This window comes from Pelecanus crispus, chromosome Z (genome assembly GCF_030463565.1).
Source record: "Pelecanus crispus isolate bPelCri1 chromosome Z, bPelCri1.pri, whole genome shotgun sequence".
Lineage (NCBI taxonomy): Eukaryota > Metazoa > Chordata > Aves > Pelecaniformes > Pelecanidae > Pelecanus > Pelecanus crispus.
In genome coordinates, this window is record NC_134676.1 from 46254692 (window position 1) to 46398870 (window position 144179).

Genomic DNA, 144179 nt, shown 5'->3' on the forward strand with positions numbered 1-144179 from the left:
ATTGAGTTGCATCAAAAGTACCAACTGGGCAAAACTGTATGCTTATACACACAAAATTAGAAAATGGAAGCAGTCACCCATGATCAGCAGTCATTGTCCCAGGGCCCCCATTTTATTTTCCTTATTCTAGCACATTCTCCTTTTGCAATGTCAAATGTTTTACCATTTACTTTTTAAGGGGCCATCCCTCTGTATTTTGTGTTTCCTTACTCAGCTCAACTCAACTCAAGATTAGGAAATATGAGCAGAATAAAGTATCTGGGAATTAAATAATCTTTTCCAGGTAGCTTAACCTATCCATATTCTCTGTAGTGTAATGGATTTCTTCGTGTATCATAACAACATAAAGAATTGTATGAAGTGCAAAGAAGGACATTTTAAAGAGCTTAAGTCTAGATTATGCTTGTTGCACCTTACCAATTGCAATGATGATATTAGAATAAAAATGTTTATTTTCATAGCACCTTACACTCATTGATCAAAGGTGAAGAATTCAAGTAATGAAAAAGCCAGCCTGATCTCAATGTTAGTTATGGAATTAGTAACAGGGACATGGAGAACATACTCATTATACAACTGTTATCAAAGTTATTTGTAGTCCTTACACTGGTACTGGATTTAGGTTCTGCTGCAGAGAATATTCCCACAGCATAGAAAAAAAACTGAATTGGTGATTTTGTTCTTACAATGACTGATGCAGTAAAGAGTTGAAATTCAAGTATTCTTGTTAACTTACATATCTTGGATGACTGCTTATTCTTGGACTTCAGAGAAAAGTCTGTGTTCAAACAAAACCAAGGCAGCATCTACCACTGCCTTGTAAATCATGACAATTTAGCCATTAAGCGTGAGTTCAAAGATTAAAACATATTCGACAGAATGATTGTTTTCTCTGTAGATTATTTGAATGATGGTGGTGTAGGATAAACATATAACTGAATATAATTATTTTTGCTTCATTTGCAAAACTATTTGAGCTACATAATTATAATAAAAATCCTAATATTCTTCCCTGCCCTTGCTTTTATTCATCCAAAAGTTATTCCAAAGAATAAGGATGTCTTAAAGATGCCAAGAAGAATGGAGCATGCAAAATCCCTTAAATTAATTCATTTAAAATCCTCTCACCTTTGGCCATTCTAAATGGCCAGATTAATCATCTTTTTTTTTTTCCCCAGTAAACATACACCAAAAATTGCATTCTTCTACAGTTAAGACTTTAGAATAGCATGATATAATTCCCCATGGCAAAGTTTCCATAGTAGAATTACTGTCTAGGCAAATTAATGACAAGCAGCAAAATGCTCCTGGGATGTAGTGTAATTATTCTCATGATAACCCCCACTCTCTATTTGCTTTATTCCCTCTGTCTCTCATCTAAATTGTATTTTTACAAAGAACTGTTCAGTCTATCATTAAAACATGAAGGTTTACAGAAGGACTTTCAAAAGGCTTAAACTTAATTGATGTCCAAGCCCTCTCAGTCTGCAAATCAATAACAAAAGATGTTTTGCCTCCTTTTTGCAAACAGAGCAGACATCTAAGTAAAATATCACCTCTGGAACAGAAGCAACTGACTTTTATGTTCTCATCACAAAAATGGAAGCTCTCCACTGGTGGCCTTTCTTATTTACACCACACACATGGCAATCTTTGACATTCATTTCCTTGAATATAAACAGAAGATACAGCCTCCCTGTCCTGAAGTTAATGAATTGAATGATAAGGTCTTTCTATACACTCCCTTAATTTGATGCCTAATGACTCTATAGTACTTGCACAGTTCTGAAAAGAAAGTGCCTTAAAATTAATTTTAGATTTCAGGATAAAACAGAAGATTGGTGAAATAGTACTTTTCTGCTTGCTATAAAAGTACTTGTTCACATACAGCCTTAAGCCAAATTAGATAAACCAATTTTAATACTGGCTAAAACTAGGCTTTCATTTGACTAAAAGCCAATTGAAATAACTGGAGCACTGGGGTACAAGTTTTGTAACTGATCTACTGGATTCTTTAACATGAAGAGGATACCTAATGAAAAGGCATTAACAATATTTAGACTCAACAGACATCAATCAATAGATTGAAAACTTTAGATAAAACTTACATTCATTAGAAGTAGTCAGATGTTTTCAAGTGAGCTGTTTTGTCTTTAAAAAATTACAAAACATGAATCTTTCAAATGTATGCCAGTTTTGACAAAAAAAGAGGAATTTCAAGTCACACAGAAATGTACTACTGGAGAAAAAGGTTCAGGAAACTCACCTACAATGTGGGGAAACACCCTGTTCTGCCTGGTTCATATGGAGGACTTGAACCTTGGATCTGGCTGAGTCTCCTGGGCTCAGCAACTCTCCTGGTGTAAAAAACTCTGGGTTTTTTTTCATTCTGTTTTCATGGAAAATACCTCAAGTTCCTGCAAAAATGTGCATAATATTTGTTTGTTCTACTGTGAGATGAAATTTTTTCTTTTCTTAAATTTTGAAAAAGGGAGAACACAGCTTCTTGTCCAGCTCTGGTATTATCCTGTGCTGAACTACTGTTTATGAGACTTGCTTGGTGTGCATTGCTGACTTAATATTCTGTTTTCTGTAAACTCTTGAGTCCCAAAACATAAAAACTGGGGAAAAAAAGATCCTCCCAATAATGAATAAAATTTAAGGTTTCTTTTGTTGTTGTTGTAGTTGTTGTTGTTAATACAAGCTTCAGTAAGGGACTGTTCTTAATTTTTTTTTTCAATTTTAACTTTTCATATAAATTTGATCCCAAGAGTGTGAGAAACTGAGTATCTTATATGATGAAACCTTGCTTGTTTCCAGAGCAAACAAAAAGTAAAGTCATATTGTCCAGCCAAAACACTTCAAACCATTTTCTTTGTGTAGATAATTAAAAAACTGAGGAATTATTTTCCCAGACATCTGATAGCTACTCTACTAAAACTTGGTGAAGTTGCTACTTGGGGCCTTTAAGCAGCTTCTGTTTGAGGTTACATGGAATCTGCCAACTCTCTGTACAGTCAGTGATAAAAACTTAGAGGCACTCTCCATGCAATCAGAATTGAACTGTGGATAATTTTGCATCTTATTATTATTCCTTAATGGAAACCTTTTGGTCTTTGCATGGTGCCCTGTTTTTGAAATTCAAGTTCAATGTAGCCGATCAAATCTACTGCTGATAGCACCTCATGTTTTAGGCAAAACCAATTTCTAATAAAATCTACAGGCTTCCCACAAGCTTTTCAGGTTGCTTTAGCTCCTGTTACATAAAAAAGAAGTTGTGGATCCTTGACAAAATGTGAAAAAAGTGCTCTGGCCTGTAATAGCTGCAGGCTGAGACTAAGAGAGCAAAATAGTCCTTTTCTTACCTTCAAAACTTTCAGTACATTGAACTGTAAAACAGAACACTGGGCAAGGCAAGGATGATATGTTCCTGTACATCATGAAATGAACAGCCTCCTGTGTAGTGTCTTTATTCAAAACTCTCAACAATTCTGCTCTGTTTCAGTGAAGTTGTGAACTATGTATTTCATAAATAGCCCTAAATGAAAAAGAAAAAAAAAAAGGAAAAAAGCCACAAACTGAATTTTATACAGGTATGAAGATATTAGATTGGTAGCAGAAAACAGAAAGAGCTGCTCCCTCCATCTGTATGTGCAATCTTTTGGCATGACCAATCATTGAAAAAGAAGTCCATAATTCTATCCATTAGCAGGCTAAACAGAAAACCCCTGCAAATTCATACAAATAAAAATGTCATTCATTGGAAACAAGATCTGCTCCACTCACATTTCTAGTGAGTATTTAGATGGCCAGGAACGCATGGCTGAGATAAGGCAGAGAATGGGGAAGAGGTTTAACAAAATATAGGCATTATTTCATAAAACTATAGAAAGTAAATCTTGAACTCCCCCTGCTCTGAGACACACTGCATTCCGTGACTGCATACCATCTGTAACTATCATGGATATCAGTAAGGGGTAATTATTTGAGAAAAAGAGTCTTATGTAAATAAGACAGCAGATTAGGAGGCACGTATTTAACCTGTATCACAAACTGTCTGATGATAGGCACTTAGATGAAGAGTAGATCTTTGAGTATTGCTAATCATTTACCGTTTTCTCTGTTTTTGGAAAAAAATGCTGAAATAAAGCTTTAAAGATCTGTAAGAATTTAGTTTAATTTTATCTGTTAGAGCCATATGTTAGGAATAGAAGACCCTGGTAAGGCTGAAGAAATGAGTTGCAAAATTGGGCATGAGATATTTATTTTCATATGTATCTACCTGCAAGTTAAATTCTGTTGTTGTATTTTGCTCTTTAATGATGTGGGGGAGTAGTAGGAGTTGCAGCCTCGATCCTTTGCATTTGCCTGTCCTCTTGTAATACTTGTGTTCTTAGCTTTTTTGAGTCTGTCACAGTCCCAGGCTCCTACACAAAAGCAAACTCTGTATTTTGAGGCCAATCACATGTAAGTCCCTTAAATGTAGTTTGTTGGCTAATCCCTATTTTAACCATGTTGATTGGCTCTACAATATTTTAGTGGACAGCAGTATAAATATCATAGCAAACTCAGTTCCTGGGTTGTAAAGAAGCAGCAGAGCAGACAAAAGTGCCAGCTAGCTGGCCATATGGTCCCTCTTTTGATTTTCTGAAGTAACCTGCATTACAATGCCTTACAGTCCTTACAGAGCAGGGGACTTGCAAGTAGAGGAAATACAGACCAGACAATGAAAAAGCACTTTATACGTCTAATTTTTCATAATAGCACATTTGAAACTTCATAATAGCACAATTTGAAACTACACAAGAACGCCCAAGACTGCAAACATTCTCCAGCCATTGCTTTCTGTCAATATACAAGCAGTTCAAATTTCAGAGGGAATGCTTTCTTATTTCCCTTGATGTTAATAGAACAGAAAATGCAGTTTAACAAACTTGATTATCAATGACAATTCTACAACAAAAAGGCAAAAGGAAAAGAAATTAAACAGTTATATATTTCTGGGCAACTAATGTCTGGCGCCTGATCTTGATTTTCGAAAATGGCAAAGCCTTGCAATTCCCACTAACCTCAAGTGTAGTTGTCATAGGTTAGCGTTTCTACAGACTAGGATCATGGTATCACCAGTTTGCAGCTTAAATGTAAATGGATCTAGAACAGTGGCTGTTGGGGAAATTTTTGCTTTTACAGGCAAATTACCAAGCAGCCCTTAGCCCATCTGCTTGAGAGGCTCATATTTTATAAACATTCATATTTCAACTCAGTTGGTTTTTCAGAGAACTTATGCTTATTGATTTACTGTACTTAAAAGGCAATGTTTGAGCAATTGAGTTTTTATGTATTTTTATCCATTGCTGTCAATGTTGTATGAATACTTCTACAGCTGGCATTATTTATACAGTTATGTAAACTATGGCTAAACTTTGTTTCCTAAGTTGAAGTTCTGAAGTAGATGATAGAACTGGCTCAAAAAGAAAGGAAAGAAACCGCCCCCCCAAGCCCCAAGAACCCGCTCCTTCTACCTACAGATCACTGATTTTCTGAATAACATACAACATTTTTATACAGATCTTCTGATGCAAGCTGGGATCTCTATCGAAACAAGTTCCATGCCACCATTTTCTACAGAAGGCAGTCTATACCAATGCAACTTTTAGGGACAAACTTGGCTATACACTATAGTTTTAGATCAAACATCCTACTACTCGTCCCGTGAGTGAGGTCCTATAGATGGAAAACAGCACTTGGTTTCTTTACTACAGGGAGGGTTTTTTTGCTGTTGGGGTTTGTTTTGTTTTGTTTTGTTTTTCCCCCGAAAGAAGCCTCCCTTTAGGATAGTTAAGCCTATAATGCCCTCAAGAGTAATGCTACAATCTGTGGCAAGTCAAATAGATCTCAATTTATTCATGAAGAAAGTTAGTGGGGAGATCAGTGGCATAGTCTTTCCCTGTGTTGTCACCTCCTGTTCTACTGCACAGGAACCCTTAGGTTTAACATCAGGCTTTTGAAAATCTCTGTTTTCCACTTCCTTGTGTTCTTCAAGTGTCTGGAGCCCTCAGCACACATGATCCCCAGCAGCAGGGGTTAGTCCCTGCTCGTCTCTCTACTTACTTCCTCTACTTTCCAGAAGAGGGACATGTTCTCAGTGTGAAGAGTCATGGGGAATACTCCACACCTACAATCTTCATTGCAAAGCCACTGTAGTCCATTATCTTCTGTTACTTAAGTATTAGTTATCTTAAATTGTATTAATGAATTTGATCCTTTAAGAACACAAAAACACTGCTGTGATGATAGCACAAGCAGTGCAAGCAGCCTAACACTTTCTGTTACAACCCTCTATTTTCAGTAATTTCCTGACATTGATAAACAAATTATTTGAATGCTAGAATGATGATGTTCATTGTCATACACTGGCTAACTTTCAGGACTACTTGAAACAAAAATTGCAAGAGAGGAAAATGCAAAAAAGCAAAATTAATCCTTAGGGACTTGAGTACAATGAGCTCTGGGTATATTGTACTACACTGGGTCCCAAAGGAATTCTGCAAAGGTCATGCAGTTAATCTTTCTGATACATGCTTCTTTCAAAGTGATTATCGTTCATGCACTTTTTATGTACAGACCTGCTACCCTTTTCCCAACTCAGTCAATAGTACTGGAAACATCTACTGGGAACTATTTTGATAAAATAAACTGCATAGACCTGTTGTTGAATTTCTCTTGAAAGTACACGTATTGTAGATGTAAAAGAGCCCACTGTATTTAAAATCCTAGACTAGACCACATGTTCTTTTTTTGGAGGTTTTGACTGCACACTAAATGGAAAGGGGACCTGGATGGGTACAGGTGTGTTGGGAGGGAATACAGTGATGGAAGGAGTAGTGCAAGACTGCACCATCTGTAGAATATACTTTCTATTACTTCTTTGTTCCTTTCAATTCTATAGAGGTTATTTTAATGGCTGCTGAAATCCAAGATGTGCATCCCTACTGTGGCTGTAGGGCAAATATTTGAAGTTATTTTTGTTTCTGTATAATGGCAAATAGCACCTGTCACATCCAAATGCAGGACAGTAATGGAAAATAACCTGAGTTGGACTATACCCACTGGCAAGACAGTATTCTGCCTCTAAAGATGCATATTTCTAATTTAATAAGAAGAATTTGCAAGGAATCTCCTGAAGGATATTTTCATGATAAAACTGCAAAGGAAACTACATAACCTTTCCTCTCCCAGCCTGATGGAGTATAAGATTAGTTTGATCCTAATTTATCTCTGGGCAGTCAACTTATTCTAGCAAGGTTTGTTGCAAAATACCTAAAGGTGCAATGGTACAGGCAACAAGAATAACCACTCCTGCCTTGGCCAACATACCACTTTCTGAGCTGTACTAAGCAGCCAACTTTACACTGGAATACTGGACAGTCACCCAGTGCCACGCTACTTAACACAAGTAAGATTTAAAAAAAAAAAAAATTGTGATTTACTTTGAGTAAATTTTGTTATTAATTGTAGGTTTTGGTAATTCTGAACTTTTAACCCTTCAACAAAGCTGCTTATGGTGCAGAAAGACTCCAGCTGGAGTTAGGGCAGTACTCAACAACGGAGGTTGATAATCTAAATTTGTGACTTTTACAATGCCTTCGTATGTGGTCAGTGGCCTTGCAAACCAAGAGACCACACACATGCAAACAGAGGCTCTCATAATTGCCTAACATTTTCACCACCTGTTCTGAAGCCATGTTATCAGATGTGAAGGAACCAGTAAAAAACAGTTTATAAGCTATAAATGGAAGCAGCTATGTCAGAGAGCTGATAAACATTTCAGTGCAAATTATTTGTGTAGCAGACTCTGTAATTTACACGACACTAAACTGCCTTAAAGTATTGGTTTCAAGTTACAGGATGTCATGGTTACTGTTTTGGGGTGGGGGATATGTGTGTCGGGGGGATAAAGGAGAACGCAGGCAGGTGATATTTCTTGTTTAACAGATCATGTCAAAGATAATGCTATCTTTTCCTTGCCTTTTCTGCTTCATCTTTACCCCAGTCTGCTGCCTACATGTGAAAGCTTGGTTTAGTTTAGAAAAAATCCATAAGGGTGCCTACCATGTTCAGTCATTTCATAGTCTTCACCTTCAGAGATGTTCATTTAGTGTGGAAATGCTGATATCTCTACCTCCAGTGATGTCAATAAAATTAAGCTTAAAAAAAAGGTAACCTCACCCACACTATTAGTTTAAATTGCCTAAAACTGAGTGGAAAAACATATTTTATATGCAAGACTCAGGTGAATATGAAGAAGAGGAAGGTATCTACAGATCCAATTACATCTATGCAATTCCTACATTATTTCTCAAAGGCATCTGCTTTAGAACTTATTTTAGTAGTAGCTCCTCTGCCACTGCCAAATTGAATGAAAATTATTTGTGATCAGCCTCTTCTAGAACTGGATATTTGGTACGACATGTGATGTAAATAAAACATTTGTTTGGAATATATTGAATAAGTTGTGAATATCAGCCTTATGTCCCTCTTACTTAAATCCATTCCTATTTGTTACTTAAGCCCAAAGATCAGAACTGACTGATTTCCAAGAGAGAAGAAAAAGAGAAGCAATTGCATACATGCTGTTAGCCCTGTTAGCTGTGCATTTCTCATTCAAGAAAAATTTGACAGAGTTTTAGTTTTTGTTTTCAGCAAACTTACCCTTGAAATTGTATTCATAGGTACTGGCCTCTTCTTGATTTTGGTGTAAATTGTCAGGGCTGTGAATTCTTGCCTGCAACACTTTTATCAGGCTGACTACATTTTAAAAAATAGAGAAAGTCTGGTATATGTGCTAGTCAAAAGCTTGTTTGTGATATAGCAGCATTTACTATAAACCCTTGACAATTACAACTGGTAAAAATTATGTTGAAGAATTTTCCATAAATTGCTTACTGCATCGGGTTTGGAATTTCAGCCCCTCCAAACTCATCTTTCTATATGTGATAAAACTATTCTCACCTGGAAATCTTGTGACAGCTGTAATTTGTAGTTACATAACTCCGCAGACATCTGGTGACAAACTGTCAAGGTTAGGGAAATTTAGCACTGAAAGTATTCCTCACTGTTCTACATTATCAGCTATGATAATTTGTTTTTCATTCCTTAGGCAGAGCATGAGCACTGGTATTAACATTTGGCAAAGAGCCACTCACTGGTGGAGCACTGTACAGTGTTTGAACAGTGCATTTGTGATGACTGCTTGGAAATTTGATTAGGAATTAAATTCCCAAGTTTTACTGTCAGATCATTGTTCAGATGACCTAAAACGTATTATGCTACAGAGGGCTAATCCATATAAAGATTTTACAATTTTAGGCAGTTTTGGTACTGTTGTCTCAAAAAAAACTATTGCAGAATAAGAAACAAAAACAGAGAAGGGTTACAAGAATGAAGAGTTGTATGGAACAGTGGTCATACAGGAAAAGATGAGTAAAAATGATTTGTCAGTTTGGGAAGTGAGGATTGAGGCAGGATGAAGGAAGGGGAAAGGAATCACAGAGGCCAATGAAATTATTGCTGTAGTGAAGAGGCCTAAAGAAAGATCTGATGAAATTAACAACAGGGACATCCAGTGAAATTATCATACACAGACTTAGTACTAACAGAAGAAGTACTAACTTTCTCCACACCTCCAAGCTGTGTAACTTGGAGGTTTGGCATATAAATGTCTCAAATGCTGGCTATGGGAGGCTGGGCAAAGTATGTAAGGAACAGTCACGCTATCCTCACCATAAATATACCAGACACTTTTCAAGACTGTCTGCAGGGCTAGGTAGACTTGGGTCCAATGTGCTACAGCAATTCTGTAAGTTACCTTGTTTTGCCATGGTGGCAATACTGCTTTTCAGTGTGGAAAATTTCTGTTTTGCACTAATTAGCTGACGAATGAAAGTTTGGGACTTTGCGCCTGCAGAAATCACAGGAGGCTCTTACTGATTCTCCGGGTTCAAGCTCTTGTGCTATGTTAACCTTTCTAATTTCAGCAGTACTTTCTCTTCAGATGAACTTCAGTTTTCCTGGAAAGGAGCTATTTTTCCATTAGCAAAGCCCCCTTTTAAAACATTCACAAAATAAAACAATGTTTTTGGCAAGATAGGCTCATTTACAGGCTAGAAATGAAGTGTGAAAATTGCTGAAAACTGTTACTTTTATTGCAAATATTTCATATGTTTCTAACAGAACACATTCAGTTGTACCAGGCAATATATTTCGAGGAAAAAACCTGAAAATTTCAGAACTTTAAAAAGAATTACTTGGGAAGCATTTTTGGTTTTTTAAAGGTGGCTCTTATCTGAACTTTGAGTGATGTTCTGCCTTCTGTATCCACTGCCTCTCCCTTCCTGCTGCTTCTTGTGCCAGCTTCAACCCCATGACCCTTGCTGAGAAGGGTATCTTCTGCTTTCTCTGATTGCTGATTGTATTTTGAAAGTGTTTGTCTAATTTAGTAATGAATCTCATAACCTCCAGAATGCATTGCACCATCACGTAATTTGTAAAGAATCAACAAATTTGAACTTTTTTTCTTCCTTTAGTAAACAAGAGGCTTTATTCCTCAGGCTATCCTAGCCATCTGCTTCCCTGCCAATCTCTAGCAAAGTATCTTCTCCTACTTCTTACTATTCCTGATTTATTGCAATAACTTAAAGTATCCATTGTCACACATTTATGATGAGTATATCCTCTGTGGCTTTGGTGAAGCTCTGGAATTTTGCTTCAAGAGCACTCAGGCACCAAGTACTGAACACATACAGATGTCAGTATAACCTGATAAGAGTCAGGTAGAAGGGAGCTTGGGAACTGAATGAAGTTTCTGAAACCTAAGTAAAATTTTGCATTTATTTTGTTAAGCAGTCAGGCAGATTCTTACTTCTCAAACAACTTCATTTCTCATTAGTGTGTGCAGAAACAGCTAAAGCAAGGGGGGAAAAAGCCAAACCCCAATCCAAAACAAATATCCCTTGGATGTTCAGAATTTTTCATATGCAAAACTGGATGCAAGCCTGTGTTCTTGAACATGCAGTTGCAGAAAAGAATTGATAACAAACACTGAACTTTATAGCTGTGAATTGGAAATAGACAGATGCAGATCATCAGCTTGAATCCAGGCCAGGATAGCAGTCACTGAAGCTCATTATGTCATGGAAACAATTGTGTAGTCTGTTAAAGATGGGTTGAGGAGTATAGAAAGCTTTTCATTACCCAAAACTATGTGGAGATTATTTTGGAGGAGGAATACTATGACTTAATTTCGCTTTCAGTCCTTCCTAGGATCCAGCTCAGCAAAGCAAGAGTTAGGTGGAGAATAGCTCTGCCATTACCTGCAGTGTATCACTTCTAAACAAAAAGGGGAACATCAACCCTTACTAATTTAAAAGAAACACATACTGGCAGTGTATCCAACACCTACTCATATCCCATGCTAATCTTTAATTAAGTGTTATATGGATGCCATTCAGGGAGAGACTCCACTGGATTGAGTCAGAAAGGATACCAAATATTGGAGTAGTGCCTTATGTACTTTTGGGGCATTAATTACATTCAGAAAGAATACTGACATCATGAACTTCAAAGAAAATTAATTGTTTGCATGTTTTCCTGTTTTCCTTCAGGTGGTTGGGAACAGCCCATCACCATCAGCTTTGAAGCTCTCTGGTCATCTGAGCGGCCAGGCAGAACTGGCACATTGCTGCCAGTGCATGACCCAGTGTGGCTGAGCAGATTGGCAGCAGATGGCTTCCTATGGCCCTTCGGACAGGGTGTTGCAGACCACCGTAGAAAAGCATGTAACCAGCTCCACACATGAGGAATAACTACATTTGCTGTGAGTTACTCCAGAGTGCTAGTGACACCTTCTTGCATGGTCTGTTCTTGTCTCCAATTCCCTGTTGATAATAACTTAGCAAAGTTTGCCTGCTCGTATCATGAGACCAAAAAATTAAGTATGTCTATCACACGCACATTAAGTACGTGTATCTCTCTCCCTCTAAACATCACACCTCTTTCAGGATTTTCAATTTAAGTATTTTTTCTTTTCCTTTTTTAAATGTGTATGAACTGAACAATGGCACAACCTTATTTACGCAGACAATATAGGATGAATGATTATTTATAAGACTAATTCTAACCTACAGCAGAGGGAAGAGATACAGAAAGTAAATCTGGCTTTTGATATCCACAGGATAGCTGCGAAGTGATCATGAACAGTTTTGGCGTTCTGCATTGTTCAACTTTTTGCTTCTCTAACTTGAACACAAGACGTTTCCTATCTGCTTATTGCAACCAGCTACCTAAACTACAGTCTTCCCTATTGGGTTTTTATTCAGCAGATGATGCTCAGACCTTCAGACTTTCTCAGAATGCAGCCATTTCCCCAAGTAGGTACAGCATTATAGTGACCTCTCTGCTTTACCAATCTTTATTTTAACCTCCTGATTACCTTCAAACCATCAGAGGGCTCCACAGCCCTGGGAGCAGGACACACCACTAACCCTGCATTTGGCTGGGGCCATGGAAGCCAGGCACTGAACCCTAACTTGGTGACCACCTTGCCCCACAGCCTTTGATTCATTCTGCAGTACCAGCAACAACAAATTATTGCAACAAAAAGATAACATCCTTAAATCACTTACTTTGGCAAAATTTCCACAGTCAAATTTTTGTGTAAACAGTGATATAGATTTGATCTAAATTAAATAATGATAAAGGGGAGAAATAGTGCAAGACCTCATCCTCAGAACTTGTGGTATCGAACTGATGTGTGTAAACAAGATTAAAGTCCTGGTATTAATAATATCCCATGCTTATTAATTGCAACAGTCCTGCCTTGAATAACCAATAGCTTTTCCCCTCACTTGGAAGGTGGGAAACTCAGGCTGATGTGCCTGTGCCAAGCGCTCTGCCACCTGGTCTCCAGTGAGGCTGTGGGCTGCTCTGGTTTGGAAAGGGCTCTCTGCTTCAGACACAAAATCCCACGTGGGCTGGAGCTGAGTGTGGGCTCTCAGGAAGGATGTTCTAGAAAAGAAAAAGATGCATTTTTTTGACAAATTCCTTACCAGTTTTCTCCAAGCGCTAACTACAGAGCATGTGGCCGCAGGCTCAAATCTACAAGGGAGCAGAGGGACAGTAGGCAGGGAGGACTGGTACCTGCAGAAAACACACAAAGCTTGTGTCCCACTTGACCCACAGTTACTGATTCCAAGATTGCATGAGAAGAGTAATACAGAGTAATACTTTCTTGTGTCTCTTACTTCAGGTAACTCTGGTAAAGCATTATGGTCACAAGAAAACCTGATTTTACAAATAAAAGCAATTGGGCTCACACATAAAGCCTTGCAATGTTACGGGACTTTCCTTCTTGCAGTTGGTTTTACTTGCCTCATACTCATCTGACATAGCAGTAAGCTGTTCAGCTTTACTTCATTTGCTAGTTATAGCACACACACACACACAAACGCGCAAAGGCATGCCTAGCCTAAAGCCTCCAGGAAAGAGTTAATGATGACACACTATTACATCTGCATGGAAAAACTGAAATAGGCAGAGATATATCCCCCTTGTCTTGAAATGCCTGGAAGCCTACCTGCCCCAGGAACATTTTGGATATGCACCAAGCATATTATGTTTATTTCTAATGTAAAGTTTGTGCTTTCCATTTTGCTCGATCTCTTTCTTTGTTTTACATAGAATGCTGTGTTTCTTGACGTCTGCAGTGCTGCCTGAACAACAATCATAAAGGTCCTAAAGCATCCTCTGGCACTGTGGGTGAAGTGCAGATTTTAAAGATGTTTGCTGAGACAGCCTGTGCAAAGGATTTGTTTTTGCGAGTGTTTGTGTGCATGTGCGTGCACAATCCCTGTGTGTGGCCTGTGTGAATACCGAGTGCCATTTACCCCGAAGGCTCTCTAAACCACCCTCCCTGCCTGTGTAGAAAACATCTCCCTGCTGAAACTCAACAGAATTAAAGTAGTTATTTGTCCATTCTTTTTTTTTTATATACACCCACTCTGGCCCCCAGTGAACCTCCTCTGCAGTTTTGCTGGATCTTCTTAGCAACAGCCGAAAGTCCCCTCCTGTTACTGCAGACAGAGAGAGCTGAGAAGAGGGGAACAAGGCGCTGGAGGAACACTGCCGCTCTCTGTCTCGTACAGCAGCCGCTGCAGACTGCTCCTCTGCTACACCAACACTCGCTGAAGCTGCCCTTCCACGCCTGTTCCTCCCTCCTGCACTCTACTGCTGCTACAGCTATTACATCTCCCTCACTCATGCCGCTCTTTTCCAGGACTTTGCACTGATTTAAGTCTCTCATTCCTCAGAGGCTGCATGGCTGAACTCTTTACAGAGTTACGTAGGAGCTCTGCTTCACGGGCCATGAAAACACCGTGTTTCTCTATCCTATTAAGCTGTTCCTTCTAAATAAATAAGAAAGACAGGAAATAAAAACATCACAAACTAATAGCTCACAGATCCACCCTCTTGACATGATTGCTATAAAACTTTGGAAGTGATTTGTTTAATTTCTTTCTTTCTTATGCATGCCTGCCGCTAGCAATCTACAGAGTTCATTTAACTATCGGTACAAGAAGTTTTATACTTCACTGTAAAACCTTGGCTCAATAATTTCATAGTCCTATAGCTGTTTTTAGAATTTGGAATAATTTTAAAAGTTTTAAGCAAAATGTTGCTGGCATATAAAGTTCACTTGCAAAAATAATCCTTCCACTTCACCATTCGTACATTGAAAATCAATTTTTTCCATCTTGGAATCCGAGATAACTGTTATCCATTTTATTGTGAGAAGTCAAAAAAAGTAATTTCTGTTCCAGAGCACAATACATAGTATTTGAACACTGTCTTTCTTTTAATTGCACTATCACAAAAAGTGGTAAGTGTTTTATCTCCATTTTTTTGCTAGAGAGACTGTGGTAGAGGGAAGATAAATTACTTTCACAAGGATTTGAGAGTCTTGCTGGTCTAATGGCTTTCCATTAGCCTATATTGCTTCCAGTTTGGGAAGGCAGATTGCTCAGATTCTTTTAATGTATTTATGTTACCCACCTCAAAGCCTCTCTGAAATGATTAAGCACATGGCGAGGAACCACAAGTTCTTCCTCCTTCCAAAGCTGGGTGCTCATCAAGTTTTACTACTACGTCAAACTCTGCACGCAGCACTTACTTTTGTGAGTGAGGAAAAAAGAGCTAGAAAGCATGTCATCTAGGAAATTGGTACCAGTACTTCCGCCTCCTGATACAATGCAGACCACAGCACCTGCTGGTGAAATTGCATCAATGCGTTTGGTGGAAACCTCAGTCCTTTCACCATTTACCTCAATGGATCCCGAGCTTCCCCTTTTCTCTTAACTTTTTGTAACACAGGATGTACTTACCCATCTACATTTAAAGAAGTGGTCTATGTGTTCCTTCAGACTGATGACACTTTGGATCTTTATTTCAGACATTTCTGCTTACAAAGAATGTTTGGACTGGATGATCTTAAAGGTCTTTTCCAACCTAAATGATTCTATGATTCTATCAAGAAGATATCACCATAGAGAATCAAGGAAGCATGCCTGTGTGAGGAGAGGCTGGTGCAGGAAGAAGCAGACTGGGACTGAATGTTTTTTATTGTGCCTTTGGCAAGTTAAATATCCCTTGCTGTTCGGTAAATTGTGGAAGAAAGGAACCCCAGTAATTAATTCCCAATCATTTATGTAAACAATTTAATAATGAAAATAAAAACAACACAGTGGAGTCATCATCTGAAACTTGACTGCACTTAATTTCAGTTAGAAATCCTTCTATGTTTGAAAGTACACCAAAGAAGTATTTTTTTTTTTTTTTAAAGTCAGAGGGAAATAAATCTCTCATCTACTCAGAACACCAGCTATGTGTTTCAATGGAAAAAATGTCATCCTGTGGAAAGGAAATACAAACACAGAGTAATCTGTCAGAGTAAGCTGTATCCTTTTCTGGATACTGCACCATCAAAACTTTCTGACTTTTGATTTCAAATTTTTTATTATAGGCTCATATACAAGCTAACTATCATGTTTCAAAATAACCTTTCTTATATTTAATGTGAGTAAATATGATATGAAACTATTGACTCACAATGATTTCAGAACCATAAAATGCCAATTTATTAAAATACTTAAAAATATTTTTGTTGCATTTACAGTAGGTGTCCTGCAAAACAGTTGTGCTTCCTGACCTACAAAGACAAAGACAGACATTAACAATGGCATAGTTTGTGATCATAGAAAACATCACAACAAGGAGCCAAGGACAAAATTTTGGAAGATGGTGCTATATGCACTACAGTTTAGTGGCTTACATACATACAGCTTGCCTACAGTTGTATTTCATGATAAAGTACAATCCATCCAGAGAATAAGGTTAGATGTTTTCTATTGTCCATCCATGTAAAAAACATTGGACAAAAGTGGCGCTGATGATTCAGCAGGTAGCACTCACTTGTGTTGATTCTGCAGGTTTGTAATCTTCTATACTCCACCATCACAGCTGATGAGTAGTAGCTGCAGTCATAGAAGATGCAGCATAATAAAGGGTAATTTTTTTCTGTTTAACCTAAGTGATATGCTGTGCCGGCCAGTGTAGCCTGGGCAGCCGATTTCTCCCTACGGTACAGCCTTCTTTTTTATTGTCACCAGTCTGGAACCAAAATGGCAGGGAATTCATTGCTCCTCCATTTGCAACCACTCAGTAAGTGTTGAGCTACTGCCTCAATGTTATACTGCTCAGCTTTTTGCTTTCAAGACAAAAAGAAATAATAAAATGCTTTAGTTAAGGTCTCTAACTGCTTTGTGCAAGAGGTGGGGCAGTAGCCCCATTTTACTGCTTGCAGTGAGTAATTATAGTCTGTCATTTCCTCTGTGCTTTCAAATTGTTACCGCATTCTTCCCACCCTGACAAAAAGGTTGTGTAGCATTTCATGCACTGTTCAATAGCAGCTTCACTCCACCCTACAAACACCTGTATTTCATTGTTTGCGAGTGAACCGACCTGTCTATTTCCCCTCACTGTGGAATGTACTTTATGAATTTTTTGAACAGCATGAAGTGTAGACAAGGGTCACACCTTGTAGGCAAGAGCTGGCAACTGAAGCATATCTATCAAAATTCTTATCTTTAAGCCTTTCCACTTCTCTCATCTTGTTACGCTCCTTATTTTAATACATCCATGCTACTTCACCTGAGAGAAAAGTGCCACTTTCTGAGGCAATACCATAGCACCAGGAGACAGGCACCCAGCAGGCACACCAGCAGCTCTGAATTCCTTAGCTAGGGATGACAGGGAGACCTCTGGCTGTTCTCAGGCTTTTTTTTTATTAAAATGAATTGAAATAAAATTCTCAAATTCTTTTGCTCTCCCCCCCTCCCCCCCATACAAAAACCCCTACACAGGTGGACAAAAGCAGAGGATGGTTATTTGAACTATGAAACTATTCTCAAACTGTTTTCAGTCTGGATATAAGGAGTAATTTCTTGTGCTAGTAGTCCTGATTGATTGCTTATCCAACAGTAGCTATACAGTCAAGCAAGGAAGAAGAAATCAGTAGGGGTTCTTCATGGAAAAATATGCTTAATTTACAAAAACAGGGGCATAACTGTCATCCACTACTGTTTTCTGATTGGCAGCATTCTGTCATGTGGAAGTTGTAATGGCACTGGCTTTCACTTCAAAATGTGGCAAGCAAGTTACTTTGTTTTCTGACTTTTCTATGCTTGTGATGGGAGTCTCAGTGTAACTGACTGTGATGTGACCTGCCTCATACTGCTTTTGCAGCTTGAGCTGTCAATCTCAAAAACTTGTTCCTACAAAAGTTCCCTGCACGGTGCTGAGCTGCACTGTGTTGGTCCACCAGGTAGCTCCGAGGTAGCTCAGGAATTCACACTGAATTATGAACTGGTTCACACTGCATGAAGCCTAGGACAGTTTATTTGTTAAAAATGGGGCTGAGGAACTTTAACTCAATTTTCTAGAAGGGTTTGTATGCCATGTTTGGCAATGCCATAGTTAGGCACTCAGTGAAATGACTGAGTTCCCACTGAAGGAACGAGGCTCAGAAGCTCAGGAAAGCAAAGGGATGCAACCTGGACAGCTGACCTAAACTGACCGAAGCTTATCTTAGCTGCAGGCTGGGGTCAACCCACCCCAGAATGCAATTATTTAAATGAAAAATTTAATTCTTCAAGCTAGCAGAGATTTAAAATAGGAGGTTCTGGTTTTGGTGAACCTGGATTTGGTCATTGATGAAAGCACAGCTGCGCCCAATTCATAGAAGAAATTAATGTATCATTTAATCTAGCAGATACCAGCAACATACTTTAGAGAACACTGAATAATCAAAACTCATGATAATTTGTCTTGAATCAGTGTGTTGTACATGTATTTTGTGTTTTTCTCCATACTTTTCAGAGAATGGTTACTACTCCAAGGGGTCTTCACTCCAGGTATTAATATCAGATCTGATTTGTGACTGAAAGCTCCCCTCACTCTTGGATTCTATCAGCTCATATAATTATTATTGCTACCAATACTCCAGACTTCTCTAGCTTTTTCTCTGTTTTCAGCTGAAGAGCTCCGAAGTGCTTCTTTCTTCTCCATATACACTTTCCCACAGGTATGGGTGCAAACATAGCTCATCTGATGTGTGTTCTTCAAAGCAGCCACACTAGAGCTCAGAAAAAGGCAGAAGATCTGTAGTTTTTACAGATAATTAAAGTACTCACCAACACTTCAAAGTAATTTTTAACAAGTGTTTTGAGTTTCATTCTATAATTTTAACTTTTTATAAATTTTAGTCTGGGTTAACAGATATTACACATTACTTAGAAAACAAAAATCATGACAGGTTTTAATACCAGAAAATAGGCATTTAGCAAAATACTTTAAAAAAATGCTGTAACTTCAAAAATATCAAGCCATTTTTAACAGAAAGACTAAGACAAGTAACTATTTGGTAGTCTGGTAATTTAGAAGTCATCAGCTAGTACTTGTAGTTCAATTAGTAATGAATCGTGCAAAGGTTAAAAAAAAAGCTTAAAATTGTGTTGCCTTTGGTACTCCAGCTGAGAGTTGGAAGAGGGATAGGATTGGAACTAGACGGATATAGAAAGAGAACTTGATTTGTCTGATTGCTTATCAAAATGTAAGGATTTTGACTTCCCAGAGTAAAAAGGCATTGACTATAGCAAGGGCAGCATCTTCAGAAAGAAAAGCTTGCAATCATTTGTACCCCTCTCTGCCTTCCCTGAGAACAGACATGTTCATGGTTCATGGTTCACGGTTCAGGAATACGCCCTCCTTCCTTCATAAATCTTATGCCCATAAAACAGTTTGTTAAAGCCCACAAGAAGTTCTCTTGAAATATGCTTGTAAGAGCAGCAAAAATGATGAAGTAATTGTCTCATTTAGTAAGATCCAACTTTTACTGCAGTTAATTTCTAAGGAGTGACTAGCAAATTCAGCAAAAGGTTATATCTTGCTGCAATTTCTGCATAAATGACATAGGAAATTGGCTTATTTTATTTAAATGGATGTCAGATGTTGCTAAAAGACAAGAAAACTCAGTCATGGGAAACAATTCCTTAGTACAGCAGGGTACTCAGAAGACTTGTCATAACTGCTGGCTAAACGTGTAGGTAGTGAATTCTCCATCCAGGAAACAGAAAAAAGTTCCAACTTCCAGCCCTTCAAAAGTCCTTTCTGAAGGCACGTCTTATGCCTCTAGATGATTTGTGTCATTTCTGCATAGGGAAGGTCAATGCCCTGGCTTAATATCCCTTAGCAGTTAGGACAATGGTGTCAGTAAAAAAAATAAAAATCAACATTTAACAATAGGTCTACATACAACTGTTATACTTCTGATAACTTATGATAGACAAAGGTAATTTTTATTGCAAAGAAGTGTATAAAAATCTTTTAAAACTTGATTAATTCTTGAAATTACTAATGTATCCCTCTGAAACACATTTCTTAGGAAAAAGTTGAAAATACCTCTATGCCAGAATTCTCTGATTTTCAGTAGCAAAGAGCATGATTTTCTTTTATAGATTGCAAATCTAGCTCTATGCAGTCTTTGGTTTGGGCAATTGATGGAAGCAGAACCTAGAGGGGGCCCAAATATGGGCACAGGTGAGCTAAATTAATGAAACAGGTAGGAATTCCAACTGAAAGCAAGCATTCTGGTTCTGCTTTTAGGGGCAGGTGATGAGAGAGAGGCCATACTAAGCATCCTGTTCACCACACTACACACCAAAATCTGGGTGATAAAAGCCTAGAGATCCTGAGCCAAACTTGTATGTCACTCTTTCAACACCTTAGAATGATTCTATAGGCCTCTTCTGTTCCCACTTGCACTTTAAACAGATCCATCTCCATTCATTTTAGCATTTAACTTCTATTTACCTTTTTTTTTTTGGTCAGTCTCAATGGCCACATCTGGAAGTTTCACCCAAATGATTTTGGTCCTGACACTAGCAAGAATTTACACACATACTTAACTTTCACCAAAAGTATTCCCCCCATGAGTAATCCTGTTATCTGTGAGACCACTTTTGCAGTTCAATCTAGACGTAAGCACTTGCAGAATCAAGGATGTTGAAAACTAGCAAGCAGAGCCAGTCGTTTGTATTTAGAAGTGTCTAGCTTAGCTAGCATTAGTTTATACTCAAGGACATTTTCGGCCATGTCATGTTAACTTAGTATTTATCTTTTAATGAGAAATCCATTATTTCTTAAGTACAAAAGATTGTAGATATAATTAATCCAGATTCAGTAAGACATTTGGTATGATGGTATATCAGAAATCAAATGGTGTATGATCAACATAAGAACTATAAGAGGTGGAAAACACTAACTAAACAGGAGAATACAATGAGTTATGCTCAAAGGGGAAGTACTTAGCTAAAATAAACCCATTCAGTGCAAATTACTTATTTCTGGAAATCCATTCCTGGAATAAATACAATATTTTAAAAAAATTTATTACCAGATCACTAATAGGTGTAAAGGTAAAAGCATTTCCTGTTGCCCCGGGTGGGGGGTGCCAACCATCCAGAGGAGAAACAGAACATCACATAAGAAGTAGGCAAGTTTGAGGACAGGAGCCATGGGAAGAACTCAACAGTACAGAAGTGTAAAGTCATGCATTTAGCATCCGTTAATAAGAATTTCCCCTTTCCCAAAAGGTCACCTTTTGGAAGAAGATCAGCAAGAAGGTCTACTCTCTGTTATGCAGTAAGACATTGAAAAGAACTGATCTTTTAAGAAATGTTCCTGTGTTTGCGAATACAAGCCAGGTACTGTACTCACTGCAGTTCCTCTCCCCCGTGCTTCCCATTAGCCAATGCCAAAAAATTGGGATAGGGGAAGGGAAAAGAGGAGAGAGGACAAGACGGAAGGAGCATTTTGAAATAAGCATTTCATGAGCGTTTTTATGTTAGCATGACCTCAGGAATAAATTGAGCATAGTGTGTCTGAGCCCAGCAGACTCTTGGGCGCGTTATGCACTCACATTGATGGCATTCCACCCTTTTTTGGCTGTGACTGTATCTTGGCTGTAGCCAAAGGAGCCTCAATAGCCTTTCATGCACAGACGGAAGAAGCAGGCAGTTATACTTTCTTGCTGGCATGCTCACTTTGTCTCTGCTGCTAAACAAAAGGTCTCTGTGCAAGGTCACTGTATAATGAGCCACAGTTCAGTTGCAAATACATTTTCAATGTTTCCGTCCCAGTACAGAACAAAGAGGAGTGTCCTAATTCAGGTCAACGCTTCCAACATCATCGTTTGAGGAGAAAAATAATTTTTATCATCAGTTGTCTTAGTATTGCTGTTTCATGGGGAAGCAGGCTTCCTGATACATTTGACACTGGCTGTGATGTCAAATGCCTGTCATTGCCCTCTTTAATCTTCATTGGTGATCTCTGCTTTGAGCTTTGCTGCATCTTGGCACACTCAATACTATGGGATTGAATCCTGTTTTGTTTGTCCTTAAAAATTACACTCTTGTGGTTTTCAAAGATTTGATTTCCTGGGGCGCTTGCAAGTATGTAAAATCTGACGTGCAAAACACCAAGAAAAGACATGCTGGGTTAGGAACAAGAAGGTTGGTTTGCTCTTCCATAAGAAGGCAAATTGGTGTACATAGTCCTATCCCTCTCCAGAACGCCAGGTCAACTTCCAGGTCTGCAGGCTCATAACATAGTGTATTTTCACTGATACCTTCTGCACAGACTTTATATTTTCATTTTGAAACTGCCTCAGAATACTGTATTTCTTCTAGTTTCTGGGTTGAAGTTTAGGATTTGAACTATTGCATGCTACCTTTTAGAGGGGTTAATGCAATATACTCAGACAGTACAATTATACATAAGGGTACAGAATATCTTAGGATGCCAAAATTAGATTTGCTTTCACAAACACCACCAAAAACCAGAAAGGCAGATTTTGTGAACTGAAGATTATAGGACACTTCCTACTCATCATCTAATTAATGCTGTGAACTAGTATAAACGAAGTTTTAGTTTCAGCTGGAGATGTTTACATCTGTCTCACTGCAACTTACAGGCAAAGCAAAATTAAAAGTTAATTTTAAATTATTCAGCCTTATTTCAATATTTCTTCAGCACAATGGGATTTAAAGAGGCCTGTTGCATTAAAAAATCTTAACTCAAAATCCTTTGCAGTTCTTTGGCATGTCTTGGTTCTGCCTTTTCTCTTTGTGTTCTTGCATCAGTATGTACATTGCTCCTTAAGTTTACAGGTAGATGCACAGAGACAAGTGTTTAGAGGTTGCAGTAAGATATCTTTTTTTTTTTTCTCCTGAAAGTGCTTACTTAATGTTTTATATGATGCTGGTCTGAGCTTGTGGTAGAAGCAAAAAATATTTTCAGGTGCCACATTTCCAGTATCAGATAAGTCTTTGCAAATACATTGCTAAAATAAGGCACTAGGAAAATATACCCTACCGGATTCCTAAGTAAGGAAACATACAGACAGATTTTCTTGGCAAATTCTAACACTAACATAACAGCACATTAACAAGGTACTTTATAGCAATATACGGCCAAGTTACTGTGCAGAATATTTAGTTTTAGAAACACCAGTACCTTTCAGAATAACCCTCATGCTTCCTCTGTTCTGAGCATTTTGCATGCTTTCATTTATTCTTTTCCTGGACTTCCAGAACATGGCTGCATCTTCCCATGGCTTTGATAACCCAACTCCCTTTTCCACCTCTGGTGGGAAAATCCTAGTGGCCAATGATTACAGTTCCTTTGGAATTAGTTAGATTTTTCTTCCTTTAAACACAGACCTGTATTTGTAGTGCACTGTTTAGACTCAGGTGTAATGTTAGGGTTTCAAACCTCCCATAAGGGGCTACCTCAAAAATGTGTCACAAAAAGAGGCAGAACATGAAATACTCCCTGAGAAAACAATTTGCTAACCTGCAGCCCTGCTCACTCCTCACAAAGAATCAAGTCTAGGTGTTCCCCATCTCCACTTCTTCTGAACTGGTGGTTTCTGGCTGACCAGAGATTCTTCTAATTAATTAATAGCTTATCAACTGGCATCATATCAAACAAACAAACAAAAAAAGTTGAATGAAAAAGACTGCAATCTGGCTCTTCTGTAGCTGTGCTTGTATTAGAAAATGGAGGTGGGGAGCTGTGGGGAATGGGTGTCTTTTCCATATTTCCCTGCTCTGGTTGGTCAAAGCAGGGAGGCTTCTGACTTCTGTTTTCAATTGAGATTTTATTTTGTTTGACTATTGTTAAAACCAAAAAGATTCTGGGAGGCAAGAAAGCTTTTAAAAGAACGTGGGTGTGGCTTTTGCTTCTCCTCTTTAGCTGGTGACACAGCCTACAAGACTGTACTTTGTACTTGCTTTTCCTGGGGGGAGTGGGGAGCCTGGATGTCTCCTGCAGTATAAAAGAGTCCCTCTCCATAATCATAGAAACAAAGACAAGGTCAAATTTAAGGATTTCAGAGATTTGTCAGGATGATTCATCGTGATATACTGCAGAATTTAACAGGCGTGTTAGATGTATAGCTGAGTTCTCTGATCACATACTACTGCGAAGAAAACTCTAGTAAGCATCTCTTTTCCATTTATGAATCTACATCCCTTTACTATCCCTGCCAAAGAAAGCATAAGAGCTTTAACATTTAAGCATAACTGAAAAAAAGTTACAGGAGAACTTCAGCTTATGCAGTTGAAAGGGTCAACTTACAAGGTACTCATAAACTCCAGTCTTTTCATTTGGTGAATTAAAAAAATCTTTATGGAACAAGATGTAGAATTCAACCTCTCTCTTCAGGACACGGTAATACCACAGTTGTGGAAGTCTTACACCTTTTCTGTTTCTTTTGAGTATTGTTTGTTTCGTAATAGAGGACTTCAGAATCTTAAAATGGAGCTGGAATGGAGAGGAAACAGAATGACTGGAGCAAAAAAGCCCTAAACCTCTGTATTTCTGCATTTTTTTCATGCATAATGCTGGAATGCAAATAGATCAGATTAATGTCTGATAGTCTGGTTTTGATATACAGTTATGTTTATTATTCAACTTTATCCAAAGCCTGTTTTCAAGCAATTTCTTATTTTATAAACTCAACTAAGCTAGCAAGAAATATATATGGGCAAAACTGAGCATTTGAAGCACAATCAAAAAATTACGCTAGTGCCAAAGCAAATAAACAAATGTAATACCAAAAGCTTTGTTTTTGTTCTGCTAAATCATAACCTTATTTTGAAATGTGTTTTGTAATTTTTTTGTTGTCTTGTTATGACAAAGAAAAGCATTCACTGGAGATTTAATTCACTTTAACATGCTCTTTGGGGATTTTTTTGAGGCTGATAGAAGAAAAGAGCCTCTGCTTTTTATCATAATTTAAAATTTTCTTTTAATTCTACACTTTTTTATAGCATTTTATTTATTAGGCTTTCATTTGGAAGGAAGAGAAAGGGATGATACACAAACTTATATGGCTGCTAACACAGATGTCATTACTTTAATTTTTTTTCTTTGAAAAATACATTGAGCGAAATCCTACTTTCAGTTGTAAAATACAGTACCAAAACCCACTAGTGAAGTCAGTGGACTTCCTCTGGTTTTACAGGTATAACAGGCTAGGTGTTACCCATGTGTGTTTATGTTTTGTAACAAGTAGTATACACTTGAAGTATTAACATATATAAACCCTATAAACAGCTTTATCTAGATATAATCAGTACATCTTAATTTATGACTAACAAAGAATTACAAATAGAAGCATCTCACTCCTCAAAGGAACTGCTTGATTTTCCTCTACCTTTAGTCCTAATTTTATACTAGAGTCCTTATTTTATACTTCTTGTGGTGAGAGGATGATGATTCTGCCAAAACTATTTAAAAGACTTTTCATATATTTACAAAATCATCTAGGCTGTCCTTCATTCCACAAGGTACTGTTTTCCTCCCCATAAAAATCTCAATCCTAAAAGCTGTCATATATCAAATACTACTCCAATTTTTTTATTACTAATTGATTTCTGCCTAATACTGTGTAAAGTTAGTAGCAAGGCATTAATTTCTTAACTGAGGTCTTAACCTGTAAAATTGCTTGCTATATTATGCTGTACTTCTGTTTAGAATCATAAAATCACAGAATAATTTGGGTCAGAAGGGACCTTCAAAGATCATTTAGTCCAACTCCCCTGCCATGGTCAGGGACATCTTCCACTAGGTCAGGTTGCTCAAAAGCCCCATCCAGCCTGGTCTTGAACACTTCCAGGGATGGGGCATCCACAAGTTCTCTGGGAAACCTGTTCCAGTGTCTCACCACCCTCATTGTAAAGAATATCTTCCTTCTATCTAATCTAAATCTACCCTCTTTTGGGTTAAAACCATTACAGCTTGTCCTGTCACTACAGGTCCTGGTAAAAAGTCTCTCTCCATCTTTCTTATAAGCACCCTTAAATATATTGAAAGGCCACAGTAAGGTCTCCCTGGAGCTTTCTCTTCTCCAGGCTGAACAACCCCAACTCTCTCAGCCTTTCTTCATAGGAGAGGTGTTCCAGCCCCCTGACAATTTTCATGGCCCTCCTCTGCACCCACTCTAACAGGTCTATGTCTTTCTTGTGCTGGGGACCCCAGAACTGGAGACCCCAGTACTGGCTGCAGTATTCCAGGTGGGGTTTCACCAGAGCAGAGCAGAGCAGAGGAGCAGAAATCACCTCACTTGACCTGGTGGCCATGCTCCTTTTGATACAGCCCAGGATACGGTTGGCTTTCTGGGCTGCAAGCATGCATTGCCAACTCATATGTTTATATTTTTCATCTACCAATATCTCTAAGTCCTTCTCCACAGGACTGCTCTTAATCCATTCATCCCCCAGTGTGTATTGATAATAGGGTTTGCCCCAGCCCAGATGCAGCACCTTGCACTTGGCCTTGTTGAACTTCATGAGGTTCACATTGTCCTACCTCTCAAGCCTATCAAGGTCCCTCTGGATGGCATCCCTTCGCTCAAGCATATCAACCACACTACTCAGTTTGGTGTCATCCGCAAACTTGCTGAGGGTGCACTCAGTCCTACTGTCTATGTCACTAATAAAGATACTGAGCAGTACTAGGTTCAATACAGACCCCTGAAGGACACCACTTGTTCCTGATCTCCATTTGGACATTGAGCCATTGACTGCAACTCTTTGGACGTGGCCAGCCAATTCCGTAGCCATCTAACAGTCCATCTATCAAACCCATATCTCTCCAATTTAGCAACAAGTATGTTGTGTGGGACTGTGTCAAAGGCCTTACAGAAGTCAACATAGGTTACATCAGTCACTCTTCCCTTATCCCCCAATGCAGTCACTCCATCTTAGAAGACTACCAGATCAGTCAGGCATGATTTTCCCTTTGTGAAGCCATGTTGCCTGTCTCTAATCACCTCCGTGTCATCCATATGCCTTGACATAGCTTCCAGAAGGATCTGCTCCATTTTCTTACTGGGTACAGAGGTAAGGATGACTGGTCAATAGTTCCCAGGGTCCTCCTTTTTACCCTTTTTAAAAATGGGTATGATGTTTCTCTTTTTCCAGTCAATGGGGACTTTGCTGACTGCCATGACTTTTTATTTTGTACAAACTATAAATGTGGTGTGATTGATAAAATAGTCTTCTAAAGTTACTCTGCCATCTACACCTTACACAGAATTCTAAGGAAATTCGTAGTCCTCTTCTATTTATAAGAAAAACATAAACCAAAAGTTGTCTATGTCAGTGAAGAGTAAAACTTATTTTCAGTTTCCATTTAGAGTATAAATTCTTTTATTTCTGCATAAAATATTGCATTTCCTTATTTAAATTATTTTCTATCCCTTACCATGACAGATTTTTATCTTTGTCCTTGACCAAAAAATACTATTTTTGCAACTAGATGGAGAATCAGTTCATATTGTAGCTTTAACATTTGTAATTATCTCCCTTGTTTTCTTTCCCTATAGTTTTTCTTACTTAAAAAATAAAATCCAGTAGGCAGGATTATCTTTCCTTAAGGTGGGGACTCCCATTGCTATAAAAACCTAACTCATTTTTCATACCTTTCAGTAGAAATTCAGGGAATGTATGATCTGTATCCCATGTTCTTAAAATCAGTGATCCTGCAATACCTTTGGGAAGAAAAGGATGAATAAGCCGTCCATCATCAAGTTATGGGGTTAGAAAAAGGAACAATTTCAGGAACTAATGCTCAGGCATTACAGAATTTCTAACCTCCATACAGTAAACTTAATGTGAACAGTTGTGTCTACAGCAGTATAACTGTAGGTTTCTTAGTATGTAACGGAAAACGTTTTATATCTAGCTGTATCTTTTAAATGAATGTCATTATTTAGTCCCGGTTAAGATGACCGCAGTAATCCAAACAGGAGGTATTAGGACCAGGAGTTCCTATCAGAGCAATATAATCATGATCAATCAAAAAGATTAAGATCTTGATCACTGAGTCCATGCCAGGGAGCTCTGAGCCACAGATGTTTCAATTTAGTTAATGAAAGTAGTATGACATACTTCCTCCCACATAATGGGATTAGATATTAATTTAAGAACACTAAATATCCTAAATTATCAGAAGATGTTCACTTTATAAACAGGAAATCTGTGTGCAGAACAGAGCTACAGCAGGGTGAGAAGTTACGCCATCATGGAAAACTCAGTGAGAATTTTTTCAGGGTGCTAGAGAGACACCTGACATTGCCAACTACATTGCGCCAGAAATTTATCACGATTAGGGTTGAAGACTGATCAACAGTTCACAGCAATGGTGATGAGAGCTTGGAAATTTTTTCTGAAAATAACTTTTTTGGATATCGTAAAATCCTCATTTGAGTGAAAAGTACAAACTCCCAGACTTGAAACAAGAAAGACCAGCAACACTGGTTTTAAATTAGGTTGGAAAGAGGGAAGAAACTAGTTCATAATAATTGTTTGGACTCACTGAAGTCAACTTAGCAGATATATGAACATGAACAGGAAGGCTGAGGACACTAAGGTATCCTGAAACAAAGATGGAGAATGATAAGTCACCGAAATATCAATAGAATAAGGCAAGAATAGAGCAGAATATTTATTAGTAAAGGGATGTCTGATGGTTAGTGCTAGCCTGGTGGGCTAACTCTGAATAAAAAAATCACTAAAAGAAATATTTTTGTCACAGAAAAGTGAGAAAGGAAAGAGCTCATAGCACTGGCAGCACAAAGTTTGGCAGACACCGGAGACAAATGCAAGGTAAGATAAAAACAGGGGCTCAATTCTCCATGCTCTTTTGATACAAGACTTAGGGTGGCAGATGATGCAAGCTAGAATCGTTGGAGGGTCTTTTGTCAGTTAAAAAAGTCAGGTGTTGTCAGGGCCTTGGTCTTGTCTCTAGATAACCCACCTCTTCTCCTTCTGTCCCTCATTACTTCCACAAAGCATCATTGTCCAAAAATTGCAACCATACAACAACGCTTTTAAGAACAGAAAATAAATCTAATGGCTCATCTAGATGAAATAATTCTGCAATACTCTTATAGCTGCATTTTAATAATTATATTTGTATTTCATAACATTAGCAACACAGCAGCATTTGCGGTAAATTTCTGGTATATGGGTATGTAAAAGCTTAAGTATTAAAAATCACACTTGGAAGGAGTTTGGGGAGCAGTAGGACATACAGGGTCAAATTTGGCTACTCCTGTACCTGTACTGTCAACCATAAAATTTTTTCAGCAGTAAATGATTTAGGGTGAATATCCAGCTGCCCCATGTGGGTAGCACTGTAGCAGACTGCTGTGATTAATACAGGACATATATAATCACACAATATTTCCATTAGCAACGTGCAGCACAAATATAGAGTGAACACTCCTAAATTTTTTTTGCAAGCAGTAAAATCTGAATATCTCTCATATGTTCCTGGTCTTGCCATGCAGTTTTTCTGCGTGCTTTATTCCACAGTTTTTATTTTTAAAGACATATTTTTACTTGCACTACTGTAAGTTGCTATACATTTCTCATTTCAGAAATTGCAAGCGTACAATAAGAAGACTACTTACTAAGTTCAAAAGGAGTCATCTACTTAAGTATTATAAACTACTGCTTGCAGAGATCAGGTTGATTATTATTGATATTTCAGCTTTCTTGATGCATTGTTTAGATGCCCTTCTGAAATTAAAATTAGACCATGGGCCTGTAATATTTTGGTTTTGCAGGTGTAATGGGAAAAAAATAGTTCTGCAGTCTCTATTATCAAAACTTACATTGCTGTTCTTGGTGTATTCTTTAGCTTAATTCTTAAAAGAACTCTTTATTTAACTCTTGAATTTCCTTAAGAAAATCAAGCTCAAAACATATCTTCAGCAGATTCTCACGGTAGTACCACGAAATTTAGTGAAACTCCTAGCAAACATTACATACAAGGATAAAATAAATTTTGTTTTAAAACAGTTCTCTGAATAATAATTAAAATTTCATACCTGGAGAAATATAAAATATGAGTTCAGACAGCATGAACAGTTTTCCTGTTAATTGCAATTTAAGGGTAAATGAATAAAACAGGAAAACGAAGGCTCTGAAAATGGTTGTTGGGCTAGCTCAACATAGGTAGATGAATTATTGAGAAAAGAATTCAGACAAGGGAGCTTCACCTCTTCTGTGAAGTTATACTTCGGATCTTTACCCTAACCTCCTACTACCTTCATCACCATCTTCTACCCCTTTCCTGCAAAGTCCGTGTACTGTAAATTGTTACAGGTCTTAAACTGACTTGTCATATTTGGCATTAGTTTAATTAGTTTTGGCAAATGCTTTTTGGTGACTCATGGGAGAGTTCTTTTGGTCTCTTTACTAACAGATGTACCATATCCTGTGCTAAAAGGAATGACAACAATGTCACAAGGCTATAAAATTGTAGGAATTTGCTACTCATAGTCCAATAAAAACAACTTGCTTAAAAAAAAGAAACGGAGTAGATAAGATGGAAAATACACATGAGCAGAAATGTTTGGTCATAAAAGATTTGACCCTTTGTCACTTACCTAAATTTCATATGTTGAACCAGAATTCCGTATTATACAAAACATTAACTTGGTGGCAACCATTACTTTGTGTGAAAAAGAACCCCTCTGCATTGCACAAAGCTGCCTCTTCACATTACGTACATGTAATAAAATGGACACATATAAACCACTATCACTTTACTTATCAGCTCTAGTACAATTTGCTAGGTGCTCCGTTGTTAATCCTAATATGGGTCTCCTGGTTAAAGTGTTCCGATACGAAAAGCAGTCTCTGTGGAGTCATACTAGAAGACCAGTAGATGCTCCACAACAATTTCTAAATCGTGATCTATCCACTTACAAGTCCTTACTCTCCTCCTCTGCTTACTTTATGCATCAGAGAAGCCCCTCAAAGAAACAATAGTAAGTTAAAGTCTAGTGATTAGGACATGGCAGTTTCTTTTAATGATCCCCGATGTCCCCTCCACATTTGGAAGTAGAGGGGGATGGCACCTCTTCTGGGATAGGTGAGAAAAGGGAAGCAGCACCCTGCCTGCATGCCATCTTCTTGCTCCAGAGAGGGCCCTGGAGGAGGCCACCAGATCCTTGCTGGACTCCTCAAGCCTTCAGTGAAAGCAACTTAAACTACCAGTGACTGTAGAGAGGGGTTTTCTGCCACACACCACTCACAAATATTGGTTCAAGTAAAGCTACACAAACATAGGTATATATTCTCCATTCATTTCCATTTGCTTTTCTAAATGTTCTGAGATTTTTATCTCTGTTATCAAAGAACAGGAAAATCCTGTGAATCATCAGGAGGAGAGATTTCCATGTGAACATCTGTCTGGTCATTCTGAAATATTTTTGACACGCCTGTCCTATACAGCAGAGACAAAACCATGTGGCCTGTGCCCGGCTGTATTACACAAACAGCATTTTAAGGTGTGGTACCGATATCTGGATGCAGGTAGAATGAAAAGGCTCTCCTGCTGTTACTAAGCTGTGGTTTTTAGACCTAGCTGAAACATTTTGTAGATAATTCAAGGGGAAAAAAAAAAAAAAAGTTAATGAAATACTTTTTGAACCATTTCTCAACCAGCTTCAATGACTTCATTCCCCAGTGCAATTAATCTGTCACCTTTATCAGAGCTGAATTCACCAAAACAAAACAAAAATGAAGGGAATGTATTCATCACTTAATTACAATTAAAGGTTCAGATTTAGACAAGCTGCCACAGGGAGATGTAATTTGCACATCCTAACATCAGCCAACCCTCCTATGCCAGAGGGGGCAATTCATCACTGTGGAGGGGTATTTGCTGTTTCGTGAGAGCTCTGCTGGCAGTAGGCTCCAAGTCAACACCTTTGTTAGACATCCTAGTCATGCCCTCTTCTGGACAGCACTATCCACTCCTTCAGCTGCTCCTTCAGCAGCCAGGAGTACCTAAGACTCTATGCCGAAAATATTTATATTGAAACAGCAGTCTGCAGCTGCAGCTTCCCCACACATCACAAAGTGGGGAGAAGAAATTCCTCAGCATTAGAAACAAGACTTCATGCCGGGTTAGCTCAGTTGGTTTAGAACACAGTGCTAATAACGCCAAGTTCACAGGTTCAATCCCTGCTTACTGCAGGGGGGTTGGGCTCAATGATCTCTCAAGGTCCCTTCCAACCCAAAGCATTCTATGATTCTATGAAATATAAGATCATACACACTTATTCTTTTAATCCTAAATGTCTGCATACATAAGGACAAGAAAAAGAAGTTCTTAATGAAAAGGTGGACATAAAGGCAAGATGACAATTAAACCTGGAGTTGGAATGGTCTCAAATGTATTTCTTGAATTACCTTCTCTTATGCTTCCATGGTGCTTACTACAGATTCCTTCTTCCCACTTCTGTTTTGTATGATGCAAAAATTAAGCGATTAAAAACAATCTATCTGTTACAGATAGGGCCCCATCCTGTAATATTTATTCAGGCCTCAGTTAATAAAAGTTTTTCATTTCTTACCTAACGCTTGAATATTTTCATGACGTGTTCAGTATTTGATGAAACAGTTCTAGCCCCATCAAACTACATAATATGGAAAATCTTTTCAAAATAGAATCACAGAAATTAGATGTTCACTGTTAAGAATTTTTAAACATGTCTAAGGGTTTCTTTTGCATGGAATTAAGGCTAATCTTGACTTCCTCTTTTTGGAGACTCTGGACAATGTTTAACACAAAAGGAGTTATTTTGCTAACAAAGAAAGCCTACTGTGACCTTTACATTGTCTGTGATACAAAAAGCTCCTACCATAGCAGAAAGCAATGTCAGATTTAATTTAAATCCTTGCAATTTAACTGTCATCAGTGATAAGTTCTTCCTCATCAGCAACAGGGAAATTGTGTCCAGTAGTTTGGAAAACTGTGAAAACCTTTCATGTTAATGAAAGCACGCATTGATTTCCAGGTTAAAATTTTGGTTGTATAAACTGAAGATGACTAAGCTTGAGTTTAATAGAGCAATAATACCTCATGTCAAAAGACTTCAAAACACTTTAGGAGACCAAAAAACTTCAACTGGTAATGATTTAATTTCACAGTGCTAATGTAGATCAGTATAATTGCCTCCCTTTGGTGAGAGATAAACTGAATGAAGTTAAGATGCTCTTTTCTGCGAGACATTCCTGGATCATTTTTTTGTGGGCATTTAATTAGGAATTAAGAATGCTCCATTGATATGAAAAAGAGGGCCTGAGTGCCTCCTGTGAGTGTTAATTTATATTTAGATCAGTATCTACTGGAATGACTTGAATCTTTGACAATAATTTAGTCTCCATTCCTGTTATTCCTGTTACCTTCTCAGGAATTGGTAGCTAGGGAGTTGCGAAGATCATTATTTACAAAATTCCTGGCAGTACTACATAGCTCATATTTTCTCCAGTGGACTTACATGAATATTCATTTCACTACCATCTTATCACCACTGAGCAGAAAAAGTAAATAGAAAGTGTTTTATCCTCTCCTTGTTAAAAATCTAGACCATGCTTCTTACAACTAAAGGTTCAACTTTTAAAATCCCATGCTTCATGAATGCATGGTCATTATCAGTCAATGTTACTGCATTCCTTTCTTCTGTCTTTCAGATCCACTCAGGAAACAAAGTGCATACAAGTCATGGAAAAAGGATGTGTAATTTTAACTCTAGTTAAAGAAAGAATATAATTTGTATCTTCATTACTGTTTAAATAACACACTAGGTTTTATATAAAGTACATAATAAGCTCTGCTTCTTACCAATTTTTAGTATTTTTATAGCACATATCTTTTACATTTTTCCTTAGGAAATGTTTATGTTTCTAACAATATTGAAACTTGTTCAGGATGGCCAACTAATTTTTGTGTAAACAGTAAAAATAATCATAAGACATCATGCTGAAAGTCTAAATTACCACCCAACCTGTATTTTATTTTTAGATGTCATTACTCATGCATTTACATTTTTTAGATACTCCTTTGGCTTTACTTTCAACTTTAACTCTACAACTCAGCTTGACTTGCCTGCCATTTTTGTATGTCAACTGAACCAAACTGCAGTTCTCTCTCTGACAGAGCAACATCTTAAAATTTTTGAAAGTACAGCCTTGTTTCAAATGGTCTTTGCTCCTGAAACCTTAGTTCTTCTACTGTGGAAAGGTAAGGGGGTTTTAGGCAATATATCCTGCCTGGACCATTGGGCAGTTGTTAGAAATTAGGGTCAACTGTCCACTCCTCCACCCCAGGGAAACTGCACCACTGCTAATAATACCTCTCTAATGCCTTTTGCATTTTATGTGACAACATAGTTTGAGAATGACAGATATGGTGGTAAATTCAACCCAGTAATATGACTTGCCAATGTAAGTGAAAACAGAATTCCCATCAGTTTCCTACTAAAAGTGGCAGGAGATCTGACATGAAGATGGGGACTGTGTTGACAATCTATTACAGTATTAGGCAGTAGGAATAATACTGAGACGCTAAGCTTAATAGTGATTAAACACTTTAAAAAATTAAACTTGAAAGCACAGGACAAGTCACTGTTCTTGTCAATATAGAGCATAAATACTTCTGTATATCCAGTTAGCAATGGAGAATTTTAGTTCTGCAAAATTTTGAAAACCAATCTTTTTATTTCCTAGTGTATAGTTTGTAATAGGTGGGAAAGATGTTAGTGTGAATAGTAACAGAATACTATTTTGCCTATCTTGTTGGATGATCAAATAAGTACATAATCTATAGTTTTTAAAGAATAATGAATTTGGGAATGTGCATTTGAGCATATAGATGCATAGACAGCATATACAACACAGACAAATGCTTCATGGCATATTTCCATACCCAAGGATTTGGATGTCTTTTGTGTTTATCAGATCCATGTAGTGAAAAGAAAAAAGAGATCATCATCCTGATGATCCTTCTCATTAAATGTCATACACACACAGCTGGGATAGGTATGCACGACACTCCGAAATGACACTGAAGAAGAGTACAAATGTTTTTACTGTACTCTCACTCTTGGCAGGTCACTGTGAGTACTTCTTTTTTCCTTCTTGACCTTTCAGCTTATCCATCTGGCCTCCAGAGCAGCTCTCTTACAGGGGCATATAAAACTCTGTCCCTTCTTAGATACTCTGAGTCCAAAACAAGCACAAAACCCCAAAATCTTTCACCACTTTTGGGCCCAGACTTTCATTAGACTCTTCACTACTGCTAGACTCCACAAATGCTTCTATCCTGCCCAGGTTCAGGCAAGCCTAAGTTGTTTTTTGGCAGCTAAATAGGTAATCATCTCCCATCAAGCTCTACCTTTCCACAGGGAGCAATCTTCCTTAGGTCCTGGCACTCAGCCAGTGTTTTTACTCCCCACAGTAACAGATTAAAAAAGCTGTCTTCTTCCCATTCTTAAAGAAAACAAAACAAAACCAAATCAAACCCAAAAAGTGCTAGAATCCTCCAAGAAGCTTAATATTGGTCTCAGCCACTTCAGAGCTAATTAAGACCTCTTGGGGCTTGCCAGGTATCTCTTATGTAAGGGTGATAAATCCCACTAGAGTTGCCTGAATCTTGGAATGCCTAATTCAAGAAAAATTAAGACGGGGTGACTTTTTCCTAAAAGAAAAAGATGTTTGTACCAGAGGTGAAAATGAAGACCACATCATCATGCATGGTTCACACCACAGATTTTGATGTAAATAATTTCTAAAGCATCTTAAAGTGTATAGACTGCATTTATACCATATATACAAGCATACTGGGGGAATGTGCAAGAAGGGATGGAGGAATAAGCATTCCAAATACTTCATTGTTCCCAGGAAATTTCAAAGACATGTGGCAGTAATTAGACCAAACAGCTTTCATCCTGGTGTTAGCTGAGACAGACAGGAAAGCTCTAACAGATAAGAATATGGGTTCATGGGGTAGGTGTACAAAGGCAACAATCTGATCAGATTTTCTGATACTGTGATTGTTGCATGCTGTTCCAATCCTACCATAAATAAGAACTAACACATAAAGGTGGTCTTGGAAGCTCTAACTCTGTGCCAAAACTCTGGCAGCATAAAACTCCATAGATAGCAACAACTCCGTACCACACAGTAAGATCCACCTATACTGGCATTTGTTGACACCAATGTGCTGATTTGCCCTAACAGTTCAAGTTTTACTATCAATGTTTATTATGTAAAACAGTGCTTCAGGCTGTTGGTACCTTCCATATCCAACTTCCTATGCAAAAAAAAATACAACCCCAAAACAACCTCTATCATAGATACCTTTTTGTTTGTTTATTTTGCTGCTTACTGAAAGAATTACTATATATTGGCTGTGTCAGCTCCACTGCAGATCACAGATTATGTCAATGTTGAATCTTAAATGCAGCTGAATGCCTCATATGCTTGTTCCTATTGGTAGACAACTCCGTAATGACAGGTACAGTAGCAGGAAGTATTGCAATTGTAAGAACAAGTTCTGAGAAGCCAGGAACATTACTATTAAACATTTTTGCCAAGCTATCCTACTTCCACGCGACACACGCATCTTTCAAATAAAGGAACGTGGCCAGAAGTTTAAGTAATGGCCCTCCAGTGTTGGTTCGCTGCTTCCTATATGTGATGTAATTGTGAATCATAATATATCATCAAGTTACTCTGTCTTAGTAACAGAACAGCTTCTTTTCAAGCATTTTATGAATCTATATAGAAAGAAGAAATAACCCAAACTTGTACAGTGAATGAAGTGTTTGGGGTATTCTTACCCAAAGAATTATTTTGTACAGATCAAAACAGCTCCTCACCAATACTTGGAGTGCAATGCTTCATTACAATTTGTATTTACAACATCCTGCCTATATATTAGAAATATTGTGCCACTGAAGACTCCCCTTTTCAAATGAGACTAAAACAGCACATTATGACCAGGTACGATAATTAAAGAATTTTTTATCTTTTTTTTTTTTTTCCAAGAGTTGGCATGGCTGCTATGGCCTTCTGACCAAAATCCAGTCAAGAGTATCCAATTATCTGGTACTTACTGAATATCTTGTTCAGTTTAATTAGCTGGATACCATATGGACTTCCTGACCTATATACTAAGCACAGTTGAGCAAGAATATATATATGAAGCCTTTGCTTTCTGTGATCTGGTATTCATGCAGTGTACTGAACAGGTTTCTCAGGAGAAATTGGTGTCTGCTTCTGGTCTGTGTTCCCAAGAGAGGTCCTGGAAACTGGTATATCAAAGTAACTCAGGTTTATGCTCTCTTTTCCTCAGTTATCCATCCCTCCTGGCAGCAGATTCTGATTCAGCCTTCCACTCTTTCTGTGGCTAACAATGCTACCTTTGCAGCCCATATGTGGTAGGATTATCTTACAGTTGGATATAATGTACCTCATGATTCAAGCTCTTTTCTTCCCTTGAATTAATATTCCCATATCCAAACAAGAAGAGACTACATTTCAGAGACAGACAGCATGTGCTCAGTTGTTATTCTAAAAGACAGTGAAGTTTGTGGAGACAGTCTGAATTCAGTAAACATTTTAAATGTGCAAGTTCCCCCTGAAGAAGCAGGCAGGAACAGCAAATATCAGAAGAATATGCTGAAATGGAAATTATGCCTGTGTCAAAGGCAGGACTTCTATCTAGAGAAAGAAAAAAAGGAAACCAGACTTGAATTATGCAATTATTAATCTTTTTTCTTCTCCTTGTTTCATGGTTTAAAATATGGTTAATATACAAAATTATCCTTTTATTTCTAGATCAGACTAAAAGGAAATTAAGATTGAAGGAACATTCATGTCTGAATGATCTCTACATCTTCCATTGCATGTACCTTCTGTTCCAGATAAGGCTTTTGGGTTTTGCTCCTACTTTTCCCTTCCACTCATTTTCATGGTTTGTTTATCATTTAGTATCTTTCATAAGACTAATGTGGCATGGATCCATTGGAGGATTGCTTTCAAGCCTTTTCTCCTTATCTTCCTGTACTTGGATACTCTCCATGTTAACTCATCGAGGATAGGAAGGTTTTCTTCCTGAGCCTAGGCATGTGCTTTAGCAATCCACCTTCCAAGTGGGAGTTGTTTATTAAGGAAAAGGAGCAGACATTTCAAACCAAAATTGAGACCTTGCTTGACAAGAAGCAGAAAGCAGAACAGAAGATCGGATGGTGCACTCTAGCTAAATGGGATGTTGCCATTTCCTCTCACTCAACACCTAGGTTGCCCTCCCACATGTTAGTGTTAAAATCAAGCAAGTGTAGAGTGATTTCTTTTGGCTGCTGAGCTGGATTCTTCTGGAGGCTATGTGGCACAGAATATGAAAGATGAGTTATTTGATGCAGAAATAATCTGTGTGGCTTAAGTTTCTAATCTGAAAACAAATCTTTGTCTGTAACACTTGAATGTACATCTTTATAAACTTGTATAGCCATAGGGATTGTAACAGTACATATAAAGTTTGGGTCTGGTGCCTGATAAGGTTTCTAATGAAACACACCTAACTAAAATCAGTAGGAGTTGTCCCTATGACTTCCAATAAACTTTAGATAAGAATCCTCCTCAGCTACTGAGGAAGCCATGAAGAACTTGAACAATGCTGACACCAAATGTTTAATAATTATCAGATCTTCTCAGGCTGCTTTTAATTTCATATTTTAAAAGTACAGAGTAGCTTCAAGCCCTCTGTATTAGGACTAGCATGCACAGTTAGACCAAAATAGTTTAGGGAACAAAATGCAAGCTGAGACATAAAAGACTAGAGAGGTTAGCATTGCAAAATCTAAGTGGTAAGACTGTGGTAAGTTGGATAAATGACAATAGACAGCATATTAATTCTCTCTAAAGCACAAACAAACGCTTCAGTAAATTGCAGGGACCACAGATGTCCTAAGTTTTAGAGAGGTGAGCAAGGGGGAGAATAATTCATCCTTGGGGCTGAATCAGGCACAGCAGATCCTTCTCCCTCTTCTGACAGCTACTTCAGTTTTGTGGCAGTCTACTTTTTCACAGCACTCAACCTTCCAGCTAGTTTATACACAGTGTAAACTTTACAAGTAGTACCCATAGGAGAATCACATAGCAGTGTCAGGATCCTGACGAAGGCTGCAGCCCTTTTCCCCAATCAAAGCGATTAAAGGAGTACAAAGTAGATGGAAGCTGCATGCAACCTGCTCCTTGTGTTTCAACTCTTCTATTGCCCAGTTTAGTATCCTCCCTTTGTATAGCCTTCTTCTAGGAGCTTATAATATTTAATATGTTTCCTACAGGTATTCAGAAATAAACTGTCCACTACATAGTCCAATGTCAAGACAGGGCTTACAGTCTCACTGCTAAGCCTGATTCACTAGATCTCACAACATCAAGGTTGGGTGGCCTTCCTACAAACTTGAATGATAAAACTATGAAATCGTAAATAACAGTGCCTCAGCCAGCAAGGAGAAGGAAAGGCAGAGTGTTTCCTTTACCATATTCAGGCACTACTGTAACACAGAAAAAAAGTGTTCCTTAAACAAAATACAAGGAACTCTAAAGCCAACACGTCAGTTGCATTGTAGAACTTTTTTTCTGGACCGCTTTCCGTTGAGCTGGGAGATAGCACCAATTTTTGTTTTCTGAGAGTGCCCTCAGTTCTACGTTAGGAGCATGTCCCTGGGGTATAAAATTTTAGTATCATTTACACAGAAAAGGACCCTTTATCAACACAAGCTGCCTTTCAAGAAGTAAAGTATATAACTTTTTTACCATCAAATTAGCTTTTGTTCATACTTTTGATAATATCTGTCAGAGATGGCTCACTGGTGCTGGCAACAAGTGCAAAATTTAGTGTATGGTCAAAAAGAAGAACTGCCTTAACTCATGATATATGGGATGGAATATATGAAACAGGCTTTGTCTTCTCAGCACCTGAAATTTCCCAAAGTCATCATTATACAAAGCTATAATTATCAACTGAATCTCTCAATCAAGAATTCTCGTGATTCAGGAATTCAGATCCAGCCGGGTTAGCTCAGTTGGTTAGAGCATGGTGCTAATAATGCCAAGTTCACAGGTTCAATCCCTGCTAACTGCAGGGGGGTTGGGCTCGATGATCTCTCAAGGTCCCTTCCAACCCAAAGCATTCTATCATTCTATGATTCTATGATCTTTTGTGATTCACATCTTGAAGGCTTTGTTTTCCACAGAAAATAATTTCTATGTTCCATAATATTTCTGAGTGTTATTCTGTTTAGCTCCACGTGCACAAGACTAATAGGCCCATACACCCAATTGGTTCATATGTGGTCCACTGAGAAGCATTTTTGTTACTTCTATTCACAGAGGCCACTTTTGAGGCCTACCTTACCAGAAAAGGAGCATTTACATTGTTTGGAGAATGCCAGAAGTTAGTCACAAATAGATCACCTTCTGCAGTAAGACAGAAATGTTTACCACGAAACATAATGCAGGGGCTGCAGCCTAACATTACCACCACTGCACATCATAAATTCAGCTAGAAGTGATTCTCCCTGCTATTCTTGAGGCCCCATGCCCATATTCTTGACCAGCAAGAATCTCTTCTCCTTTCCTGAATCCTTCCTTCAGCCCTTAGGTTTTAGGCAAAACTGGCAGTTCTGCAAAATGGACTCCTAAAGCCCCTGGCAGAGGATTTTTTGCTTGTATTTTGCATATAATGAACAAAATATAACCTCATAGAAGCCAACACTAATAAAAAGGAGCCCACCTTCATATGCAAAAAGCTTTGATGAGTGGCACTGTGTTAGGATGCAGTGCTTTGTACTGTAACCCCTGAAGGCTGAGGAGCACCTCATCTCTACCTCATCTTGTGAACCCACTTGCACAAGTCTTGCAGGTGTGTGGCTGATGTAGGGCTGTCTGTGACTAAGAAGCCCCACTGTATCAGCAAGGGATCTGCAGCCAAAAGTGTGTGACAAACTGTTGAACATGAAAGGGATGGTAATAATTCTAGGACACACACACCACACTCACCCCTTATTATCTTTTTTCAGGTCAGTGAGAATGGCTAATTACAATGCAGTGGTGAAATTCCAGAAGTTGTGTTTGAATTATAGTGTCCTTTTGGGACAGCAAATGTCTTCCAGCTCCAATCTATTTCTCAAGAGGGAAACAAAAATGTAAGCCCCCACATGCTGCAGGGAGTGTGTCTGGATTGTGTCTTCCTAGGGCTAGAGCTGTATGTATTTATCAGATGTAGCAATGGAGAACATTGCAGGGAGCTGAAAATGTATTTTGGAGGGCAGAAGACCACCACCAAAAAGCAAAGTCTGCCAGTGTCATGCTACACAATTGGACTGTTGATTCATAGCAGTGGTTACTATTACTCTTAGATTATGTGGTAAGGAATAAGACTGCAGAATCTTTCAGCTACCAGTTGACAATTTGAAACTCCCCCAATCTACAGGTATTTCATAGAAGAGGAACTGTTGGTTTTGACCAGTTTTGAGGGAGGAATTATCCATCCTCAAAGTCTACCAATGCAGCTAATTCAGTTAATCTAATTAAATAATTTAAACCTTTTAGTTACACACGAGTAAGTTTTGTCAGGACCGACCGGTCTACAGCTCCAGCCACTTCACTGGGGGCCTCTGTCCATGGTGCCAGCCCAGGCACTTCCTCACTTACAGTCTGCTAGGTAAGTGGCACAATAGAAGATCAGAGAGCATGAATATTTAGGGATAAAGTATTGGAAGAGTCTGAAAGACATAATTTAAGATGTCTCTTTAACCTTCTGGAGACCCCCCCCCAAAAAAGTCAAATTGCAGCCATTTGTAGGTTTTTCTAAAACAAAGGCTTTAGAATAATATTCATGTAATTCCACATGTGGAGAAAATGGCTTTGGCCCCAAAAGCCTACAATATAGGCAGATAACAGAAAAGGAAAAACAGCAGAAGGCATGCAACAAGAGTAGAATGATACAGCAATGACATTAAGCCTGTGTCTCTGTTTTCTTCAAACATGTTCTTTGGTTTTTTTCTCCTTCTTTATTCACTGCCATATTGAAGAAAGGATTGAAGAAAGTACTAAGCTAAATCCAGTAGTATCAAATGGGAAGAAAATAAAGCTCAGCAAACTCAAAAACCACTTTTCTGCATAAAACTCAATGTAGCAGAAGCTGTACCTTTTAAACTAACCTTTTCTGGAAAATACTTACTCCAATAAAACAGAAGTAAATTGGCAATGCAACATAAGGCATCTAAACAAGAAGCCCACTTGTGGAGATGCCATCCCTTTATCTGCTGTAAAACAAAACAGGCCCTTACAAACTGCATTATAGCTCCATCTGTAGGAAGCTTGGACATAAATAATTTTGTGAGTCAGCAAATATACACATGGATATGTCTCTCAGCTCTGGGATTTCTTGTACATGTTTTTGAAAGCCTGCAGTCCCTAATTCTACCTCCCTTGTGGTCCTAGGAATCCTTCCTAAAGTAAGAAGGAAAACAGGTAAAAGGGAAGGCAAGAAAGAAATAAAAGTGAGATCGTAATCTATGTCTTCATCCCAGTTAACTGAATTGTTTTGCATTACTTAGAAAAAGCCTTTTTATAAAATACAGGATTGTGATGTGACTGGAACACTTTTCAAGGTTTAGTTCCTGTGCCTTAAGCATTTTTCTTTGTCAACTCCAACGTCAAGGCAATGTTTTAAAGTGGCAGCCAGTTATGGTTGTTCAATTAGAATAAATGCTTCTTTTTTTTCCCTCAGATTAAAATATGAATTCTGTGGGAACCAGGCACATTGACAAGTCTTTTCTCCCTGTCTAAATTCCTGGGCTTTCATTCACTCTATGAGGCCACAGCTATGATCCAACTGAAAGTAAGTATCAATAACCACAGCAATATCAATAAACTAGGTAGGTATTAGCATACGAATTTGAGAGCTTCACCTGTGACTAGATACTGAATAATCTAAGATACCTTTAAACTGGCTTGCTTGGGTGCAGTTATCAGTATCATTTCAACAGACAGAGCACAATGCAGGCTGTGAAGCCTTCCAGAAAAAATACAAAAGCCCACCCTTGCTGGGCTCTTTTCTGATGTGGCTGAACTGCTACTTGATACTGAGATTAGCTAATTTAAAGTTGTCACTGTCGACAGACTGAAGAATGCATTTCCTGATATAATTACTATAACATAGCTACACTTGGGTACTCTTCTAACTTAAATGCAACACACACTGGCAACAGAGTACTTTTTTAGGAATATCTTATCCTATTTACCTAAGCAAATCAATTCAGTAATTTCTTAGTCAAAATATACTGTTAGAAATCATACTACTTACATTACAATACTGAGAGAAGTTTTCAGTACACAGGTAGACTAGCTGTTTTTGTTGAATGAAACTGCATTTGTCAAATGACAGTGGCTAGTTTTGCTGGTGTATTTTCATTGAAAATTATATGTAAACTTAGTAAAACAGTACCCCATTTTCTTATCTTAAAGGCACATTCATTCCAAAACAGAGTGCAGAGTCAGTTCAGTCACTGAACAATACAGTCTGTTCTGGATATGTTATAGAAATGGCCACACCCACTTTAGTTGATGTAAGAGAATTACTGCTGTGCTTATATAAGACTATTTTCTTGGTGAGAATGATGCTGTTTCACTGCACATTTGTATATGATGTATTTCTGCAGCTAAGCTTGCAGCTGAGGTTGGGGTCCTTTGACTTCTGTATGAATCTCAAATTTTTAGTAGAAAACAACATACTACCAGTAAAAATTGATCTTAGAATTTGAGTTTAGGGGTGTAAATATGGAGTTTAGAAACAAGAAACTAAGAATGAAAGGATACTTTATTCCTGGCTACTGTAAGAATTCTTTTTTCTCTGGGGCAAGTCTTTCACTCAACCTCCTCATATTTGATTACTTAGCTGTGAAATACTTTGCTGGTCTCAGTATATGCTGCAATATGTTACTGATTAGGTACCAGAGATGCTGTGACAGAAGGTATTGTTACTATTAACCAAAGTATTTGAAGCAAATTAATTAACAACAACTTCATGCAGTTTATGGCATATTTGGTTTTCAGTTACAGGCTTATCCTGTCACCTATTTTGCACTGGTATGTTCCAAAGCTGATAATATAGCAAAGTGGAGGATTGGGTAATCACATAGTTGTTTTCATAACATACTGCAGTTTGTTTGGCATTTGTAAGCTACAGTGTCTGACAACAATTTGAAAATTCCTGTAGGCATTTTTCCCAGTGGCTGGGTTTGTTTCTGGTGAGCAACTCAAAGGCACAAGATCTGTCTGCCTTCTTATTGCAATAGGGACAGCACATTAGCATCAGTCCTGGTCCCTGAGAATACTGTAATCTAGATTTACCCTGCAGGAAATCCTCTCTAGTGAATAAGATGAAAGCAGTTCATTTCTCATGCATAATCATTCCTCATCATTTATGAAGTCAGAACAGAGTACCAAATATGATGTATGAAACAAATTATACACCAGGAGATTTTGACTGATGTCTCCAAATCATACCTTTAAAGGACTTCTGATAACAATGGATTCTGGTTGTTCCAGTATGAGCTGCACAGTGGTTCACAGGATGAACTGTGAACTGAATATTAATTCAGGTATGTGCACTCTGTACTTTGGATCTTTTCTTTTATATTGCACTGTATGTATTGTAATCTTCCATATGACTTTGCAAAACACATGTGATTGTATCATCTACTAGTCTCCTCTAATAACGTCCAAGTCTTTGGGCCAACTTTAACCGAAGGGAGACAGTCACAGAATCTTTGACAAAGCTAGTCAGAAGACGTTTTGGGTGATCATACATCCAACCTCTTGTTGAAAGAAGGCCTAATTACAAGTTAGAATATGTTGCTCAGGACTTTGGTCAAGTTTCTTAACAAATTTTTTTAACAAAATCTCTGTTACAACTACATTTCTAAAATTTAATGAAACTTGTCATCTGGGTAGAGAGGTCAATATGAGTGGCATTGTCAAAGGAAAGGTGGCTAGGAAGCAGTTGATAGACATTTTGCTTGGCTTCTATTAGTCAGCTGGTAGCTGATATTATTATGGCCTAGGAAGGAACTGGCAAAAAAGAACCTGGTGAACACACCAAGGGAAAAAAATATGCCTTGTTAAGTCCCCTGTTTCCTGAATAGCTTGGAAAATTAAAAAAAAACCCAAGATGGTAAACTGAATTTTCATTTTTCAACTATTTTTTCACTCATGAAATGTAGTTCCACTTCATGAACAGCATTTTTGCATTAGAGATATAAGAAGCATACATACATAATTGGCCCAGATTAAGAAACCTTAATTGCAGACCTCTTTCAAATAAATGTAAAACACCTAGATGAATTTTAACTAGAATTCTGTTTATTTCCGAAGGCTGAATTCAGATGGGCAGGTCTGTTTTTATTATGCACTGTCTAATCCTGCAATTCTTTCACAAGTCCATCACTTGCTTGATGTAGCAGAGTTCATTTACAAATGCATCAGAGCAAGAAAGCATCAAATACCACAGAATGGATGTCAGCGTCTCTAATTAGGTTGTAACACTCATAATTCTGTGGATTCATACAGATGTACTCAGACTCTTCTAAATCTAGCTAAACCTAGATTTATGAGCAAATGTCATATAAGAGGCAAAAAATGGCCGTTCGCTCTGTTTATGGTTTTAATCAGAAATAAAAACATTATAAATGTAATATAGTCTTGTCATATCTTAGAGATTGTAGACTTCTGGACCCCTGAATGTCCCATTTTAGTAAGAAAATATGGGAAGGTTTATTGAGTGGCTAGCTGGCATGCCAGTTGTCTAGCAACGGAAGACACAAATCTTTCTAATGCAGTTTTACCTGCACATTTTTTTGCACTCTATCAAACACATCTGTCAATAAAACCCCCTTAAATTATTTGATATAATTTAATACATTACATCAGAGGCATTAACATAGTTAAAGACCTCTCCAAAGCAAACAGCTTAGATAAAATCTGTTTTTCTGACTGATTTCATTGCTGTTTAAATTGATACCTAGCCTCTAAGTATTAAAGAAAAATAGCTTAAAATGGTAGAAATAAATCTCAGTATAGAAGTAAAGGCTTACATTCAAACCACCCCAAGAAATCCATTGTACATAAGCATGGTAACTGTGGTTTCTGCATACCAGCACTGCATCCAGCACTACTTAGCAATACAGCACTATATATTCTTGAAAGGGAGAGTGACATCAAAACCGCTAAGCATACCAGGGATCCAGTAATACAGACTGATTTCTTCTTATTTCAGATGTGGTTTGTTTAACTGACAAATTGGATTTTATTTCCTAGTCAACTATATCTTTCAATGACCGATCATCATCCATCCCTGAAATAAATGTTACCTGATTAAAGTAGTAAAGGTTAAAACATTTAAAACACATGCCACAGATCTCAGAAATCAAGTCAAGATGTGTAAGGGTAAGAATTATTAGAGGATTTATGAAATCCGCCCCGAACAAATTAATTCATCAGTTTAGCCAAAGGCCTGTCAATGAATTCAAGAGCTTTTCAAAAAATGGAACATCTGTTGCATATTTAAAGGTTCTGTTTATATGTGAATGCAGTGGATTTTTCTTTCTGAGGCAGGATACACAGTTTACATGAATGTATTTGGAAGTTAATTTGGAATTGCTCTCATGTCCTTGAGGATCAGGGGTAATCCATGGAGGATTCCAGCAATCACTAGTCCTCGAGTAATTGAGGAAAATTAGATCTTGAGTGAAGCTGCAAGATACATCCATAAATCTGGATAATGACATTGTCAAAACAATATATTACCTCACAAGAGTTAATAGCAGCTCCCCCCCCCCCCCCCCCCTTTCTTTTTTTTTAAAGGAATCAAGATTACACGGCTTTTTAGAAACAAGGTGGAAGTCTCTCTGCCCTCTGTGGTCTTTCTGAGATGACATAATAACCTAGGCTCTCATTTGTCCTAACATTAAATACTGACTAATCCCATTCTGTTTCAGAAAACCACTTAAGCTAAGGCTGAAGTCTGCTGAGCTAAAACAATTTGTTTTACTGTCTTTGTTGTAAAAGGATGGTACTGATCAGAAAATGTGCATTAAGCAAAAGTTTAAGCACTTACTTTTTTCTCTTCTGTATATCTATACAAATATTTTGTAACTGAACACCCCAGATTCTGTAGAAAACTAACTTGATTGTGCTACTTTGTACTAGCTACATTTACTTAATATACGTACAAGTATAAATGAATACAGCCACCTACTGAGATTTTTTAATCTTTCTATATTTTTCCTAAAGTGTTCTTAGAAAACATTACATCAATGCACATGAATAATGCAAATGCTATTCACACCATACAGAAGACACAGAACCTCCAGACAACAATTTGGCTTAGAAGATCTCTCCTCTACCTCATTTTCTATGGTGGCTGCTGCTACTCCATTTATTTTTATGGCTCCAGTAGTTGGTAGTAGTTAGATGATAAACATCAGTGAAGTCATAATACCAGCACATCTGTCTTAACAAAGAATTATTCCCTCCCACCTACACACATAGAGCTGGGTACAAGTGACAAGTTAATCTCTTCTTCAAGAAAAAAAAAGACATGCAATATGAGCGACTGGCTGCGATAAGAATGCTCTTGGGAACATTTTTTCTGCTATTTTTTTCTCTTTCAATTACATCTATGACTGCAGATTTGGATTTTTTCCATGTCCTTTTTTTTTTGGTGAAAGTCAATGGACTACATTTGACAATTGGCTCGGGTAGTCAGTTACTTGTGCCTTATACTTACAACCCAAGACCTACATGGACAGAATCACCCCTAGGACTGACCCAAAAAGGCTGATAAGCTCTGGATTGGCAGTAATCTTGAATGTTGTGGCAATACCCTGGTAGGCCTGCACAGAAGCACAAGCAATTGAATGCTGCATATTTTTGTCTTTCTAGCCTTTTTTTTCTTTTTGGCTTTATTCACTTACTATACTTAAAGCATGAATCTTCTTTGTTTTTGGAGGATAAAATGAAGTACTCAGTGTGAGAAAGCACCATGCTGAAGAAGGCAGGTCCATTGTGCAGTGCTGCCCTGTGGCAGTGCAACTAACTTGATTACAAGTTTACTTAAAGTCAGCAAGCAATCATCCTCAGAAACAAAATATTCTTCCAAACTCCAATAAATGCTCCCCTTCTTTGGCCCTGGTCTGTTCTTTAAAATTTGCTGGTGAAATCAGTAATTTAAAACTAATTTAATAGCAAATGTAAAAAAAAACAACAATCTGTTCTGTTTAAAAATAAGAAAAAACAATTAAGGTTGGGGTCCAATCCCAGATTAAGACTGAGTATTTGTTTTTTATTTGATTTGAAGATTTTTTTTTTTTTAATAAGGAAGCCTATTATCTGTGTTTGAGAAATATTAAAGCTAGAAAAAACAGTTATGTTTTTAACAGTAACAGTAATTCCTCTGGTAGGCCATTATTGTTTCTTTCTGTGGTTTATAAATAACTTATTCTATATGCTACATCTTGGAAAAAATGTCGTATCAACTCGGAATTTACTGGATAAAGTGAGTAACAGAAAGTAAGAGAACAGTGCCTTCCAAAGTAACGGCTAATTTGCTTACAGCTGAGGAAGCTACGTATGTTTGATTTGTACAGTTATACTTAGCTATTATGGCAGATGAATCAAGTTTACTCCTCTGTGGCTTTATTAAGTTTTAATTGTTGATACTTCCAATTGGATGCCTTAATTACAAACTAGGGATGGGTTTCAGTTTGTCTGGGGGCCAGTGACACAGCATATGCATGTATGTGTATGTGTACAAACTGATAGATTGGTTGTTTTGAATAAACCTAACAGACATGTTACCTATTACAGTGATCAGATACCTAACAATTGTAAGTGATATTAACCCAGTAAAAGGGATGCATGGCAACTTACTTTTTCATTTAATATATAAGGTATTTCTGATGATTCCTTTATATTAAATTAACTTTTAATAGAACTGGCTTAATAGTTTCTTTGATGCTAGAAATCATATTATGGTATTTCTCCTATTTCATCTTCAATGTTATCCATATGCAAAGACTTGGAAGAGTCTATCAGTAGTTTTACTAGTATTGTACTTTGTTGCTGGTGTCACAAATAGTTTTCTTTTTTTTTTAATATAACAATGAACATTGGACAGAGGCTCAGAATTTCTCTAAATCAAAGTAATACTTTCAGTGTAGTTCTCATTGTGTTATGAAATGTCTCTGTGCTTGGGTTACTGGTTTAATATATTTGTTATATTGAGAGCTGATTCAGCAGAAATAATCTCTGACATACTGGTCCCAGACGTTTGTGGTTTCTGGCACCAACAGCAGTCTGATCCTCCTAGTAAAAGAGGTTAACTGACTTCAGAGTTGGGGAAAAATCCCCCAGGAACAAAAATATCCCTGCCTTCCAGATGAAAACGCATCATTCTTACATGCTTTAGGGGAACTGACTGGTGAATTGTTTGACAAGCCCCCAGTTTATCTTGTCTAGCTCCAGTTTACATCTTTAACATATTTGTACACAGCTATAATATTCCTCTAAAAATTGCCACTTCATCAAGTTACCCTATTTTGCTAGATGTGTTGTATAGATAACAAAAAGAAGAAACACAGGAAATTACTTGTGTAAAGCACTGCATTCTACTCACAGCATTAGAATAGGATTTTTTTGTTTAAACAGGAGTTGTGTCTTTTTAACAAAGCTTCAGAGTTGCTTCCTAATATACTTTTTTGTGTGTGTGTATGTGTGTATGTCTCAGCATGTTTCCTCAAAAATGTAACACATCAGGTTATGGCTCATGCAATTAATGAGGTAAATTACTTAAGTCAGAAAGGAAAAAAAAGATTTAAGAGGATAACTACATGCAGTTTTTCTTTATTTTTGCATCATCATAGGAGCCTAGCAATTCACAGCTAGCATCTCATTTCCAAGATGACCCTACAGTTTCATGTGATTAGAGATGCTTTGGCTAGGTTGGACCAGATGACTAAGTCAGATGGCTGATTACAAGGGTGGTGTATTCCAGGTTTTGTGATTTTAGTTATGAAAGCTGCACATCCCAGCCTCCCACACCAGATCACATCAGCATCTTATTGCTTAGGAGGCTTTAAATCATGACTTTGTTATCTCGAGGACAGCTTGCCTCGTTAAAACCCCCCAAAATAAAAGCTATGCCTTTCCAGTTTTAGTCTTTTTTTGCTCTCTTTCTGCATGTACGGTGCTTTTAATTCTTTCCCTTCATGTTTTTCTGTCAATCAAAACTCAAAAATGTGAAATTAAACCTAAGGAAGCAAATACTTTTTATTTTCTCCTCAAGGAAGAAAGGGATTACGGGAACCAAACTCAACTGTAACCTCCATAAACCATTTCTATGACTACTCCTCCTAATGGAAAGCTCTGTTCCATTTCTGAAATAATTTTTGTTTGTAAAGTGAAATGTGTAACACATAATAAAAGATCCTCTGAAGAACAATTATGCTGATTTGGTTTAACCAGACCCAGAGCATAACTGAGACTGGTCCACAAGCCTTTCGAATGTTCACATATTTTTCTGAAACATTCAAAACTGCTCTACACAAATACCTGCTACAAATCCAATGGAGCTGACAAGCCCCATTATCCAGTTCCCACTCCAGGCAATCATGAAACCTGAGTGTTGCTGACATGATCCATTTATATACAATATTTATTTAAGGACAAAACTTTACATTTTCCTCAAGTCACTCTTTAACCAGACACTCGAAGGAAATGAATCAATACTTTGTAACACTTGTGGAATCAGTCTCTCAGGTTTATTCAAGCTGAGTAACACATCATCTGGCAGACAAACTTTAAAGGACAATTTTGCAGCAGGTTGTAAGAATTATACTACCCTGGCTTCTAAGAGTTAGTAAGATTTAGGACTGGTTCAACTCTTTCTGAGAATGAGTTAACAATACAAGGGATATCTGATTTATTGAGTTAAACTCTCAAGGTGTTCTCTATTTTTTATGTGTTGTGCACACGTTTAAGTGTTGTGCAGCACTTCCAGACATCCTTAGCATTTTCAAGCTTTTATGATTGATGATACAAAAGAGAACAATGACTCGAAGATCTTACAAGTCATTAAGAAAACCAGAAGATGGAAATACACATATAGCTAGGTAAGCATTGGTGCCATGTCTTTTGGCACTGGGCTACAGGACAAACGGGACTTCGGCTAAGCAATCTGTCCGGTATTTAAAGCTCTTAATTTTTAAATAATAGCATAAGCAGTTAGCCAGAACTCGGTTTGTCCTACAGACTTCTTCAAAGAATCACAGAATAGCTGAGGTTAGAATCATAGAATGCTTTGGGTTGGAAGGAACCTTTAAAGTTCATCTAGTCCAACTCCCCGCTTCAGTGAGCAGGGACAGCTTTCACTAGATCAGGTTGCTGAGAGCCCCGTCCAACCTGACCTTCAATGTTTCCTGGGATGGGGCATCTACCACCTCTCTGGGCAACCTGTTGCAGTATTTCACCACCCTCACTGTAAAAAATTTCTTCCTTACATCTAGTCTAGATCTACCATCTTTTGGTTTAAAACCATTACCCCTTGTCCTATCACTACAGACCCTATTAAAAAGTCTGTCCCAAAGGTTGGGAGGCTCTAGAGAACATCTAGTCCAACCTCACAGTAGGGTCACCTAGAGCAGGTTGTCCAGGCCTGTGTCCACTGGGTTTTGAATATCTCTAAGGACAGGGACTCCACAACCTCTCTGAGCAAACTCTGGCAGTGTTCAGCCACCCTAACAGCAGAAGAGCTTTTCCTTATATTTAAATGGTATTTCCTGTTTCAGTTTGTGCCCATTGCCTCTTGCCTTGGGCACTACTGAGAAAAGTATGGCTCCACCCCCTTTATACCCTCCCATCTGGTATTTACGCACACTGACAAGATCTCCCCTGAGACTTCTCTTCTTGAGGCTACACAATCCCAGCTCTCAGCCTCTTCTGGTATGGTCAGATGCTCCAGTCTCTTCAACTTCATGGTCTTGGACTTTCTCCAGTGTGTCCATGTCTTTCTTGTTGCAGGGAGCCAAGAACTCGACATGGTCTCACCTGGGCTGAACAGAGGGGAAGGATCACCTCCCTTGACCTGCTGGGCAATGCTCTTCCTAGCACAGCCCGATACTGTGGGCCTTCTGTGCTGCAGGGATGCACTGCTGACTCATGGCCAACTTGCAGTCCACCAGGACCCACAGGTCTTTTTCTGCAAAGTTGTTTTGCTATTAGTTGATCTCCAGCCTATAGAGCTGCATAGGGTTATTCCACCCCTGGCGCAGGACTTTGTTGAAATCCATGAGATTCCTACCCGCCCATTTCTCCAGCTTGTTGCAGTCCCTCTCAGATGGCAGCACAGGCATCTGTCAACCACTCCTCTCTATCGTGTATCATCTGTAAACTTACTGAGGATGCACTCTATCCCACCATCAGTCATTAATAAAACAGCCAGTACTGGCCCCAGTAACAGACCCCAAAATACTCCACTCACAACGGGACTGCAGCTGGACTTTGTGCTGCTGATAACAATCCTTTAAGCCCTAAAGTTCAGCCAGTTTTCAGTCCACCTCACTGCCAATTTATCTAGCCCATACTTCATCAGCCTCTATATAGAGGGTGTTATGGGAGAAAGTGATGAAAGGCTTGCTGAAGTCAAGGTAAACAAATTGCACTGCTCTCCCCTAGTCCACCATGCCAGTCATTTTGTTGTAGAAGGCTAATGGGTTGGTCAGACACGACAGATCTCCTGAAGTCCAGGGTTATGATCCTGCTATTTGTCTTGTTCCCCTCTCTCAAGATCCTGGACTCCACCATCTCATGGTCACTACAGACCAGGCAGAGCTGCATGCATCCCTGCCGCTCTCACGTAAAACACCAATTCTGCTCCTTGCTGTCCTGGCTCATCTTTCCTGGCCCAGGTCTGTCCACAGCAGCACTCCAGTCACATGAGCTATCCTGCCATGTCTCTGTGATCCCAAAGAGACCAGCCCTGCAGCTGCACACAAGGTTGAGCCCTTCTCTGATCCCTGTGGGGTTTGCATTAGTGTACACACACTTCAGAGCACCGCTGGTCGGATTTCCACAAAGAGCTCCGAGAGCTCCTTGAATACTGTTAATGGGCAATGTGTAAAATACTGTGGCAAATGAACTGCTGGAGAAACAAAAGGCCTTCCAAAATGTTAATTCACTGCACATCACATTACTGAGTTCCTCTCTGTAGCACTTTTAATGCTGCCATGCTTAATTAATACCACTGAATTGAACCATCTCTTCTTCTAGTACTTGCATTTTGAAAAATTGCCTGTACTAGACGCCTGTACTTTCTGTGGGTTTCAGTTAGACTTGCAAATGCTGAGTGCATCTGCGAATCACTAGCTCCCTTTGTTTTCAGACATACTGATGTGGAGGATGCTGTACATGTAACTAAGCTGCCCTTTTTAGATGCACATCAGTTAACTTATCTCCTCTCTCTGTCAAAGAAGAGTGAACAGGAAGGCTACAATGTTACATGTGAAATGCTGCCAGGAATATAGCACATATTTAAAAAGTGCTTATCCCCATTATCCTATTCATTTTGGTTGTTATCTGAGCCTAACACTTCTCTTATGAAATCTAAACTAAGTCAAATACGAGCAGAGTTCAAATTTTCATACGGAGTTTGGATATATTCAACTTTTCAGTAATGGCAACAGCTTTTCAATATTAAATCCTTTTACAAATCCCTCCCTGCAGAAACATGGCATGAGACATTTTTTACATCCTAGCAAGTAACTTCTACCTTGAGCTAGAAAGATTTCCTGAAAGAATGACTTTTATACTGAAAAACTTTTGAAGATACATAGCAGAACAAAATACTCCTCTAGCCTCTGAAAATATTTTCATTATGGGCCTGGTCCTAATCTCAGTGGGCCAGCTTGTTTTCTAGCTTTTTTCCCGAAGTGGAATAAAGATACAGAAACTCCTTGTAATCTGCGAGAGGAATTTTGATGGTGAGAGGAAAACTACCTGTTGACATGCTAACCAACTCCTCCTTAGGGGTGTGCTCCTCCCTTTGTTCTCCCTCCTTAAAGGAAGAGCTACAAGAGGGTATGTGACTGCAATGGGGACTCATCCTAGTGACTTCACTGGGATTTTCAGGTGTAATTCTGTTTCCAGCTAAGCCACTGAGATCTTACCACTGACATAAAAGCAGAATGGGACCCTTGGAGTATAGGCAGAATTTTACTGCCTGTTTATTAGAAAAATTAAAGTGCTTAAGCAAGAGTTTAATCTGTTTCTTATTTCCTTCTATTGTGAAGCCGTAATATTGTATTTGTGACTATAAAATAACAGCTGTACTCTGCATGAACAGTCCTTATTGAGTGCACGTATCTCCGTAAGAATCAAATTCAACATAGTATTCATTAAATAAACACCTTGTGGTATAAACACACATTTATCTTCAAACACGATCCAGTTTAAAAGTTTTCCTTAGAATCAGAGCCTATATTCTGATTTTTTCTCAGATGCTCTCAGGGCTGAGGTGTATTAAGTATCTGAGGTCATGGTAAAGTTATATTGTGTTTATTTTGCCAAATTTTAAAAATCTGAAATGTCATCCTGTTTTCAGCTTTGGTTTTATGATGGTATAGTTCTTGGCACATTCCTTTGGAATGAATGCAGTTAAGCGCATGGCTATGTGTGTATTTTTAAAACAATGTAATTTATTGGTTCTATATTACTTTTTATTTTTGAACAACATCCCCCAACATATGTGGTGCATGATATTCATGTAGTTTATTGTTGCAGCAACTGTAGTAGTGCTTTCATGCCTGCTATTCTCCCATTACTCCAATATAACTGGCTACAAAACCCACAGATCTTCCATTAACTTCTGTTAGAACAAAATTCTAGCTAATAGCACACAACTTAAGCAACTTAACAACAAAGAAGCAACTTAACATTGCTCCCTGTTGCACAAGTCTTCGTTGTTCCTACAGGAGGCAGGTAGCTGCCTGCACGTCAGCTGCATGCAGAAACAGCACGGAGATCCAGATATTAGAAAACTTACTGCCTTGCCTTGTCTCTGAAACTACAGGATGTAGAATTTTCATTAGCCGGTCTGACTATCCATCTTCATCATACGAAATTTTATTGCACATGCCAAAAGGACCATGTTTTGTTTCTCTAATGCTTAACAATGTTTCTCCTCCTTAACATGTCATTAAAATGAAGTTATCAGATAATTAGAAACAATGACAGATTCATCCCAAACTGATGTCTCCGGCATTAAAAAAGTAATCAAAACTGCTGTAAAAATAGATCTTGCATGATAGTTACACGCTCTTAATTTTTGAAGTGAAACTACTTAGTATTGCACTATTAATGCATGTTAAAGCATTTTGTCAAAATAACAGCAAGGATCTGGGAACTTGCTTCACGTAACATTCTATTAAACTGCTACTGAGATACGAAGCAATCTGGACAGATTTCTAGGTGGGGATTATTTTTTCCGGCGAGAGTAAGATGGATGTTACTGACTGAGTTTGTAATTTGCCAAGTGTGTCTGTATCCAGCTAAGCTCTTCTGAAAACTGGCGGGGTAGAACGCGGGCCTCTCTCACTTGAGCCTTTTTCCCCGCAAGCTGCACGTCTGGTTCTTACCATGCTCCCATCACCTCACTGCAGCCAACTCCCCTCCACCACGCCAGCCGCAAGGCCGCTGCCTGCCAAAGCACCAGATGCACCGTCCATTGCACCAACCGTTCTTCCCACTTCCTTACCTGCACAACTTCTGAGCAAGTAACTTTAGGTCCCTTTTTTTTCCCCTCCCCCCTCCCCTATAGATTTTGCTACAATCAAGGGCCGCGTTAGGAGGAAACTCAGTTACAGCGTAGGTAGCGGGGCCCAAGATGCCGCCATTCCCGCTGGAGCAGCGATGCTCCCCTCAGGGGCTCCACGCAGGGCCTACGCGGCATCACAGGCCTGTACGACACCGCCACACGTAGCACACTCCACCGCGGGCGCTTCTGTGCGAACGCGCACTTCCATTTCGTGCGCGCAACGCGGCCCCGCGGCGCAGCCCCGCCTTGCTGCCAGCCCTGGGCTGGGCTCTCCCGGGGGCTCGCCCCGCCGGCACCCACGGCCGCCCGCAGGCCAGGGCCCCTCCGGGCCACAGCACCAACCGCTACCGGATGCCTCAGGACCCTTCGCGGCGGCGGGCGGGAGGGGCCCCGCGCCCCCACGCGTTGCGCACGGCACTCCCCGGGCTCGAGGCCCTCCCCGCCCGCCTCTCGCGACACCGCCAGCGAACCTCGCGATACTCCCCGCCCCTCCCACCTCACCGCCGGCTCCTTTAAGAAGGAAGTCCCGTCGCGCCGCTGCTCTCGCGATAGCCACGTCCGTTTCCCCCCCTCCTCCCCCGCCCGCCCTGTCGCCTGGCGCTGGCCGGGCCTGCTGCGGCGGGGGCGGGGCCAGAAGCGCGGGGCGAAGGGGCCGCCTGGGCCCGCTTCCTGCCTGCACCCCAGGCCCGGTTCCTCCCCGCACCCTACCGGGGGGTGGGGTGGGGGGTGGGGGGGGGGGCGGGCGACGGTTTCCCTCCCTGACGCGCTGTGAGGTGCCGCCGGGTGACCGCTCGGGGCCCCGTGGGTCCCCTCAGCCCCCTCCCCGCTGTGCCTGGCCCGGGGGCGCCTGTGGTCTCCGGCGAAGGGGTGCGGGCGCTCGGCCGGCCCCTGCCCGGCTCCTGGGTGGCGGTAGGCCGCCGGAGCGGCGGGCCCGGCGGTGGCTCCTGCTCCCCACCCGCCCCCGGGTGCCTCCGCCCACGGGCTCTGCTGGGCTTTGCGCGGCCAAAAGTTAAAAATGTGTGATGATGTCCCAGGTAAGCGTCTTCCGTCTACCTTCCCAGAGCGATGCTCAAGAGGCTTGTCGCTTATTCACGTTTGCCCAGGCGGAAGGTGGGAGCAGGTGTGGAAGTTAAGGAGGTGCTTGGTGATCCGCGGCGGGAGCTTGCTGGCGGTGTTGTGTGCGTCCGCCGCCGTGCCTGCAGTGCCGCCAGGCCTCGCCTAGCAGCAAAGCTGGGGTCTTTGAACGCAAGAAGCGTGCTGCTGTACGTGTTTCGGAAATAGTGAGAAAACGCCTTTTAAATGCGTTCTCTTTATCAGAAACATTTGTTTCTTGGGACAACGGGAAATATGTGGTTAAGTGAACTCGAAACATCTTTTCTGGAAGACGGTTTTTTAGCTTCTTATGTAACAACTTTGCAGTTAAGCTTTGCAGTTTAAGGAGGACAGTGGTTTTACTGTGCAGTATCCTTGAATTTTGCTTTTACAGTCATTTATAGGGAGTGTAAAAAAGTCTTTGTACTCTACGTTAAGTGGTCAGACCTTAATAGTTAGAAAGTATTCGTGGTACTTTTTTTTTTTTTAGAGGAGTAGCTGTTGATAGGAGCTAGTGTATGAGAGTAGGCCATTAGCAGCATGATTTGGTACAGTCTGTGTATATTATGACACATTTTTTTCAGCTGTGATAAAAAGAGTGAGTGTAGCCAGGCATCTTAACTACCAGCTTTCTTCATTGATGGCAAGTGTACTGTACCTATGCTAAGATAATTTTCTGCGTTTTTAAATATAGTACCCTACATAAATTATAGATCTGGTTTATAATCCAAGAAGTTAGTGAATCAGGCTAGTTAAAGTAGCAATTCTTGCTTTGGGTTGTACAGCATTATTTTCTGGGGTTTTGTAGCAGTGGTGTCCTTAATACCATTGCTTTGCTTTTCTTTCCCCTTTTTTTTCATTCTGTTCCTTGCTTCTCACTAGGTTTGTAATTTGGTAGTACTGAAACTGTTGTCCAATGTGACTTATTCCACTTTGCACCTAAAACCCTAACTGACAAATCATATGCAACTCATTAAACTCAAGTAAATGCTTAGTTAAAAACCAAGCTACTGTTATCTTAAATCATAGTTTTAACTTGAGAGTCTTTAAATGAATGTTGCATGTCACTTCAGATATTACTGTAAAAGACAGTAATTGCGGAAATGCTTTCTGGTTTTTTAAACTTTGTTTTGCATATTTAACAGTTTGCTGTATATAGGTGGCTTCATTTTTTCAGTCTTGGTTCTTGGTTTTGAGAAATTGCTCAAAGATGTAGATGCTACTGGGAGTTGTTCAAGTGCACATTTTTGCATGGATTTGAGCATGTGTGAGAGACAGTACAAACGCCTTAAAGTTTAAGAGATTAGTTACGTATGATTTGCTGAATATACTGTCTGTACTTCACCCTTTGCCTCAAAAAGATACGTTTGAGCTTCAAGTCTCTGAGAAGGTCAGCAGGAATGGCTGAAGGTATGGAGCAGCTTATGTACAGGTCACAGGGCATGGGCTTGAGCTTATCAGGGATGATGGGGGGTGTTATGAAAGAGATTTGGAAAATGGTGAGTCTAACGGAGGGGTTGTGGTTTATGATCTTGGTAGTATAAGAACTAATGAGCTATCAGTTTAGGTGGTGGGATCCAAGTTCATAGCAGGCAAAAGCTTTTAAGGTATAGAGAGCAGGCCTGTGAAATTCGTAGTCGGAAGACACTGAATGCAAGGAATCTGCATGTGTTGAAGGTGGAATGGAGCTACTTGAAAGAGAGAGGTCCACTGGGGTTTGCTAAACAGACAAACTACACCTGGCCCAGGAAATCTCTATAACTAAAAGAATACTTTAAGGACAAAGAATTTAAGAACCGAGGTATTCTGTATGCTTGTGCTATTACTTATTGTTACTTGGATGTCATCTTATGGCGACTGCTGGTTGCAGAATAGTGGGCTACATGGATGGATTTGTTTTCTTTTAGTGTATATAATTAATTTTTAAAAATTAAGTATAATTATCGCTGATCTAACTAATATGCTGTGGAGAATAATCCTGTTAGTGTATACTTCCAGAACCTCATCAGCTAGTGAGAAGAACCTGTCTTCTCCATGAGTTTTTTGCGCTGACACATAAAAATGCGGGAAGATGGAGTTTCTCGCCTTCAGGACTTCCTCTTTTCTTTTCTTTACCTCTGAAAAGTAGCTGGCTTGACGTGCCCAGAAGGGTGTACTACGACTGATCGTAGTTATGAAGTACAAATACTTGCACTGATGCAAGATTCTCTCTCTCTTGCTCCTTCCCATAAAAATCTGAGGTGCCTCTCACTGCTGCTGATGTAGCAGAACTTATTCCAACAAATAGATAAGAAACAATGAAAGTTCTGAAATGAATCATGTATGTCCCTTTCTTTGTTTTGGGATGGCTTAGAAAGGGGAAGTTTGGAAATTGTTTCCACAAACACAAAAGGCCAATACTTCCTCAGTTCAGATTTGGAAAACTTTGTGCGCAACTGTTATTTGCTAGGTCTTTCTCTTTTGACTATGAAGAGTGAAGGCCCTGTTTTTTCTGATAGAGATATTTTGTTGGGGTTTTTCCTTGTCAGTATGATGTGCATTCTTTGGACTCTGATACACTGCTGTTCTTATCTTCCCCTTTCTCTGTTAGCAGCATACATACCATTTAAAAAAATTATCTTTGTGCATGAAATGTAAAACTGAGCTGAAAATAAAGCGGTTCAGCCATCTCTGTTGTTAATATTTGATATGCTGTATTAAGGCTGTAGTGAGACCACATAGAAGAACAGACTTAACAGTTCCAGACTGTGTGGCTATGTAAGCAGTTTACTGTGTAATTAGCCGCTTTAATGAACAATATAGGCAAATCATTTGCTACTAAGTGTTCTTAAAGTTCAGTTCTGTTGTTTCTAAACATAAGGCGTTTTGACATGTTCCAGGCTTTGTTAGGCGAAAGGTGATGTTTTCCTATGTGATTATATCTGCAAAACAGTTTACTGACACTGCAGTACTAGATTCAGGTAGATCAGAAGTGTATCTAAAATAGTAGAAGGCTTTTTTGACCAGTTCATGTGTGTCTTCGTTCAACCCCAGTTGGCAACTAAGCACCACACAGCTGCTTGCTCACCATCTCACCCCTGGTGGGATGCGGGAGAGAATCGGTGCGGGGTGGGGAAAAGTAAAACCCGTGGATTGAGATAAAGGCAGTTTAATAGGACAGCAAAGGAAGAGAAAATAATAATAATAGTAATGATAAAGGAATACATAAAACAAGTGATGCACAATGCAAGTGCTCACCACCTGCTGACTGATGCCTAGCCAGTCCCCGAGCAGCGATCACTGCCCCCCACCCAACTCCCCCCAGCTTATATACTGAGCATGGTGTGGAATAGCCCTTTGGTCAGTTTGGATCAACTATCCTGGCTGTGCCCCCTGCCAGCTTCTTGTGCACCTGGCAGAGCATGGGAAGCTGGAAAGTCCTTGACTAGCATAAGCAGTACTTAGCAACAACTAAAAACATCAGCGTGTTATCAATGTTACTCTCATCCTAAATCCAAACTACAGCACTATGCCAGCTACTAGGAAGAAAATTAACTCTATACCAGCCAAAAGCAGGACAACATGGTCTGTTAATTGGACACTAAACCTGCAGGCATCAGCATATCGGTGTTTGCCAGTGTGAAGCCAGTGTGGAACAACTTAATGTATCAGAATATGGCTTTTACACAAGAGTTTTTTCTTATAGACTTTCAGATATTTATGAAATAGCAGCACTTCAGCACATTATAATTTAATATCTAGCTCATCATTTGGTTCTAAACAGTAATCAGTATCCTAATTCTAGTGCTACCTTCAGTAAAATCTTTTATCTTAAGTTGTATGCATTTTGTCAGATAAATTTATATCCAGTGTTTATTAGTGTGACAGAATGAAATACTTTGTACGTTTGGCCAGTTTATCACTATGTGTGTGTGTGGTTTTTTACAGATAATTGGCATATTGGAGAGAAATGCCTTGCCCCTTGTCTTGAAAATGGGAAACTTCATGAAGGAACAATATCCTGTATTGAAAAGGACAAGAATGGAAAATCATTTGCTGTTGTATCATTTTTGGAGTCTGAAGACAGGAAAATACTCATAAGTAAACTTTGTAGAGTCGAAGCCAGTAGAGGACCCTGGAAAAGCTTAATATGTGATGATGGTGATCTGGAAAAGCCTTATTTTCCTGACCGAAATCTTCCGTCTCCTGCAGTTGCTTTTAAATTATCTGACAATGGCGATCTTATCCCATATACAATTAACAGATACCTGCGTGATTATCAAAGAGAAGGAGCCCAATTTCTGTATGGGCACTATGTTAATAAAAGGGGATGTATTCTTGGAGATGATATGGGCCTTGGAAAGACAGTACAGGTATTCTTTTTGATTATTACATTGAGAGGATAGATAACTGTTTTTGGCAGTGTGTTTTCTGTGAGATGTAAATCTTTTTTAAAAATAATGTATTTAAGAAAAGACACCTCAGTGGAGCTTAACCTTCCTTTTCTGTTGTGTTGGAGGAGGCAGGATGTGACTGTCCAGGACAGCACTTAGAGCCAGAAGCCATTGCTGTATTTAAGATTAACTTCTGACAGGCCACAAAACGGGGATGTGGCCTCTTTTAGTGTAAGCACAGGCAGTTCCTGTAGTTAAAATGTTAGTACTCATTTTATGTGGAGTGTATGTTGAGGATTATTACCTGTACATCATGGAAGCAATTTGCACTGGAGTATGCTAAAACTACTGTCGTGGGTAACTCCAGCCAGCAACTAAGCACCACGCAGCCACTCACTCACTCCCCCTGCCCTGGTGGGATTGGGGAGAGAATCAGAGGAGTAAGAGTGAGAAACACTCCTGGGCTGAGATAAGAGCAGTTTAATAATTGAAATAAAGTAAAACAGCAATGATAATAATAACAATATAATAATGATAATAATAATAACAATATACAAAGCAAGTGATGCACAGTGCAATTGCTCTCCACCTGCCGACCGATACCCAGACAGTTCCCGAGCAGCGATCGCTCCCCTCCAGCCAACTCCCCCGAGTTTACATACTGAGCATGATGTCCTATGGTATGGAATAGCCCATTGGTCAGTTTGGATCAACTGTCCTGGCTGTGCCCCCTCCCAGTTTCTTGTGCACCTGGCAGAGCATGGGAAGCTGAAAATGTCCTTGACTAGCATAAGCAGTACTTAGAAACAACTAAAACCTCAGTGTGTTATCAACATTCTCCTCGTACTAAATCCAAACCACAGCACTATGCCAGCTACTACGAAAAAAATTAACTCTATACCAGCTGAAACCAGGACAACTACTTAGAGCTCTTATCTGACTGTAGCTCTTTCAGTGTCATCTTCCTTTTTTCTGTGGAAACCAATAGTTTGACTGTCCTGGGAATGAGAAGGAGCCGACACAGTTACTCCCATCTCTGGAAAAAATGCTTAGATGTTCCATGTTATTTTTATCATTTGTTTGGAAATACAGCTTGGGTTGATGAAAGGACAAAGTATAGCTGGATTTTTCCATTATGCTTTGAATCAGTGTGGCCCAAATGATTTATTTATTTTACTAAAATTAGGGTGGTTTTATGTTTCAAAATTCTCTTTAGTCTGTCTGGTTTTAAGTTAGCAGCTCAAATCTTACAGTGGCTAGTCTTTGTCCCCCTCTCTTTTCTCCCTCCATGTGTCAAATGCAAGCTCATTCCTTCACTGACAAATTCTGGCTGTAGCATCTGCTGCCCTTCTATTTATGAGAAAGTTGATAGACACCCATGAGTACAAAGAAGTATTGTTCTGTAGTAAAGTTGACAAGAGGAGTGAGTAAACTAAACTGGCAAAACTTCTCTGGATAGAGCATTCAGAGGTGCATCATGGCTTTGTGTAGCTGCTGCTGATCTGTTAACAGATGTTTATAAAAACTAAACTGCATCCATTTACCTTATGTTTTTCCTAAGCTTGGTCATGTTTCTTGTCCATGGCAGTTTAGCAACTCTGTAGTTATGGAAGTTTGTTTCTGCCCTGAACTGTAAATACCTGATTTCACATAGTGAGAAGCATCTATATAAGGTAGTAGTAAACTGAGGGTGGGAGGCAGAGGGCAGGGAGTTGAGTTGTCTTGCTTCCATCTCATGTATGTTTTGAATCTCAGAACTGATTCTGTAATGACCTAGTCATGTTTATCACACAGTGACAGTGTGTTCTTGTGTGGAATTCACATATGACGGTTATTTCTTTAATTACAGTGTCAAGTTTGCTGAAGAAAGATAGAAGTTTTGAAGAATATCTTGCATGTTTTTCATAAAACACAGTATTTATGTTTTTCAAGTTCAGTATGGGAAAGGCAGTTCAGTGGATATGAAGTTAAAAAGGATTTGACTTGTTTAGAAAAGATTAGTATGTATGAAAGAATAAATATTAAACTTCATCAAGTAGCAAGTGACTGATTTAGTCTTACAGAAAACTCGTGTCAGTTGGCTGAACCTTATTGTTTCTGAATTATAGGTTGATTTGAGATACAAGAATTCTCTAGAAAACTTTTGCATTTTAATATTCTTTGTACTTCTGAACTAGTTTTTGCTTAAATGGCCTGACTGTATGGCTCTTTCATTTCAAGCTGAAGTTGAGGTGGAGACAAGAAGAATACTGCTTCTTAACATGATTGCACTAAGTTAAAGTTTCCTATTAAGGGCTTTAGGTTGCTTCCTGCTTTATCTGGAAGAGCCAGAGGTTTCACAGCAGAGTTGCCCTTTTACAGTCTTTCGCTATTGTTACAAATTTGTGATGCATAATTCTTCCAAAAATGGAGGATCTGGAAGACACATGGAGATTTTATGTTCAGTTTAATTTTATTCTTTTTCTTGAAAGGCTTTAAAAAAAAACAAAACAATTGAAGTCAAACAACATGTGCAAACTTGCAGTTCCTCTTAGCTTCTGCTTATATGAAATATTATGTATAAAAATGACATATATATAAAAATATGTCTTCTACATATCTCTTTCCTACCCTGCAGCCCCATATGTGATGGGTTTCCTCTCTTCTGCTCATCTACCTTTACTCTTCCTGTATTTCTTCACACTTGGCTGGTTCTTTCCCCCACATCGTTAGAGGGAGAAACCTCTGGAAATTTCCTCTATTTTGGAAATCAACAGATGGCAGCTTTACCTCTGCCCTGCTATGAGCAGCTGTGTAGCAGCTGCAAAAGGAAGCGGGTGGAGCTGGCTGCTCAGAGTAAAGGGGGCCTGTTGAATTTTCAGAAGGGCACCTCTCTGATGCATCTGGTTCTTGCTGCTGCATAGCCCCATGGATACCAAGTGGGTTTTAGGGATTTGAGTGTTCTGGCCAGGTATCTCTGTGCCTTCTTCCTGTTTTGGATTACCATGGGGGCAGCTTGGAATAGCCTCTGCTAGGATGTTTGTCCTCACTGTTGTGTATTATAAGATGTGTCTTCTCATAATCAAAGTAAAATCACCTTGGCTGGTTTGAGGCAGATGAGAGAATAGTTTTACACTAAAAGAGGGTAGATATAGATTAGACACAAGGAAGACATTTTTTACAATGAGGGTGGCGAAACACTGCAACAGGTTGCCCAGAGAGGTGGTAGATGCCCCATCCCTGGAAACATTGAAGGTCAGGTTGGACGGGGCTCTCAGCAACCTGATCTAGTGAAAGCTGTCCCTGCTCACTGCAGAGGGGGATTGGACTAGATGACCTTTAAAGGTCCCTTCCAACCCAAACGATTCTATGATGATATAGGAAGAACTGCTTTTGAAGTTAACAACAGGAATTGGAAGGAATGGAACATACAGAAAATGGCATATTAGTAAAAATCTGACCTGTAGTTTAAACTTCTTCCATTTGCAGAAGTCATGTTGGGAGTATAGTTAGCAAGTATCTCTTCCCTCTGCTTAGCCAAGATTGACGTGTCCTCCTGAAAATGGAGAAAAATTGCAAGGCATGCCAGTTTCTGCTGGCTCATTCATAATCTCGTCTGTATTTTTGGGATATCTCCACTTAGAGGGTGAAAGAGTAAAGTAGAACAATTAATTGATCTTGTCATGAATTCAGGATTCTCCAAAGGAAGGGGTTCCTATTTTAAAAACAGATGGATTTAAAACAAAGAAACAAACAAAAAAAAAACCCCAAACAAACAAAAAACCCAGTCCCCCTCAAACACCCTTTCTAAATCCCGTCCAGGATTTTGTTCTAAATGTTTATTTTCAGTGGAACTAATTCTCTTTCTGTTTGCATTTTTGTACATAATCACCGAGAGTTGTTTTCTTTCTCAAGGTCATTTCGTTTTTGGCTGCAGTCTTGCACAAAAAGGGAACACGTGAAGATATTGAAAATAATATGCCAGAATTTTTACTGAGGACAATGAAAAAGGAATCAAAGCGTAACCCCAAGAAGGTACAGCTTTTAGTCATCCTTCCTAGTAGTGTTAGGGAAGCCTTCAGTTTTCCAGACTATCATAGTGCATTATCTAGCTGCTGTTGTCTAATCTGTTAATACTGGTGATCTGCACTAACACAAAACATTTGGAAATATCTGGATGAGATTTGTGGCTAGAGTACTTTGAAAAACGCATGCCAGTGAGTAGAAAATTATAGTTTTGTGTGATTGTGTTTCTAAAGTACAAAAAGCATGTGTGTACATATTAACGTATTTAAATAATTAAGGCAAATACATATATTTGGAAAACTTATTGCTAATATTCTTGCAGCATCGCATATTTTCTTGAATGACTGTCGTAATGTCAGAAGTGAGGCTGACTGATAACCTAGGTAATCAAATACAGCAAATAAAGATACATGTAAAAGTTCTGTGTTAACGGGAGAAATCTGAAGATCATTTTAATTCTACTCATCATGGGACCCATGCAATTTCTGTTTTCCATTGCTATTTTTATTTTATTGGAATAATTGGAATATTTAACAGTCAGAATGGTTCACATGACACTAGCTCTGTGAATAATGGATACAGGTTCCTCAGGAAAGATGGGCAGAGAAGAGGTGAAGGGATAGCACTTCATGTGAAAAAAACCAGAAGTGCTTCTGACTGGGAATAAGAGAAGAAGAATTTCACTTTGAGGACAATTACATCTTGGAACAGGTCACAGAGAAAGGTTGTGGACCACCCCATCCTTGGGGGTTTTGAATACCTGAGTAGGGAAAGCCCTAAATGTGTGAATTCAGTGTTGCCCCTGCATCGACCAGAAAGTTGGACTAGAAAATTCCTGAGATCCCTTTCTTCAGATACTTTCTATACTATGCTTTGAAGTTGACAGAATTAAAATAATTCAAACTACAAAGCAGTAAAATAAATCTCATTATTTTGACTTTCCTTATTGAGAAAGTGCTATGTGGTAGTTTTTCCAGTAATACTATAACAGGTATTTGTTTTTAGACTTTCCTCATAGTGGCCCCTCTTTCAGTGCTGTACAACTGGAAGGATGAGTTAGACACATGGGGGTACTTTAAGGTCTCTGTCTTACATGGCAGTAAAAAGGATGATGACTTGAGTCGCATCAAGCAAGGGAAGTGTGAAGTTGCCCTTACAACATATGAGATGCTTCGCCTATATTTGGATGAATTTAACAGGTAATGATTTTAATGTATCTTTCTACACGCAGATTTTAGCTGTCTGTCTAAGTTTGCATGTTTTTTTGCAAGTATGTATGGTTTCTGTGTGATGTATGTACCGTTAAATCCAGTGACTCATTGTGTTGAAGAGGAGAATCCCATTTAACTGTCTTTGGAGAGTTTACCTTATATTGTCTTTGTAGCTTGGGAGAAGTTTGAATAGTTTCCGTAAAGCTAGTTTTTGCTGTTAACCTGTTCCTGAAGTGTTCTCTAAAAGATGCAGGAACTGCCTGCCTGAAAACTGGTGGTAGCTAAAAGATATGCAGAAGATCCTTCTATCTTTAAGTACAATGTAAGGAGAAAAAAATCGGGAGTTTTTAGCAAATGTTCAAAAGGTATTTTCCTTGTTATTTGCACTTTTCATCAGCTTGATGAAGTTCGTGAGTCCTAAAAACTTTGAGATAGAAGATGTGTATATGTATCTCTGTGTGCAGTTTTAAGTACCCGATGGATTTATCAGAATCAAAGTCTTTCTGACAGCAGATTGTATTAGAAATCCTACTTTATTTGTTCCGTAGCTGTCAGCATTTTCAAGCTAGGAGTGTTGCCTTTCCTTTGGCTATGTTCAGGAGTACTTAGTCTCATCTGATTCTAGTGGTCCTCTTTACTTATGTCATCTTGGAAGTAGGGTACAAGTTGCATGAATAGCTAGTAGTAGCAGCCTGCCTGCTGGTGTTGGCAGTGGCTCTGCAGATCTTGTCGTTTTAGGCGCTGGGAAAGGTCCAGGCCCCAGCCTGTGTCGTAGTGTTCTGGACAGCCATCACCAAAATGATCAGATATCCAGCTCTGTCTGCGCTCAGATCTGAAAAAGAACTGCAGATAGGAGAAGGCAAAGGAGTTGTGTTATTCTGTCTCTTGCTGTTGTCTTTCTGAGGAACTCTTCAGGCTTGGTCATTGAATAGACAGTGGTCAGGAAATAGGTGCATGTGCAGAGCAGATCTGATGTGTGACTGACTGCTTGCAAATACATTACTTCAGCATACAGATTTACCAAACTGTGCAGAGCATTTTACTAGATTGGCCTGTGATCTTGTCACTGGAAGAAGCTATGTGTCTTGCTTAGCTAGAATGACTGATTGGACTCAAACTGGTCTTAAGTATTTAATTACCAATAATAAGAATATGTAGACTCAGTTAAACATGTAAATCAGCATAGTGAGAGATTAAGTTGGAGCTAGCATATGGTCATCTGTTAGGATCCTTTCAGAACCTCCAGTTTTTAGCAGATTTTAGGAATGTAAGCAGCTCAGATATGAATGAATGTGTTTAGCAGGCATCAAGAATGCCACAGGATTAGCCTTTAGACTGGTGAACTAAATGCAGCCTGCTCAGGAGAGAGGTTTCCTTCTAAGCATGTCTGTTTCAGCTTTTTGCTGCTTGAAGTATCTTCAAAGCAGATACCATTTTGTGCTGAAATATTAATTCATATACATAAAGCAATCTCATAAAGTTAATAAATCTCTTCCTAGCAACTTGATGACTTAAATTAGTATCACAGTATACAGGTCATTCTACCTCCAAGTTTTATGCTTGAATTGGCTGCAAAATATCTTTCAGTCCCTGTTTCTAGGTATGTTCCTCCTAGTCACAAAACCACAAAATACTAAAACTCTTCTGCTATATTGGTATCATACAGATACTAAAGAAGTTGAGTGATGCTTCCATGTAGGAAACCATGCAGACTGAAATGCTTTCAGTCTCCTTCCAGTTATACTGCATAGGTTTTGTTGGAAAAATGAAGCACACGTGTATTCAGTATGTTACAATAGTTTACTTTCAGAGATGAAGTTAATTTTTCTAAATCTTACTTACGAGTGGAATTAGTGCTGGTGAGATGTGCTGGATTGATTGCTCCAGAGATTGAAAGCTGCTTTCTTCACAGAAAGCATTTGATACAGTTAACAGTAGTTCATTTTAATGGCTAAAACTGTATAGCCAAATTACTTAACTATGGCAACTGAATTTACTAAACAAACAGAATATAAGGAAACTGCATAGTATAATACAATGTAAAACAGGAAAACCAAAAGTAAGTGTCTTATAATAATCACGGCTACGTGTGTGGGTGACTTCACTTAGTATGTGTATGTGGGATGATGGGATAAGTCGTTTCAGTTAATACAATGTTTCTTGTTGATCTGCAGTGTAGAATGGTCTGCTGTGATAGTGGATGAAGCACATAGAATCAAGAATCCAAAGGCTCAAATAACTCAAACCATGAAGTCATTAAAATGCAATGTTCGCATAGGTCTTACTGGAACCATTCTTCAAAACAGCATGAAGGAACTTTGGTGTGTTATGGACTGGTAAATAAAATATCTTTTTTTTATGATTTAAACACCTCTTTATGTTAACCATGCAGTAGGGCTGGGATGGGGCTAGAAGATTTGGACCTATCTGTGTCAGAAAACCAGCAAACCACAACCCTCCCCCAAAAAACTCCAGTGTTCTGTGAGAATGTAAATATGTTTTCCATAGATGTATTGGAGGTAAGCTCCTGGCAGATATATCTGCAGTATGTATTTTGCAGTTATTAATGAATTTGGAGCTCCTCTTGTCATCTGGCTTCTTTAGGGAATTTGGGAAGCAGTTGGAATTATTTTCTTTTTTCCCCCTATGTTTACCTTTCTTTAAGGACACTGTTTTTTTCTTCTTCATCTCTCCTTCACGCAGTAGATAGAGAATCATTACACAGTTTTGAACAACATTGTGCCTTTGCTCTATCCAATATGTGCAGGTCATTCTGACTTGGAAGTTGAAAGTAATAATATTTTGCTGTTTTTCAAAATGCACAAGTGCACATGTTTGGAAAGCAACAGTCTTGTCCAGGAAAACTTTTAATGGAGAGGGAGGAGTGGAAATAACTAGATAAAAATCTAGACATAGAAGACTTACTGGGGATGCTTTACAGAGGGGGAACAAAGCAAATGTGCCTTAAATATAAGGAAATACAGACTGAATTGAAATATGAGGAAAAAAATACTTTTTTAGTCTTGCATCCTATGCTGATAGTAATAGATTGTTCCAATATGTAGTGCTGCCAATGATTACCAAATTATTTTTCCCACTGGGTTTCTTAAGATTTTTTTTTTTTTAGTAAATTGCAGTATCTGCATAACCTGATTTTAACAAAAACAGTAAAAACTGAAAACGTGACTGCATAGCTTCCAATTTAGGCTGCTGAACAGTTAGCAGCCTTACAGTTTAGAGGATCTGTGGACTTGTGACTTCTGTTGCGCTACTGAGCTTCAGTTTTTATGCAGATGGCAACCCTTTCCTAAGGGGAATCTCTTCTCATTTGAGGATCACAGTAAGTAAGTGGAAAAAGAGGCATGTCTGGAAGTAGTATACATTTCTATTTGTATACACAATTTTTATTAATTTCTCTAGTGATTGTTAATTTAAGATCTCTTGCTGTTAGGCACAAACAATTTATGGTATGCTTTTAGTCAATGGAAAAGGATAGACTGCCTTGGAGTAAAGAAAATGTTATTCCTTACACCCTGCCTTGCACACCCCCCCCCCCCCCCCCCCCCCCTTTTTTTGTTTTTTAATAGGGCTGTACCAGGACTTTTGGGTAGCAAACTAGATTTCAAGAAGAAATTTTCTGATCCAGTGGAGCATGGCCAGAGACACACTGCAACTAAAAGAGAGCTAGCAACAGGTCGTAAGGCCATGGTGAAGCTAGCAAGAAAAATGTCCGGCTGGTTTCTGAGACGTACCAAAGCGCTTATCAGTGATCAGTTGCCGAAAAAGGAAGACAGAGTAAGAGTGTCTGCACATTACAAATACAATGCTAATGAATATATCTCTTTTTTGGTTTTGTTGTGTTTTTTCTCTTTCATCATGCCTTTAGTAGTTTATGGTTTTCTTTTGGATTTACGAATTTAAGAAGAATCCAGAGCCTTGGAAAAAATGCACATGCAGTAGTGTGCTTTGTTCATGTAATTACTATGATTGCATGTTGAAATGGAGTTAATCAAGCATGAAAATGCTCAGCTAGACTTCTGACTAGTGATTTACACATCTGTTTTATGTGCACTTTTGTATTTTTCTGTGCAAACCCAATGCAATGTATGTAAATCTCTTGAAATTCTATGTAGGACTTCTGAATTTGCAGCTTGACACTTTGTACATAGAACAGTATGCTTTTCATTTTTAACTCCCTCATTTTCAATGACTAAATAAAAGAAACCCCCCAGACCTAAAGCTGATTGTTGATAGGTCTGTAATCCTGTTCATCTAATTATTATTAAAACGTTATATGAGGTGATGATATGTATGACTGTAGCTAAGAGTTCTGATGAAATCTTAGGAGATACATTTGTGCGTTCCTTCTAAGTAGACAAATGCATTAGTTTGCAGCTGGTTTTGTTTTAAAAATTTGGTATTTATTCTTAGTGTATAATAACGTAATCTAAACTGTCTTCTGAAGGAAAGATTAACACAAATGCCAGTCAGTTGCTTTTCTAAATCTAGCAGGTTTTACTCTTTTCATTCTCTTGTTAATGTGAGTATATGTTCGAGTTACTGCTGTATTATTATAGCTCAGCATGGTGCGGCTGCTGTGTGGGTGGCCTAGGTTAAGGAATGATCTTGGGATTCTGTCTCCTGCTGCTTAAGACTAAAGATGTCATGGAGATGCCACCCATGGTCTCTAAGAAGAGGGATAAGAGTTTTGGCTGTAGAGCTATGTAGTCCTTGCCTTCTCATTGCTTATTCTGTTTATCCTGCCTGTGGTAGCGCCCTACAACAGCTAGTGCCTAAAAGGAGGGAAAAAAGGGTAAATTAAGCAACTGGCAAAGCAGAGAGGAATCCTTAATTACAATTCTGCATTTATTTCTCTCATTTTTCCCTCTCCTCCTATCCCTCCACAAAAGCCATACTGAAAGGTTTATAGAAACCTAACAGCAGGTTGTTGTAGCTTGATATTGATACTCTTTGTAGAATTTTGGGAGGGGATAAAATACCTATATGTACATTTTCGCTACAATTTCATACTATTTTGCTGTTGAGATCCAGATTTTTTCATTTGGTGGTAGAATAATTTCATGTAACTATTTGAGCAAATATATTCTTGTTTTCTACTTTGTTTTCCATGTTGTGTTTTTTGATGCAGTGCTCTTTGCTTTTCATTGTATGCTGCACGTAATTGTGTTTTGGGGGTTCTCTCTCTTTGGCAGATGGTATATTGTTCCCTGACCGAATTCCAGAAAGCAGTGTACCAAGCTGTGCTAGAGACAGAGGATGTAAGCTTAATATTACGAGCAGGAGAGCCCTGTAGCTGCAACAGCGGCCGTAAAAGGAAGAACTGTTGTTACAAAGTAAGAACTTGCACTGTTTGGATTTTAGAATAGTCTTTCTGGTTTGAGTGGTAGATAGGTTTTCTCGAGAGACTCTGCTGATGAAGAGCTGATTGAAACAGCTGCGTGGTTGTAGGCCATCTGTTTGGGAAGTCGTGACTGGAAACATGGGTGGTTGCATCATGAGCACGATGGACTTAGGCACTTTGGGATTACAGCAAAGCTGCTTTGCATGCCCTGAGCAGGTGGTTGTTATTTATGCAGTAAATTCTGGATTTGTTGTATTAATAAGTGCACCTGTGAAACAGTTGATGTTGGCAAGGATATTGCATTGAGATGTTCAGTATGTGTCAGGCATGCTGCTCCAATATGCCTCAGGTGGGCAGTGCAGAAGCTGCAAATCAGAGGCATCCTGGACATAGCAGGTTGTCTGGGCTTTGCTTGTGTTATAACTGCAGCTGGACTGTGTCTTTCTGTGCTGCTGAACATGCGCTTTGCTTTGCTTCATTGAAGGGAGAACTACTGACAGTAGCCATAGAGCACAAGCAGAACTTTGTTCATAAGTAACACCTCTGTAGATTTCTTCTATTGTTGCTGGACTTCATTAACATTCAATTAGCCTAGCTTTGTATTTGTTTTGTCCATATCACTCAGTAGACTCAGATTAAGTGTGTCTTTTTAACATTTAGAAGCAGTCTCTTTAGAAGCTTCTCCCTGTTTCCTTTCTGGCCTGTTCTGGTTCTTGTATAGTGTGGGTTGGTTTTTGAATTTTTTTTTTTCCAAATGATGTATCTTATTCAGTCTCCTGTATCTTCCTTTAAAAACAATCCCGCTATCAGCCTGTTTAATATTCCATGGATACTAGCATTAGTTCTTTGCAGGCTTCTGTTTCTCGTGATGTTTTGTAGAAAAAAGTAAAACGCTGTTGAACTTAATTCACAAAGGGCATTAGGCAGGCCTGCAGATGCTTAAGTGCTCTTATGGACTGTCTTATTCCAAGGTTAACCATGAAATTTAGTAACTTGAGAAAGGAAAGGAAAATTAATATTGGTTGAATCAGCCAACCATAACCAGAAAAATAGCTGCTTCTGTTGCTGCTGCTGCATTGTACAATGTTTTAAGTTGTTTGAATTATGTTACTTGAGATGTTTATAAAACATTATACATTTCTGCTGTAGAGAAAAGTAAAGTTAGCAGTTCTAGGGTAAGAAGTCATCCAAACAGCTCTGGTTTGATTTACATTTAAATCAGTTGTAAAGCTACTGTCTTTTTGTCTACCAAGGAATTCTTGGTTATCTTAGTGATTTCTGTAGATATCACGCTATCTGAAATGTTTAGCAAACTATGAAGATAGCTGTGGGCTTTTTCTCTTTTTGAGAAGATGTTTTCTACCAATAGGATCACAAAGCTGAGTGGAAAAAACCTTGCTGCATTTTTGTTAGAAATACAGTATGCATCTCTTTGGGATCAATGATAGTACTACTTAGAATTGTTAATGCATTAAACCTTGTAAGAATAGCACTTATTTTAGATTATTGCTTTCAGGAGTATTTTTTTCCATAAACATTCTTTCTTTTCTTTTTTTTTTTTGTAGGTAAATGCTCACGGTGAAACAATTAAGTCACTGCGCTTCAGTTACCTGACGATCCTACAGAAGGTTGCAAACCATGCTGCACTGCTGCAGACAGACAACACTAGCAAGCAGCAGGTTAGTTTCAGAAGTACCTAGAAAATACTTGTGGAAAATGGGATGAAAACTCTTGAATGAGAATTGCTGATGGCCTCCTTTAAGTCTTAACTAACTGAAATTAAGATATTTTGCAAAATTCCTTTTCCTTTCAGTAATTCAGAGTGTAGCCCTTATTTAATAGATAGACATGTTACACAACAGTGTGTTCATTTAGTTGGTGCATATCTGAAAATAAGGGTTATAGAAACATTGGAGAGCTCTAGGGGGAGGAGTAATTTTTAGTGATTTCTAATAATGCTATTTCTGTTCCATTTATGACAAGTGACTAGTAAGAGGAATGTCTGTGCAAATGAATAAATAATAAGCAATTATGTGTTTTTTTCTCTAGTATTTTATGTTCAGAGCTGAGCTTATTTAAATAATGAGAAGCATGTTTTAGTAGAAAATGCTCAATGAGAGAGCAGTATCAGTTTATCTTGTTACTGTGGCAAGCAACCTGCAAGACCCACAAGTGGCAGAGTTTTAAATATGTTTGTATGTTGTCCTTAAGATCCAAAAATGAGCAAAGGGATTTAGGGATGTTGCCACTTCCTCTCAGAAGCCACAAGGGAATGGAAATGAGAAAAATCCTAGCTAATTTTGGCAAGTTTGTTCCATTAAAGCAATTTGCTTTTTAGGAAATGCTACTGTTAGTGTCCAGGACCTTATATGCAATAAATACCCAAATGTTTTCAGTGTTATGTTTGGGTTTTTTTATATTATGTGTGTAGTTTTTGTTGTAATAACATTTGAGAGTTTAAATAACCACTGAAATAACAATATATGAGTATTTTGAGACTTACTATCTTTTACAGCATACATAATTATTAACCCCTCCAAAATCTATTGAAGAAACTGATGTTTGGTAGTATTTCTTACCTTTAGTATTAAGGTCCGTCACGTGTTATTCTTAGATGAGGTGAGATCTCTTCTGTTCCTCTGGAAAAGTAGACTTAAAGTATGTGGTCACGTTCAAGTTCAGAGCTACCCAAATTCTAGCAGTGGAGCTTTAATGTGGCTTTTGAACAGTTTAAATGCATTTCCCATATTGCTTTTTGTCATATTGGTGGGTCAATATGTAGTTCCCATATTGGCTTATGCCAGAGGGTCAAGAGAAATGCTGGTACACAACTGTTGGATAATGCAGACTTCAAGCCAACAGAGTTCTTGAGACTGGCAATTCTGGCCAGTCCTATTGCAGTATCTGCCCAGGAGAAGAAATTTTGGGCATCTCTTACTCTAGTAACTGGAATCCATGGTTTCAGATTAGGATCCTCTTTATTTTTTTAAATGAATCAAACCAAAACACACAGGAGATGTTTTATCCAGCGCTTCTGTAGTGAGCTGAATAAAAACACGTAACTCTTTCTAATTGAGCTACTTCCGATTATTTGTTTTAACCTGCTTTAACTCCTTGGGTAGCTTACTGGTATCCAAATGTAGCTCTAATTTTTAACGCCTATTCAAACCTTCTGCTTTTCTTCCAGGAAGCACATATCAAACGGGTGTGCAGCCAGGTATTTTCCAGTTTTCCAGATTTTGTGCAGTTAAGCAAAGATGCAGCCTTTGAAACAATTTCAGATCCAAAGTACAGTGGAAAAATGAAGGTAAACCTGTTCTTTAGAGGAAAAATAAGTATTAGTAATAGTAATAGATCTGCAGCTGTATAAGAAAATGTACACCTAATAGTTGTGGGTTTTAATCATTCTGTTTATGGCGGTGGTACCACAGCAGAGATCTCCTGTCTTGGATCAGGGTGCCTCTGGGCAAAGGCTGTGTAAGAGTGATCTGTGGTGCTAAGATATCCTAAGATGTTAGCTTTGCATATTTAGTGATGGTTATAGAAACGAACCTTGCAGTCAAGGGGGTTGGAGTCATAATATTATGACAGACAGTTCCATGAAACCATTGACTCAGTGGCAGTCGGAAATGTTTGCGGAAGGAAAAGAGAGCAAAACAAAATCTTTATGGACTTAATGATTTGTGCACACCTTCAGCTTTGTGGGTAGTTTCAGTCCTTCCTCTCAAAAAGCATGTGTTAGACCTTACAAAGGTTCAGAGAAGGGCCGCAAAGGTTCAGAGAAGAAAGGTTATCAGTGCTGTGGGACAGAAGCACCCAAGTAGGCTTGGACTCTCCAGCCTGGAAGAAATGTCTTGGGATGAACATAAGAGGGACAATCATGAGTAGAATGGAACTGGTGAAGATGTACTGAGTGCTTACTGTCTTTTCTAACCCTTTGGACATCAAATGAAGCTAATGGGAGCCAGGCTAAAGAGGAACAAAATAAACATGATAAGTGTAAACCTGCGAAACTCCTTACCTCAGAAACTGGTTTCAGAGGGGAACAGGATGAATAACTGAAAAAGATGTCTGACGTAGCTAACTAAAACAAAAACCATATTAGGTTTAGAGTGTTCCTGAGCTGAGAGTAACTGGAGGATGAGAAGTTATGCAGAATGGAGTATACTATATTTTTGCTCTCTCTCTAAACCTGGATATTCACAGTTGCTGGTTGTCATGGGAGGGGAGGCAGTGACCAGGCCACGTTTTTTGTAACAGTAATGGTTGTTACCAATTTATTGATTTGTTATTATGCAAGCAACATCCTTCGTTTCTGTTGTTATACATGTGAGAGGCCTGCATATTACCTTTGTTATATACACTTTGTTATCTCATGAAAATCAACGTTATTATTAGCTACCAGCAAATATTTAATATATACCTGTAAAAACTAAGACCATGATGTTCAGTGGTGCTTATGAAGCTGCTCTTTTATTGGTTAAAACTAACTTTGCTTTCTCTAGAAATTTCTCTTGGCACCGTTGCATACATCACTCCAGCACTGCCTTATGCCATTTTCATTATGTGTTTTTTGACACACTAGTGAACAACACAGGCAAGCAAAAATGCCTCAGATAAGGCAGAGGTTCCAACACTATGTGCCTCTAAAGTCTGCAGCTTGCAGAGTTGCCTGTTGGGAGGAATCTGTTCCAAACCATGGCTGTAAGCCGGAGTTGCTTCTGGGACAGCATAGACTGCAGCATCTTCTTGGGGGTGCAGCTGGTTGTGGCTGTGTTGTAACCTTGGCTGGTAGCAGTAAAACTCTTCTCATGCTTGTGTGCAGTGGAGTTGGGTGGTAAGAAGGAAGGTTCTGCTCTATTGCAGTGCCAGAGTAAGAGCATAACTGAGGTTGCAAGAGAGCAGAGGCTGTGATCTTAAGTATACTGAGCTTGTGCTGATTGCTTGATACTGATGAGATGTCAGGCAGGTTGAATGTTTAAGAGATCTACATGGTTCGAAAAATGAATCTCTGAGCTATCAGTAGAGAAGTGCCAGGCTAATTTACGTTTCTGGATAAATTGCCCAAATGTAAGTAGAATTATAGAATAGTTTGAGTTGGAAGGGACCTTGAAAGGTAATCTAGTCCAGCCCTCAAGTAGAGCAAGATGAGAAATACATAATTAAAAATAATGAGCTACTAGCATGATGATTACTCCTGTTTGTTTTTTTTATTGTTAGTGAATCACCTAATCCTCATCTTCATTCTATGTCACTAGAGAAACTTCTGGGTCTCCTTTTTTTTTTTAATTTTTGATCTTTTAGCTTGTTACCAGTCTGTCCTGATCAATATTTCAAGGTATTCAAGTATTTCAAGGTATTTTTTTATGTCGATTGTAGGTAATTGCAAAAAAAAAAAAAAACCAACCCAAAACCAAAACAAAATACCCCACAACCCCCCAAAAAAACAAACCCTAAATAAGCCCATATTATTGAGAAGAGCCTTGGTATGAAGAATTTCCATTTTTAAGAAGAAATGCAGTGTGTGTCATAGGAAACTGGATTTTAAAATCCAACCTTGTATTTTTGAAGTAATATTTATATTGAAAAATACTTATTCGGTATATGTGGTAGATGAGAGATAAGTGCAATATAAATTTCTGTAGAAAAGTAAGAAAGGAAATAAAAAAAATTGCTATAATTCTTTCACAGAACATTTTATTACTCTGACCTTTTTAAAAAGTCAGATCAGACACTACACTGCAGTAGTAGTAGGCAAAGGCACAAAGCAATATGGACATTTCTTTCCTCCAACATAAGAAACTATGATCTGGTATTATAGTTCTGCTAGTTTGGTTGGTTTTTACTTTATGAATTACAGAATAGAAGCATTTTCAAATGCTGCATTTATGACAGCCCAGTAGACTTACAGAATATTTTTCCACTGTTAGTGACCTCTGGTTTTGTATGTATTTATACAAATTCTTTATTTTAGATATCTGTAGTGTCTATTTCAGTCTATTGCAAACTGGATAGAATTTATCTAAGAATTATTGAAAGAATTGCTTACTTTGAGGGGAAATTCATCTGCTTTCTCTTCTAAGGGAACTTGAATTTTGTGTCAGTTCATGGAATATATCTTAGCATAAACAGAGTATTTTGGACTGTATGGTGGTATCTCTGTGCCTGGACAGAGGAATTTTGTGTAATGGGCTGAGTAGCCGTCATTGAAAAGTAAGGTCATTTTTGAGTCCATTAAATTCCACTTCAGAATAATTATGATGCCAAAAATTGGTTCATATGTGTCTGATATTGTGGTGGCTTTTTTTTTGCTGCTGCTGATTGCACTGGAGGTTTGTCTTGTGAGAAAAGATTGTCTAACTTTTGTTTTCTAATCTGAATTTTAAAACAGAAGGTGTTTGGGATGATTTTGGGTTTTATGCTCTGGAAGGAAAGTTGTTCAGAAGGTATTCTATTTAGAAAGTCTTCTTACTGTCAGAAAGTAATCAGAGGAGAGGCATCAGATACTAGAGCTTGAAAACTATTTTGTATATTTTTAACGTTTATTTGGAAATAAGTGAGATGTTATAGTAAAAGGTTTTTAATAGCCTCGTCTCACTGTAATACTTTACATTTTCTGTTCTATAAATAAATTGTAGAAACTAAATGAAATTTAAATTTATTCAGGGCAGGGGAAAGGCTGGGATTTGACGAAGTTCATTAGCTAAGCAGTTGTAACTGTTTTGAAGGGTTGAAAAGGTTAACCTATCTGCTAAAATGCCTTCTGTTCTCTCACCAAGCACAGATAAAACACGCAGGCAAACATAGCTTTTTCTACTCTGGAATATGCCTACTGCCACCAGTAAAACTAAAACTGTATGAATGGAACTGTGAGAATGTGGCATATTGGTGTTTGTGTCCTACCTTGTGCTGTGGCTGCAGTCATCTCTACATGTTTTGCAAGCTGCAGCATTTAGTGTGCCATCCCAAGTTTCCTGTTCTGAATTTAAGATTATAAGTAGAGCCCGGAAACAGCAGTCCCTATAATCCAAATATACACATACAAGTGCTGATGGTATTTCTGTGACTCTAATACATCCTTATTATGGTGGAAGGTGGGTAATAACACAGTGGTGTGATCTGAACTTCAGCTATTTTTGTGGAATTATCCCTTCATTTTCAATCATACTGCAGAATATGGAGTTTTTGGAAGACCTTGCTTACACTTTCTGTTGCAAGGCGAATTTCATGCCTAGATTTTTAACTTGAAATAGTTGCATATGTGAGAATTGAAGTGAAAGTGCCGCCTTGTTTGGAAACTATCCTTTTTCCATCATGAAGTAAGAAAGTGGGGACCTCCAAAGTGTAAGAACAAGTGATTCCATTGCTTTTTAAACACAAAGGCTGCTTGGAAAATAAGTAAGAAAAATGAGGGTAGTTTTAAAAGCCTGCAGTAACTCTCATTACTACTTTGATTATTTCCACAGTTTTGATAAAATTCTTGCTTGGGGAGACTCTATGCTTTTTAAGTGAAAAGGGCTATTAAATGTCTAGGCATTTGAAATAACTTTTTTTTTTTAAAAAAACTACATGTATAATATTTCCACAGAAGTCCATTTGTGGAGTTTTCAAATACTGTTCTTAATTAATATCAATGTCTTAGGAATAACTATGTTGGATTGATTGGTTTATTTTGCCTGGCATATTATCATTATTTCAGTAGGAAAATGGAAGTCTATTGGAGCACCTTGCAAATAATAGTAACTTTTGCTATTAAACATAACCCTAACCCAGCTAGGCATGGTTTTGAAGGTTTAAAAACACTCTAGGCTAGCTTGGACATCTGTATACAAACAAGGTATTCTGAGATGTGAAAGGTACCATTTCATCACAGTTGAACAACTCACGATATGTAGTAATGGGGAGATACGCATTTAAATCCATGTGGACTCTTACAAAGAGCATGTTACTTTTGCTTGAGTATGATCAAGTATTTCTTTTTCAGACTAACCACTTTCAGGATAATACTCTGGTGTGCAAGCAAAGAATTTATTTGTCTTTGCAAACCCATTCATTACTTTCCCTGTTCATCAGAGCTGTTCATTATTCCAGAATACCTAAAATACCAATGGGCATGACATTGATCCATTTTATTTCAACACACTGGGTGGATTTCTTTGTGTGTTCTCCTATAGGACATTAATTATCTGACCTATACTTTAATAATAGCAATAATACATAGCCAAATTCCTTGTACTTTAAAAGCATGTCACTGTTTTTCTTTTGTTTCTTAATGTGGCTAAATAAAATGCAAATGTAAGTCATTTAGCTCTTGTTAAATTACCTGATGTGGATTTTTTCCCAATAAAATACATACTGATTTGTATTTTGTTGTACAATGAAACCAGGGAAAAAATACCTTGTTTGTACCTTGTTTTCACTTGTAACTGGCTGGCTAATATATACAGAAGGGCTTGTAAATGATGTAGAATTACTATTTTGTATTCTAGATATTATCCAGAACTGTAAATTTAATAGAAACATTCCTCATTATTTGGTTGTCAAAGATTTGTTAGGCTTTTAGTGAATCAGTGTCAACTAACAATTTGTGTATTTATCACTGAATAAATATAATTTTTAAATATTTATTGCCCACTGGGAGAAAGCTACAGACATGGTACAGAAAATTCCTCTTTTCCCTTTGTGTATTCCTTCTTCATGGTACTCCGGAGCTGCCATTGCCAGATGTGGACATGCTTCTTTGGAAAATAACAGTATCACTGTTAGACACAAGGCTCTGGATTATTTGCTTCCCCACCAGAAGAACATTGTGTGTGGGCAGATTATTGGCATTTCAAGGTCTGTGCAGAGTCTGGGAAGCTGGATCCTACTGTAAACAGAGCAACAGACAAGAGTGGGAGTGGGGAGGGGCATACATCTCACTGATTATTTTAAGAAGACAAGTTCCAAGAAGTTCTGAACTGAGATGTGGTACAGAAAACTTAAACAGACCTTCCTGTTTTCAGGGGAATTATGTGCATTTGCTACATTCAAAAATTCATGAACTGAGCTAGCACATGAGATAAGTAACGTTTTGTTGCAGTCTGCACTGACACAAATAGTGTCTGAATTTACCTGTTAGTAGTATGATGGTCTTTTTATACCAGGATTTCCGTGTAGATCACTGAAAAACGCATAGGTCTGTTATCTCCATTACCTTTGGCACATTTATTTTGTTAGTAGTATTTTTTGTTTTTCCTCTGTTTGGCTTTGCAAACAATTACTATAGTGTAGCCTGTTTAAAGGCTGAGAACACAAGTAAGTGTGTGAGATGACCTGCAGATAAAATCTCTTCATTTGTATTCTGTGGTTCATTTACAGGTCCTTCAGCAGCTTTTAAATCACTTCAGAAAAAACAAGGATAAAGTTCTTCTTTTCTCCTTTTCCACAAAGGTGAGCTCCATATGATTTTTATCAATTAACTGCAGCAGTAGGTTCTGAAGCTTAAAGCACTGAGGTGACAACTGTCAACTGCACTTCCTTTCTCCTTGTACTGTAGGAAATAATAAGGACAGTGTGCCATACTCCAGAAGCATGTTGGTACCTTATGTTATCTCATGATAAAAATGATGGTGGCAAAACAGATGTAACACTCTGCTGCCTTCCTCAGAGCTTTTTAAAATTCTTGTATTACTTCAGGTGTAGCTAGCTCACACTGAGTTCAGCTGTTAGATCTGGAGTTAGAGCAGTGGCATGGCAAAATATTACTGAAGGATCATACAACCTCTGTGTTAGCACTGAAAGTAGTTAAATTCCCTGTTCTACTGGCTTTTGACCATCACCAGTGGTGAAACTTCAACCTTGAGACTTATTACACCAGTTGGTTTGAAGTGAAAACAGTGTTTAATTGGAGCAAGAGGTGTATGCACACTTCATTTTTAAGGGACTTGCTCCTTGATTTTCTTGTTAGGAAATAACATGTTTCCTGAAATGGTGCAAACTGTAATATGACTTTCTTTACTTAAATACTCCTAATGATAGCATTAAACAGTATTAAAAAATAATGGTGTGAATGGTAGTTCAAAGTCTTAAATATTTAATGATCTTGTATCTTGAAGGTAGACTGCAAGTTTAATACTTAGATGTAGTAGTAAAATGCTCATGTGTCTTAGGTAGTGCTTCATGGTGTTCAAGACCAGCCTGACTGCTGGTTACTGCAGTCTCTTTCACTCTTTCCCTTTGAACTCTGGCTGTGCATACCAGCTTGTTTCTCTGTGCTGGCTCTGGTGCTCGTTTACCATGTTTCAAGTCTTCATAACTTGCTACAATGGTAAGAAACTGTTTAAGTTGCCTTGCTCTTATTGGGTTGAACTGACTCAGCATCACTTAAAGGTTGGACAGGCAGCCAGGGTGGGAGGATTGAGTGAGACCATAGCAGACCAACATTAACCACCTTGAGTGCTGTAGAGTCACAGCCACAGAGTATCAAGGGTATTGATATCAAAATGGTGAAGATATATGCTTATTTTCAATGCTTGGTCTATTGAAAATATATTTGGAAACATGGCCTCTGTGATTGTTTAATTAAAAAGATAATAGTAAGCATTTAATCTTTTTTTTATTTTTCCGCCCAGTTGCTAGATGTGCTGGAACAATACTGTATGGCATCTGGGCTAGATTACCGAAGACTTGATGGAAATACAAAATCAGAAGATAGGATCAGAGTTGTAAGAGAGTTCAACAGCATTCAAGAAATTAACATATGTCTTGTATCTACAATGTAAGAAGATTTGACTTGTGATCTTTTTCACTCTGCCTTTCCAGTGTTTAGTAAATAGGTTACTCTGCATTTTACTTTATGACCTTGTGAGGGATTACTCTTTTGAGAAAGTGAGTTGTTCTCTTTTCTATTAGTAAACATAGACTCACTGATGTGGACTGCAGCTTCTTAAAATCTCTGAAGACTTCCTTCCTTCCCCTCCCCTCTGCTTTATGAGGATTGCTAAGATCTGAAACAAGTGTGTCTTCTGAATCTAGTTTTAAATTTCCACTTGTTGTAGGAATGAGGAAACATCAAGTGTTATATTGAACAGAAAAATTATCTCTTAGTGTTACTGTAATTTATTAACCACATTAATTAGCATATGTCTGTTTAAAATACTTCAAACAATCCTTGATTTTCTTCTAAAAATTTATTTGCTTATCAGATCTACTTATCAATTTATGATGGGTAGTGAATTCTTTTGAAATAGAGCAGTACGTTCAACTAAAATGAATGAAAATATGATGACCATTCTTTTCTCTTCTGTTTTGTTTTTTAATTCTGGTTAGTTCCATGTTTCATCTTGGATGAAGTTTGCTACCAGGCAAGGGCAGAAAGGGAACCAAGAGCAACTTTAATCTTCCTGCCCAGAGGAAAACTCAGTGAAATGCGATGAAACATGCAAATGTGCTGTCCATGCCTATATGATCACTTTGGTCCTTCTTTACTGAAAGCGTGCATGTTGAAGTTAGGAGAATCCACTCTACCTCTGTTTAATTAGAAGTTAGATGTTGTCTTAAAGACTGCTACAAGTGCATGTCAGAACTGTCTTCAGATACTCTCTGGTGCATGTGGGCAGAGTTGTGAAGAGATTTGTTTTGTTGGTCATGCACATTTGTTGGCAACCTCCATCAGCTGTGGAACCCGGCCATCTGCTTCCCTTAGACCTTCATGGGTCCCTATTCTTTCTCCCTGAAGACAGCAGGGAATCACTGCATCTGTAGCATTAGGAAAGGCTTTCTAGTTTGTGCTTCTGTCAGTCTAGTTTGTGTAATCATAACCTTCTCAGTTCTCTTCCATTAATTTACATAGAAATAAATAAGGCGGTTGGGTCAACAGAGATGGACTTTGTCCTTTCTGCTGTTGGAGCTTGTGAATACAGAGATTGGTTGAGCTTTCCATGCTTGCTAGTGGTGCTTGAGACAAGAGTGTTGATTCTGTTGTTCTTAGTGTTTCCACTAGTAAATGGAAGGAACAAAAATGATGGAATTGCAGTCAATGTAACCAGTGTTTAATAAGAAAAACAGACGGTGCAATTCTTTGTGTGGTTTATCACAGGTAACAAAACTATCTTTTTGCTTGCTTGATATACATTTGTGGAAGCAGCTTTGATTTTGTAATCCTTTGGAAATCAGAAAGTGATATATCCCAGTTCTACTCTGCAAGAGATTCATCATTCTTCTTACTCAGATTTCAGGCATTAGGACTTCACAGTATATTCTTTATTTCTCAACACATAGTATGTTGACAGAATTGGGTCATACTCTTCTGTCCGTACTTTCTTGCAAAGTTTTTGGCTGACTGTTCTGTGTAGTCAACTTGTAAGTATTCTGAAAGTCCCATTGCTCGAAGAGCCAAATGTTGATTTTCACTGAAAATACTTGCACAGTCTTTTTGGCTGCAAAAATACATTCTGCAAAGGATGAATTCCCTGCATAGTGATCTTGAGTCTGCCATTATATTCCACTGGCACAGTTAACATACAACTTTAAACAGGAAGCTCCAATCTATAAATTAGTGAGTTACAGTGCAGACAGTGGTGATGACTTCAGTGTTAAATTTACAGTGTTCCTGGTTTATATCCCATTTTTTTTTTATACCAGCAAAGTGCCTTTTCTGCCTGGAATTGCCTATGTATAGCCCATAGACATTTGGAAATCCTGATTATAATTGGTTGGTGAGTTTTTTGAGAAATAGGGCCTTAATAAAGTGTGTGTAAAAAAAAAAAAAAAAAAAAAAAAAAAAAAAATCTGTCTGTCTATATATATACCTAGCTTAACCTCAAGTCTTGCAGTTAATGTTAGTGTCAAACATAGCCATATAGCTATCCATAATGCTTTTATATGACTAATATAGCTATATGGATAAATATGTTTTATGGCTGTGGAGAGAAAATACAATTGATTTCTTCAGAGCTTGCAAATTCCATCAAACTAGTAGGTATAGATTATGGATTTCAGCCTTGAGCTTTATGGAAAAATAGGTATATATCTGTTGGAACTTCTAAGGCTCATGAAGTCTATTTCAGAATACTTCAGTCCTGTGCTGGTGTTGCTGGGAAAATGCATGATTATTTGGAAGAAAGGAAGGGGATTTTTGGTCATGCTTAGAAATATTAAAATAATTGCTGGGGTTGCTATAACTTGATAGGAGAATGTCAGAGCTTGCAACTCCATTGATGCTTACCCTAAAGAAGGGAAGCTGTATATGTACAATACTGAAGTCTACGCAGTCCTGTTCCATTGCAGTGTTCTGGAAGAAATAAGAGCAGCAAATGTTCTCTTGAGTTTTCCACGCTAGTCTTTCTCTAGATTAATTCCTTCAGAATAATTATGAATGAAAATGTATTTCTGCTTCTCAGTTTTCTTTAGTACGTAAAGAGAATTGCTTCGATGATGGTTACAGAAATTTGTAGACACTTTTTATCATGAAACGTTGCAGTATGCACTGCCATTCTACCTGCGGCATTCTCAGTTACTGTCCATTACTGGATTGCTGTCCATTACTTTGTACTTTTTCAGGCTTAATTTAACTTGAATTCTTAACAGCTGTGTTGTAAATAATTTTTAATGTGCATGTAATCACATTTAAAGAACTCCTAGCCACAAGATCTCACTGCAACAGAGAACTTGCGAATTATAAAAAAAAAAAACTTATATCAGTAAATATAATTACATTGTCACAGCTTTCATTGAAACTTCCCTAATGTGATACTGTTTTGTAACTTCTGAACATTGTGGTATTAAGTTGTCAGTGACAGGATATATAAACAAGTAATTTCTTCAACACAGGGTGCGGTTTTAGATAATGTGATCTTTTGAAAACTGTTGTTTGTAACAGAACTGTTATGAGACATTTTATACAGGGCTCTTCATTTGAGCTGTATTATTGTAATTCACATGGACCGTCTTGCAATAATGACTTTAACCTCTGGCTAAAGTGATACTTCAAATGGAAGATACTCTTCGCAATGCACAAACTAACTACTGTGTTCATTCTGTCCGTGAAGGATATAGGAGCCATTCTTCTGGTTTGGAGTATCTGAATTTTTGTGGCATACCTAAAAATATTGAAAGGTTAAAATCTTTATAAAGCTAAGTATCCTGTTTAGGTAGCTTTCATAGTCAGTCTGTTTTACTGACACTAAGGCTTTGAACTGAGGTTTAATTCATATTTCAGTTCCAAATAGTGCAATTTTTTATGAGAAAGCATTTGGAAAAGCATGTTGACTTATGTTTCAGCCTGACTGCAGGGTCGGTTTGGTAAGATGAGAGGCTGAATTTTGTCCTCTCTAAAAAGAAATACACCAAAATTCCAAACTACAGTAAGGTATTCTGAAAAATACAAAGATTTTTATTCAGCATTTCAAACTTTGAGAGCGCTCATCCTCCGGAAACCTCCGTTAATATTGGCAGGTTCCCACATCCTCTCCCTTTCCAGATTTAACGAACCCAACACCACACCACACCTGGAAGGAAGAGGCCACAACTGTATTTACATTAACAAGGATTCCATGAAGACTAAAAGGTGGTGGGGCTCCATAAGCTTTTGGGTTCTGTCTCCATTTATTCACAACCCTGGAAACTTTACCTTTCCCACTGCTTTAAACAAGCAGAATATAAAATAATCTATTAAAACCAGGTGTGTGGTAAATTAAATGGGATTGACTTTTTCAATTTTGTGGCACCTCATTTAGAGAAAAACACACTTGAAATTAGTGCTATGTCAATGTAAAGAATTGTTTTAATAGTTAAATTAATAATAGTATTGGGCATGTGCTTGTATAGGAACTTGTCTCTTTTTGTAGGAATGTTGGTTGAGCCAGTTGAAAAGAATTTTCAGTATTTGCTTGTTTTGCAGCTGAATGAGAAGTGGTATTTTCCTCACTTCTGTTCCTGTCAAGTCAGAGCTATGCACATGCCAAACTCCAAGTAACTGAGCAGTTTTGTTAGACTTAGCAAGGGCATTAGTTAGCTACCTCAGGTTAAGTACCTGCTCAAATTCTTTGCTGGCTTGTAGGCTTTACCCTAAAGCACAGTACAACTGTTGAATGTTTAAGACAATATAACTGGTACCCCTGTGACTCCTTACCCCCACAGTAGACAATTTTCTTACAGTGACTTTTTTCCTTGTAATGACAGGTGTGAATGTTGCTGATATGCAGCTGTGTGATGGACTGTATTTTTAACAGTTGACTTCCACACTGTACAAATACACTTGTGACAGTTGTTAATTCTTATAGGCATGACTCACCCTACACTGTGACCATTTTAGTGGAAGCTGCATAGTATTATTTTCAAAACTATGCTCTGTGATTAGAGGAAGTAAAATTTGATGCAGACTTTTTATTTAAGCTACAGTTTTCCTTCTATAAAGTTAACTGACATAGAAGTGGTTATGAATTTCAGTATAGCTGTTGAGAGAGTTGGCTTGTGTAGGGCTCAGTGGGTATGAAGTAGCAATCAGGACTTTTACTAAAGTAAGGTGAGAGCAGTTGGTTATGACTCAGCTAGTCATACAGTTTGTAATCTTCTTGCTGCTTAGGTGAGATAACTGCATTTTTCAGCAGTGGTTATTTACGTTCTTGATGCTTATTAACACAACAGTAACACAAAGCTGTACCTCGCTATTTTCGGTATCTCTGTTGTGCTTTGGGGGGGTGGGGAGGAAGGGTATGCTAATATGGACCTAATACAGTGAAAAAAACTGTCTGTTTTTCTTACTGTCAAACAGCTGTATTTTTTCATTTTTATGTTTTTAGGGCTGGTGGACTGGGTCTTAATTTTGTTGGTGCCAATGTTGTTATACTGTTTGATCCTACATGGAACCCAGCAAATGATCTTCAAGCTATTGACAGGTACACTCTCAGAATACAGCATTTGATCCATATTGTACTCTTCTTTTGCTTTGATCCTGTAATCTAATTGTCCAACTAAACTTTCCTAAGGGAAGACGTTTTTTACATAGCCTGACTTGTCCTCAAGACAGTAAGAAACGTCCAGCTAAAATATTTTTTAGCTTTGATTTTCTTGTTTGTAACCCTGAATTTTACTTCTTATTTTCCATTTTATTTTTGTGGCACTGTGATTTTGGGCACATGGGGGGGGGGGAAAAAAGCCGTAGTTACTGTAACTTTTTGTGATCTCTAGAACAAGTGTGTGTGTGTAGCTGGATGGCTTTTTTCCTGTGTTAGTCAGGACAGAACATGTCATAATTGACCCTAGTTCAAGTGATGTTTTGAATTCCAGAATTCTTAAAGAAGAACACATATGTTCTTTTCTGCTTCACCCTTGTGGAGATGAGTGCCTTTTCAGTACTCACTTCCACCTCTGATACTATGCTATTGGAGGTTTTCCAGGAATCTGGATTTTTCTTTCAAGGCTTTTTGATGATAGGATGTTTCCCTAGGAATTCAGCTAGGGAATTTTGAATAGCTGAAGTAAAGAATATTGGAAGCCTTCAAAGTTCAGTAGATTTACATATTTTCATGAGGAGAAATAAACTTATTTCTGTTGTCCCATCTAATTGCGTAATTCCATTTTAAGGGTCTTTCTGACTTCTAAGAGGTGTTTGTGTACCTGTTTTAGAGAAATATGGGTATCAGAAATGTGTATTATTGAGAGGGCCTGTCTTTAAAGAATCCTTTAAGACCGCATTTCTATAAATTGGTTCAGCCTCTCTTGAATTTTCAGATTATAATCTATTAGAAGTCTCAGAATTTGCCATTTAGATAGAACACTGCCTGTTCATTAGCTGTTTTTATTGTATTGTAATTTGCAAAGTGCTTTATGAAGTTCAGAAAGAGCAAACTGCTCCAACTAATCCATGATCTAACTCCCATATAGTACAAACAGGAGAATATCCTATGCAAGAGCAGATGGAGACAGAGGAGGGAAAAAACTCAGAGAAAACATAGTGGAAGATGTGTTTTCAAGAGAGATGGGAGACAGGCCTTGTGATACAAATCGAGGAGAAAGCTTTTTCAACTGGATAGGCATGGGAAGAAACTTGGAAAACTAAGGGTAAAGGAAAAAGGGAATGAAATACTGAGGAAAATTTGGAAAAGGGGTGGGGGGACCAACCCAAAACTCAACCAACTCATAAATGATTTAGAGTACACCTGTTTTATTGGAATGGTTTTTAAAATTTATTTATTTTACTACCCCTAAGAGTGCTTTTTTTTTTTTACTGATTAAAAATAATACGCCACTGTCCTTGCAGAGCTTACAGGATTGGCCAATACAAAGATGTTAAAGTGTTTAGATTGATATCCTTGGGAACTGTGGAGGAGATGATGTATTTGCGACAAGTTTATAAACAGGTAAAGTTCACAAACTATTTAAATTGGGAGCTCTTTTTAGCTGTTCAATGACTGAAAGCTAAGCTAGCCTATAGCAAAATTGTAGTTTACCTTGGTTTTGTGATACATGTTGCTACCTTATTAAGCAGAGATATATCATTTAGCAATTGTCAAAAAATAAAACAATGATACTTGTATTCAAGTTTTTCTCTAACTTTTGACAGTTTAATTATTCAGTATACATGAATCAGGTTATACGGAGAACTGTTTTATTTAAAAACTTGTAAAATATATCTGCAAAAGTTGTAGCTAGTATCTGCAGCAGTCTGATTTGGGCAGCTTTTTCTTTTGAAAGGTTGGAGGAGAGCAAAAATCTTGCTGGTGCTGTAGAAGAAAAGCAAGAAGACATTGCTACTCTCCGGCCTTTGAAAACTTTTTTATAAAAGGAGGGGGACACAGCTTGTAGTTGCTGCTACTGTGAAAAGAAGTGATGTTGTCTGCCAGAATACTCAACCTGAAACAATTGTGCACTCTAAATTTTGCTACTTGCGTGGATACGTTTAAAAACCTAAGAGTAGGAAAAACAGAGTGTGTGGTTTGAGGAACACATAATCTAGCAACCGTTTCCTGATGAGATCAGAAAGAAAACAAAAAATAAGCAAACTCAAACATGAACAACAAAGAGCAGGCTGCAGAACAGTAAGAAACTAGATGAAATGCAGATGACACCAAACTGGGTGGGAGTGTCAATCTGCTGGAGGGTAGGATGGCCCTGCAGAGGGACCTGGACAGGCTGGATTGATGGGCTGAGGCCAGCTGTATGAGGTTTAACAAGGCCGAGTGCCGGGTCCTGCGCTTGGGTCACAACAACCCCATGCAACGCTACAGGCTTGGGGAAGAGTGGCTGGAAAGCTGCCTGGCTGAAAAGGACCTGGGGGTGTTGGTCGACAGCCAGTTGAACATGAGCCAGCAGTGTGCCCAGGTGGCCAAGAAGGCCAGCAGCATCCTGGCTTGTATCAGGAAGAGTGTGGCCAGCAGGAGCAGGGAGGTGATTGTCCCCCTGTACTCGGCGCTGGTGAGGCCACACCTGGAATACTGTGTCCAGTTTTGGGCCCCTCAATACAAGAAAGGCATTGAGGTGCTGGAGCGTGTCCAGAGAAGGGCAACAAGGCTGGTGAAGGGCCTGGAGCACAGGTCTTATGAGGAGCGGCTGAGGGAACTGGGGTTGTTTAGCCTGGAGAAGAGGAGGCTGAGGGGTGACCTTATTGCTCTCCACAACTCCCTGAAAGGAGGTTGTAGTGAGGTGGGTGTTGCTCTCTCCTCCCAAGTAGTTACGATTGGATGAGAGGAAATGGGCTCAAGCTGTGCCAGGGGAGGTTTAGGTTGGATATTAGGAAAAATTTCTTTACGGAAAGGGTAGTCAAAAATTGGAACAGGCTGCCCAGAGAAGTGGTGGAGTCCCCATCCCTGGAAGTGTTCAAAAAGCGGGTAGACATGTGGCACTTTGTGACATGGTTTAGTGGGCATGGTGGTGTTGGGTTGATGATTGGACTGATGATCTTAGAGGTCCTTTCCAATCTTAATGATTCCTAGTTTTTCCTTTAATTATAAATAATGCAGCCACCAAGCCAGGAAACATGAAATTGCTACTCTACCCTCAATTGGTTTAGTGGTGGACTTGGTAATGTTAGGTTAATGGTTGGACTGGATGATCTTAAAGGTCTTTTCCAACCTAAATGATTCTATGATTCTATGTTTTCCTCAACAAACATTGCAAGTTAAGAAATGCTTTAAGTTAAGATACTGATGTTATAGGCTTTTATAACCTTGGAGAAAAGAAGAAAATCGGTGAGATACAGTTGTCCTGAAGAATACATTGCATAGAAAAGGTAAAGTAGGTCACCTCAGTGGGCAAATGGTACTGTGTATTAAAGAAAGCTTTACTAAATTTGATTGATTAACCTAATAATTTCAATTTTTGGCCATATATAGGAGAATTTTGGTATTGAGTCTTCAGTGACAAGCACTCTCTTGTAGCTGGGTTATTTACAAGGAGGAGGTTGGAGGCTGAATGAATGGGAAGTGCAGTAATAGGCAGATATTCATTATCCTCATACAGATTTAAGTGACAAATAAGAATAAGGTTCTAAGATCAAGTATTTGGACATGGTATCTGATTTCACAGAGCAAATAGAAACCCCAGAGCTGGAAGATCAAATCTTGAGCTGCTCTCAGTAGTGTGTATGGCCTGCTTTAAAATGTTACTTTCAGAAGTGTAACAGTGACTTTATCTCACTTAAATTCAGTATTCTGTAGAAGCCAAAAAAAAAAGTGCCGTTTAATTTTGACAAAATGATCTAAATAAAAAAAAAAGAGGAAACTTGTTAAGAAGAAATTAATAGTAATAGGTGATGGGCTGATGTGCTCACAAGGTAGTTGGGCAATTTTCAGAGACTGTACCAGAAGCTCAGAATGAAGAAGACATTGTACTAATAGTTGAAGTCATATATTAATGAGGTGAGTTAAAGATAAAACACAGTAAGACCGAAAACTACTTTTGAGGGACAGTGGTCTAAAAACATAAAGGCTAATAATTTAGTTTTTGAACACATCAGGAGCAGGGATTGTATTGCTCTATAGGTATTACTTTAGTGAGGTTTAAAGGAGTGTTCACTGCAAAAAACCCACTTGATTTATTCTTTACACCCACATTAATGGAAAAGCTCAGAGAGCATCCTGTTCCAAAGTTTCTCTTGTGCAATGTACTTTTGAGGATTCATTTCAATAGCAAGTATCAGTAGGAGAGGTCTCTGAAAGGCTAACAAAATGATCAGTAGCAGATTATGACTGACTATATTCACCAAAATCCTGAAGGAGCATATCATACTTCACAGAAGTCTTTGGAGTTGGTGATCTTGTAGATAAAGAAGACCTGGATGATATTCTCTGTTTGGATTTCCAAAAGGCCTGTATAAAACTTCTTGAAAGGCTCTTGTTTCTGCCCCACCCCACCCCCCAAGTTGACGTATGTTTGTCAAGTCTAATAAGAAGCAATAAACAGAGTAATTGTAAATCTGGGATTTTTTTTAGTCTACACTTGGACTGCATTCTCTGCTATTGACACTTGAACACCCTTAGCAAACTTTCAGTAAGTTGTGATGAAAATACCTTTATCTGCTGTTGAAAATTCAGAAACCATGAATATGTGTGGATGCGTGGCTTTTGGTGAAGAACTATACAGATGTGCTCTCAGAGCTAAATGTTGTCATCCATCCTTTTCATGAAATGAATTCATGTGATAAAAATGCTTTATCATGTTTGTAGTGTATTCTTGGCGAGGGATCTATTTGATTTTAAAATTGCTGAGTTTATTAGTTGTGTTTGGTTGTCTGACTTAGCCATATGTGATTGAAGAATCTGATATAAATAAAACTGAACTCTAACATAACAGAAACCTGAATAAGTTATATATGTATCCTAAAGTATACTTTTGTAAATACCATGCATAATTCAAGGAGGAGTAAACTGTGCTTAGCTAAAGTTAAACTAAATTTGACTGTATAGTTACTGGTCTATATACTTCAAGAGGTGTGCTGTCTAGGAAAATGCCTGTTCAGTCCTACAACTGGAAGTGAGTAGAACTGAAGAACTACCAACTGCTTAGAGAGAGTTACAAAAAATATTACAGGTCTCGTATCCATAAAAAACATGGTTTTGACATTCTTCCACTTAAGAGTCAAATATACTAATTGTGTAAGTATTGAAAATTTGCAGTCATTGAAATGAAGCTCAACCTGCCTGGCTTCAAAAATGTTTTAATTCTGCTTGATAAACTATTTACTTGTCTTTCCTTTTCACCTGGAAGATTTTTAAGTCTCTTCTGTTCAATCTACTTAACAAGACTGAATGATAGTTAAAATATGCAGAGATCAGTAGGAGTAATCTTGTGGCTTTTATTTAGTCCTTACTGAGTAAGGACTACTGAGCAACACAGAGGACTATGAAAAAGTAGTAAGAATTTAGTATTGAGAAAAGATGAGCAGTCAAGATACAGAGGAATGTCAGCAGTGTGTATAGTGGGTTTCTGATATTAGATGACAATGAAGTAAAAGACTTGAAATATTTTTATTTTTTTTATTCAGTAAAACCAAGCAGGTTCATATTATACCACAATCTATTATACCAACATCTGCCAGGGAAATTAAAACAAAATATCCTCCCTTAGGAATTTCTGCCTGCTCCGACTAAAGCTGTGTATATAATGTGGATGCCAGGAAATTCTGACATGTTGTTGGAGCAAACACTTCTGAAATCTCTTGTGTTGTTCTGTTTTAGCAACTTCACTGTGCGGTGGTTGGAAGTGAAAATGCCAAGCGGTATTTTGAGGCAGTGCAAGGATCAAAGGAACATCAAGGAGAGCTTTTTGGGATCCATAACCTTTTCAAACTTAGGACTCATGGGTCCTGTCTTACCAAAGACATCCTGGAGGTGTGAAGTCCTACCCTTTTATTTCTGGATATTAGTTTTACATTTTTCCTTTCCTCTTGAGATGTTTCCATTCAAAATTATGACAAAATACTTTATAAACCAGAGAAACTTAAACAGTACCTGTCTATGAAGTGCCTTAAATGAAATAGCCATTGTATTTTTCGCTCTGATGCACACCAGATAAATTTCCTTAAATCAAACAAAAAATTGGAAAAAGTTTGGATTATAATTTCCAGAAGTTTCCTAATATATTTCTTTTCCTAATAAAAATGCTGTAACCTATTTTTGTGATACTTTCATATATTGTCAACTTTGTGCACAGGTACCTTTTATTCATCAATAGCTCAGAGTGAACTTTTAAGCCGGAATCCTGATCATAAAAATATTTTTTATGATCATAGTAACCTTTGTGTAGTACATTTTGACATTTCAAAAACTGTTTAATAAAAATATTTTATCATGCTGGATTTAAAAATGTTTAAAAGTAAATAACTGAGGCTTCATATTTTAAGATTTATTTCTTAGTTACTCTAAAAAGACTGTTGGCACAATTCCATAGCATATAGTGCACACTGGTTTTAAGTGTATGCAGTATTATACCTTTTCCTACCCAGCATGTTTGCTCCAGCGAACTTGCGTCTTGGAATTTATTGCAGCTTTATTCTAGGTTTCTTTCCGTCCTTCCCTTTATTTTGTTATTTTGCCTATACTAGGAAGAGGCTGGGGAATGTGACATAGCAGTGTAAAGGCACCATAGCCAGAAGAATAAGGTGGGATAGGAACATGTACTTTGGGGATATTAAGCTAAAAAGTTTTTTAAATTAAATCTAAATTAAAACATGGCATGTAATATGGACATTGTAGCAGGTGTTCTGCTTTGGAAAAAAGTTCAAAAATTATTAAAACAAAGTATGGATAAGATCATCCCAATTTATGCAGCAGGTTACGGGTTAGATCAGAGAGCAGTAAATGCCAAAATGAAAGTCTTAGTCTGGACTTTGCTGATTGTACTTCTGATGCTTATATCTCTGTAGAAAGAAAAAACACTTTTTTTTCCTGGGTTTGCCTTTAACTTGAACAGATACAGTTTTTATTCTCTACATTCTTGATTATTTTAGAGGGAAGGGCGAGTAGAAGCAGGAGTCATGACAGCAACTACATGGCTAAAGGAAGAGACTCCTCCATGCAGCTCGGAAAAGGTGAGGTGTCTTTGTGGACTATGGACCAGGCATGACAGTTCCTCTAGTTCCTGATACTACAGCGGCAAATGTGGACAGTATGTTGTTAGGCTAGTAATGCTTTTACCCTGTATTGACTTGCTGTCTTTTATTGTCTGCTTGCCCTTGGTTTTACATATTATAAAGCATTTGATAATGTCATGCTGTCTGTATGTGAAGTGGAATATTCTGAACATCTGGTAATAAGGTATTCTATGACCCTTACAACACTTGGATATCCTCAGTCTGAATGAAGGTATTACGAATGTGTTGTTATTACAGAGCAATGTTGTTTACTGAAGCATTGCTTTGTAATGCCTTAAGAGTGACAGCCGTATGATATGACATGACATGATACGATATGACAGCCTTCTGATCAAGATGTCAGTTGAGAATCTGGCACCTAGATGTTTAGATGATTTTGGTTAGGGAGTTGTGGAAAGGAGTGCAGTTGGTTTAGAGGATTGAAAGCTTGCTTCAGGCTTTGTGGACTGCTGTGGAAGACATGGGCTATTTAGTTGATGTAACCAGACAGTGATTCCCACCAAATCAGTGGTCCGTTCAATGCTGGCTTTTTTTTTTTTTAAATAATGTATCTAATAATTTCCTTCTGGAACAAGACACACACCACTTTCCCCCCCCCCCCCCCCCCCCTCCCCCAAAGGCTGGGTTTAACGGAAGCATTTTTATGAATGTTTTTGACTGAACACTGTGTTCAGATGATTTGGGAAACAAACAATTAGGTATACAATATGGCCTCTAAGCATGAAAATACACTAGATAGATCACACTGAATGGTACTGAAAATTTGCCACTGTCTCTTATGCTTTTTGGAGATTTCTGTGGGTAAATGTCAGTATTAATTTAAATCAGTTTAATTTAAATCAATTTAAATTGGTCATAACATCACATTGCTAATACATCCCTGCATGGTCATAATCTCACAGTAGATTTGGTGACAAACGGTAACTTTCTTAGCTTGTGTGAAATGCTTTTTGATAAGCAGGGTGATAGAATTAGTACATTAATTTTAAAACTTCTCTTCATATACAAAAGTTTAGTATTTACCCTTCTGACTTTTCTTTTACATATTGTCACAATTCTTATCTCAGTAGTACACAGTTTTGGAGTTGTGTTCTGGAATTCAAAACTCAAAATGTTTTAAGGTTGCCTGGAGGTAATTATTGGTTGATTCTAGTAGGCCCTACGTAATTTTAAGAGCAGAATGTTATGTACTCATAGCTCTTTTAAACTGTGTTAGCCCCCATGTACAAGGAAGTTAACCACTGCAGGGAGATATTTTTTATGAATGTCATTACACACTATTAAGGTTTGCATCATGAAGTCACTTTTCCAACTACCTTTGAAAGATGAAAAGTTGCAACAAAACCAGTATAAACTAGAAAAATATGGGTGTGGATTGTGAAGACATAGGTTGTTTTAGTGGTGTGCAGCATATATAGTCTCACATATATATTTGTAGTTATTTTCATTGTTCTGCTAAAATTTTTGTTCTACCAAAGACTTCCATATAATTTCTCTTTATTCTTTGTTTTGTATTTGCTTTCTATTTGTGTATTGTAATAACTATTTTGTATACTTTTTGATTGAGTAACATAGTGAAAATCCACTTTTTTATACCACTTTGGAATTAGGTGTGTTCCATATATTAATTATGTTTTAAATATCTTTGCTGTAAATTACTCTTATTTTTAGTATGAACAACTGGACTGTAAAGAAGATGGAGATCCTGGAAGCATTCAAGCACAATTAAAGAGAGAAGAAACTGATTTTTGTGATGACTTTAGTGATGATGATATTCTGGAAACTTCTGTGAAAAAATGTGACAGAAGGAAGCCTTGCAAGGCAAATAGTTTAATGGTAACAAAGGGACAGCTTTCCTTAATGCAGTGTGGATTCTCTAAGTTATTGCAGAGAGAAATTGAAACTACAAAAGAAGAGTATAATAATTATAACTCTCATTATTCAAATTCTGATAATCAGACTATAAGAACAAATGTAAATAGCAAGCATAGTGATTTTCAGAAACGTCAAAGCCATGTGCATGTTTTGGACCATGAGAAAGCTGCTCAGTCACCAGACAGAACTGATAAACAAGATATGTGTAGTAAAGACTGGCTTGTTTTATCAGGCTCTGAGGAAGAAGGGGACAGAAAAAGTGAGGGTCAATGTATTTCAAAGCGAAGTGATGTAGTCACTGAAACTGAATGCAGTTCTGAAGAGAGTGATGATGTCATCTTTCCTACCCAAGTGCTTACTAAAAAAGTTGACATTTACAGGTCAGCACATGAAAATTGTGAAGAGTTAGCAAAAGGAAAAGGTGGGTTGGTAGTTAAGAGAGACAGCAGGCAACTTGGATTCCATACTACTGAGTCAAATTTCAGCAAAGTCATGTCTTTTGGAGACATCAAGAACAGCACAAGAGATTTGAAAGAGGCAAGCGACATAAGTGATGAGTCTGATGATATTGAAATTTCCCATAATTCTGAATCAGGAAAGTTAAGAACTTCCAGCTTTCTGAAATGGAAAGAAAGACACACCCATAACAGTGGACTAGGTAGCTTCTCCAAATCTCTGCTACGATCAAAGAAGGACAATAGAAAAGAAAAGGAAAGTGATTCTCAGAATATAAATGAATATTCATCCTCTGAAGATAATTTACCAGTTGAGAAAATTCATGTCGGAAAGCAAAGCTGTAAGTGTAAAAGACCAAGAGACAGAGTTCAGTTTGGGTCTGAAGTGCTTCATCCTGTTCAGGATACCTCTGTTGCACAAATGGAGTCTAGCGATTATGCTGTGCGTAGAACTTCTGCAAGTAAAACTGGATTTAAACATCAAGAGCAAAAAATGGAATCAATGGACAGATATTTAGGTAAGTAGTAATTTAATTTCTTTGATTTTATTTCAACTAAAGTAGTAGCATATGTTTAACTTACCATTGTTGGCAGGTTTTAAGTTATTCCTGCTATGTTTTTGTTACAAGATACTAATAAATGCCCTGCTAAATTGTTTAGTAATGTCTTTCTGTGTCTTTCTTTTTACCGATTAGCCTTACTTTCTTGTCTTCTGAAGTGATGGGTTGCTTTGTAATGTTTTGTTAAACACTTACTGTCTGTTGAAAGATGCTAAACTGTAAAACTTGACAGGGCTGTTAAGTTTTTTTTTTTTCATGTACGTAAGTTTTCATTTCTGCAATTTGGGAGTTTGAAAATACTATGTAGAAGATTTGATTCTGTTAGAGGCTTAACTTTAAACATTAATACTGCAGCCATTAAATCGTAGATGCTTTGAAACTTCTCCTTTGTCTGTCTGAAAAAACCCACACTGAAATGGAAGCAGTATTAAACTGTGGATAAATCTGAATAAGTCTAATGATTGTTGGTCATTTCATAGAGCTGAGAAACTTGGTGCTGACTGAAATCTTAACAAATTTTACAGCTTTCATGTGAAACTTTAAAAATTACAATATCCTTCTTCAGTGCAACTGTGTACCTTCAGGGTTTTGGAACAAATCTTTGATTATATCTTTCTCCTAATATATCAGATGGTGTTCAAGAAGTGGCATATATTCATTCAAATCAGAATGTGGTTGGATCCAGCAAGGCTGAGAATCACTTGAGCCGGTGGGCAGTGCGGGACGTATTTGAGTTGAAGCAGTTTTCCCAGCTCCCTGCTAATGTAACAGTCTGTAGTGCCAAGGTAAAGAGAAATGTTTGGGAAATGTTGTTTTTACTGTTTTTATCCTCATTTTTCATCTTAAAAAGCTCTAACAAACTTGTTTTTCTCTTAATGGCCACCATGAATGATCAAAGCTACTGAGGATGGGAGGGGGAGGAGGCTCAAATGGAGGTCTAATAAATTACTTTTGTGTTTTGTTTTTTGGTTTTGTTTTTTTATATTGGCCAGCTCTGAAAGAGTTGGGAATTAAGCAGCAGAGCACTCTCTGTGGGATTTTTCTGAGAGAAAGGGTAAGATTAAAGATTGGGTGTTTGAAATAAAATTCTGTGCCATGTTTTTCTGATTTGAGACTTGAAAAAACTTCAGTTTGTCCTGGATCCAGTTAACCAAAATCCAGTTGCCACAGTACATGCTGGAATCTCTGTGGCATAGAAAGTCAAACGTACATCAGCTTGCACAATTTTTTTTTTAGGGTGGACACACACAGTTGCTATAATGGGTTAAAGTAATGGTCATTATTGACTACACTTAATGTCTGAAACATAAAACTAGAGTTTACGGGGAGTGCTCATTTGTGGCAACAGATATATTTTATGCTTTTTGTTTGTCACGCATCTTGTTTAATTACATTTGGAATACATACAAATCTGGAATAAATTCAGGTACAGCTTCCAGGTTTTTGTTCTTATTACATAGTGGTTTTAGTCTACTCTGATTATCTGGACACTTTGTTGTTTGCCTTGTAATAAACATTTGCCTTTTCCTAGACTGATTCTTAAGATAAACCACAAGCACAGAATTGATGAATGTGCAGTTAGTTTAGTCTTTACAAATGTATTAGCAATCACTATAGAAATTGTAGACAGAATGCATGTCATTCTGGGGTGTTGAACATCTGCAGTGGCTAAAAGAGAGTCTTCCAGTGTTGTTGATGTGCTGTATTTAATTAAGCCATTAGCGGGAATGCCAAAGAATTTTTGGGAAGATCAAACGAGGCCAACCAGTAAAAGTGAGGCCTTTTCAATTCTAACACATTTGCATTAGAATGTCCCTTATTAACAGAAAAGTTGGTCAAAAATACTCGAGAATACTGTAGAAAGGTCCTTACTTAATGGCAATGGCTGACAACATTAATAAAACTAAATATAAATGAAAGAAAACTTTGAAGAGAGTACTTTGAATAAATGTCTGTTGATCCACCTATGAGCAAAACTAGTTCGAGCCATTTGTATTGATCATGTAACTTACGTCTCATTATTTAGAGTTTGTGTGACTGCAACTATTACAAATGAAGTTCTCTTGATTAACTTGTCAGTCAATTTTTCTAAGGTACCTATTTTTCACTCAGAAGCAACAGTGGTATCAATTCTTTTGGAGATTTAAGTAGGAAGAAAAGCATTAATAATTATGGACAAGGCTGCCGCTTCCTTTGCTTCCTGGTCTTTTTTTGACATAGGGGCACTAATCTAGAAATAATCCCTAGATGGTTGCCTATTCTTAAATGTGGAGTTTTGAATTTTTTGTGCTTGGCTTCATAGACAACTTTGAAATATGATCTACTTAGAATGTTACTGCTACTATTTTCCTTTCTTCATTATTTTAATTTTAAAAGGTGTTCTATGAAAAACATGATCATTGTTGCTCTTCTGGCCTTCAGTCTTTGCTAGTAATTTTTCACTTACTTGCCATCAGTTTAAGCTAAGCCATTCACTGGCAGAACAACTAATTGTGTTATAAAGAGAATGCTGATTTCAAATGAAGCTTAATAAAAAAGTTTTTCAACAGATTAAAAGTAGCATCATGTGTAATCTTAACAATACAGCTGAACAGTTTAAATTCCCGTAATTATTTTTGGTAAATAAAATTATAGTATTAAATACTGGGGTGTTAATTGTAACCTGATAGTTACTGAAAGTAAAACAAAAGCTGAAACTTCTCACTGATGTTGCTTTCTAGCATCATTGTTCTGTTTCTCAGAAATTGTGAGCTGTTTCTGTTCGCTCTGGGTATCAATGACCACATTCTTAATTAGAAGCTTTTTTACAGTGTATTTATATTGCAGCTTTATATGATGGCATCATGAGGACTCCTGAATAATGCCCTGATAACATTTATGTCCCTTTTTAAGCACATTTAATCAATTTGTCTTATTTCTAAGTCATCAAAGGAGTGATCAAAAAAGGATCTTTTCCTTTTGTTTCATAGATAGGTCCTTTTGGTGCAAAAGTAAAATATCCTTTGTGCTGTTCAGTTCACCTATGCCAACTCTGTCTTCTGGCTTTGCAGTTTTGCTCTGCAGTCTATCTATAACAATGCATTTCTGACTTATTAAAGTTTAAATACATATTTCAAGAAAAGACTAGTATCTATGGGAAAGGGATGCAAGAACACTTAAAACTCAACAAAGCATTGCATTGAAGTGGATGAATTGTAAGTTGAGAAATACAGCTTTTCCTACAAATCTTGGCTGAAGACAAAGTGAAACATTTTTGCTTCCTGCTTACATATGAATCTAGAATGACAGGTGTAATAATGTTGTAAGTAATAAGAAAAAAGTAATAAATAATAAACAACAGTAATCAATTAAGATTAAGAAGCAGAAGTAATCAATTAAGATAACCTTTTGTAAGAACATTGACATTTTGTTGATTTCTTGCTATTCACTAGTCATCTAATCACATTTTGGCTTCACTAAATTCCCATGAACTTTTACATCCTAGGTTAAGTTCTTTAGTTTTAGTAGCCAATTTATGGAAATGAAGTGAATATGAGTAAAAGCAAAATTAAGTTGCTGGAAAGCAAAAGAAAGGAAGTCATCTTCCTGGTTTTCTACCTGCAGTAGATAAAAGGAGTATAAATTAGCTGCTTTAGTCCTTCCTTTATTGCTGAAGCATGGAGACTAATGTAGTCACTTGAGTTGTAGAAACTGCTTAAACGTGGAGCAGGCTTCAAAACCTGTGAGAACTCTTCCTTCAAAGTGAGAGAGTTTGTATGGGAAGAAGGTAGATCCTTGAGAGCCAAGGTAGAAGGGATGGGAGGCAGGGAGTTTTGTTCCTCAAAAGAGAACTTTGAAGGTATGTAGAACATCTCATTTAAGAACGTAAGTAACTAATGAGTAAGTACACTTGGATTTAAGTTAGTTATAAAAAGTGTAAGGTTTGAACTTTGGGATAAGAGGAGGTACTAATCCTGGTGATAGTCTCTTTCCTTAATTTGACTTCAGAAGGTTTATGTTAGATCTGGACTTTTGGCACTAATGTAATTCACAGTCAAATCTCTCTTAACCTTTTAAACTGTAGGTTTCAATCAAGCATATCCAGTAATAAGTACTCAGCCTGTCCTGAATGTTACCTGCGCTAGTGGTCATATACCCCACTACCTTTTCTCTGAAGTATAGGACATATTATTTTAACCTGTTATTGTTCTGTACCATTAAAGGCTTAAGGGAACAAAATCTTGGTTCTTTTTATGAGAAGTAGGTCTTGCTGCTATTTCTCCTGTTCTTGCTTTGTGCTCCAGGTTCCATAGCAGTCCTGGTACATGGCTTCAAGACTGCTGCAGAGCCTTTGACTCTTCTTTCTCCCGAGGTGGTAGGGAGTGCAGTCATAATCAGGTTTTGTTTGTTTTAAAAGGAATTGTGTAAGTTGACTAGTTTAACTAGAATGTTCACGTTTATAATCCTGAATGCTTGTTTAGTGTGTATTTCCATAAATTCTATATGACTATCAAAAATACATTTAGGTAATGGCAATCAGAATATGAAGTCAGCCATCAAGGAATAAAAATAGAGCATCATGAGAGCTCTCCCATAACTTAGCAGCTATGAAAGGTGGGATCAAATCTAAAAGTAGTAAAAGTAGCAGTATGAAGTATGCATTAGTTATACAAGCAAGAGAATAAACCATATTTTTGTTGAATATCATTAGTCAAAATAAGTCCTGTCCAGCAAAGAAAGATAACTATTTGAAGATACTTTCTATATGACAATAGTAAAGCAAACAAATGGGAAAGGTTTTATCGTATGATCCTGAAAAAACTAAAATAAATTGTGGTTTTGGGAATGTATTCCCTTTATCACAGAAGGCCATGGGATTGATAAAAATGGAAGCAGATTCTGTAGCTGTAGGTGAGTTGGAGTAGCATTTTCAATTAAGAGAGATAATGTTGTCTTGCTATAGAGGGAACTTTTGTAAATAGTCATGTACAGCAGTGGATATTTGCTTATACTTTATTTTGTAAGTATAATCAGGGAGGTACTTAAAAGACTAACAATTTCTTTTGTTAGATAGACATGGTATTTATATACTTAGTGTTCTACATTTAAGAGCTATCTAAAATTACAGTAAAATATTTTAACTTACTACCAACAGTTCCTGAATTGTACATATTGTCCTGTGTCTGAAGATTGTCAATATTCTGACCATTGACCACAACTCACAGTGTCAGATCAATTTAGATTTTGAGAATAACGAACAGGACAGTATGATAGCGGTCCCTCAAAGAGTTGATGTTTCTGGTAGCATTGCTTATGTGGAAGGCACTGAAGCTTCAATAATTAGAGGTGTTTAAAAGCCTCAGTAATCAAAACAAAGCCAGGGAATTTTTGTTTCATGCAGAGGTGTGGCAGACAGCTGTTCCTGAGGAAATTTTGGAGGTACAGGTTATACATCTCAACTTCCTCTGTAGTTCTAAAAAATTACTGTACATCCCAGAACCTAAGTGTCTCAGAAGACAGTCAAGTGTCTCTTTTTGCCCTATTTGTATTCTTCCATAGCAAGTCATAAGGGTTAAGGCAGAAATTATGGTCAGTTCTGTGATACCACGATGCAGGGAGAATCGCACCAGGCTTCAGTATTCAAACACCTGAGGGTAGAAAATGCATGTCATTTAGTGTGACACATATCCACTCCATTAAAAATTACTGAGAGCTGGTGTTTGTTGCTTCTTTATGCATATGACTACAGAATATACTTGATCTGCTATTTCGTAGAAGATTATTATTAGTAACAAGGGTTTTCTGGTCTTCTATGTAGAAGTCTGAGTGAAGAACATTATATTAGAAATTAATCTATTGGAATAAATAGCTTGGCTTTCCTGCATTATTTTGTGTGGTGTTCTTAGGCTCATTTAGTGACACTGAGTCATCTTTGTTCTGCATTTCAGTTTCAGTTCAAGTCTCTTCTGCTTGCACGTGTGGAAATAGACTTGGTTAAAAATTCATTGGTTTTTCATGAAACAAGTGAAAGATTATCTCTATTACTATCTGTTAAGAAGCTAGTCCTTTGTTTTTCATCTATCTTGTACAGAAGGAAGGATATTGAAAACAAAAGCTTCTCAAAGAAAACATGTGAAATGAACCTGTAGACTGGACATGGTGGACTTACAAAAACAGACTAATTTTCAGAGCAGATCTGGTATTTCAGCCTATCAGAAAAAAAGAAGTCTTGAGTCATTCATGCGATTATTTTACTCAAAATTATGCTGTCATTATTAATTTTTGGGAAAAAATGAAAGTGTTGACACTTTCTCGAAGACCTTAGTCATCTACTAAGTATTTCTAGAGGTTTTGGCTTTTTTGATCCTTTTTTTGCTAGTGGGTTCCAGGTTCAAAAGCAGCCTGGTTGATTTTCAGTGAGGAGGTTGCTACTTTGGTTTTTGGGTAACTTGCACTGTTGTTTGTGAAGCTTTTCCTTAGTTATCTTAAGAAATAGAAGCCTCCCAGAGGCAAGATTAAATATCTTTTTTTCACATTTCTAGTCTATTCTGAAGTAAATTACTGTATTTCTTAATTTCCTAATTAATTTCTCTGTTAATTGGCAAAAACAGCCTATGTGAAATGTTTTGCATAAGTGCAGAACTCTAGAATAGACTTTCTGTAGTTCCTATGAAGCTGAATTTGTGTAGTATTTCTTCAATAGGGATCTTGGTGGGGGGGTTAGAGCATGGGGAAGACTTTGGAGAAGCCTTGGAGGTTTCACAAAAAAGACAAAAAAATGGGAACCGGATATACTAAATTTGAAAAACTGATGATGTCCCACATTAGAGCTAATTTGCACTTTTTAATATGTGGAAAAGTATTAGTCACAAGAACTTGTACTATACCTGTTGAATATGTGGAGTCTCTCTTTTTTTTTTTCAGTCAACTGCATGTTTTCAACTTAAGTTTACTTAAAGTTTTACTGAAAAGAAATGTACAAAGACAGCCATTCAATTGAGGATTAATCACTATGGCAACAGAAATGTGGTGACTGAAAAGGGGGAGGATGTATTCTCCCCTTAGCTTCCTGCCAGCTGTCATATTCAACCTCTGCGGCATGAATTCAGGCCAAAATATAGACTGTGACCAGCTCTAAGAAACTATATCTGTATTTTTATAAATTGGTACAAGAATCGCACTATAAAAGAAGACTTAATCCTCTGAATTGGATGACAGACATTTGGCACTCTTGCCAGTGTTTGACAGAGAAATAACGGGATGCTTTGTAGTAAAACCTGGATTAATGGTAAACCCCTCTTTATGTTATTGCAATGTGGTGTAAATGAGAGAACTAAGCATGCTGTCAGCCTAGGAAAAAACATGCCCTTTGTATCTCCAATGCAGATTTAAGTGCTGTTGAGAATACTGTAAATACAAAAGTTGTGTTATTAAGAACTCCTCTTTATCGTATTTGTATTACATTGACATTTTGTAGATTATTTAAACAAAGACTTTCTGTCAGTTATAGTAACTCTGATTGCAGTGTGTTTGCACAGCTTTCAGATTCAACAAGTTTAGATAGTTGTTTACAAAGAGTAGGCTTTTGGGAGATAACATTCCATTATCCTTGCTCTTCTACGATTGGGAATGCTATTCAGCTTTAAAATAATTGTTCCCAAATGATTGGCCTGTAATGCTGCTTTACTGAGTTTACAGTTTCAGCTTACAATGGACTTAACTATTTCAGTATGGCTTTTTTTAAATGCGGTGAGTTCGTATGTGGTATTCTGTGAAGCATGTAGTTGCATACTCATTATGGTGTATGCGTGTGGCTTTTGGTTTTGCTGCTGTTTGATGGAGAGATGAGACGGTGAAAGAAGATAGGTGCAAGTCCACAGGCTTCTGCTGGAATAAGCAATTACCTTAGCTTTGAATTCTGAGACAGGCTGATTATCTCCTCTCATTCTCAACAGTAATAATAACTATATTGGTTTATGGTCAGATTTTTGGTGCAAGACAGTGATATGGGTTATAGGAGTTTTTTGTTAAAGAGTTAACAAATTAAACAAAACTGCTCCCCATGAGAAATTGTTGCTCTGTTACCTGACTGGAGAAGAAACAGACTCAGAAGTAAATGCAAAATAAACAGAACACAATACATCCTCAATTCACTTAGCAGTTAATTCTCCACTAGCAAGCAAAAGATTGCAGTTTATGCAGTGTCCTCGCTCTCAGTTTGTACAAGCAGAAAAGCTAGATGTGACAGCCAGGGGAAAATAACTGCATATTACTCTGATAAAATTTCTTTACTTTTATCAGCAAGTACAGTTAAATACTGGTCTTGGTGTTGACAGAGTATTTTGGAGAAGTAATTTGGACCCAGAATACATCTAACATTTTTCGTAGCTTGAAGAATATTTCAGCTATTGGTCTCCTGTGATACAATGAAATATTAGATACCTTTGTATACAGAGCCAACATCCTGAGTAGCTTTGTTTAGTTCAGAAAGTTTGAGTGTAAATGTGATTGTCCTAGAGCATTCTAAAATTTTAAGGTAGGTTATCTTCATTTTCTAAATAATTGAAGTACTGGCTGTTAGCTATACAATTACCTCTAATTTTCATTCTACGGTCCTGTTTTGTTAGAGCAACAGACAAATTCAGTCTGTGAGACTGCTTTTCAGTAAAGAAAGTTAAATTCAGAGGGAAAATTAATGTTCACATCAGAAATCATTCTAGAATACAGTAAGATTCAGGCTTATTTCAAACTGCGGGTTGTGTAAGTCACCATAACACTCTGACGTACATAGTTTGTTCGGGACTGTATCCTCTGTAAGCAGAAGAGCAATTCCAGTTTAAGAATCAGGTGAAAGTAGAGACATTCTCATTTGATAACTTGTTAAAATTATCTTGACCATATGGACCTCATTTTAAGAGAAACTGCGTGAAGTTTTATGTGGACACTATTATCCTTTGTCTTTGTTGGCATGCAGAATAATTTAGGTAGAAGTTCTTGTTTGACATGTATATGTAGAAGAGAGAAGGAAACTAGACCAAGAACGAACAGTCAGGTAGCAAACATTTCAAGGTGTTTATAGAATGTCCTGACAAGTAGAGGAAACACAGGTAAAATAAAAACAATATCAAAGAATAGCATATGTTCACGAAAAGCATATGGAAAGGTCATAGTAATTTGTACATATTATAGGGAAAGCTCCCAGGGGAGAAACAAGGAAAACTATAAGGGGAAAAAAGGTTAGCTGAAATAATTAGGATTGTAGTTTGAGTAGGTAAATTATCACTATAATGCAGTAAGTATCACCTGATCAAAATAATAAGTCATCCAAACACCACTGCATCTCACAATATATCTGGAAAGTCATGTATTTTCCCAGGTTTTGAGGGGAGTCAGAAAATACAATGTAGAATATGGCATAAGGGTTTGTTATTTGCTTGCAAGCTGTGTTTTAAGAGGACAGTCATACTGAATTCACTGTGTTTCATGCTTTGGTATGATTTAGGTGACTGCAAGGCAGCTAGAGATTTGAGAAGGCCTTTCTTGTTTGTTTTAGAAATGAAAACAAACAATGAAACTGTGCAATGGAAAGTATCCTGGATATCTGGCAGCAGTGGTTTCATGCATACCTGAAGAGAAAAGTCTGTTAACAGTGTTTCAGCTGTGAGTGGGAAAAGTCAGAGGGGGTTGTTGCTGACTGGAAGTCAGTATTTGGCAAGATTCTTAACCATAGTGATACTTCGGGTAGTCAGGCAGTAAAAGAGGAAGATGCTCAGACATAGTACAACTATGGCTGAGGAACAATATGCAAACGTGTTTTCAACTTCAGATTCAGGCTTTTGAAGGAAGCTCATTATCCTCTAAGTCTGATAACTTGAATTGCCACGAACATGAGACAGCTTAAAAAAAACTGTATCCCTGAATCTCTGTTTCTCTGTTTTTCTCTACACATCTTAACTCCTAGACTCTGCTCACTTAGTCTCCCATACATTTTCATCTTGCTTAAAAAGGTGAACTTTGTTCTTTTGCCTTCCTTGAAGGGGCTGAATAGGCGAAGAGGTAAGTCACAGGCTTAAGGTGGCCAGTTGTCTCAGTCATATCTGAGGATGCTTATACATGAATTAGCATTCATTGCTCCAGAGTGTAGAGTCACCTCTTTATACCTGTTGCAGGAAGAACAGATACTGAAATTTCGTACTGTCAGATAGACAAAAGTTGGTTTTGGTAGGTATATAGTATTTTTAAAACTGCTGTAACTATGCAGCAGGAGACAGATTGTCACATGGAGCTAACAGATCCAAGAGTTGTTGCAGATTCAAGATGGAATCTCTAAGTAAAAGTTACTGCTGCATTGTGGTGCTTAAATTCTTGCTTGATGCTCAGCTGTATGTCTTCATTCTTCTTGAGGAGCGTTACCCTTAAATGTGAACTAGTGTGGGACTCTAAATGTGCAGATGCTACCACTTTTGCTGGGCTCTTGATTACAGCCTGTATGTAATACGTCACTCAAAGAAATGGAAACTCATAATTGGTATCCAAGCCTTGCTATATACTTTTAAGAATGAGACACATACATAACAAAAGAAGTGGTGAAGGAAAATATCTTCTATGGTAGGAGGATATAATGTGTTTATGTTGAAAACCCCATAGACTAAATGGAACATGAAAGGTGAAAATAAATGATTTCTTTGATATATTTTTTTCAGGTGTGGTAGGAGTTCCTAGATTTTCTGAATACTTTTAAACTATTTTCTGCATAACTATGTAGTAATCCCTCTTCTTTCTGATCGCATTATATGGAAAGCCTATTCAGAGTAAGTGCAGTAAATGAAGAGGGGATAGGATAAGAAAACGAGTGTTAGACAGGAAGGAATGGCTGCACTTTTACATGTTATTTTCTGTAGTTTGCAGTAGCACTAAACAATTTCATTTTACCGTGCTTCCATTAACTTCATTTCTTTCCATTAACTTCATTTCTTTCCATTTACTGGGATGTTTTCTGTACTATAACCTTTTCTCACATTATTTTTTGAATCCAAAAAGTGTTGCCTTCTCCTAAGCAACTTGCATCTGTGGCCCTTTGTCTTATATGTATGCCTTTGAAAATAAATTGTTTATTTCTTTTGAATTTTGTGTGAAGATTTTCTTGACAATGTGGAAGTGCACAAAGTTGAATAAAACAGTAAAAATGTTACATTCAGTAACTCAATAGAAATTTTTTGTCTTTGATATCAAAGGAATTATTTTGCTGCACCTTTTTCCCCCTACCAAGGTACTGGTTTGTGATAGGAGAAAATGTAAAGAATGCAGAAATGTGTAATGGTGTTACAGATGACTTGGTATTGGCGCACCTAATTTATCAGATGACCAGCAAATGTGTGGTCAAGTTTAAGTGAAACTTTGCCACTTTGAACAGTGGAAATTTCATAACGTGCACTGCAAATGCATAATGTCTTAAGTATAATTAAACATTTGGTAAAGACTAACTGCTTTCATGGTTGCTGTCAATCTTTTTGTAAAAATTTTTTTAAATACATATAGCAGATACTGTATGCTGTACTAGGTATTTCTTGAGCTTTGCATCGTGTATTTCAGAGGGCTAATCAGAAGGTGTGCTATGCGGTGCATGAAGAGTATGTTTTAACACACTGTATGGGATGGTATAACGTTTGGCAAGAATGCTTTTGGATTTTTCTGCTGTGATTTTTAGTTCTCATTCAGAATAACTTGTTCATAATCATGTATTTGAAACTTTTAAGCATATTTACATTTTAAAGTGAGAGAAAAACGTGCTATTACTTACTTAGGCACTGGATGGAATCTTAATTCCAGGAGAAAGAATTTGTGTCGCTACTTGTGCAATTTGAGTTTTTTGACTATTTTTCTTCTCCCTGTGTTAAATTGGTTAACATTTTCCAGTAGTTACGTGGCTGAGCCATAAAGTAAAGCCAGACTTGCTATTTGGCAAAACAGTTGGATATTTTTTACAAAAAAAAAATTGACTTGTTCTTCTTAATTCTCCTTTCTTTCTTTCTATTGAATCACTCTTTCTAGTCCTGAGATATGCTTATGGACTGATCACTACTGTCATTCCAGTTTTCCAATAATGATTTGAAAACACTGTAGTCAGATCTTGTATCATCAAAATTTTCTTTCAAGAAGTTCAGCAACACCTATACTTACCTAAGTATATTAATTAATATACAGTACTTTAAGTTAAACAAAGATAATCTGCACTTCCAAATGCTCAGAATACTTCTTGTGTTGAAGGATTTGTGTTTCCCTTATTCCATTCTTTCAGTTGTAACATTTATTAATTCATAAATGGTCTGACATTCAGTAATATAAAGAGATTGTTAAATGCAGTAGTATCAGTAGTGTAAGAGCAAGAGCCAGAGGTTCCTAGCTGAATCAAATGGTATTAATTTCAGTCTTGCTTTGCAAGATTGCCTTATGCATATGATATATTTGATGATTCAGGTGAACAAGACCAGTGCTGTAAAGTCAACATGGGATTTCATGTAGAAGCAAATAATGGGGGTCACACACACAATAATAGTTTGGTAGAGAAGGTGCTCGAGGAACAGAAAATAGAAGGCTGTTGAAAGGAAATGTTTATCATGAAATAGACTTCAATTGGTGAGTCAGAAGGCAAACTGTGAAAGATACTTGGAAAGAAATTGACTATGAGAGGGAAGAATTAAGCAGAGTAATACATGAAGTCAAATTCAAAAGGAAGCAAAACAGTGTGGAATGTTGACGGTGCTGGAACACTGACTGACGTTTTCACTGTTTTTTTTCAATGGTAACCCTATTGGAAAGATACAGGGAATATTTTCATTTATATGTGTGTAAAGCTTACCTCTGCCTGGAGTCTGATCTATGTATTGCTCAGAGTAACAAACTTCAGATCTGACCTTTAATGAACATGGAGACATCTTAAGAAAAACTGAAATAACTGTTTTAGTTTTACTGACAAACTGTTTATCGTTTTTTAAAAAGAAATTAATTGGATTTAGGATTTGAGGGCTGGATTTAAGTTGGCAAATTTTCAAGCACATTGGCAAATTCAACAGAGCCAGTTGTTGTGTTTCAGCCTAACTGGGTGCCATTTAATCAATTGGCTTTGCTCCAGAGAGCTGAGAAGTTTTTCAAGAGTAAGTCACAGTGGTTGTGGGCTTTCACTGGCATTAGATCCTGAAGCTCTTGGGGTAACTTGTTTATAGTAACTTTTTCTACTTTCAGGAAAAAACTTTGAGCAGCTAAATTAGGTAGAAGAAGAGGAGCTCTTTGTGTGTATATGGTGGTATTTTACTGTTGTTCTTTTGGGTTTGGCAGTGTGAGTCAGCGTACTTAAAAGTTTTGTACTTGCAGAACTAAATATGACATTTGTGAGTTTATTTGCAATTAGCAGTACTTTCTACATTAATTCTGATTCTCTGCAAAGACAAGCAATTTTACGACTTTCATTGTGTTTACAACAATTGGCTTTTTTCCCAAAGAGATTTTTAATCTTCTGTGTTTGAACAGATGTGTAAACCAAAGTACTGCTGCCTCATATACTTTGGTCTTGTTTAATAAGAGGTAGATGGGTGCACATTTATGGGCGTTTAAAATACTTTTAAGACAGGCATTGACGTACTTGCTTGAATTAAATGATACAATCCTGATTTCCTGACAGAGTGACAAAAATGCTAGGTCTTATCATAGTGAGATCTGAGTACTCAAAATATTTTTCATTCAAAAATTCCATCAAAATAAATATATTTTAAAACTAGCATTGCTTGCTTCTTTCAAAATATTTTCCAAGTAAAGTTCTGTATTACCTATGTATATCTTTAAAAAAAAGTAAACATTTTAAATGCATACAGAATTAGCAAGATAACAGTAGAATATTTGTGCTGTAGATAACATCTGCTGATTCAATCTTAATTTTGTTACTATCATCACAATATTATTGGAAGATAGGGTTTTTATCTTAATTGGGGCCTTGGTTTCAGCTTTGTGTAGTATAACTTTTAATAATGCAGTGAAATTTTAATCTTTGGAGTTGTACATTTAGCTTAAAGAGTGAGAATTTATGCCTGTAGGTCCCTTACTATTAACATTTTTCTCTGTGTGCTAGTTTGAGGTTACTTGCCAAAGTAATGGATTGAGAACAGATGTGAGATCCTAAAGCTCAAGAACATTGTGAACAGCCCATGGTAATAAAGGAAGTGGACATGGATCAAATAGAAACACATTGGGAAGAAACATCGTAGATCCAAAAACAAATTTTGAACTGCAGATGACAAAAGTGTGAACACAGTTTGTGCTTTCATCTCTCAATAGTGTTATTAGGGGGAGTGAGGACATCACTAAGCAGTTATTCTTTATCCAATCTCATTTGGGGAGGGGGGCAAAGTAGTGTTGCTTTTCTGGTTCTCCTCTGTTTTTCCCTGCTCTTCAGACACATTCTTTAATTTTCATATTTCCCTTGGCTTGCCTTTTGGGAAAGGGGAAACTTTGACAAGAATTTGTGAGAATTTCTGCAAAATAAGGTGTAAATAGGATTATATTTTTGTCAAGGCATTGACTATCAATGCATGATGAGTTAGTCTGTAACACGGTCTTCCTGAATTTGGTTAAAACACTAGCTTTTTATGACCATTGCATTTAAAATTTTAATCTTACCAGTTTTAATCTTATCAGTATTATAGTGAAAGTGTAATGTGTAAATTTTTTCTTCTTCTTCATTTACAGGTAAGTATAGTGATACCTCTTTCTAAAGTATCTTTTACAATTCTGAATAATTGGGTGTGAGTGTGCATTAGAGATTGTGATATTGACAAAAATGATTTTACCTTAACTTTTTTGTATCTTTGAATAGTGTTGTGATTATTTATAGTTTTTCTTTTGAGTGTTAAATTGCTAAAGTAACTAAGAGGTCTGAGTAGGTACTGTGCAAAAGTTGTGTAACGTGCATTAATAAGCAGGAAGCAGTGAATCCAAATAATCCATTAATCTTGATACATAGTATCTTCTGGATTAATTTATCTATTAAGACTAAACTGTTAACACAGGCATTTTCTATTTTATAGTAATATTTGGAGGTTGTAACTGAGATTTGGGTCCTGTGGCGCAGGATTAAGTTTATGCATTAGAGAACTTACAGAGAACTTTCACCTAGCCTCACAATTAACCTATTTGGAAAAATATCCCACCTTATTCTTAGAGCACCAAGACTTGCCTTCAGTGTCGCTGGAAGTTTGTGACAGAGTAGAGAGTTTACACTGCAGCTCTGAATCCCGTTCGTAGCATTCCAACCATTGAGTGCTAGCTAAGCGTGACAGAATTGGGCATAATAGAGCTTGTCACTATGTCCCAGACACAGCTGTTTTGATGATTTCCATGTCTTGTTGTACTAGAAAAAAGAAGAAAACCCAGAAGACATACCAGAGAAGGACATTTTTAAGGGAGGACAAGAAATGTTGACGAAGAGTAAGCAACATCACCCGTATGTTATGCATCCTGTGACCCAGAAAAACAAAAAAGTACACAGAGTAGGTTCAACCACCTTCTTGGTTGGAAAGACACCCAAAGGAATCCGCAGGTGAGACTGTTTTGGTGAGATGGAAGTAGAATTCTAAGCTTGAAAGGAACTTTCCTCTGGGCAGTTGTTTTTGTCTTTGTTTCAACCATACTCGGGGAATATTGATGATCTTCTGTGGCAAGAGCACAACTAATGGGAAACTTCCACTCACACTATACAGAGAGTACCATAATTGATTAATAAAATGAATTGATTAATAAAATAAAATCACTTCAACATGTTGATTCAGTGTGTCATATATTACATAGCTGTGCAGATGTCATCACCACCAGTATTCATGGTATGTGCAGCATGCAGTACTACAAACCAATGTTTAAACTGTATAGAAGCAAGAAATTTCATAGTGTGAGCTTCTGACTGCCTACTGGTTTTGCCCAGCTCTCATCACTCTCATTGAAAGACTGTTAAAAAAAAAATTGGACTTTGTATTTATTTTTTAACATGGGGCTCAGTATTTTTTTAATACTACTTTTAATACATTGTTTCCCACCTCATGTTTGGAAGGATAATAATCTTTGTCTCCTCATTTTTCCTTTTTCCCCAAACATTGCTGCTATTAATATAAATACTTAAATTCCATTGTTACGTAGATAGAAGTTCAATAAGAATAGCCAGATGGTATGTGGAAATAGAAAGCAGAAAGCTGTAGCTAACTAGGCAAACCTACAGAACTGGGATTTGGTATATATTTTCAATTTAGCCTTGAGACAAATAAATTACTATATGAGATTTGGTATCTCGGTAGCATCTCTTAGTGTTCAGAATCTGTCATACTAGCTGGCTGGCCTCAGGTATCCAAACTGTTACTGTTGAAGTGCCAGACTTGCCTACTATTATAGATGCTGAAAATTCTAAATATTTAAGAGGCAGGTAGAGGAGAACCCTTCATCCTAAAAATATTCAAAATTGTAATCGTAGTTATGAATAATTCACTGAGGTAAAAATTTCAAAGGCAATGAAGTGATAAAGGTGTTATTCCAAGATCCTAGAGCCGTATCTAGCAAAAAGCTTAAGTACATTCACTCTTAAATGTTAAGCAGGTCATCTGTTAGCACCTTGCTCACAGTTGTACATTATAGTACATCTGGATCTGCTGTGCAATGAACGAGGATGATTAGGTCCCTCAGTTTGGTGCGTTGTAGTTGTAAGGCTGAGTGGGAAGCTGTCTGCAGTCACCACAGACAAAGGCTATAGCTGGAGCTGGCCAGTCAAGCGGTATTTGAGGTCCAGCAAGGGTTAAATCTCACTGCCTACTGGGGCCCTCGTACAGGAAAGGTAGCATGTTTCATAGCCATTCTCTGAAAAGGGAGCATAAACCCACCTCTCCAGCCTTCCAGTTAGGTTACCTGATCCCAAACTATGGCTAACTTGATCAGGATGATATCATTTAGTTAGAGCTTGGCCTCTTGGCAGGAACAAATACTCTATAGCTCGCTAGATAGGATGGAGGGGACAGTCCCTATCTCCTGCGAATGTGGTTATCCAGCTTTTGTTTAGCAAGTCTTTTAAAAGGAGTTTGAGCAACTACTTTGTGGTTTTGGTTTGATTTTCCAAAAAACACTCTACCATCTGTCCATCTGCATCCTTCTGAACTCTGGTCCTTTGGTACGAAATCCTACCTGCACTGAAGGTCAGTAAGTCTTTGGGTTGTAAGCTGACGAAATCCCACTGGAGTTTGGGATTCAGAAGTCAATTCAGTTCTAAGAAGAACTTTCTTCTCTTTCTAATTAAAACAAACAAAGCTCCTAATAAGGAAGTTACTTCTAGTGATTACTTTCTGGGATATGTGAAGTATGTGAATTGAATGAATTGCTTGAAGGCTGCTTTTGTTTCTAGTTAAAGGTGTCAACGTGTTTTTCCTTCTTGATAATTACAGGAGGCAATTTGAAGAAATGGTATCCCACTTTAACATGGGATCAGTGGAAGAACTGGCAGAACATATTGCAAAAGCTACATCAGAAACAAGGCAGATGATGTTGAAGGAATTCTATGTTTCCAAGCATCCAGAGATGGAGTCTTTCTTCCCAGTTGAAATACCAGCACAAGCTTCTCATGTCTGTGAGGAAAGAAAATTGGGTACAGCACAGTCCAGAAGAAAAAAATCCATCATTAATTTTGGAAGATCTGCGTCTAGATCTTCATCAGCTAAAGGTCTACTTCTAAGTGGAACTACAGAAACACAGAGCCAGCAGAGCCATAAGGGAGAAGTAGAGCAACTTCACAATGACTCCTACATGCAAGATGTGTGTGTTGATGCAAAATATAAACAATCACCCACTGTTGCTACTCAACATATCGAAAGGAGAAACAGTCAGGCATTCAAGGATTTTATGGCATCTGGCTCATTAAGCAGTAAATCAGAAATAATTGAGGTGCTGTCTGTAAAAAGTTGTGAAGGACAGCAGGACTCCAAAGGAACACAGCTGCCAAGAAAAAGATCCCTGTCTCAGTCAGAAAATGGGGAGAGAAAAGCTCAGACTTGCAAGAAAAAGTCTTTTGTGGACTTACTTGGAGATACTTCTATTCTCAATGACCTCTTCAGAAATGATGGAAATGGGCCTACAGAATCGCCAGGGAGACTCCCTTCAGGGCAGGTAGAAAAATCAAAGGAGAGACCAAAAGACTTCTGGGACATGCTGAATGAGCAGAATGAGGAGAGCCTCAGAAAGCTCACGGACATAGCAGTCATAGAGAAGCTATGTGAAAGAGCATCTCATCCCACAGTGACAGAAGAGAGAGAAGTGTATGAAAGTTCTCTTTGGAAAAAAAATGAAAATTTTCTATGGAAAAAATACAGTCCAGATGATTCAGACGAACCATCCACTGCTACATCTTGTAATGTAGTAAAATGAAAGTTTTTTTAAGTGAGTTGCACTATAATTATCTTAAACATTAAAATATGCACATCAGCAGTATGCAGCAAAATGTGATACCTCCATGAAATTAAAGGCAAAGGGATGAAATCATATTTATGATATCGATTTACATTGTACAGATGTGAATATATATGTAATTACATATATAATATATAGTACATATGTGCATATATACTACATATGTACTATTTATTGTTGTAAGCTATGATATATGAATTTTAAATTAAACTTTTAAAAATGTTCTGAGTGCACTTTGCTTTCTTGCATCCTGATCTTATTTCTAGACTCAGTAGCAGTATTAAGTAATTTTTGCCCTTCCATTTGGACACCCTCAGTCATCTCAGCAGAATCTAATGATATTAAAAGGATTTGACAATGATATTCCACATACTTCTGAGCTACTAGAGACTCAGGGACTTCATGAGACAGGGGTGATGTCTTTGTGTCTAATAACCTTTGATTATCACACCCCCACCCCCGCCTTTTATGATTTTGCTCAGTCTCTCTTTGAAGCTGTGGAGCTTCTAATTATCTCCAGTATCCTGTAGCAGTGAGTTTCTCAGCTTGGTTGATGTGAAAAATCAGCAAATTTTTTTGTTCACTCTTTTTCAGTGCAAGATCTACAGCACATTGATGTTAGGTGTCAAATTTCATCTTTCACTACACTTCTCCCATTTTTTATTTTTACAGATTTCTGTCATTGTGAGGTGGTGTGGTCTGGACAATACTTCGGTGTTGTTTACTTTTCTGTGCAAGGAAAGAAGAATGGGAATAGTCTTCTAAAATATAAAAAAAAATACACACTGTTTCCTAGTGAATTTCAGGAAGAATCTAATGCCATTCAGTAATTCAGACTTAGTGTTGTCTCCATTTATTTTATACATTTGAGTGTCTGATAGGAAAAAACCAAACATGGTTTATACTGGGAAAAATTGTTTCTTGCTTGGCTTAATAAATGAAACAAGTTTCATTTTGTGATCATTGTATTCTGAAAAACTTAAATACATTGTTGTATTGCATGTGCACTTAGTATCATGCAATTGCATGTGCAGATTGCTGATTTCTTTAGTTACTCAAAATACGAATATTTTAGTATGAGCAATTTTGTGGGCATATGGATGGCCACATTTTTTAAACTCGGGCATGCATACTCTTAAAATTGGTGAGGTAACTTTTTTAGGAAGTTAACTATAATCTGTTGAGTTAGTTCTGCTGTTGACACTGAATGTTACCAGTAAGTGTATTGCCACTTGAATTCAGCTTCTGCTGATAGTCAAAAGGTTTGTCAGTCATATTATGCTTAAATAACTGTAATTCTTGCTGTGCTACATCATTTTGCTGCAATATGATACTTTAATAATTTCTGCAGCAGGAACCAACCTATGAGTGTGTCTCAGGGACACTGCACCAAGGAAGCTGCTTACTACATTTGAAGTACACAAATTAGACTAGACATAGCAGTTAGCTACCTCAGGGCATTTCAAGAACCATAGGATCCTATGATCCTAGAATCATGGAATGGGTTGGGCTGGATGGGACCTTCCAGCTTTGATCTAGTCCAACTCCCATGCCATGGGCAGGGACATCTTTCACTAGATCAGGTTGCTTGAAGTCCCATCCAACCTGACCCTGAACACTTTCAAGGATGGGGCATCCGCAACTTCTCTGGGAAATCTGTTCCAGTATCTCACCACCCTTATCAGAGAAAAATTTTCTTCCTCATGTCCAGTCTAAATCTACCCTCTTTTGGTTTAAAACCATTACCCCTTGTCCTGTCACTACAGGCCCTGGTAAAAAGTCTTTCTTGTGAGACCCCTTTAAGTATTGAAAGGCTGCAGTAGCATCTCCCTGGAGCCTTCTCTTCTCTAGGCTGAACAACCCAAAGTCTCTCAGTCCAGCCCTCTGATCATTTTCTGTGGCCTTCCTCTGGACCTGCTCCAGTAGGTCCATGTCTGTCTCATACCAGGGACTCCAAAACTGGATGCAGTACTCCAAGTGGGATCTCATGAGAGTGGAGTAGAGGGGGAGAATTGCTATTGCCACGTGGAGGACTCCTGTAGAGATCAGTCACAATTGTGAAGGTTCAGATAACACAGTTTCAAGTCGGACCATTCTCTCAACCCACTCCATTATCTCATCTATGCAGATGACCAGCAATTTAAGGAATAAATGACTCAAGTATACTGGGTGTGCACACCATGTGTCCTTTCAGCATTGAAAGCACAGAGAATCTGTGTTCCTGATCGTATCCCACTGCTTAACTCCATTACCCTTTGAGCTTGTTTCCAGGTAGGCAGCAGGAGGCAGTTGTGGATATATTCCTGATGGCATTCTGTTTTCACGAGCAGGCGTGGTCTTGTGGCACATGATGGGCCTAATGCAAATGTGGGCACAGGAATGTCTGCTGGTTCTACTGCGAGGTCTGTTGAAGAAGTAGCTTCTACAGCAGTCTGGGCGTGAGGAAAACACTGGCGCCAGTCCCTGCTTTATGCCACCTCTGCAATGCAGGCAGATTTCTGTCTGTAGCGCTGTGTATTGTGTGTTCCTCTGGCTTTGGCGTGACAGCTGCTGGGTGCCTGTTTTGGCTGCCATGTTTCAGCCAAAGCAAATGTATTTAGATGTGTCTTCTGTGTTTGACTTTATCCTCAACACTGGAGTTGAAATGGGGCTGGTTATGATCATAGCACTTCTCACAACATCAAGTTTATATACTATTATTTCACACTTACAGCTTTCAGGGCAAATAATTTTTATGTTGGGCTTTTTAAACATTAGTCTTCCCCAACAGTTCACTAGTGCTATGTAGTGTTGCAGATCCAAGCTTTCAGAATAAAGGTGTCTAAAACTGGGATCAGGCCATAACTCCTCTCTGATGCATGTATCAAATACATGCATTATCAAATAGAATGATAGATAATAATGTTGGGTTTTTATCCAGTCGTGAATAAACATAGGCTGCACCCCTTTCAACTACTTCTGTAACGGAATATATTCATTCTTCCTCTTAAGATGGTGAGGAATGTGATTTCAGGGTTCCATTTAGCATTTTGGATACAAAACATAGATAAATCTATACATCTCTGAGAACATAACAAATACTGACCAAGATGTACTGCGGGGGGGAGAAGCTGCTGGATCTCATTTTTGTTCCAATGCTTAATACACTACCAGTATTTCAGAAAGGAAAGGTTCACCTTGTCAGTTGTTGAGAATATGCAATATAGTATATATGGAGTAAGGAATTTCTACGTACTGACAAGTTATCATCTTACTCCTGAAACGCTGGCTGTAATAAAATTTTGAAATGAAAACTGTTCATCACAGATAGGATAAGTGGCTATAAGATAAGCAATGTCATATCCCATTTGCCAAATAGTCTGTCACATTTTTCAATGCTATGGGATCATGTGAAGGAGTATCTTATCGTAACACATAACCAAAAGAGGCCAGGGCTTCATGTTGCTCTGGAAACCTCAACCCTAATCTTTGATTTTTGTAAGCTTTGAAATCTCAAATGTAATGCTGTATTAGTATAGGGTTTTACACTGAGTATACTGTATAAATTGTTTTATATGAAGGGTAAATGTTATGAAATTTTAAAAGCTTGGACACTGAAGCTGCACAGCAGCAGTCTGTGAACGGTGGTGGTTTTTGTGGTCTGGATGACTGCCCATTGGAAAATAAGCTTAAATTTGATCTGGAGCAGCTTCTACTTTGGGTCATGGGAAGCTGTTGCAGGCTTTGGTCTGTCTCTGTGTTAACCATTATGCGCTTATTGTTAAGTGGAAGCTGTCTAAAAACTTAGTTGGGAAATCTGACTTAACTACCTGGAACAAGGAGCTCAGTATTTAACATACATGATAAGCCAGTAAGAGGCTTGGTCTTTGCAGGCAACTAACATAAGTAAGATAAATACGTTCCCTAACTGTTTCTCTCACCCTGAATCTATGCTGTTACCATTGTATTATACCCAATGATATTTAAGATACAAACTGAAATTTACGATAGTCAGAGCAGCTTTTACAAAAAGATCTCAACTAAGAAAATAAAACAAGCCGTAAAACTGTTAGTTATTGGTACATTTAAATTATGTACAGCTGAAGGAAGTCAACTTAAGACGAGGAATACATGGACCTTTCTTGTTGATGTTAATAGATAGGGCATAAATTAAGGCGTTTTACTAGTGGCATCATTACTGGTTTTCTTTACAGCATTCTTCTGCTTAGAGAGGCAAACTGCTGCTTAGCTAAAGAAGAGGAGATTTGGTGGAATGAAGAATATGGCCATCAAATATGTTAAAAGGCTGCTGCATAGAGAAGGGGAATAGTCTGTTCATGTCCACAGCAAAAAAAGATTTAAGTAGCTTAAACCACACCAAAGGTAATCGAAGTTACATAATAGGGCAACTGTAAGCATAAATGTATAATAGGCTGTGTAGTGCCAATATTGGTGGTCATCAAGAATAGGAGAGACAACTATCTGTTAGAAGTTGCATAGGTAAAATTGACTTTATTTTAGGCCAGAATGAGGGACTGGTAGCTTCTCAATCCGAGGGCCAGAAGGGGCTAAATAACCTTGGTGATTTCAGTTGGTATCAGGGTACTAGAGAGAGGTTTCACCTGAGCACTACTAGTTTGTCAGTCATGGTCTAAACCAGTAGATACTGGGGAGGGTAAAATCTGATTGAGTTAGGTAAGATTTCTCATTTTACTTCTTTTAGAAGAATCTCAGAGCAGTGGAACTGTACAGGTACAAGGCTGAACTGCAGGGCTGATTCCCAAGTATGAAGCCATCATCATTTTCCTGAAGTACTCAGGAAATGATGTTTCTCATCTATAAGGTGACGATATGCATAAATTGAAGCCTCCATAGAATTGCATGTTTTATTCACATGTACACCAAGTATGGATAATACATTTGTGGAAATGCATTTCTTATCTGCAATTAAACTGATCTGCAGGAAGTTGTCTTAAAGTAAGATTTATATCACTCTGTAGCTTCCTGTGCAAATTTAATGTATTTTACTAGGTAGTGTCACCTAAGCCATAAATACTGCAATTTTGTGCCCTAGGGACCTGTGTATAAAGTATTTCTGTCATGAATAAGATGTGGGTATGATTTACAAAAAAGAATCTAAACAAATTCCAAAGGGAAGTATTTGACCTATATTTGAAGGCATATCCTTCAAATATTAGAAACAAACAGAAATCTGTGATTATCGTTTTGTTTGGCTTTAAAAATGGAGGAGGCATTGGGGGATGCCGTGTTTACGATTATGGTAGAGTGGAGTTCATACAGCTGCTGCCTGCAGGATCCTGCATAGTTGCAGGGAGGCACAGGCTAGAGGGAAACTGTAACAGCCTCCTAGCCTAAGGAAATGGCTTCATGATAGTTATCTCCTGATCTCAATATAAATCAGCCAGGAGGAGAAGGGTGTCTCTTTTGTCATCGCTTTCAGCTGGAAACAGCTCACTAGGTTTTTACTGTTACTGCAGTTTCCTTGTGCTTTTACTCAGTGAGGTTCCTATGGGTCTGGCTCTGGATCCCTCGCCTAACAGAGGATACCAATAGTTCCCATTGCCTTCAGTAGGAATTCTTTGGGGAAAAAAAACAGGTTGCCACTGAAATAGCAAGAAATCTGACCCTGCCTATGCTAACAAATGCAGCTCTGTCAGCAACCTGTTTACAAAACTGTCACCAGACCTAGTTAAAAACACTGTGTGTGTCCTGGGTCTGATTTGCAGTATAGTTTGGATCTCAAGCATGTCTTGCAAACTGGAGCTATGCTTATAACTAGATTTGGGAGTAGCCATGTGGTACACAGATTTCATATTTGGTCTGGGAGAGGGAGAATGAATAATTTCAGATAATGAGTATGTTTGAGAAAGTCAGGGTATGCATACAAACATTTTGTGAACACAATAAGGCAGTTTGAAAGGATGTATTTGCTCAGCTTTAGCAGGTCATGACTTCAAGCACTGAGAGGCAGACTGACGCCAGTGCCATGGCTTCAGCACAGTGACTGAAAGCAGCATTAACAGGAGGGAAGGGAAATTGGTAACAGCATAGTCAAAGTATCACTGGATACATTCAAAGATGAGACTACAGTTACTAGGTATGAAAAGGATGGTTTCAGTTACTTGCTTAAGAATCTTAACAGCAGAAGGAGGAGAGGGTTCTGTTCTTCCAGGGAAGCATTTAAATGCCTTTGCCGCTTGGTATTTTTCTGTTCTTGCAGTGCCCTGTGTATTTTATTTACTGCATACCTTCCATCTTATGCAACAAATTAGGTAATATTCTTATGAAAACTGTCTCTCCTGCATTTGCGTATTCCACGATTCAGTACATCTTGCCTGGTGCGTCCTATAGAAAAAAATAATAATCGTCTAAGTAGACTTTGTGCCAGAATCTACATTCCTGATTAAGGCACCTGAAAAGTAGGTAACTGGCTTAAGGTAATTCAGGAAATTCAATTTCTGCAATATAAACTAGATGTCTAGATGTGCATATGAGAGAGGTAGGCAGTGATTCAGAGCATTTAAGAGTTGTGCCTCTTTTCCTATAGATCACATGTGGATGATAGGAGGATCCTTGTGATGCTAAATGAGTATCTTGTGTGTGATTCTGCCAGCTAATTCTGAAAGAGAGGAAAGCACATCAAAACAAAATGATTGGAGGGCTTCAGAGTTCTTTGCTTGGCATCCTAACCTTTGTTTAGTTGGCATCCGAAAAGCTGAATTTCCTTTTTCAAGGACTGAGTGAAGATTGTGCTCTAAAATGAAAGAAGTAATTGAATGTAGGTATGTTGCATATGAATGATGCTTGAGGACAGGTTATCTCAATTGTTCTTTGAGTTTGCTTGAGCTGAGAAGATGAAATTGAGTGGTCAGAACCTGACCTTGTGTCTGTGTGTCTACACGCAGTATGACTGAATTGAGATTGCACATGTAATTTACACAAACTGGAGCATGAGCAGGCCTGCTGCACTAAAAGCATTGTTTTCTGAAAATGCACAAACAACATAATTACATTAGAATTTGTGCTGGTCTATTGTAGAAAGTTCCAATGGCTGAACATTGGTAGTATATTTAATATCAGTATTAGCAATCCCTAACACTGCACTCATTAAAGACAATGGCAAAGCAGTGGAGATAGCTCAAATGCTAAACGAATACCAGCTCAACTCAGAATGAATCCGTGTTTTACTTCAACAGAAGTGTTTATACTAACAGGATTTTCTTTCCCTATGGTTTGATATTAAGTTGTTTCCATCAAGTGAACACTCATGTAAACATGATCTATATCACCCTGAAAATCATTCTATGCCAATTACTTTAAAAAAAAATACCAGATGTCTATTTATATTGTTTGAGGTAAATGCTCACAACTGCCGGCAGCACTGGCCTCTCCATGATTCAGGCTACAGTGGAAGTTCCAGCACAGTTCCTAGTTATTCTGGTTTATAATTCAATGGCAAAGAAAACAAATTCATACTGCTGTCTAATTGGAAACATAATTTAAGTACTTCTGAGAAAGGTGTTTTCTTGAAACTTCTCTTTTATCACCTCCACAGTAGATTCAGATGTGAACTTGGCTTGGTCCTCCTATGTACAGATACTGTGCTAGCGTGGCTAGAGTAATTCAGGCTCCTCTTGCCTCTCTGTCTCTCTGCCCCCACTGTTTTGTAGTTGCAGTTATATATATTGCTGGATTACAATACACTACTTCCAATTTCAGAGTCTAATACCCAGAGGGAATATCAAGGAATATGTTCTCTTTAATCAAATGTTAAGGTTCTGTTCTGCTTATGACATGTCACTGTATGCAGTATTTGACAAAACCAGAATCTAAGTTAACTTGTAATGGACATTATTACTTTACAATACTACATGCATTTCTGCACACATGAACAAGGAAGAAAACATACAGGAAAATGCACTTGGCCTAGACTGTGGTATTTCTCTTGAAACATTTCTGGATATGTTTGAAGGGATTCTTCTCATAAATTCCATTTAATTGAAGGAGGCATAAGAAGTAGGAAGGCACTTAAAGGGAAAAGTTGGACTTGCTTATGTAATGAAAAGGTTAAAATCCTCAGTAATAGTGGGGAAAGATGCTTAAAGCTGTTTTTTTAATCTTTTCCTTTAACCTTTGGTTCAGGTTAATAATATTAATGTTAATATTAATATTAATATTTGTGAATACCAGTAAAAGGACGAATATCCTAGCTAGCCACTAAAAAAGCCAAAGACATGGAACCTGTTTGCACCTGAAGACCCTGCTGTCCAGAATGTTGAATTGTTCTGCCACCCTTACCCCAAGAAAGGTAAAGGCTTAGGGTTTTTTTATAATGCTGCAGTCTTTTCTCTGCATGGTTAGGTATTTAGACTGTGGTAGTAGGTTCAGTGTGGTTACAGTTTTTCATCTCATACATGAAGTCTTAGTCTCTACCATGAGGAGAGACAGCCGTCTCCTGGTAGTCTTGAGGATGATGCGTCTGAAAAACAATCATGGTAAGAAAATAATTTTAGAAAGCTTAAGGGAGTTTAAAAAAGTAGAACGAGACATTTTTATTTTACTTTCCTCACCATGGAAGTACCAAGAGTCATCTTAATAGAAGACTTTGTGCTTAAGACTTGGAGCAAGCGATAAAATCCCCTGTAATTGAGTTACTATAGTTTATGCATGTCACCGATTTATCTTTTGTTGTTTTGTTTCTTCAGAGTCGAGAAGTGGGTGTTCAGAACTGCTAGGAAGCTGCAGTGAGTCTGTTCCTCCTGGTGGCAGAGAACTTCCATTTTTAGCCTTGCAGGATTACAGGGTAACAGACATGAATTCTGTGATATGTGTCTAGTTTTACCTTTTGTTTTTGTTCAGGCAGGGAACTGGGAATTAACTAGGAAAGATTATAGCTACCCAGTAGTTTGGTTTGGATGAGCTGAGATGGTAGCCACTGTGTAGCTGTGGCCTCTTCACAGCTGCAGAGGCTGCAGCTGATCTGGAGGTGCAACCTGGAATTTCTTCATTCTTGGCTTTGTCTTGGACAGTTATGGGGAAAAACTGCAAATCTGAAAGGGAAAGTAATAAATGGATCTTTCCAGAAACGTGGTGTCCTCTGCAGAGAAGAAGGGTGAGGTCCGCAGGAAAAAGTTAGTATCGATGAGCATACAGTTAAAGAGTATACCATAATGCATTTACACCATTTTCTAACTTAGGAGTGTTTTTATAACTTTAATATTTTTAGCACAGTTTTGACAGTGTGCTTTTTGAAAACTTTACTATAAAACCAAAAAGAAAAGGAATTCTACTACTCAGAAGTGATTGATTCCCACACGGATCATCATCAACATTTAGAATTACAATTTCTGTTACTTGATTGATTGGAGTGGCTAATAGCAGGAAGTAGTAGGTTATAGTCTTTTCTGTGGACCAGCCAGTTAGGGGAAGAAAGTGTATAGTTGCTAGTAGATGTCACAGAAACTGGTTGAAAACAAGAGAGTGCTGGCATTTGTGAATTCTTGGTTCTATTCTACAGTCTGGGGAGAGTGTGTATTTAACACAATGGATATTATGCCCTGGCTATTCTGCTGTCCTGTTGCAACTGTCTCTTGGAGTCTTCTCTGCTTTTCCATTTGTTTCTTGTTATCCCAAGCTCTTCAGCTTGTTTCCAAGCTAATGGGCTTCCTTAAGTGTACTGCATGGGTACCAGCAACGGGTATTGATGGTACAACAGGCAGAATTCCTCAGCTCTCAGTTCTGATGCCACAGCAGCTCCTGGGGGCCAGGACTAGCAATTGCATGAAAAGTCCCAGACTGTCCTATAGATCCTTTTGTAATTGGGAGGCTGCTCCATTCATCTGTGAAAAGGATGCACACACAGTCTGGTGATGGACATGGAGGAGGTGTGTGAGGTCAAGGTCATCTTCTCTTTCAGTGGAGTATTTAGAAAATAAGGGTGCTACTCTCTGGGAGACTTATATGGAGCATGGATAAAACAGAATTTTTAGAACTTTATAACGTGGCCAAAATTTGGCACGTTTTCAGAAGACTAGTACTGGGCATGACCCTGACAGTCTGATCCCTTACAGTAGGGTAACCCCTTTTCCCTCCAAAGCACACAGACAAAGTATATTTTCAGTGAAATGGCTGTAAGAAAAACATAGGGAAAAGGGAGATTGCACCCCTTTAACCCCATTTTCTGAACAGCTGTACTATTTTAGTTGAAACTTACCAGAAAAATTCAGCCTGACGCAGACACTCAGCATGGAAAATTTCAGCTTGAGCACTTAGAATTTGGCAAAGTTATAAACAACTGAAAGCAGGGTCCTATAATGGAAAGTGTTAAGCAAGCTTAACTATTGGTGGAAGTAACAGCAGTGCATATAATGCAAGTATACGTGTACATTTTTATGCACAAGCAGATATAGCATATTCAGGAAGATGGAGTAGATATCAATGGCTCAGCTGGATGATGGTATTACAGATCAAGTACAAAGCAACAAATGAGGTACAGAAGTCAATCTATAAGTCCCTTTGCTTGTTCATTTTTAGCTCTGCAGGCGCAGTTCAGCAGATGTGCTACAATTGTAATGCAAGGGAACTCCTTACCTGTTGAATGCAATGAAGCCGCTGCTTTTAGACCGGCTTAAGGAAATATTTCAGGAGAGCTGAGCAGGGGTTTGGCCAATTTCTCAGTGTTTAAGTGTACTCGCTTGCTGTAGGGCTGTCAAGAATTAAGGGTTGGAGATGATATTGAAGTAATGGAGTAACAGCTGTGGAAAAGTTTGCCCTTTGTCTATTCTGTGTGTAGTTTGTTCTTACCAGCCATGCAACATGGTTCCTATGCTTGGGAGAGGAAAAGAGATGAGTTTTTTTATATGCAGTAAACTTAACTGTCTGTTTCACTTCACTGGATTATAATGGAAAATAATATTTGAAACACTCACTGATTTTAGCTTAGCTAAACAAGGAATGACAGATCCAACATTATTCTTTACGAAAATTGTGGAGAGGGTTTTTCCTCATCTCCCTGTGCAGTAAAAATAGCTTTAATATGTTTGCATCAGCAGTTTCTCCTCCTGAAAGCTATGTTTAGATGGCACAGCCTTTTTGCTGTTTGTCTTTGGCATGGTATGCACATACTGTAGTAATCCATTTTTTTCATCAGTTTGTTGCTAATCATGAGCCACCTAAGCTCTGAAAACCTCCTTCTGCCGTTAGCTGTAGAAGAATGCTTGAAGGATTTAGGGATGTCAGTCATCATCTTGTTTTTTAGCAGGAGTGTGTGTATGTGTGCATGGGGACGAGGGGAAAAGAGCACGAGCTGGAGTTCAGAAATTACACTGTGTGTGTGGTCTGAGGTTATTTCTCATTTCATGAAATGCACGCTTCATTCCTGGCTCAGGCAAAACTTGCACGTCACTGAATAAGTCCCTTATCCACTTTCCAAAACACTGAAGAGATTTGAAAGGGCTCTGTGGGTGGACTGCTACTATCAGCAAAAGCAAATAAGCTAGCCTATTTAGCTAAGCATTTTTTAATACTTACACAGAATAACCTTCAGCAACACTTGAACAGTTGTGGCCAGCCAAGGGAAGAGAAGGGAAAAAAAACCGCAGAAATTTAAGCAGTCACACATTAATTAACGCTAAAGGCTGGATTATAGTTCTTGGTGTGTGAAGGTGCTGTCTGATCAGTCCAGGGAGAACACTGGGGAATGATTAAATGAACTGACTGTGCTGCTAGGGGTCCCCTGTGGTGTGCTGGTCATAGTTTATTCAACATTTCACCTTCCTTTAATCAAATGTGGTGCAAAGTCATTATAGTCACCCCCAAAAAGATGAATCCAAAGACTCCTTGTATGAAACTGTTTTGGTGTCCAACGTAAGTAAATGGTTCTACCCTGGAAAACCATTGGGAGTCCAGCAGCAAAGCATTAAGAGTAGCAAATGCTAGCTCTGTGTTAAATCTCAGCATCCAAAATAAATTATGGTTTATTTCATGGCAGAAAAAAAAAAACCAACCCAACAACAAAACCCCAAACAACAAAAAAACCCAGAATGCAGTCAGGATGCTAACGAACCAAACCAGCAACTGTGGGTGGGTGAAACCCAAATGACAGGACAGCACCAGGGAGCCTTACAAAATATTACTATTCATCTATTGGAAAGGATTTGGCCAGGACAGGGTTGAGTACTCCAAATACTGTTTCAGCCCATTACTCAGTGATCAGAATATCATTGATCTTGATAGATTTACTCTAAATTAGCAATGTAGCTAACACCACAGCTAATCCAACCCATGTATGTACAGATTAACTTTGTTACTGCTCTGAGCTAAATCAAGATCCACTCTCTTTCAAAGTGGATCTCGGACGGAGATCTTGGAGACTGAGAGATCAGGACAAAGCATGGTAATGTACTTTGGGTAAGGCATCCAGTGACACGTTTGAAGCAATGATCCCCTTGCCCTAGGCAGCATAGGATGGACCCACACCTCTCAGAGGTCCAGCAGAGTGCAGGGCTACAGGCATTTGACTGACGAGAGAGGTTTCTGCTTCACTGTGGCATGAGAGGAGAAGAAGTTGCAGTGAAGGATTTTCCTAAGACCTTTTCAACCCCAAATGCAACTTAAAATACTTCTCACCTGCCAGTACCAATGTTAAATTGGGTCCCAAGGGTCTCATGTTCTGAATAAACAGTGGAGAAATGAACATTGCCAAAAGGTCATTGAATCACAAGGGAGAAGGAAAAGGTGTTTGATGTTTTTGCTTCATTCATGACATTAGCAATTCCTGCTTGCCCAGTGCAGGCTGAAGACTGATGAATTGCTGAAGCTGTGTCGCATGTTGTCTTTGCGGGATCCACAGAGCCAGAAAGAACTGGCAACACCGTAGTTCTTGTCTGTGTCCACACCCCAGTGCCACAGACCTCCCCCATCTATGTGGGAATGAGGGGGTTGGCTTAGCCTTCATTTTGATGTCAGATCTGCATCTGTCCCTGGTTACCTTCTCCCCATGGGGAAACTGAGGCACGAGGCAGGTAAACAGGGCATGCAAAAAGTCTGTGAGGGACCCAGGTTGCTGTAGACCTCAGCTGAAAAACTCCTTCTTAGATTGTGTAGCATCCTGTAGCAGACCTTCCACTGGGCTGGTTGGCAGATGTGCCCCAATGGTGAGCACTGGAGGGGGTTGTGACACAAAGTGCTTTGTGAGGTCAGGGATGGTATGGAAATCTCCAAAGCATGTGCAGATACAATCTAGACAGGTTAGTCAACATAGGCCCAGAAAAGATAAATGTGTTGGAGCATGTGTAATTAAAAGTTAAGGGTAAATGAATCTGGACAGTGGAACAACTTAGCTGATGGGAGAAGGTGGGATTTGAAGAAATTTTTAGGATTTACTGCAGGCCTATCACAAATGGTCCAAAGAGAGTTCTGAATAACAGCATACCGATGCACCACGAAAGTCATAATATGTTTTCCCTGCCCTTGGGTGACAGCAGTTGATGTTGAAGTTCTCCACATTTTCACCAGCTCCAAGGCTGAAATTTATCTTGTGGTGGTGTTTATTTAGTCTGACCTGCTCTGGACAAGGTGTTAACCCCTCATTCATTTGTTCTTAATGCACAGCAGCAAGTCCAGCTGCTGAATATGGGGCTTGTCTCGGCAGTTGTCTGCATTAGTGTCTGGTTACTAAGACCAAGCTGTGCTGCCAGACCTCCATGACACTGTCCAGACAAGGCTTTCCCAGAGTTGGATGAGCCTAGGAAAAAAACCCAAACTCAAAACCCTCTTCAAGAAATCAATGCCAATTTCACATACCGCGCTGTAAAGTGCTTCTGCTTGTGAAGCTAGCAATCAGAAAACCTCTGCCTGGAAGAGGGCTCTGAACCAGCTCCTATTATAGGACCTGACACTGAGTTCTTGGTGGTAAATGACCACATTACTCTTTGGGGCCTGTGGGTGTCAAAGAAAAGATGCATGTGAGAAAAGTCACTGGCTGAAAGCAAGGGCATGTTTTGAACACTAGAGGTAGTTTAGTAGCCCAAGCCTGTTTCTGATTAAAATCGGAGCCCTTCAGATGAATGGAATGTAAGCCACATACCAATTATTGGAATCCCATAAAGGAAACTCCCTTTTCCGTCTGTCTATCCATCCATCCGCCCACCCACGCAAGTACAGTGTCTCAGAAATATCCCTCTGTAGAAATGATGGAAAAATTCAGTGCTGGCTTCCGTTTTCCTTACCTCCCAGGTGCTGGATGACAACTGAAAAGATGAAATTGCAGTGAGCCACTTAAACACTTATCAAAGAAATGGACCTGCTAATTAAAAGGATAATATTTCCTGGCACCAAGACAAAACACACAAAGCTGGATCTTGAGGCCTTCCTCAGGCAAACTTCTGTGGGAATGTGGCTCTGCAAGGGCTGCAGGAGCAAGCCTTAGAGTAAGACCTACTCAAAGTGAAAGCATTAGATCACCACACCAGTTAGAAGAAAGCACTAAGGCATGCGTATGCCTGTTTAATTTGCCAGATCTCTCATTGCTTTGCATTCCCATTACAGTCTTTATTGAGGCTTTTCTGTGTAATTGATTACAGTAATTAATCTTCCCATCACTTCTGTGAGGCAGGAGGTGTTTCTTCCAGGTCAGCTGTGCATTGTAAATATCACAGTATCTATTTTACAGATGGTAAAACCAAGACACAAAGTTCAGAGACAGCAAATCAGTGCCAGAGTATGGTAGAGTCCTATTCCTGGCTCTAACCACAATACACAGTTTCTCCTAAGTATGCACTAATCTCAAGCACAGTGCTTAAATGAGCAGATCTTCCCTATATGAATGAAGGCAATATATCTGCTTTGGTGAGCCCTGTCTACTTCTAACATCCATGACCCCCTGTAAAGAATTTAGAACCCTGATAAAGGTAATACTATGGCATGATTTTTACATTCCTGCTCTATTTGCAGGACAATTCAGTCTCAATACAAAAGGCAGTCTTTGGACAGCTGGAAGAAGTTTTAGATGTTAATAATTTGGATAAGGGTTGGTTCTACAGTGGTATTATGGGCTAGTTCATGGTAACTGTTTTTTGATACTCTGCTGGCCTCTAGAGGGATAATTAATACACAGGCTGAAGCAGTAACCTAGGGATTTTAAACATTACTGCCTGCTCTTCGATCTTCGTGCCAGGTAATTTTCTATTTTGCAAGGCCTTTACATAATGAGGCATTGTAGCCCTTTGGAAACACTTTTTTTCACTTCCATGATGTTTCTTCTCTCTGGGCAATAGACATAAGGTATGTTTCTTTTGCTCAAATAAATAAGGGTAGAAGATCCTGGCAATAAACGCCTGAACTGCTGAAGTGCGAAGCTCTGAGAAAAATGTGTCAGAGGGGTGAGTGAGAGAGAGAAATACAGAAAAGAAAATATAGTTTTTTATGTATAACATTTATTCATAATTTAAAAGTTCCTAAATGCTGAGAATTCTTCTCATGAATCCTGTCATGTTCAATGAAAAGCATATCTGCACTGTGTTTAAAAAAAAAAAACAAACATGACTTTGAAATCCCCAGAAGGCAGCACATCTTCCTTGGCTTTTGCTGCTTTCTGTAGCTCTACTTGCTGCAAGGTTTGCTGTGTTTTCTACTTCATTCCTAGTCCCCACCTTTTTTATTTCTTTCAGGATACATGTATTAAATCTGAGAAAAACTATGATTCTATGATTCTATGAAAACACTAAACAGAAAGGTTGACAATTTTCTGCCGAGGGTAAATAATGGTTTGTAAGCAGTAGCTGCTTTCAGGGAACATTGTGGCTTTGTTCTATATTAAGCACACATTTTCTTAATGCTTAAAGTGTACCTTTCTGTAACTTCAGAGCATAGGAGGCACCGTGGTACATCTATGAGAAGGCCTGAGTTATTTTGCATCTATACTCTTTATCCAACACCAACAGCATACATCCTCCAGGTCCTCAGCTCCATCCTGGCCCTCTGCCTCCACTCCCCATTGCCAGTTCTCTCCCAATTGAAATGTCTCTTGTCTCCTCAGTGTATCTCCACTACCACCCTATTGGCAGTTTTCCACTTGGAGGCAGGTTGGCTTGCTGGACCCCAGCCCGAACTAATTTGTAACTTCTCTGTGCTTAATGATAAAATAAGTGTAGAATATGCTTATATTAACTTCTCCTTTTCCCTTGGAGGTGAATATCAGGAGCTTTCAATGTAGTGAGGAGCCTCATCTAGAGACCATCCTGATGTCAAATGCTATTTTAACGTTTAAATTGACATACTTCTTGACCAAATTCTCCCACAAAGTCCTTTGCACCATTTAAACATGTATGGCAAACATTACCAGGTGTGACAAAAGATGAAGTAAGGCCTCTGCGGTAGAGTACACGTCTGTCACCGGATTTGCTTCTGTTGAGCCTTATTCTAGTAAAACACCGAAGGAAGTAAAACACTGTAATAATTAAGGTCTGCATCTATAATCTACAGCAGAACTCATTCTGGCTTCAGGAGGCCTAGGCTTCTGGTCTTGTGGGGAAAAACAAAAGTTCCCACATTACTCCAGCATGCCTGCCTCCCATGGAAAGATTTCCTCTCATTCCTCCTCTGTGCTGTTGTTCTGCAGATGTGCCATCAAAATAGAACATGTTGAGTTACCTGTTATTCATCAAGGTTTGCATGTACTGTGCAGCACATACAGGAAGCTCTCAGGTTAAAACACTGAAGCATAGTGTAGTGACATAAGCATTTGGTGAGAACTTTTAAAATTGTCTGAGCAGCTACTGATGCTTGCTGTGTCCCACTCAAGGAGCCAGACAAAGTAGCCTGTGTAAAGCCATTCTTCATGAGGCTGTGTATCTACTAAGTACAATTATTAGACATCATGGCGACTCTATGTAGTTTCTATGTATTGTTAGTAAAAAATGCATCTCCAAATGGAGAAAGAATGAAACAAAGGAAATTCTGAGTGTTTGATTCAATTAAGAAAATTAATGGAGCAGTGTAGAGCTGCAGAGTTTCAGTGTTGTTTTGCAGGCTTGGTTAGTTTGTGGTGTGCAAAAGGAGGCAATCATAAAGCAGCAAATGGCTGGCTTGGCCCTAAAATGTGCACTAGAAATTACTGGATTAGTGGTGATGGTAACTGCAGATGCCAGGGAACTGCAACAGCGACATGTCGTCTGTGCAACAAATAACTGGGGTCAAAGAGAAAGCACAAAGACCACATTCAAAGGCTATGTCCTTTTGTTGTGGGAAACAGCCTTACAATGCAAATGCTTATTCGTTCAAACAAACCTTGAAGAAACGGCTGGAAATTGGGACAAATTCCAAAAATATGCAGGTCAGTGCAAGCCTTTGAGGATGACAATACCAAGGTATTTTGGATTCATCAGGTTGCAGGTGATAGCACAGAACGAGCTGAAAATGTTGTAGCAATTCTGCAGCTGCAACGTGACACAACAATAATTACCATTTATTAAAAGAGAGTTAAAATGGAGTTCAATACAACCTCCATGGTTCCTCTGACTTTGCAGCCAGACTATCACAGACAACCGAGAGGGGTAAATAGCTGAAGACTGTTGATGCTATGAGCAACTTAAACAGGGGAAAGCCATCTCTTTCTTTTGGGTGTTATTACAGTGAAGTTCACATGTAGTTGTAAAAAGCTGAGGCTAAAACTCTGTGTTGCAAAGCACAGGAGCACTGCATTCTTTGGCAGGGCGTGGCAAAAGGATATTCATCTGAAATGCTGAAGTAACAAAATACCCAGACAGCTTACTATGGAGACTAAATTAGGTGCTGAATCTCACTGCCTTCCCTGCCCTGCTCCCACCCCAAGCTTTGGTCTGAATCACTCATTATTCTCTTGAATTTGGAGGCTGTAACAGGCATGCAGTGTCAGTGAATATGGCCCAGAGTGCCTGAGGGCTTGGAAAGAAAGGGGAAAAAAAGTTCCTGCCTAAATAAAAATGGAGCTTTGGTTTCAGGTATGTCAACTTTGGATCAAAACGTCTGGGAAGTCCAAGTCCATGGTCTCTGAAAAGGTTTCACCTTTGCCTAAAAGGTGAACAAGTGATTTTCCCACATGGGGTAGAGGCATGCCATGTACTGGAAGGTCTTCCCTGTCCTTGTGTTTCAGTCTTCCACATCAGCAGAATGTCACTGTGCTCGTGTTAACACAGGAGCTTAGCAGCTACTAAGGGCTGCTGGGTGGGAAATTATTTTCTCCTATTGCAAATAACCAACTTCTAAATCTTGCTGTAGGAGTACATGTAAAGGTCTTGTGAGAATGACAGAGAAATGAGGTCCTTTATGGCACCAACTGTTACGATACTCATTTCAAGCTGTCAGTTATGTTGCAAGTGTTGGTTCCTTGCCAGTGAAAGCAGGAGGTAACAATAGTGACAAGGACCTGAAGACAGTAATTTTATGGCATATTCTGATATAATGGGGCAAGATTTAATATGACCCCACATTGGCTAAATGGTACTGTATTATGGAAAATGGATTGACTCATATGCACAACCGTTTTAGCCTTCTTTAGTTGAAAACAAGTTAGAGTAACTAGTTTGTTTTTTCAGATGATTGTTCCCATGAATCACAGTTCTTTTATACTCTGAGCAATGTCAGTGTCTTGGGAAGATGCTGAATCAAGTCTTTGAAAGAAGCAACTAGATATTCATCATATACAACTAAGGGAGAATTTTTATGTTATTAGTAGTAATTTTTTACTGTAACTTTTTAATATCTTTTTTATAGATTCATAGAGTTTAAAGCCAGAAGGGACCATTAGCTTATTTCAGAACCATTGAATTTCATTTGTTTTATGTTTGAACATTAAGCATACTTAGAGTACATACTTAGAGCTTTCACTGTCTTTTATACTTTCAAGATTGTCCAAAGCAACATATGCATAGATAGCCTTTAGGTGTTCATTATAATTAGCATATCTTAGTATCCAAAAGCCAACCATTCCTATATGATTTTCCACATTATTTTGCTGTATCAAGAACACAAGATATGAGGGGAGCTGTTCCATCATCCATCTTATTCATCTGCACACACTGTCAAAACCAAGACAACTGATTTCCAGTAAATCCATTGGGTTTTTTTAGTTTTTTTTTCCTGGAAACGGGAATACAGGGATCCATGCTGGATTTATATTTTCCAGACTCTATCCCACTACCTGGCTTAGGTTTGAAATTGCTGAATAGGATTTCCAGTGGGAACTCCAATGTGGAGTACACTTTTCGTGACTGGACTCCTTTTCCTCAGTGAGATTTTAGAAATTCTCCAAGAAAGGGAAGAAACTCATTGGAATAATAGGACAAAATTGCTACTTTCAGTTTGCAGGGGAGACTGTTTCTGGCAACAGTCTGCATGGATCTATTCAGCACACTGAATGCAGTAGCACAAGGGACAGGACTGTTTAGTGAAAGACATTGTTACCTTGTTTTTAGCCTTCACTGTTCAGGAAACTGGAAGGTATTTACTGAATCAAGCAGAGCTTGGGTGGTGAAATGCTGCCACTTACAAGTGAATTCTCTCCCTCTTAACACATTTAACATGCAGCATATTGCCAAGAATTTAGCAGGTAATTGCTTGCTGTGTGCAGGGGTCTCACTTGCAGAACTGCAGAGCACTCGCAAGAGCCATGGAAGTCGATGGAACTGGTGTCTGGAAAATGTGAAGTGCCAAAATGTCTGAAAAATAAATAATCCTAGGAGCCTCAGTTTAGGCACCCAAAAGAGATGGGCCCCTTGGACATGAATCTGTTTGTGCTTCAATTCCCATCTTTTATAGTAGTCCTTCATTTCATAGGCTTGTTGTAAATGCAGTCTGTGAAGAACTCAAGTGTTATAATAAGAAGGAAAACAGGGAGACCTGCAAGCAACTTAGCACTTCTGTCTTCAAAGTCATGTCTGAATTATGCAGAAGGCGCATGCAGAACATTGGGGATGGGACACGCTGATGACTAGCAGCCCAGTCTGTAAGAGCTCACCATGCCCCAAGGCACACATGCAAGTGAACCCAAGGAAGATTTTATGAGTGAGGGAAGTTCTGGTGTTCTTCATTTTAAATAATTTAATTTGAAACGTCATTGTGTATTTTTAGTTCTACATGTGTGCACCACACATGCAAAATACTGCCATCCCTAATAGCTTTGCTTTTCAGAATCGTTATAGTCCTAACCCTAATTGGAGGTTCCTAAAATTGTCCTTATATTCCTAGGTTTCTCTTTCAGGAGAAAACTGCTTGTTCGTTTGCCACATCATGTCATCTTTTGTGCCTAAATCAGAGAAATAAGTATTTGTTTGTCCACAAGCACTCCCTACATCTCTTCAAAATGATAAGGAAAATCAAGAGCTTTGCATTCCGTAGCATTGTCTTGTCCTTACCTGCTTTGGTTCTCAGTTCTGTAAGTGGTCATTTACTGACCCAGTTGACATTTTTTAACTTCTGCTTTGTTTTTACTTCCTGGCTCCCTGCCCTGTCCTTCTTTCTGAGGATGTCCTGTCTGATATTTCAATGAAACAATTTCTCTGATAATATTAACATTTGCAAAAATTGCATCATCCTATGCACAAAAGCATACGTTCTTTTCCTAACACAGCATGAGTCACTTTCTCATCTTTTCTTGTAGGTGGTACTCAGATTTGCAGTCTTTCTCACTTTAGGTCTATCAAATACCACAGAGCTTTCTCTTCTACCAGCAAATGAAACCTCATAAATTTTTAATGGCTATCATTCAGTATATCCTTTACTTCAAAGGCACTTCTACAATCTTACTGGAATTTTCCTTCTTGAAGATATATCCATCAAAATTGTCATTACATATAATCATCACTGGAAAAGTGAAAAATTGACAGTATAGACTTACAATAACTGTAGGGACATGGCTGAAAGATCACACTTACGGATGTAAGCCTCAAGGGTGTAAGCTCCCCTTCCAATGCCTATCCATATAACAAAGGCATTTTGCAGTATACTGCTCTCACAGCCTGAGTCTGTAGGACATTTTTCATTCTTCACACAGAAAATGGATTAATTTGAAATGAAGCCAACAAATCTCTAGCTCGTGCATGCTCCTTATTTGACATGCTATGCTTCTTTTTGTTCCTGCTCTCTAGTTCATAGAGTCCTTGGGTGAAACAGGAGACCAGGAGACTGCTGGGTTCTTCAGGATTTGCAACTTCCAGATGTTTTAACACAACTGTTCGAAATTGAGATGTTGTGTGTATGGCTTTCATTTTGTTTTTCTACAGTATGCTCTTTTGCTCCTTTGCCCCCCCACCCCCCTTCCTTTGTGTGGTATTTGAGATGGTTTAAGGTAAGGGCATATATTGTCTATCCTTTTTTATTGTGGCTCTGGATCCAATCAGTGCTGCTAATGTGTGAGTGAACTTCTCTATCTAGTAGCTTTTTACAAGCTCCTTTACGTTGTCTGAGTAGTTGTGTCCTTCTTTGGCAAAAGTGGTTGACACTGCTGTATTGAATGAAACAAATTTTCAAATTAATTTCTGAACTCTACTAATGAAAAGGAGTAATGTGAAAAATAAATCATTACTTTGAAAAGACCCCTATGTTATGCCTCATAAAAGAGCCTTCAGATGTTCTTCAGTATGAACTGTATTTATTTTTATTACTCTTCCTAATATCTAATAATGAAACCTTCTATTTATGTGCTTCATCTTCAAAGTGCCTTGAAAACATGTTATCTGAACATCTGCAGGATTGGATGTCCTTCTACCATTCAAAGTGTCTCCCACTACTACACAAGATAATCTGATGTCTTAAATGATTCCAGCACAACTTTACCACATGCCAGACTCCTGGGAGGATGATTTTGCTTCAACTTTAAACTCATCTCCTATTTGCCCAAAGGTTTGTGCGTATTTAAGACATTCTTGGCTGTAGATTCAAACATGCTATAGCAAAATAATACATTTCTGTATCACACAAAAATCGAATTTGATTCTTTTGCAACTGGAGTTTTTTAATACATGCTACCTGGTAGCCTTAATCTTGGAATCATGTGAAAGTCTAGTGCAACACAAATGTATATTAAGATCTTCCATTTCAGTTGGACTTATTTACCGTGTTCTTCCTTCACTGTTGACAAACTTGCATTTTTACTGGTGGTTTAGTTGTTCCATCACTATCTAGTTACAAGAATTGAATGCCTCTCTCTGTTGTGGGAGGTGGTAACGTTCATGGTCTTCTACAGGGTCAAACTTTGCCTGTATGGGTGTTGAAGGAGAGTTTCAAGCAAGGTAAGCGAGCACAACGGATTGACTCAGTTGTAAAATGTTCCCTCCCCAGACGCAGGCTGTGGTGCCCAAGGCTGCAGTGGAAGTCTTTAGTATGTAACAGGGCTACTCCCTGCCACCGTTTGTGATTGCCCTGTGTCAGAAATTATCACCTCCCAGCTCCAGAGTGAGAATGGTAACAGAGTGCTCCCTGATTCCCTGCCAGTGGAGTTGGCTATTTTAACCTAGCAGTCACTTAGGGTGATTTACTGTGGTTTGCACCTCAGGGGAGAGTATTGTCAGGCAGCAGAGTAGCTCAAGAAGTCCATAGCCTCCTCCACCGCATCTCCCATAGATCCCTGTACAGCAATGGAGCTCACGAGTTACTTTCTGTATCAGTGAGATCTGTAATCCTCTGAAAAAGAGGATTAATGAGTGGGTAATCAAGTGAACAGTTTTGCTGTGGGACTTAACATTCATTGGGATCTCACATTACTCTTACATGGGGTATGAGTCTAGGTTCAGTGAAACAAAAAAGCCCCGCCCAAACCCCCTATTTGCACAGACTTTCAAAGGAAGAGCAGAATAAATCAGCAAACTCAAATTTGGAGCTGAACTTTCATCTCCTGCTCCCGAACAGTTGTTCAGGGCCTATTTGTCCTCTTTGGACCTACTTAAGTTTTCTTTTTTCACTTGGATCCTTTGGTAGTTGAGATTGGGAAATGGCACATGAATGTGTTTTATGGGAAAGTTTAAAGGAAAGAGTTCATGTGCAGCATGTTATCAATCATGTCTTGTAAATATGATTACAGCATTTACACTGCATCACATCAAAAGCCAAATGTTATGTGACATCTCCACCATCATAAACTTTAAGGAAGCTTTTTTAAAGTATAGTGATCCATCTCAGAAACTGGATGCCTGCTGTCAGCATTGGAAGCAGCAGCACTCTGATCTGAAAGAGCTGGTAGCAGAGGGTGCAAATGCCAAGCTGTCAGTGGTGTGGCTACTTAGGGAAGAACTAGAGATTCACTGTCACCTGCTCCGGTTGCAGTGAGGAAGTTTGGCATCTCTCCAGCTGTGCCTGTGATTAAATCATTATGGGTGTCTTGCTACAGCATCTGGAGGGTCATCTGTCTTTAACCTCTGCCTCCCATTATCCTAGTAGGATTAACTTTGATTAATCTTATTGGGTTTTTATTGATAGAATTTGGGCTTTTTTAACTAGAATTTCACAACAAGCATGACTTTTTGGATATTTCTATCAGGACTCAGCAAAAGTAAATTTTTCACATTATGGCTGGGGACATGGTTCTGAACAGAATCGCTGGGTCTGAATTTTCACTTGTTATTGAGATGAATCTAAGTGCAACCTATTTCTGGCTTACATTTTTACCTGCTGTCACCAGGTACATCTGCTACATACATCTGGCCAGTAGCTTTTATGCAAGAAAAAGAAGATGAGTTTGAGGAACACAATGACTAAGCATGATTTATTCTTCACTCATCAGCTTCTCGTCAACTCCCCTGTCAAGGATTCTGGGTAATGTAGTCCACGGGGCCTCTCCTTGGGGTAAACAGTACCAGATGGTTAACGTTAGTGCTCTGAGAGATCATGCTACAAAGAGCCCTAGGCACAGGAACCTAACACAATACAACTGCGCTCCAAAGAGTGGGCTGTGTGCCTGTGCTGTCTGCAGAGGCTGCTTCTCAAAAAGAGAGCCTGTCAGACTGTGCACAGCAGGACTTGTGGGCATGGGGAGGTGGAATGGGGACATGCACTGGAAAAGAAGCTTAGCCTCTGGGTGCTGGGATCTGGGATGCAGGAACAATGGGAACAAAAATGGTTGGGAATTGGGATTACTGTTCTAAAGGAAATTCCAATGGTTTGAAACAAAGCTTATTCCAAAACTGAACAAAATGCTAACATGCTCCCATCAAACAAAAGTCTGACAGGGTTGGATTACTGTGGTAGTATTGAAAAGAATTTTATTTCAATATTAGTGTTCAGGTTCTGCGGAACTTTGAAAATTAAATTAAATTAACCCATGTGATAGATAGTGTCAATAATGTGTAACTATTTAAGATTGTATATATATAGATTGCAGTGTTACATAAACTTGATATTTGTTATAATCTGAGCAACTAAAGCTTAATAAAAATGGAGAAATATCAGTTACATATTCTAGCCATTTCCTGACAAATTTGTGCAAGCCAACCCATTCCCACAGAGCTTTCTGATACTGACAAACTGGATGTTTTTAACTAGTCTAAGTGGCGACACCAGCACCTATCATGTAACAGTTGTGGCCCAATGAAAGCAGTTCCTTTGCTACCGTCTGTAGGAGGTCAAGAGCTGTGCTGATAGCCCCGTCCCTCACTGTTGTGCTAAGCCCAGATATTCAGGTTTATGGACCAGGATTTAGAATATTAGCAGTTTTCCTGTGAATTTCCTTCTTCTTTTCAGTTTGGGAAGCTGAAGTGTTGAGTTCTAGGCAGTTTTCATGGCAGTGCTGCCTGATCGGATATCTGCTTCATCACTCCATCTCAGCAGAGTGCAGTGGCCTTTTCTGATCTGCTTGTTCCTAGGTACAGCCTGTATTAGACTTGTTGTAGGTTACAACAACACTGTCACAGGCAAAGCTAATTTATCATAACTTTAGATTTTTGAAATATCTCCAGAATAGCAATTTAGTTGTCCCTGATACATTTGTAAATTTTTGTGCAAAGACATATTTATGGGGCCATGATGCTTTGGCCCCGTGACTTCTAGGAAATTGGCTAGTTTGCATTCCCAGCAGGCGGTTATGAGAGATCAGTGCATCCTTCCTAATCTTTGGTTAGAACTAAACAGGAGGGATAGAGACCCGGCTAAACCATTAAAATGGCTTTAAGCATAGTCTCTGTATCTAACAAGACAATAACTCAGGACAACAGTGATTTCACCAGCCTGGTGTAAATACATTCTGTCCCTTTAGGAAAGAGAAGGTAGCCTGGATCTGCAACTGGAGCTCATTTTTGTGGTGGTAACTGTGTATTTAATGTCATTTTTAAAAGGGACATGTACTATAAATGGCTGTGGTCTCCCACTGGAAGTCACAAGGTATCACTGAAATCTGTACATGTCAAAAAGTTGTCCAGCATGTCTTTCTTGGTAGAAGTAAACCATTTGCATTCATATGTATCCACTAATGTGAATAGAGCCCTTTACATGCAGATTTCAGACTAGGACATTTAATCAAGTCAGCAGTAACAATGCCTATCTCTTGCTATCAAGAGGGTTAAGCGTCCCCTGTACTACAAGCACACCCGATCTGCTCTACAGAGAGCAGTGTACAGCTGTCCTTCTGGGAAGAAGTAAGAACAAGTAGTGTTGGGGGAGCTTTGACCTCACTGACAGCCTATGAAATGCAGTCAGACAGCAGAGGTAAGCAATTTCTCTGCTGCCAAAGCGTATCGATTGCCAGAGCTCCTTACACGATGTCTTATCGCGTGTCCTGCTCCATGTCTGTCCAGCGCCTCTCTCAGACACGGCAGACCACCAGTGCTCAGGCTGGTCTCTACACCTCTGGCAACGTGATATACCTTTCATCACTAACTACTCTACTTGCTGCTGAAGACCAACAAAATGAGGCTGGTTTTATCTAAAGCTGAGGTGGGTAGGATGGGGCAAGAGACCCTTTCAAAAGGTTCAGCAACTTCAGCTGCCAGTAGATAAACAGGGTATTTTGTAGCTTGAGAATTCATCTAGATTTGTCACTGCTTCATGCTAGTCAGGAAACAATGGCTGAGGTAAAGTATCATTTCAGTTCCATGTATTAAAGTGTTTTTTGTTTTACCCCTCTTTTGCTTTTCTTTTGCACCATGGGAGAAATACAGTTGCTTAAACATAGATATCTAGCGTCACTTTAGGTGCTATGGGGTATCACACCTTTCTGCCAGCTGTTGTCCCAGCTGGCTACAGGGCTCCCAGAAGTCCTTTACAAGGGTGTCAGGTGTCTGAGGGTGTCTCAAATCACAGTAGGCTCCTGTGTCGAAGCAACTGCTGTTGGCTTTATTGCTGCAGTTGAACTATGTCTCCCATGAGGTACCTTAGCTATAACACCACTGCTATCATGTGGAGGAATAGCTCTGGCTTTTTACCAGTCCCAAGCATTTATTAAGAAAAGGAAATCCATGTATTATTGCAGAGGGATGAAAAGACCAACAAAGAAAACTTGGATAATTCTCTGCTTTTAGCTCATTTTTGGGGAAGTGACTACTTCAAAGCACTGCACATAAAGCATGTTCAGCCTCGAGCTCCAAGTATTTATTGCCCAGCTTTCTGAGGTCCAGATTGCTTAATCCCACTGCAGACTTCATCCACCACCTCACTCAGACCTGTTCTCGCCTCCCTGGTAGGCAAGGGACCCATGGAAGTGGCAACCCTCTGCAGATCCACTGAGGTCTACCAGCCACCCTTCGCTGGGTCCCACCCCACAGTGCACCCATACTGTCTGGTGATATCAGCCCTGCTTCTGCCAGCCAGAAATTGCAAGGATAGCTTTGGGTGGCTGCCACCAGCTAGGCTCCCGAGTAGCCTGCGTCCATCCTTGCTGTGAAGTCAGCTCTGCACCATGGTTGTGGCTCCTCTCTGCGCTTGGCACAGGCTCTCCACATTGGGAACACAGAGCAAAACAAAGCCCTCTGCCACCTCCAGCTGAGCTTTTTAACTTTGTTACTAAGCCAAAAGCTGTCACTTTTAAATTCAGTGTCCTTTTGTAAGTATACTTAGAATAATAATCTATTAACAACCAAAACATAAGCAAGCTCCAACCAAACCTTCAAATCTCAGCAAGTGCACTTATCAGTAAGCATGTAAATGAAGACCTCCAGAGCTGTATTTTGTCCTCCTCTGGGGAACAGAGATGGGTTTAAAATTAAAAGTCTCTCCTGCACCTAAAAGGAGACCTTCACCTCATCTTCTCTATCTCTCCTTTAAACCCATCACTTCAGACAATATTTATTCTTTTCTTATCATTCCTGTCTTGAACTATTGTCCTCTGCCATGCCTTCTGTTTGTCATGCCTGATTTAAATTTAAATTCTTTGGGACAGGGGAAATATCTGTATTTGTAAAATGTCCAGTAAATTTATGGTGCTCTATAATTTATGATTGTAAGTGCGGGACATATTTCAGTTTGACATTCCAACTTATATTTTCAAAGCCATAAATAAAGTATTTATGAGCAAGATCTTGAACATTTTATTTTTAACATGTTATACTTGAATGTTTATTTCAAGGATGGATAAATATTGAAATAATGTGGGCAGAACATATTCCTCACTTTCTCCTTCTTCAGGCAATATTGAGGGGGCCAATGCCCTCTTTACTGGCAGAAAAGGGATATTTTACTCTGCTTCTGAGGATCCAGCGTACTGTGCGTCACCAGGGAAGAGTGAGCAATGATGGCTCCAGCTAGAAATGGCTTCAGAAAGGACAAACAATGACTC

At 38.4% G+C, this 144179-nt stretch overlaps 1 protein-coding gene across 7 annotated transcripts; it reads left to right on the plus strand.

Annotated features, from left to right (window-relative positions):
* The first annotated feature begins 56948 nt into the window (after positions 1-56948).
* On the plus strand, positions 56949-116651 carry ERCC6L2 (ERCC excision repair 6 like 2). 7 transcript variants are annotated; one of them, XM_075727222.1, is made up of 19 exons: positions 56949-57014; positions 61000-61424; positions 65340-65459; positions 66456-66649; positions 68836-68997; positions 70249-70456; positions 71875-72015; positions 73589-73702; positions 75211-75330; positions 81384-81455; positions 82637-82782; positions 87806-87901; positions 89266-89365; positions 93680-93832; positions 94951-95031; positions 96766-97942; positions 98615-98769; positions 113368-113552; positions 115429-116651. In XM_075727222.1, exons 1-19 carry the CDS (start codon positions 56996-56998, stop codon positions 116402-116404), a joined length of 4644 nt encoding a protein of 1547 aa, XP_075583337.1. In that variant the 5' UTR covers positions 56949-56995; the 3' UTR covers positions 116405-116651. The 7 variants fall into 7 exon arrangements, with proteins under 7 accessions (XP_075583337.1, XP_075583340.1, XP_075583339.1 ...); XM_075727225.1 differs by lacking the exon at positions 113368-113552 and having other exon boundaries at positions 115429-115485; XM_075727224.1 differs by lacking the exons at positions 113368-113552; positions 115429-116651 and adding an exon at positions 112086-112147.
* Positions 116652-144179: the final 27528 nt, after the last annotated feature.

Excerpts from the sequence above, each read along its gene's own strand:
- ERCC6L2 (XM_075727222.1), top strand. Across the intron at positions 73,703-75,210 it reads ACAACACTAGCAAGCAGCAG|GAAGCACATATCAAACGGGT; the intron begins GTTAGTTTCAGA and ends CTTTTCTTCCAG. Across the intron at positions 97,943-98,614 it reads ATCAATGGACAGATATTTAG|ATGGTGTTCAAGAAGTGGCA; the intron begins GTAAGTAGTAAT and ends CTAATATATCAG.